Below are 126,788 nucleotides of genomic sequence, written 5' to 3' on the forward strand. Positions count from 1 at the left end.
GCTTCTGTAAAATCTCCTGATCTAGGACCTTGCTACTAAAAATGTGGTCCTCAGACCAACATCCCTTGGGACGCTGTTAGAAATGCAAAATCTTAGGTACCGGCTTCAAAAGTTGTTCTTGTGGATTTTTCTTTTTGTTTTGGCTGCCTTTCCTGTCCTAACAGCTGTATACTTACATGTACACTTTCCAATGTTTTCTGTGTACATTAAGAAGTTAAAAAATAATTTTAGGAGCAACCGCATTAGCCATTTAACGCAGAACAAAACCGAAAGGACATCAACATCTGTTCTTTAGATGCAATGTGTTTGCTAAGACTGGCTTCTGTCCGTTGCTGCGTGGTTGACCACAAATTATTAAATATATCGGCGAGGATGAAATCCGTTCGTGCTGTCGTGCCTCTGCCAGTTTGTACTAAACTCCTCATCAGTCTCCCCACCCCACCCCCCGCCATTCCCCAGCGAAGCTTCCTGCAAAGCTTCGTCTGGTTCAATCACAGTAGGCCACCAAACCACCGCGAAAACCCGGAGTAACGGATTTGGGGCGTAGCTAGGGTCCTCTAGGGAGCAAGGAGAATTTACAGAGCATGCGCAAAGACGGGTGCGCGCACATGCGCAGTGGTCGGCGCGGGGCCGCGCGCTGGTCTCTCCGGGAGGCTCGGAGGCTGCGCGCGGTTGACGTGTTCGTGTCTGTGGAGGCGGCGAGGCTCTGGGAGGGGAAGGAGCAGAGAGAGGGAGGGTGAGGTGGGGGGCTGAACCCGGAAGTGGGTAGGCGCTGGAGCGAGCGCGCCGACAGTGGAGCTCGGCGGCTGGGAGCCAGCGGGGGAGCCCTGGGTTCCCGGTAATGGATCTGTGGGGCGTTTGCCCAGGGAAACTGGGGTGGGAAGGGGAGCGGGTTCGCGTCGGCGAGCGCTGTCTCCGCCTGGGCAGGGCCTGGGAAGGCTCTTCTGCTTCCCTTAGTCGTCCCTGTGGTTGACCCTACTCCTTCTGCTCTGCGCCCCTCCTGGGGCCATCTCCTGCGGGGTGATTTTGGCCGTGGGACACTCACTGTCCATGAGGAGGTGTGCCTTGCCCGCCCTGGAAAAAGGCATGTTAATGGAGAGACATGGATTTCGCGGCCGCGACGGCCTTATTGTCACCAGCCCAGCGCCCCTAAACCCTGAATGTAGCGCGCCTTAACCTGCACCCTCAGTGATCTTGGAGGGATCCCTCCCTTTTCGGCCCCTCTTTTTCCCACCCCGTTCGTCAGTCGGGCCTGAAAGGTGTGCTCCGGCGTCCTTTAAAATTATTCTTTTGTTGGCTGTCTTTTATAACCCGGCCTTCCTTGTTCTCCACGCTGAAATCTTAGCCACGAGTAGGAGGTGTGACTTTATCATAATTTAGTTCTGATTTAGAGAGGATTAGTAGACGAATGCCGTGAATAATTAATTTAAGATGTGCTTTGCCTTGGAGTTTTTTTACGTGGTTCTTACTCTTTTGCAGACCATGAAACCCTCGGGCACGCCCCTCCAGAAGCTGTTAACCAAGACAATCTAGTTTTTTGTTTTTTTTAAATAAATCCTTTAAGACACTTATGAAGCTTCTTGTTCTGAAATTGTTGTACTGCAATGAAGAAAAGGAGAAAGGTTACTGCAAATCTTGACGAGAAGATCCATCTAGGCTATCATAAAGATTCTTCAGAAGGCAATGTTGCAGTGGAGTGTGACGAAGTAACCTATACTCATTCCACAGAAAGACCAATTCCTGAAGCTCTTCACTGTTACCAGGAACTTCCCCCTTCTCCAGATCAGAGAAAACTTTTGAGTTCTTTGCAGTATAACAAGAATTTGCTGAAGTATTTAAATGATGATAGGCAGAAGCAACCATCTTTCTGTGACTTACTTATCATAGTAGAAGGCAAAGAATTTAGTGCGCATAAAGTTGTTGTTGCTGTTGGCAGTAGTTATTTTCACGCGTGTTTGAGCAAAAATCCAAGCACTGATGTTGTCACCCTGGATCACGTAACACACTCAGTTTTTCAGCATTTGCTTGAATTTCTTTACACATCAGAATTTTTTGTGTACAAATATGAAATACCTCTTGTTTTAGAGGCAGCAAAATTTCTGGACATTATAGATGCAGTTAAGTTGCTAAATAATGAAAATGTTGCCACTTTTCAGTCTGAGCTGGCTGAAAAGTCATCACCAGAAGAAACACTAAGTGAATTAGCTGGAAGACTATCAAATAATCATCAGTGTAAATTCTGTAGTAGACATTTTTGTTATAAAAAGTCTTTAGAGAATCATTTGGCTAAAACCCATAGGTCCCTTTTATTAGGGAAAAAACATGGGTTAAAAATGCTGGAGAGAAGTTTTTCCACAAGAAGATCGAAAAGGAATCGGAAGTGTCCTGTTAAGTTTGATGACACCAGCGATGATGAACAAGAAAGTGGTGATGGGTCAGACAATTTGAATCAAGAAAATTTTGATAAGGAAAAGTCAGACAGAAATGATTCTGAGGACCCTGGAAGTGAATATAATGCTGAAGAAGATGAACTAGAGGAGGAAATGTCAGATGAATACTCTGACATTGAAGAACAAAGTGAAAAAGATCATAATGATGCAGAAGAGGAACCTGAGGCTGGTGATTCTGTAGGAAATATTCATGAGGGGTTAACTCCTGTAGTCATTCAGAACAGTAACAAAAAAATATTGCAATGTCCTAAATGTGATAAAACATTTGACCGCATAGGTAAGAAAAGAAAGATTGTTTTCTGTCTCTAATAACTTAATTTTTCCTGGTATTTTAAAGGTTATAATGAAAAACCAAACTTTGAAGGTAACTTTTGAAAGGAATACTTAACTAGGGTGGGTATTTGATAGTCAATACATATTTTATCCTGTTGTTTTAAATTTGTTTGATTCAGGAATTTAACTGTTTTTATTAGCTTTTATTTTCCCTACCTCATGTCCCATTAAAAGGTGACAGATCATTAGTTCAAGTATTTGGTATGAAAAAACTCCTGACTTAATAATTATGAATGTAGTGCTTTGATTTATATGTTGATTTAATTTCATAGATAAGTGCTATTTTTGAGTCATAGAAAATTAGATTATATTAATTCAGTTTAATAATTTGTATACTATTTCCCCTTGAACATGGTTATATCTGAGTTAGAAATAAAGTCACTTCTCTAGTATCTAGTACTGTTTAGAATTGGAATGTTTCAGTTTAGGCTTGTAGGTAAGAATAAAACTGAACTGGATATAATTTATTCTGTAGGTAGAGTCTCCAGGAAACGTCTTGATTAGTAGTAGTCTTTGGTTATTATAATAACTAATAAATCAGCTTTTCCTTTATTAGAAAAAAGTATGTGCAGGAAATGTGGTCTATAACCTTAAGTTAAAAATGTCAGTGAACATATAATTTCAGGAGGTCTAATATTGCTAGTAAAATAATTTTGGGAGGTGTTTTACATGAACTGTTTTAATGTGAACTTTTAAATTGCAGCAATTAAACTATTTCTATATAAATCAAAGTTATGAAATTGTGAAATATGTTCCACCACATATAATGTTAAAAGGAACATTTAAGTGCAGTTTGACCTTGTAATATTATTTATGCAGTTTAATATATCCCCATGTATTTTGCAGTGTTGAGTTACTAATGTTATTGGTTTAGGTGGAAATTGATTTTATAAGGTATTGGTAATCATTTGTTCTCAAAATATGGGACAGTACATACTATAGCATAAGTGGTAATCTCTTTTTGCTTTTTATTATGCCTTTGAATCCAAATCAGAATATTTTGACAGTCCAATTTAATAATTCCTTATCACTGTTTTTACTGTGTTTGAGACTCTGTACAAACATGAATAAAATAACTTTTCATGAGTAACTTGGAAGAGCATAGGAATACAAGGAACTTGCTACACTCAGGCTGGATAAATGCTCTGTCTCTCGTAGAGCTATAAACAAGTACTGTGACAAGAGAATATTTTTGGATTCAGATACCTGAGAGCACGTTATCTTTTCAGTAGATTCTGCTTCTTCAACTTTATATTTTTAGTACATGCCTCTTTATTCTGCCTTAATTTGACCTAATTTGACTTGAGATGAATGAGCAGGGGTCAGGTCACAAATGGCATTGTAGCCCCCCAACATTGAGATTTCTGAACTGTCCTATTGAACACTAGGGCTGTGAGATACTTTAAGAGAGAAGAGTTCTATGTTCAAGTAAGATTGGAAAAACTATATACTGTAATTCATAGTCTGTAATAACTGTCAAATTGTCTAGTAAAGAAACTTGGTAATTTCATTTAGTCTGGTATTTCCTCAAATAATTTTATCGTAAGACATTTTTGTGGTACTTTTTTTAATGTCCAAAAAACCCACTACATTTCCTTGCACACAATTTAGGAAAACACTGCTCAAGATTAAGTTCCTGATATACTAAGAGGAAGGTGTTTTGCAGCTTTTTTAACCGAGGGCAGCCCAAATAATTGTGAGAATCAATAGGTCACATTGTAGACTTACCTGCAGCCTTTCTGAATGCATTGGACTTTCTACCTCTCTTTTATCTACCCTTCTCTTTTGTTTAAGTCTCCCGTGGGGCTGCTTGCTTTTCCCCAGGACTGAGAGAGAGGAAGATGGAGAATATATCATATTGGTTAAAAAAGCATGAGCTATAGTGATGTCAGACCACCTGCATTTCTGAATCCAGGTCTTGGGCAGGTTACTTAACCTGTCTGTATTTTTATTTCCTCATAGGTAGAGTGGGATGATGCTAATGTATGCTAATAGTACCTTCTCATGGAGGTTATTATGAGAAATAAATGGGATAGTCTTGTGAATCACTCAAAATACTGTGTGAAATTTAGGTGTTCAAGGAATACTAGCTGCTCATATTGTTAATCTAATATAGTTACTGAGTATCTCTAATACCAATAAACAGGTAATGAAGTTATATCTTCTGTGTTCTCAAGAATGTTAAAGTTTAATGAGTACATGCAAAAACACAATCATATTGTAGTGTAGATAATCCTACCAGAAAAAGTACAAAGGACTAAAGGAATCAGTAGATTTCATAGAGCAGATAGCATTGGAGCTGAGAACTAAAGAATAGGGAAGAATTTACATGGCAAAAGGACCAACATGTACAAAGACATCTGGAAATTGCTGAGGGGTGGATGATTTCAAGATGGGCAAGGAGGTATAATGAAAATGATAGATGAAGATAGACAAGTAAGCAGAGGTCAAATTTTGCATGGTTTTTGTGCTGTATAGAAAGTTTAGATTTTATCCAGTGAGTGATAGAAACTTGAAAAAACTTTGACAAAGGAAATGACAGCCTATTGAAGTTTTAGGAAGGTCATGCTGGCTTCAGCACAGAGAATGAAATTGGCAAGGACCAGAAGGATATTGTAGGCTTGGACTAGTTAGATGAGTAGCGTTGAGAATGGGCTGTAGGACGAGGGTAGATCAGAGAGTTGCACTGAATATAGATAGGCTAAGTAGAGTGGTTGATGGATAGAATGTAAATGTGTGGAAGGAGAAGACCTCTGTTTCTTAAATGTCCTCCTTTCTCATCTCCATCAGAAGTCCTTTTTATTCTTAAAAAAAAACCCAACAAAACAGTTTAAAGACCATTTTCCAGTAAGCCTTATAGCATCCATATTCCTATCATATGATGTAAAAATGTCTACCTAGATTTTTGGTTATTTATTTCTCATTAGAGTTTAAGCCTGAAAATTTTGTGTCTTTTGATTACTGTCCCTTGTTGATACCCTAGGTCATTTCAAAAAGCAAGTGCTCAGTAAGCTCCTATTTGAGTGAACTAAATTGAAAGGTTGGTGTCTGACTTAACTTTGAACTTGTAAGAAGCCAGTTGGGCTTCTTTATAAGCTTCTAACTTTGGTGTCTTGGAGTGGGTTATGAGAATTAATGAATAAGCTGTGAGACCTGCTGGAACTGTTAGCTCCACGATATGTAGTCAACTAATTTGATTCCATTACTTTGGATCTTTTACCCTTATTGATGTATTTAATAGTTGCTTGGAGTGGGACTCCTGATCCGGTTACATTTTTCCTTAGGCTACCAGCTGTCTTCCCTTAGTGTATTCTCATGCAAAGAGAGTCCTTTGACCTTTCCCCCTTAAGGTTAAAGTGGGTGAAAAAACCTAGTGGGTGAAAAGGCAAAAATAGGGAAAAGATGACAGATGGGGTGAGAGAAAATTTGGATAATTTATCTTTTTTATTGTTCCTACTGGGAACTAAAATCTTCCCTTGGATTAAATTTATAATCTCTTCTAGAGGTAGAAAATGCTTTACAGCTCTTTTAAAAAATGTGACTCTTTAGACCAACCTGACAGAGATTCCACTTTGTTCTTAATAGAGAAGAGTTATAACAATGACACAATTCTTTAAGATTAAGTATTTTAGTTAAGTATTTTTTAGAGTATGCCATATGAATAAATTCAAGGAATAATAGAAGATTTAGCAATATCAAATAAATAATGAGCTAATTTGGCAATGTTTCTCTTTGTGAAAACTGCTCACAAAATCTGACTGGTAATTTTGCATAACCCATATGGGGGAATAATAAATTTTTAAGCACAAGGTCAAGTTTTTTCATGTGAAAATTTCTTTAGTTTGGGACACAGTTCATATTGGGATTCATTTCAGAAAAATTCTGTGGATGAAATTTGTTAATATTATGCGTTTTCTTTTGGTAATCAAGAATGGTTGGACGTAGTATATTATTCTCTGAAGGAATATGATTTTTTATTGAAAACTTATTTGAAATGCACATTTTGATTTATTGTTGAATCCCCCCTCACCCCATAAGAAAAGAAGAAACAGATGTAGATATTGACTGTATTTATGCTGTATACCTCCCACACTGCTATCAGTTTTTTTAAACATGGAATTTCTTTAGAGATTAAAATTTTTCCCCAGTGGGGATCTACCTGACTCTTATGGGTTCAGTGTTTCCACAGAAGTTGTGTCTCTTTTATTCAGAAAATCAAATCCATAGAGGTGACTGGCCTTGCAATGCCTGTGTGCATAAAATTGAATTAATAACAAAAAAGTTTTTTCACCTTAGAGATTCTTAATGTCATAGTGAATCGTTCAAATTTATGTATTTTCACTGGTCTCTTTGGACTCTGCTTAATTTATTAAATTAATTTTTTTTTAATTTTGGCTCTTCTGGCTAAAATTTTTTTTCTTGGTTAAATCTTAAGTCTTCCTGTCTGTAGGAGAGTGGAAGTTTAATAGTTAAAAGTGCTTTTGATTTTTAATTTAACTGTCATTTTGATGGTTTTACTATTCAACTACATGTAACTTAATTTGTATTTGCAAGCAAGAAAAAATTTCTTTAATTAAAAGGAAAATGCTATTAATGATTAACATCTTTTCATCAAAGCCATTTTCATTTGAAATACAAAATTTGGTGGAAAAATTTTCTTACACTTTAAGACTTTATTAAGTTGCTGTTTTTGTTCACTTGGGTATAAAAATGAGATTTAAGCATTAGATGGTTGGTTTTCTTTTAACTAAATACACAGTTAATGTGCAGTTAAGAGTGGGCCTATTCTAAAAAAAATACTTAAAAGTTAATCACTTAAACATCACACTATATACTCTTGATTTGTTTACACTTTTTTTTTTACCACAGTGTGTGTCACTTACATAATTTGAAAAGCAAGTTTAATAAAAATGAAATGTGGAAACTTTCACAATCAAGGAAAACTTTTTAATTCCATGCAATGACCTCAATCTTTTCGAAATTAAAATTGTGGGATTTTAGTACACATTAATAATGTTTGGATTCTGTACTTTATATCTAATTGATGTGTAATAAAGGTTAAAGAATCTAATACATGCATGCCTTATTATAATAACAGAAAAAGGATAAGATCAACTCAGAAAATATTTTCTCAAAGATATTATAACAGTAATGGTCTGGTTATACCCTGCAAAAAGAAATCAGTGTTTTGGATAGTTCAGGGTCAGAGATGCATATTTTATTATATAATATACGTATTTACACATGTGCTCATACATAAATTGAAGCAAAAAATTGCACAAAACTAATGTGAATTTACTCGTATTTTCTACTCTGTTCTCCCCTCTCCCCCCCCCCCCGCCCAGATCACAACCTAAGGAATTTATTTCATGAACACTAATGACCTTTAGTTTGTAAAACACTGATTTAAACCATAACATAGCTCAGCTCTTGTTCTATAGAACCTACTTATTTGTGATGTTTCAGATTTCACTTGGGGACACACTAGAACACCTTTCCCTCAATAAATGCCGGTGTTAAATCTCATCCCTTGAACACAGCAGAGGAAGTGGTGATGGTAGGGTATGTGTATGCATGTGTAAATGGAGAGTATGCCCCAGCAGTGGCAGAGAAAGGACAGAAATACTAGGCCATTTTAACAATGGTAAGGGGAAAAAGTGAAGTTCTTACAGTGTTCTCAGCTGAAACCCCACTTTGATCTATTGTATATTCATAAATCAGCTATATCCATATTTATATTTGAAGTATACCTACATGTCTGCACTATGACTAGTAACCATGTAATAATAGTAGTAAATGACTAATATTTATTAGTGCTTACTATGTGCTAGAATGTCTTAAGTGTTGTGTATATATTAACTCATGTACTTCTCACAACCCCATGCAGTATTAATAAACTCAGAGAGGTTAAATTATTAGCTTAATTAAGATCACATAGCTAATTTAACAGGTAACCAAACATTGAGTTTTTTGACTACATGTATGTAAATAATGCATCGACATCATCTATGTGGTCTATACATAAATACCTAATAGATTTTCATCATACTTCTATTTTTCTTTGCCTGTAATTGTCAGCCTTCCCCTCCCTTGAGGAAAATACTTTGGTTCCCTTTCCTAGGTGTTCTTTATGTAAGTGCAGTGGAATTAATTTTGGGTAATATACTATGTGTTTATTAAATTTAATAAATTTAATCATACATAGATATATGTAATAGATTGGTGAACTCATTTATTTTACTAAGTAAATTATTTTACTAAGTAGAAAAATAATTTTGATTATCTTTTTTCTTTAGTGGTCTGGAATTTTTTTTTTTTCTAATTTCCATGACATATATAGAATTTTTTCTAAGTATATGACTGAAATGCTGCTACACTTTTACATTAGCTTTGGCCTGAATAAAAATGTATACACTTACTTTGCAGAGCAAAGCTAAGCTTTTAATTGAAAACTGCTGTTCTTACCAATATATTTTTTCTTATTTTTATTGCTTTTTGCTCAGAAGTGTCCTTCGTTGAAATTTCTACTACTCTAGATGTGCACATTCACAACTTTCATTCCAGAGTAATAATAGTTACTGATACATTAACTGATAGTTTACAATGTGTCAGACACTGTTAGAAGTGCTTTAATGTGTATTGATTCATTTATTCCTATGACAATCCTATGTAGTAAATATTTTCATTTCGTATTTTCACTTGAGAAAGATTTTAGGCATAGAAAGGTTATTTGTCCAAGGTCCCATAGCCTGTTATTTTAAGAGCCAGCATTTATATCTGGGTACATGGACCCAGGGTCTGTGCCCTTACCTGTGATGCTGTTCTGTCTCTGGACTTTAGAAATTTCTATTCTAAATAATGATGTGAAAAAATTTTAGTCTAAATAGGAAAAAAATTAAAATTAAGCCAAAATATATCCTTTTATTTCATTTTTTATCATAACCTTTTCCCCTGGAAAGTCCATGTTAAAATTTCTTGATTTTTTTTGTTTGTTTGTTTTTGTTTTCCCTGCTGGAGAAACCTGTAACATTTGTACAGAATTTAGATATGTATTCAGATTATAATACAAATCTCATATTAGTATGACTCTGGATGTCTGTGCATTATACCAGTTCATCTTTTCCTTTTCCTGCTTTCTTTGATACTTCCTGTATGTGTTGACTTTAGCAGTTTAGCGTTAAGCATGCATCAAGTGCAGGTGATTTACTTGTTTTCTAATGTCTTATAAGTTGGAGAGATCTTACATGAATATGCTGTAGTGAAGTATAGGTTTTGTTGAGTAATCTAGATATGTGGTACCATTTCCAGATTACTTTGTGTGGGAAGATAGATAAAACTGTTACGTATTATGAGAAACATAAGTATATTATTTTGCCTTTTTAAGGTATTTTTAAAAGGACTGTCAAATCTGAAAATTTCTTTCTATTTATGCATATACATAGTAAAAGTGAAGTATAAAAACAGTAATCTTAAGTGATGAGTAGAACTTTTGATCAAAGTCAATTTTAAATTGAAAAATATATATATTTTATTTTATTCAAAGATTTTATTTATTTATTTGATAGAGATAGCGAGAGAGGGAACACAAGTAGGGGGTAGGCCAGAGAGGGAGAAGCAGGCTGGAGAGGGAGAAGCAGGCTCCCTGCCGAGCAGGGAGCCCAACTGGGATCATGACCTGAGCCGAAGGCAGACACTTAATGACTGAGCCACCCAGGCGCCCCCAAAATATATATATTTGATTATTTTTTCTTTTTTATTGTTATGTTAATCACCATACATTACATCATTAGTTTTTGATGTAGTATTCCATGATTCATTGTTTGCGTATAACACCCAGTGCTCCATACAGAACGTGCCCTCCTTAATACCCATCACCAGGCTAACCCATCTTCCCACCTCCCACCCCTCTAGAACCCTCAGTAAGTTCAGAGAATTTGCCAACAGAATTTTAAGCAAATTTACCCAAAGTCTTGATTTTTTTTTTTAAGATTTATTTATTTATTTGACAGAGAGAGTGAGCACAAGCAGAGTGAGTGGCAGGCAGAGGCAGAGGGAGAAGCAGGCTCCCCGCTGAGCAGGGGGAGCCCCATGTGGGACTTGATCCCAGGACTCTGGGATCATGACCCCAGCCGAAGTCAGTTGCTTAACCAACTGAGCCACCCAGGCAACCAAAGTCTTGATTTTTAAAATGTGTAAACATGAATAATTTTTTTTTTAATGACCCAAGTTTTCAAGGAAAGCAGTGAGATCAAAGTAGTAAGTCTTGAAGTTTATCAGAGATACATATTTAGGTAAACTTTTTTCTACTTTTGTGTGTGGGTGTGTGTATTAAATATGTTATTAATCATGAAATTTTATTCAACTGTCAAATTTCAGTCACTGTGTACTAAATGTACTGAATTTAATTTTAATTTATCTCTTTTTATAGGGAAATATGAGAGCCACACACGTGTTCACACAGGTGAGAAGCCCTTTGAGTGTGATATTTGTCACCAGCGCTATTCAACAAAGTCTAACCTAACTGTTCACAGAAAGAAGCACAGTAATGAAACAGAATTTCATAAGAAGGAGCACAAGTGCCCTTACTGTAATAAACTTCATGCAAGCAAGAAGACTTTAGCCAAGCATGTTAAGAGGCAAGTATTATCTTGCTTCCATAATATACTTTATGGTGCCTTCTAATTTAAATATGGAGTAAGCTAAAAACATCCATGGAGTGCTTGTCTCCGATTCTTTCTTTGCTTAATATTTTCCGAACAATTTTTATTGCAAATATATTTGATTACAGATTTATTAAGAGCAATAAATGTTAGTTCGTTTTTTATTAATGCTATTGAGATGAAGTTTTTTGATGTTGAAACAAGAACTATAGAGGTTTAAGACAGCATTTTGGTTATCCTGTTTTTTATTTTGGGTTTTGACAAGTATATTTTCAAAATATATGGTTTTAGAACTCTAGGAAACTTACTCCTCATGCTCAACTTTGTCTTTAGTGTATAAAAATTTGTGAAAGAAAGCATGTTCAGTACAGTATTGCATATTTAATTTTAAGAAAGGAAATTTACTGAAATTTGGATCAAAAAAAAGTCAAGTGAATTACCTTGAAGATTATCTGTGAATAGCTAGGTTCCTGAATATATTTAAAATATTAGACTTTCCTTTGACTTTTTCTGCATAAATTTAGACATACACATTTTTAAATGTTAGCAATACCTATATTCTTAAGGTATTTACATGTGCCTGTCTCTTTATGAAAGGAATCAGTGCCTGATTCTTATAATCACTGTTGACAGATCATATGGAATATGGACTTGACTAATATAATCTTTTCCTAATAGTCTTTTTTTTCTTGTAGATTTCACCCTGAAAATGCACAAGAATTTATTTCCATTAAGAAGACCAAGAGTGAAAGTTGGAAATGTGACGTAAGAGCTTTGAATTTGTAGTAGAAAGCCAAAATAAATGAAATGTTACCTTTGGGGAAAGTAATTAGATTTTAGAGTAACGTAAACCTAGCTCATCTCACTTTTAGAATCCTTCTTTTACACAAAGTTATCCTAATATTTGTAAATTAGGCCCCATAGAGGTTAGTTTTTAGATGGTGGGCCTGATGGAAATCTTAGCTTTTATTTTTAATGTAACTACCATACCATGTGCTTATATTTGTGTACATAAACTGACATGCTGTGTGAGTAGGAATTAAAATGTTAGAATGTCCCCCCCACTTCTGGTTATCTGTCTCAAATCTTAGTGGTCTTTAGCAACCGTTTTATTACATGCCACCGTTTTGTGGGTCAACAGTTACATTTGGAGCGCAGCTTTGCTAGCTGATTCTGTTCCACATGGTGTCACCTGCAGTCACTCAGTTGTTTCCAGCTGCTGTAAGTGGTCCGGTTTGCTCTGGAGCCACTTCCAAGTGTCCCACTCACACGACTGGAACTTGGTGTTGGCCGACAAAGGGCTCAGCAAGGACAGTTGGCCAGGGACCTTGATTCTTCTCCACAAGTAGTCTCTTCCTGAGGCTGCTTGATCTTCTTTCTGTCATGGTAGCTAAGCTCAAAGAAGCCTAGATAAAAACTGTCAGACTTTTTTTTTAAAAGGTTTATTTGTTTTTAGAGCAAGAACACGTGTGAGTCGAGGGGGAGGAGCAGAGGGGAAGGGAGAGAAACTCAAGCAGACTCCCCACCAAGCACAGAGCCCGGCGTGGGGCTCAGTCCCATGACCCACGATCACAACCAGAGCTGAAATCAGGAGTCAGATGCTTAACCAACTGAGCCACCCAAGCACCCCAAAACTGTCAGACTTTTTATGGCCTAGCTTCAGAAATCAGACCGCATCACTTTCAACACATTCTGTTGTTCAAACAGTCACTACAGCCAGGTCAGATTTAAGGGGATGGGGATTAGTTTTTCCTTTTCCAGTAGTAGCAAAGAATTTTTAGATATCCTGCCACACCCCCTAGTACTTTTTTCATTATATAGGTAAATATTGTTTGAAGGAGTCACAAGCTATCATTTGTCTTCCTTATTTTCAGGCTTCAGTTTATGTATACAACAAAATTGTTACCATTTCTCTGATTTCAGCTTCTAGGGATTGAAGTTAATTATTAACTATTTGAATCTACATAAGCTGCTTTCTTCTCCTTGCTAAGCTTCATCATCCTCAGCTATAAAATGATTATAATAATTATATCTACCTCATAGGATTATTGTGAGAAGTAAAATAAACCATGAATTATTTAGCGTTGTGCCTGGTGTATAGTACATGCTATAATTATTGTTGTTTTGTTGTTGTTGTTGTCGTCGTCATTGTGATAGCAGCCCCTTCTCCCCCAACTTTTTTAATAAAAAAAAAAAATTAAGACTTTATTTTTTAGAGCAATTTAAGTTTTATAGCATAATTTTTGAGGAAAGATAGTGATTTCCCATATACCCCTGCCTCCACAAATGCATAGTCACCCCCCATTATCAGCATCCCCCCAAAGTGATGTATCTGTTACAATGATGAACCTACATTGACCTCCCCCTTTTTAAATCTCATGTCTGCCAGATTTCTTTAAAAAGTTGTATCTCTTCCTTTTGACCACTTTAAGAGATAAATGCTAAAATTATTTTTCTGTGGTTTCTTATTCTTATTCCTAATTAAATATATGGCAACAATAATAAAACATTTTATTCATGACATATAAGTGATTTAAAATACAAATTTAATGGATTTTAGAAATGTTGACTAGACTTAAGATACTAAGATTGCTGTGTAATCCTAGAAATTAGCTTATTCGAAATGTAAGGAGTTGAAATTCAGCTACCTTTAGTACAAATTTAAAATAATTCCATACTATAGTTCCTCCAAGGCATTTTTTTCTGCACAATGAGAAATTGATTATACTTTTGGTAACTTTTCTGTTGGGAGAAATTTCTCTCTAACTACTTGAATTTATATGTTTATTTCACATCATGAGCTTGGTATTTTAATTTTTAATTCAGGCTCCCTTACATTTTGTGTACATTTTCTATTAGATTTGTAAGAAATCTTTTACTCGAAGACCACACTTGGAGGAACATATGATTCTACATTCTCAAGATAAACCTTTTAAGTGTACCTATTGTGAAGAACATTTCAAATCACGATTTGCACGGTTAAAGCATCAAGAAAAGTTCCATCTGGGTAAGCAAATTACTTTTTCTAAGAGCAGTCATAGCAGTTATTTTTTAAGTAATTTTTTTTAAGATTTTGTTAATTTATTTTAGCGGGGGAGGGGCAGAGGGCGAAGGAGAGAATCTCAAGCATACTCTGTGCTGAGTGCAGAGCCCGACATGGGGCTCCATCTCACAACCTGAGATCATGACCTGAGCCAAAATCAGGACTCAGACGCTCAACTGAATGAGCCACCCAGGCACCCCAGTCATAGCAATTATTGATTATCACATCATGCTAGAGGAGCCTGCTGCTGTTGAACCACTTTAGGAGAAGGAAGTCAGATAAATTGGGAGGAACACTGGATTTGCTGCTATTCCTGCAGATGAGCAAATATGTTTATTTTCTGTTTTGGTGGCAGATGTGTCTGTGGTCATAAACTGCATTTATTCACAGTTGATTGTTGGGTAGGTCTGTGAGTGCTTGAATAAAGCATTTTTGTTTTGGAAAAACTCATTTTTCAGGGAATGAAATGAACCTAGTATATGTGGCATTCAGTATTGTATTTGACGAATCCTCTGTCTAATGCTTATGGTCACAATGGAAACTTGTGTGCTAGATGGTAGTACAATTAGGTACATTTGTGACAGTTAATACTGATAGGGAATTACTATCATCCAAAGTAGAGGCTATTTGCTCTGCAGCATTGGTGATATAGTGGTGAGCATAGCTGCCTTCCAAGCAGAAGGCAGCCTTTTCCCTGTCCTGATCAATGTTTTCATTGACAGATGAAAATAGATACTTAATGTTTATAAAATTTGTAGATGACATAAAGCTGGCAGGGGTAGTTGATATGGCAGGAAATAAAAATGTAAAAAAAAAATCTTTGTGCTATGGAAAAGGTTAAAACAAATTAAGTTAAAATTAAGAGTAAATACAAAGTCATAAACATGGGAATTATCTGACTTTTAGTCATTGGGGATTGCAGAACTGTAAAATGGTACAGAATCCAAACTCTTCTATTTACAGATGGACTTAAAAGCAGAAGCTTTTTAGGCACAATCTGAACCAATAATATCATATGACTGACAAAAACCACTATAGTTTTAAACTATGTTAATAAAAATCTGTTGTTCAAAATCAGGGAGGTAATTATCTCACTGATTTTAAATTCATCTGTAATATTGCATTCATTTCTGGATACCACATTCAAGATGGATATTGACAAGTACATTCTCAAGAGGTGGGTAATTACAGTGACCCAGGGTCTTAAAATTACATGAAAGAACCTTGAAATATTTTGTCTGGGAAAGGTAGAACAATTGTGCAATAAGGAACCTTTCATCTTTGCAATTCTAGTATATAAGACATGTATGCTGGAAGATTATTTTCTTAGTACTTTTTGAATTGCCTTTAGTAAGTTGTTCTATCAGAGTATTTCATCAGCATTTCTAAGAAGCCATCATATGAGGCAGTTTTTATACTTACTAGAACTGTAGTTGGAGACATGTTCATGATCGCATGAGGCATGTGAGAAATTTCTTTATACATTAGTTCCAGGAAAAAGAATTTCTCCTGGGAAATTGGTGGGCTTCTTCCTTTTTGAGATGAAAACCATAGGTAATCTTTTTTTGTCCCATGTTATAGAAACATCATAGCAAAATAATAATTTTTATGGTTAACATAGTTGCTTCCACTTCTTTTTCTGTTCCTGATTTTCTCTTTCAACATTTGTTAAATACATCATTTAGTAAATACATAGGCATTCTAAGAATATTAAGTGGATATCCTAAGGTATAGGTTTAGTTTCAATTTAGAAATTTTTTAAAGTATTGGAACTTATAAATTGAAGTAGCTTATCTTGCACAATAGTTATTTTCCTGTCAGTAAAATTATACAAGCAGATCCTTGAACTGATAACAGAATTGTTGAAGAAAGCATTCCTCAAAAGATGATTGAATTAGAACTCTGTGTGCATATGTTTTATATATGTATAATATATGTATATATATATAATATGTAGTATATACATTTTATGTATACACATATCACACCTCTATGCTTCTGTTTACTTGAATCACTGTATGCTAGGTGAGTGGTTCAGGTCTGAGGTATGGCCCAAGAATTTGCATTTCTAACACATTCCCAGGTTGAAGCTGATGATGCTGGTCCACATACCACACACCTGTGTATTACTGCTTTAGGTTATTCAAAGACATACGTACACTACCTACATTAGGATTATATATTCTGTAAATCAGAGGGAGATATTTCTAAGAAATACTCTGAACAGTTAGGGTAGAAGAATAATATATTTCTGTGTATAAGTATAAAAATCATAGTTGGCTTTAAAGTCAAATCTTCTAATTTTATCCTATTTAGAGAGTTGGCATGAAAACTGCTTTAGTACCTTCCCAGCATAGCTTCATAAATACATGTTCAAGGAGGTTTAGCTGCATGCAAAACTGGGTATCTAATATAGGGGAAAGAACGTAGGTATTTCCTTTGGAAAACTGGTAAGTAACTGAACATGAAGGAGAATGCTCCTTTCTTTCTCACTCAGCTGGAGCCTTCAAAAATAGGTATAGTTATTTCACTCTTTGCCTAATATACACTTGCCATAATGTACTCATCTTGGCACTTTTCGCTTTTATTTGTTTCATCTATTTATCTTTAGCTGTGCAAATGCTGAATCTCCTTTTTTCCACCTTCTTGGAGGTTTTTTTTTGGGGGGGGGAGGGATGTAAGGAGGTGAGGGATTTTCCATAACACTGCTTCACTTAACCCAGTGTTAGATATGAATTAAGAATCAATAAATACTTGTTGAATTAGTTAATAAATGAATAAAAGGCTCAGATCTCATGAAAGAGGAAATATTAGAGATTTTAAATGAGAGTATGTTGAAGATACTTAATACATTTTGAGGTCATCTCAAAAACATGTTGAAACTCGCCCAAAACTGCTGTGGCTACTGAACAATTCTGCTTATAGATATGCTTCTGAATTTCAGTGTCCAAATGCCATTTTTTTCCATTGTTCTATTATAATTAATTTCTCATTAGAGTTCACAGTAGAGTCTACAGTATTTTCAACCTAGGCAGCATCATTAAAAATTTGTGGTTTTGGGGAACAACAGTTCATTTCCAGTTTATGAACTCTCTGAAGTCCTTTGTTTATTCTTCCAAAGTTTCTCAGTACCTTCTTTTCCCAGAAATCTGGTATATAACATTTTTTACTTTGTTCCAGTCTGATTTCAAACTAGGAACTGGCCATTTCAATTTATTAACCCATTAGATTATACAGCATTACTATATTAGATGCCACAGTGTAAACTCAGCTCTAGGCATATAGGGATGATAGAGAAGGCAGGTGTAACTTGCCTTCTAGGAATAAATAATCTAGAAGAGAAGAGAAAACTATAAATGAATAACTATAAATGAAAACTATAAATTATAAATGAATATAATATATGCACTTACAGTGGTAGATATATATTCATAACATACCTATCCTATTAAATTTAACTTAGTATCTATTCTTTAAACTTTAAATATATATTCTTTCCTTTTTAGGTCCTTTTCCATGTGATATATGTGGTCGCCAGTTTAATGACACTGGAAATTTGAAACGCCATATAGAATGTACCCATGGTGGAAAGAGAAAATGGACTTGCTTTATCTGTGGAAAATCAGTACGAGAAAGGTGAGGAATTTACTACACACCCAGAAAAATCCTGGTAACTGTTATATAGAAATAATTAACGAGTATAGTTTATAAGGATTAGGGTAATACAAGATATAAGATACTTAAAATTATACTTTAATTTGAAATTTAAGGACAGAAGGAGAAATTATGTAAAATGCGATAGAAGATGATATAAAGTCAGGATTTGCAGGTTTAGATGGTAAATTTCACATAGATACAACTTTGTCTCTTTCTGAAACCCCACTAAAACTACATTAAAGGTTATTGATTGATTTAAAAGACAGTAAGCTACAAAGACAGGAAGAACAGAAATGTGACAAGAGCAACACAGATTCGGGAGCTAGAAAGCAGGTGGATCAGTGGGAACTGACTTAGCAAATCTAAGAAAGACAAATCCCAAGGTGGCAATGGAGAAATCGAGAACATAGTTTACATCATAGAATCAACAAAAGGTGTAGGAGTGGGCAGTATCAGATACCTCTGGAACTAGGGCAAAGGAGAGGCAGAACAGGGAGCACTTAAGTAAAAACTTCTTTAGAAGTTAGATTATTTGGATTTTTTTCTGCCACCCACACAGGTCATTGCTGCTGAGCACCTACCCCTATCCCTATTTAGCAGATATCTGGACTGGAGTATACCATGTTGTTATATGATGAATGCATTCTGAATGCTGAAAGCAGTGAGCCACAGGCCTTATCCCTGCTGATGTCTTGGATTTTAGATTTTACCCCCCAGGCATTAGATTAGAGAACAATTCCCTGAAAATCTGAGCACCCAGAGGGCAAATATATTCCATAACAAATAGTACACTCAGGTCACCTACTGTGAAGCCTAGTCATCAAGGCCCACTTATGCATGCTCTTTGATTGTGCCATCTACTTTTTAGTCTATCACATGTAATCATGGACAGAAGAATTAAACACAGAACGAAATCATTTAACATGGAAGCTAGATTCTAACACAGTTCAGGAAGAAAAAACAATCTTGAAGGAAACATTATTCAGAAAGAAGAAAACTTTCAAAAAAAGAAATAAACAACTGGTTGCTTCATGAGAAATATTCATATTATGAATATCCCCAGTTGAAGATCTAGAATCCATTAGACAAGAACAGGGTGCTATAACAAATCAGAGCTCCCAGAAATTCAAGGCATGATAGACAAAGTAAAGACCCTAATGGAAGGATTGAAGAACAAAGTTGAGGGAATCTCCCAAAAGGTAGAGCAAAAAGGTACAGAAGTGTAAAATAAGGATTAGAACATTAGAGAACCAGTCAAGAGGTCCAGAAAGAAAGAGCGAACAATGAAAATAGCAAAGGAAAAAATCGTCACTGAATAATTCAAGATAATTTCCCAGAACTGAAGGACATGAGTTGCCAGACTAAAATTACCCATCAAATGCTTAGGACATTGGATGAAAATAAACCTACTCCAAGATACATCACTGTGATATTTCAGAACACTGGGGACAAAGAGAAGCTTCTGTATGCTTCTGATTGTTCAGGGAAAATTACATATGTTGAATTATGAATTAGAATTACTTGGACATCTCTCTGAACAGCAACACTAGAAATAAGATGATACAGTTTTACTTTGAAGATTCATAAAGAAAATTATTTCCAGCCTAGAATTCTGTTCTTAGTCAAACTAACAATCAAGTCTGAGGATCATTGACATTTTTCATGCTATCAAAAAGTTGGCCTTTGATGTACTCTTTCTCATGAAGCAACTAAAGGGTATGCTTCACCAGAATGAGAAAGTAAACTGATGAAGAGGAAGACAAGGGCTATAGGAAATAGAAATTCTGATACTGGAAAGAGGCAAAAGGAATTCATAGGAGGATGGTGCATGAAGTTTCCAGGTTGTGAGATGTGCAATATATGTGTAACAATGGGTAGTCAGTCCGCACTAGTAGTAGTGATGCCCCATGACAGATTGAGGGTTGTCACTGCTAAGATCCCTGCTGGCATGTTTCCTCTTTTAACTAGGGGACAGGATGTGAGAGTAGGTCTGACCCCAAAATTTATTTTTTATTTTCTATGGTAAGAACATTTAACATGAGATCTACCTTCTTAACAAATGTTTAAGTGCATAATACAGTATTGTTATTAAGTTACAATACAGTATTAAGTTATTAATACAGTATTATTATTGTGTTAAGGCACAATGTTGTACAGCAGACCTCTAGAATTTACCCATCTTGCATAACTGAAACTTCATACCCATTGAATAGCAGCTCCCTGTTTCCCTCTCCCTGATTCAAATTCTTATCTATACTCTGCCACTGTATAGTACCTGTATGCTAGTATACTATTGTACTATAATACCATTGTACTATTATATTTTTGCCTTGCTACTTGATTTAACTGAGAACACTTGTTTCATTTCACAGAAATATTCTTTTTTGACCTATCTGTGAGAATTAGAGGTAGTTCATAGTAAGTTTAGAAGCAAAATATATACATCAGCCTTTTTACTTTGGCTGTATTTCTGCCAGACTTCTAGTACCTGATCCATTCGAGATTGTCAGATTCTCAGATTGTGATGAGCCTTCTTTTCCAGTATTTATTTATGACTTTACCCGCTGACATGTTGGAAAGGACTCTTGCCAATGCTCAGGCAAGCTACAGCCAGACTTTGATAAAGAGACCATGTTCATACTATCTTGTGGGCTCTTTAGCTAATAGTGGCAATATTGTTAGATTTGTGCTTGCTACTTGGTTTTTCAAAAATATACAGTATATTGTTTAGTGATATATACTACTAAGTAGTAAAACAAAGAAGAAAGGGAATAGTTAACATAAATGGTTATCTGAGAGATGAAGGAGGAACATGTAGAGGCATTCTAAGGTATAGCAATATTCTAGGTCTTATCCTGCATTTAAGTGTAATAATAGCATTCTTTAAACAATATGTATACATTTTATATCCTTCAGTATATAAAAGTTCCATAATTTTAAAACATTAGAAATGCCACATTCTTAAAATATCAAATTGATATGATGGTAAAATAGGAAAACCAATATGCTACACTTGATCTTAGCCTACAGATGGATACAGTTTATTTTATGCATTATACATTCTTTTTTCTTAAAGGTCTTTCTATAAAAACAAAAAGCAAACCAAAAACTAAAACAATCTCTCCATCTTTTTACTTTAAATTACTTAGTAGGTAGGGGTCTCGGAATAGTTTTAGGGATAATTTCCACAAAGCAGAATGTACCTGCAGACGCACCTGTCCAGTGTTGGTGGGCCTTGTGGAAGAGCACCATCTACTGGCGTAGATCTGCCTTCATTTCAGGTTCAGCCTTAACACTCACTAGATGTGGGATTAAAATAAAAACCAAGTAGTAGAAACAGTCAAAAGCCTGCCAAGGCCAGACACATTGCCTTTTCTTTCTTTCCTCCCAAAGTAACTTTGTCTGTCCTTACTCAGCACTTTACATATGTAGGAAATCTCCGAGTGTTCGAACTATAGGAAATGCTGCTATGTATTTGGGGCAGCGATGGTTATACAATAGCCTGCCAGAAGTTCAGAAGTAACAGAAGCAAAACCAGTGAATCACCAAAGCAGTAATTAGTAAAAGCTTATTGTGCATGTGTAAAAAGACAGTTTGCAAACCAGGAGCACTCAAACCAGAACACAGAATGAGACTCGGCTATATTGTTACATGCAGCTTAAAAATGAGAAAGCAGTGACTGTTTATTCTTCACAGTAGTTGGTTGTGACATTAGGATTTTCTTAAGTGATAGGGAATTGGTAAATGGTTACCTCACATCAACCTTGGGAAACAGTTTAAGTTTTGCCTATGATTTTCAGAGGCATAAACAAATGACCCAGGACAAGTTATCCTTGCAAAATAAGCTACATTAGGCTTTGTTTATGGGACTAAACTGGTTTTGTTTGTTTGGGGAATTTTCAAGGCTGGTCTGTTTTTTATTTTAACAAGTCCATCCCAGGTCAGTAGGACTGGAAGATTTAGGAATGACCGTAATTGTATTCTTTATATGGTTTCCCCTTTTCACATTGGCATCTGGAAGTTACAAGTACCTGTAAAGCTTTCTTTGCCTTAAAACATTCTTTTCACAGATACTGAGCACATATTTGAAAGGAATAGTACTGATAAACTGAGTTGGCTTATATATTATTAAATTTTCTCTGTTAAAATTCACATCAGTTTTACTTAATGCAGTAGTAACAATTGAGCATTTTTCATTGTACTCCTTGATAGCTGCTTAAGCTATATAGTTAAATCTTTGAGCAAACTGATAGCAAAGGAAGCCAAAGTTAATTTTGTGTGTGTGTGTGTGTGTGTGTGTGTTTAAAGAAGAGAGACAGGGCTCCTGGGTGGCTCAGACGGTTAAGCGTCTGCCTTCGGCTCAGGTCATGATCTCAGGGTCCTGGGATCGAGTCCCGCATCGGGCTCCCTGCTCCTTGGGAGCCTGCTTCTCCCTCTGCCTCTCTCTCTGTCTCTAATGAATAAATAAATAAAATCTTTAAAAAAATAAAATAAAAAAAAATAAAGAAGAGAGACAAAGCAGGCATGATTATATGCTGGTGAGACTAATCCAGTAAAAAGCAAAAATACTGTAGGAGAAAGGGAAAATTGTCATAATATCTGTTAGCTTGAATACCTTTCTAGTAAGCTTTCTGAATACCGTGTTTGAGAGAGAGAGAGAGAGAAATTGCAAGCAGGGGAAGGGGCAGGGGAAGAGGGGGAGAGAGAATCTTAAGGAGACTCCACGTCCACCATGGAGCCCTATGCAGGGCTTGATCTCACAACCCTGAGATCATGACCTGACCTGAAATCAAGAGTAAGATGCTTAACTGACTGAGCCACCCAGGCACTCCTGGAAACCTATGTTTAATATAAATAATGACATTAAAAAAGTCTCTAGATAAATGTATATTTTTTAACACAGAACTACTTTGAAAGAACATTTGAGAATCCACAGTGGAGAAAAACCTCATCTTTGTAGTATTTGTGGGCAAAGTTTCCGTCATGGAAGTTCATACAGGTAAGTCAAGCCATTTTTCCCCTATATTAGGTAAGATAAATTATTTTAATTCTGTTTTATCATTGCATTAGTTGTTTATTGAATTAAAATATTTCTTAGCACTTACAGTAAACAAAATTATACAAAAAAACTTTACAGACTTTTCCCCCACATTACAACTTTTAATAGTCTTTATTCTATAGTACAAAATATTAAATATTTCATCACCAAGTTTGCTAAATGCTTTACTGTCCAAGTCACTGTCATTTAAATGTTTATTTCATTACTTTTCTTTGATTCAAAACTCATTAAAACTCTGATATTCTAACCTTAGTGTATTTCATTACTCTTGATTATCAAAAAAATATTTTGGTATGAAATATGGCAAAATTGAAAACTCTAGGACTCTCAGTTTTGGAAAGTCTTCTGTGTATTAGTTGTAACCTGTGTAACTGTTTTTATAGCTGAATCCTTGACCACATTTGAAGTTTATGAAAAGTTGACTTTTTCCTGAATAATTGATTAAGTGACTGCCTACTGTGAGATGTGTACATTTTACATGTTTATTAATGCTCTTAGGGTTTTTAATCTTAAGGTTTTAATTTTTACACTTTCATTTATTATTTACTTCTTTTACCTCTTTTTAAAAAATTTTAAACATAATGGTCCTTTTTAGATGCAGCTCAGTTGGTTTACTGGTTTTAGTTATGGAATCAATATCTGTTTTGGCAACTTGAATGGGAAAGCTATTCATTTCACTGGGATATATATAGATGGGAGGATTATGGTGCTAAAAATAATTCAAATTAAATGAATTTTAATAATTTAAAGCTTTTATAATCTGTCTTTGGGTGACTGTAAAATGAACTAATTTTGGTTAGTGTGAAGAAAAGTAGCAGAATGTAATTGTCAGAAAGTTGATTACTTATAAAATTTGCTAAATTCTCATCTATCGATTTGTAAGTGGTATCAGTCATCCAGAAAAGGGTTAATTCTTAATTATTTGCTGTATTGTGAGTTTAAGTCACCCCATTTGTCTGATTCTAATTCCTTCTGACTCATTCCTACTTTTGCTATCTCTGAAACTCCACCAGTCAGATAGATAACAACCCTAGACATTTAGTATGTTCGGTGAAGTAGATTTAAGTCAGGAAGGAAGGTCATGTAGACGTAGTGTATGTGCAAATGTTGAGGTGTTTTTTTGAAAGAGCTGAGTAGGAACCCTGGAGTTAGATAGTGAAAGAGTGGGGAAAGAGGAAAGTCATAGAAGTGGAGCAAATAATGTATGAGGGTGAGTGAGTCCAGTTTCCCTATTTAGAGTTAATCAGGATTTTACCTTTGGTGTCACCAGTTTTTATGGTCTTCAGTTGTTTTTTTTTCTTTATAGACTTCACTTACGAGTACATCACGATGATAAAAGATATGAATGTGATGAATGTGGGAAAACGTTTATTCGTCATGACCATCTTACAAAGCACAAAAAAATACATTCAGGTAAGGTGTACTTTGTAATGATGTTTACAGAAGCCTTTAAAAAAGCACCTGCTAGAGGACATACTACATCATGTTTATGTTGGCTATAATTTTAATAATTTGACATTGATAATGCTGACTCTGAAAAATTTTTTTTTAAATATCTGAAAGGGACATAATTTTATGACATGTTTTTGTTCACTGTAATTTTAATCATTTGGTTGCCTTTTATGACTACAGACAATATTTTGATGTTTGTTTTAATAAAATTGTCAAAATTTGCATTTTGCATATTATGTGGATATATTCAATAATTGATATTGACATATCTCTAAATGGAGATGCCAAGATAACATTGCTCATTTTGATTGAATTTGAAAGAAGTTAGCAAAACATATTTGAAGAGAAATGATTATAATTGGGTGTTAAAGTTTATGTAATAGTGAATTTTTGAAACTCTATCTTTGGAAAAGAGTACCTTAATAATCCTGATCAATTTCAGATCTTTATACCATATTTATAATTTTCATATTCTGGGGCTTTCTTTCATATTTTCCTCTCAGATTGATGTTCAGGAAGTGCTAAGAGAGCCAACTATATGAGCACAATAATGGGAAAGAGCCATCTCTATGAGCACAGTAGAACAGGTGATTATTATTATTATAAACATAATCTAAGTATAAAGTATGCAACAGATATAATTATTTTCTTAAATGATCCCAGTGAGGTTGAAGGATGCAGTTGTTATCAACACTTTAAGAGATGCTCACTGAAATTATGCATTTTCGTTTTTAGGAGGAGAATTCTAAATTCCTAATTCTAGAGATCACATGCTTTAATTGCATCTGGATTAAGTTGAGACAGTGGTTTTTAAAGGCCAAGCCTTTGAAACTGAAGAACAGAGATGAGAAATGGGACTCATCTAGAATTTTACTTCATATTTGTATTTTGGCTCATTACAAATAAATGTATGAAATCCCCATAGATGAAAAATATTTTAAAAATAGAATACAAAAAGGGATGCCTGGGTGGCTCAGTCGGTTAAGCATTTGCCTTCAGCTCAGGTCATGATCCCAGGGTCAAGCCCCTTGTCGGGCTCTGCTCAGCGGGAAGTCTGCTTCTCTCTCTCCCCCGCCCCTCCACCCCGCTTGTGCTCTCTCGCTCACTGTCTCTCTCAAATAAATAAATGAAATCTTTTAAAAAAAATAAAAATAAAGTACAAAGATCTGAAAATGTTCGGGTCCTTTTTATTAACAGTAAAACAGCCTCTTCTTGATTCAGTGTATTTTCATTTGAAGTGTTTGACATCTAGACTTACTATATCCTAAAAAATTACTGAGTTTTGAAGTAATTTCATTTATTTTGTCCTGTTACATTGAAAGGTAAGATTTGAAGTCTACAGCAAAAACCCTATTCGTTCCTTTTCCAAGTGAGGGAAAAGGGCTCACATCCATTAAAATAAGCATAGGTTCACTGAAGAAAGGTTTTTGAGTAAGGAATATAAAGCAAATAGCCCAGAATAAAGGGTGGCCTTACTTTTCTGGTATATTTCCCATCATGTTATCTTACTGTTTGATAATATATTTCTGGGGGAAAACTGAATTGCATATTATAATCAAAATATTTGGGTCTTTAAGGTGAGAAGGCTCATCAATGTGAAGAATGTGGAAAATGTTTTGGTCGTAGGGATCATCTCACTGTTCATTACAAAAGTGTACACCTGGGAGAGAAAGTGTGGCAAAAGTAAGTGAAAAAGCAGTTTCTCATAATTACTACATTGGATAAGTATAGGTTAGAGGAAAGTTATAACTTGTCTCCTAGTTTATTTTGTTTAATTGGGGATAGGTTAACTAGCTCTCTTTTTTCTGGCTTCTATAGCTTCTCTGCTGACCTAACGGAATTCAGTGAAACATTTTTGTTTTACTTGTTTTCAGTTGACTTAAGGCTAGAGGTGGTAGACATTGAAGTTAATGACTAATATAAAATCTTGAAATTCTTTGGGCATTTCATTTATCTTTGGTTGCTGTGGCTTTTACCTAAAAGTATAAATGTGCTGCCCTATATATTATACTTAATAAGAGCAATTATTGGGACATGTTTCTAGTCAGAATTTAGATTTCTTTTTAACCAGACTGAGCATTTAAAATGGTATTTTATTTGAAGGGGGCATGTGCTATCCTAAATACCAACTTTTTTTTTAATTCCAATATATTTAATATACAATATTATATTAGTGTCAGATACACAATATAGTGATTCAACAGTTCTATACATTACTCAGTGATCATCATGATAAATGTACTCTTAAATCCCGAACCTATTTCACCTATTCCCCCTGCCCACCTCTCTCTGGTGACTATCAGTTTATTCTCTAAGAGTCTGTTTTTTGGTCTCTTTTTTTTCTTTTGAACACCAGCTTTTTAATAAAATTTAGTATTCAGGTTTAACTGAGATGAGTTGTTGAGTGTAAAATGTTACAGAGAACCCATGTTCTTGGACTAGGTGTTTGGAACAAATGCTAAGTAATAGGTGCCAAGAAACTTAGGTTAATATACTGAGCATCATCAACAAAATATACATAGTATCTTTAAATGTAGTAAGTGATAGACCACTTTGAAGAAGAGTGGGAAGTGCTGATTTGTATCCATTTTTTATATTTTCACATACTGGTTTATATTTTCTTTCACTGATTTTGTTCAGTGATTCACTCATTGAATCAATGTATTCATTGTAGTCATTGAATTCTTTTATTCATGAGATAATAGGAATCCTGCTAAGTGCTAGGATAGAAAGATATACATGATGCTGTATAGAAAAGGAAATAAGGGGGCATCTGGGTGGTTCAGTCGGTTAAGCATCCAGCTCTTGATTTTGGCTCAGGTGATCTCGGGGTCGTGGGATCAAGCCCAGCGTCAGGCTCTGTGATCAGCTCAAAGTCTGCTTGTCCCTCTTCCTCTGTTTCTCCTGTCGTTTGTGTGCGCTCTCTCCCAAATAAATAAATACATAAAATCTTTTTTTTTTAAAGGAAATAAGAATTTCAACATATTGTATGAATGGGTGGAAAAGAGACTGAACTGCAGACTCACTTGTTCCTGAGGGTCTACAACTTTTTCTCAACCCCTTTATACCTTTAAAAATTATTCAGTATCTCAGGAGCTCTTGTTACATAAATTACAATATAAAAATTATATTATTGTTTAAATAAATTATATAAATCATATTAAAAATTCAATTGAGAAAAAATTCAGTACTTATTTATTAATTCAGTTAAAAATAGTAATATACGCATCGCATGCTCACATAAAAAGCAATTTGTGAAGAATAGCTACTTTACAAAACAAGTTAAAAATATTAAGACTGGCATGTTTTACATTTTTGTAAATCTCTCTTATGGCTTAATAGAAGACAGTTGGATTATCATATCTGCTGCCATGCATTATTTTATTTGAAGTAACCGAAGAAAATCTAGCCTCTCTATACATAGTTGGTAAAAGAAGGAGTATTATGATAGCAGTCTTAGATAATTGTGGTTATTAGTCTTTGCTACTACACTAAAACTGTTTAAGTGCTAGTTTCTTAAAGGTAGTTGCAAGGTGCAATCTGAAACAAGATTAATGAAGTTTTCATACTCTGTTACAGTCTATTGGTCTTGTACTTGAATAAATTTTTTTACCTATGCATAAATTGTAATATGATGCATTTGTCATTTGGAAAATATGGGTTTACTAAATTATGCCAATTTTCTAAATGTTAGCACTTTTCACAGTACAGGATCAACAAATCACATTTGTTAATATTGCCTCTAGTCTCTCAGAAGGGAGTTTCGGGAAGCTGTCAACATCACAAGGGCAGCTGCAGGTTCTCCAGAATTTTTATACTAGCTTGAAAGCTCAAACTTTATCATTGATGACAAATACTGAAGTAACAGTTTTACTTCCTTTAATTTTCAAGAAAATATCTGCCAGATACTCAAGTCTGTAACTGTGGCTTGTCTTTTTTTCTTTCTTGTCTTTCATTCTTTCAAGTAAAATGGTATTTCGTGAAGGAAGTGGCTCCTTCAGCCCACCACTCAGACTCAGGTACTTCGGTGTGCGGTGGAAGTGCTGTGTCGTTGCCACTCCATCGCAGAGAACATTACAAAGGCCACAGTCTGAAAGGTTGAAACTGGGAAAAATTAGTAATTTGACTCCTTTACCACATTTTTCTTTTCTTTCTGTGAGTGCCTGGCAGTGAGGAGAACAATGACGATTAGTACATTTTGGGACCGCTACCTTGTTTAGAGCTGAGGTACTGGCACTTTTACCTCCCATGTCTTTTGTATATGTCATTAGTGTAAATGTCAACACAACGAGAAAGGCAAATAATGTTATGGTATTATTTTGAAAATAACTTTGATCTTATAAACCCTATGAAAGAATTTTGGGATTCCCTCACCTGCCACAAGAGCCTGTGGGCCTATCTACTGGCCTAGATAATTATGGAACCAGAAGCTGTAGGTTCCACTTTCTACAAGGGTTGGCTAATGGTGGATCTAGAATATGAAGCCTTTATGGAACCAGTACTTATTCCTATGTGATAAACAGCCACTGAAGATTTTAAACAAGAGGGTGACACGTTGGATTTCTTTTGGGGTAGATCACTCTTATTGGTGTAGGGAGGCTGGATTTGTAGTGGATAAATCGAGGCAAGTAAATCAACCAGTTAGAAAGCTGCTAGAATTTAGGAAAAAGATGGTGAGGGCCTATCTCGGGAGTAGCATTAGTAATAAATAGTAGAAGGTACTTATTTGAAAAATACTTAGTTTTTTGAGATAATGGGAGTAGTCATGGATAATTCCTTTTTTCAAGGAATTCCACTTTTCAAGTGGGTGGGTGATAAACTGGCCAGTGAGATAGAGAAAACAGAAGATGGACTAAGTTTACAAAGGGAGATGATGAATTGTTTGGTGTGTATTGACTTTGAGCTGCTTAATGGAAACTCAAACGTAAAATGTGATAGGTAAATGTAAGTCTAAATCTCAGGAGTGAAGACTCACCTGTGGATAAAGATTTATATGTGAATACATAAAAGCAGATTATCCAGGGAAAGAATGTGGAGTGCTTAAGGTTAGCACCCCTCCTCCTACCCATTATTTTCTAATGTTTCTTCTTCCCTTTTAAACGTTTTAAAATGGTGACTCTATTTCAGTATCCTTATCTACTTCTCCACTTTCCATTCACTGTAATAAGCTGTTGCGATATGACCTCTGACTTTACCTCTTAAATTGCTGTCAGTATAAGTTCCTTATTGCCAACTCCAATAGACATTTTTAGGTCCTTTTCACACTGGGCATCTCACCTTCATTTGGAACTGTTCATCACTCCTATCCTGGAAAATCTATACTCTAGCATCCATGTGAGAAGGGAGAGGTACATATATAGGGCCTGACCCATCGAGGTCTTTGTACATTTTATCTTTATCCTATGTTCACTGTGAGACACTTAAAAGTGTTGTGAGCATATATATGTTTAAAACTTCACTCCGTTCATGGTATAGACCATGATTTCTTAGCCATAGCTAAGGGGAGGACATTTTGGGCCAGATAATTCTTTGTTGGGGAGCTGTCCTGTGCACTCTAGAATGTTTATTTATTGGTATTCCTGGCTTCTATCTAGTAGATGGCAGTAGCACCTACCTACCCCCAGTTGTGAAAACCAAAAATGTCTTCAGGCATTGCTAAATACCCCATGCAGGGCAAAATTGCCCCTAGTTGAGTACCTCTGTGTCTCTATGTGTGTGCCCATGGTGACCCTGTTTGTATCTCTGTTTGTATTTACTATGGATATGAACAGAATAAGACAAACCAAGTATACTGGTTACAAGTCTTTTGCTAAGTTTATCAGTGACACTTCCAAGTCACTAAATCTAGATTATCTTTTTAAATGTCTGTTTCATCAAGTAGAAGTAAGTTTCTGGAAGATAGGGCCTTGCATGGAATTTTTGTAGCCACTTTGTAAATGTTGAGTTGAATGACTTGAAAAGTATGAGTGGCATTTGATACCCTTAGGCGTACTATTGCTATTGAATATTGGTAATGATATGCTAAACATTCCAGTAAGACTCAGTAGATCTGTTAAAAGCAAACTGTCTTACAGAACATTATAGTAGCCTATATTTGAGTTAATTATTTGGCATGTACTCATCAGATATGAATTATTTCCAAGGTGAGATGGTAGGCTTTCTAATAACCACCACTTAAATGCGAATCATTTTACAAATATCTTAATCCTCACAATCCTTCACAATGAAATTGGAGTCTAGGATTGTTTAAATCACAAACACATATTCTTAGGTACTGCTCTCTACTGCGTGATAAGGTAGCTTTGAGTACTTTATAGCTTTTTATGTCTATTAATCTGTAATAAAAATAAAGGGCTGGTATCTTGTTCTTTTAAAATTTAGGTATAAAATTTAAGTTCAAGTTTGTAGTATTTATTATTTGTGTTATTAAGTGAACCAATTAGAGCAGTGTCACCTTTTTGACGAAGGCACGTTTTGAGGTTGCTGTAGTTTCTCTTCATTCAGCCCCAGCATCTATTTTTTAAATTTAATTGTTACACTCTACATGCAGAGAAATTCATTGTTTGTAGTGTATAGTTCTGCAAGTTTTGACAGATGCATGTAGTCATGTAATCATTACCACAGTCAAGATACAGAATAGTTCCATCACCCCTAAATTTCCACCAGACTTTTTTGTTCAACTCCTTTTTTCTTCCTTCAACCCATCATTGATCTGTTTCTGTCCCTATAATTTTTCCTTTGATATTTTTAATAGCAAATAATAATAATACAGAAGTCCAATGATTTAAATCTTAAAAGTAAGTGGTTTAAAGTTAAAAGTCTAAGGACCTCTTTTTACAAATTTGTATGTTGAATGTAATTGGAGGAGGAAGAGCCAGAGGTAAGGTTGGTACTTTAAAAGTATTTCCACATTCCTTTGGATTTCTATGCTTTATTAATGTGAGAATTATATGTAAATTTTGTAAATGTAACCTATTTTCATTGTGTTATTAAAGTTATATTGAAAACTCAACCCTTTTTATGTTTCTTAGATACAAAGCAACCTTTCATCAATGTGACGTTTGTAAGAAAATTTTTAAAGGCAAATCAAGTCTAGAAATGCATTTTCGGACGCATTCAGGTAAAAGCTAATGGGTACTTTATTTATATCTTTGTGTAATTATTCAGGAGTAAAATATGGACATTTAAACTTTGTTGTTCTTGGTTAAATTTTTTTGTCTTTTCCCCATACGATTTTTACTTATTTTATTAAAATTGATGTCATGAATGAGCGATATTCTGCCTTTTGATTCTCTGTAAGCTTCAATATTTTTTAATATTATTTTGTAAAGTTGGGGCAAATTTTTCTTCATAGGGAATTTACTCAATGTTTAGCTCTAATTTTCCCCTTTTCTGGATGTTTATATTTGCTCGGTATCTATGTAACTCTCTGAAGACATTCCTTTTTTTTTTTCCCCTCTTTTAAAAGAATAAATCAGATAGGATTTGATTATCTTGCTTAACCAAGTTACTCTTGTATACTTTCCTTTACACATAGTCAGTTGTGATTTGTGGGTAGTTACAGTAGAATGATTTGCTTCAGCTGCTCTCCAGAAGATAATTATTTTCTAAACCTTTATTTTTTCCCCCTTGGTAATGCTGCCATATTTTGAAATATAGACTCTTGGATTCTTTCTTATATGTTGTCATAGTCCTTGTTTGACTTCCCATAGAAATTAACAATTCTTAAACCTTTCCTTTCTTTTTAAAAAAGAAACTTATTTATGCATTTATGGCTGTTTTATTTTTATTTGGATTTTGTCAAGCTGCTGTTCTAGAAGAGAAAAATAACTGATTTCATAAATATCAGAATGGAAAATAACTGGATTTGGGAAATTTCAATACCAAAGAATTTATTACTTATACGGTGCTTCTGTTAAAAATAAAATACAACCCCCTCCAAAGGAAAAAGTCATAATTTGGGGGTACATACATAGGAATATAAAATGAGGAAATCATATTAATGCTATCTTCCATATTATTTATAAATAATAAGCTTAATAAACTCATGGTTTGAAAGAAATGATGAACTTACAGAAAGTTAATTCAAGACCATTGATGATTTAAGAATTGTAAAACTGCAGGAATTATTTTAGAGGAGAAACTTAATAAGGGCTGGCTTTGTAATTGCATTCAGTTTTTAAAACCATTGATTTATAGTAATTAGTCAATGACCAATGACAATGTGGAATTTCCATCTCTGAATATCTCAGTTAGTTGGAATTAGGGACAAGTCACTCTGCCCATTGACAATTGCAGAAATGAGCTCTATTACAGAATAAGACAAAGATTATGGCAGTTATGAAATGAGTGGGAGAAATCACCTAAAGCAGAGGTCAGTAAACTTCTTTGGTAAAGAGCTAGATAATAAATATTTAAGGCTTTGTGGGCCAGTCTCTATCACTCAGCTCTGCTTCTGTAGCATGAAAGCAACTGTAGACAATGTGTAATCAAATAAACATGGCCACATTCCAATAAAACTTTATTTACAGAAACAGGCAAGAGGCTGTATTCAGCTTTCGGGCTATAGTTTGCCAACTTCTAATCTAAGGTAATCAGCAGGCTACCAGACAGGACTTCACAGTGTGGCCCTTCGACAAACTGGTTTCCATATTTCCCGGTCCATTCCTGAGATTTATAGGTCCAGAAACTGACTTTTATGTCTGTACACTGAGAGTTATAAATACTCTTAGGAGTTCTTTGTAATAACCACTGGAAATAGATTCACGAGAATGTCAGCTTTTTATTCACCTTTTAGAGAATGAATAGTGTACTAGCCAAGGTATCCTTTTTCTCTAATCAAGGAAGCAAAGTTGCTAAATTTATTAAGCAGAAAAATATAGAGTAAAATTAGGTAGTAATTTTATGGAATAGTTTATCAAGGAAATGGTGAAGGATACTGAATCATCCTTACCCTTGTAATAGTGTACCTCTCTTGTGACCAGAATAATTTTGCTCCCCAGATTCTTTTTCCCTAGCCAGGATACCCTTAGTGCATTATCTGTACTGCTTTTTTTAAGAAACAGATTCATGTTTTTTTGGAATCCCCTTAACTAGATTCCATATAGACCTTTCCTTTTCTGGTAATATATTCTTTCTCTAGGCGAGCTGTAACTAGTGGATTGGTTTCAGTTTTGGCCAGGTCAGTATACTTAATTGGTTCAAATGAGTAATATGATCAGTGCTTAGCCCAGGACTTGCAAATAGTAGGTGCTTAATAAGTATTTGTTGAATGAATTAATTTATCATGTTTACCTTTGACTAACCTCTAATCTATCTGATGTTTTCAAACCACACAATTAGGGAAATTGATTGGAATAGAGATACAAGATTTTCTTTTGTAAATGGCTTACTCTCATCCATTATGTGTTTTGCTTGTTGTAATTCTCAGAGTAGTGATTACATCTGTTCTTAGCAGTAGTCTTGTTGAAATGTAGTGCATTTATTTAAAATAGGCATTAAAGCTGATAAATTTAGGGCCTGATTTTAGACTTGGTAGAATTTTCTAAGCTGTATGTAAAGTACCCAAATCTTAATGAACAGCTCAATGAATTTTTATAAATGAATACATCTATGTAAACACCACTCAGATTAATATAAAGTTATTAATATGTTACCAGTACCAAAATTGCAGAAGTATCTTCTCCGGTCCTCCCAGTTGGGAACTCCTTGCAAAATAATCATTATTTTGACTTCTATCACCATTAGTTTTGCCTGTTTGAACTTGATATAAATGGAATCATACAGTATGTACTCTTTTTTTTTGTCTGGTTTACTTCACTCAGTATGATGTCTATGAGATTCATCCATAGAAATGGGTTTGTTTCTTTTAATTTTCATAGGACTATACCACAATTTATCCATTGTACTTTGATGGACACTTGGTTTGTATTTACTTGGATCTATAATGAATAAAAGTTCTGAAAATTCTTGTTCATGATTTTTCATTATCCATATGCATTTATTTCTCTTGTGTATATGCCTTGCCACTGGATTGTTGGCTGATAAGATATGCATATGTTCTACTTTAGTAGACACTACTGAATAGTTTCCAAGGTAATTGTGCCAGTTTGCATTCCAACCAGTAAGTATATGGTTTATGAGAATTCCAGTTGCTCCATGTTTTCACCAACACTTGACACTGTCTTTTTTTTGAGCCATTCTGATGGATATGTAGCACTGTCTCAAAGTGGCTTTAATTTGCATCTCTGTGAAAGTAATGCTATTGAGCACATTCCCATATACTCATTTGAATAACCTCTTTCTTGGAATACCTGATTCATTCTTCTGCTGATTTTCTTAAACTGGATTGTCTGTCTTTTTCTAAATGATTTGTAGGAGTTATGTCTGTATTCTAGAAATTTGTCCATTGTTGGATATCTAAATTGCAGATTCATTCTACTCTGTGGCTTTCTTCTCACTCTTGTAATGGTATCTTTCAGTGACTGAAGTTTTTGAATTTTATAGAAGTCATGTATCAGGTTTTTTTTTCTAGTTAGTTTCTTACTATATCCTCTTTAAGAAATTGTTGCCTGTTCCAAGATTGTTAATATTTTTTTCTGTTACCTTCTAGAAGATCTATTTTAACTTACATATTTAGATTATGAAACTTCTGTAATTTACTTTTGTGTTCATTATTAGGTAAAGGTCAAAGTTCCTTTTTTACTTTTTTCTTTTTACATGTAGCTATCTAGTTACCCCAGCACCATTTATTGGAAAGACCATCCTTTCCTTAACAGCATTTCATTGGCGTATTTGTTTTAAATTAAGTGATCATATATGTCTGGTTTATTTTGGGGCTTTGCTCAGTTCTTTTGTATTATTTGTATACCCTTGCACCATTGCTATACGTAAATTACTATGGCTTTTGATATCTGGTACTGTAAATTATCCAACTTTATTCTATTTTGGTGTCTTTATTATTCTTGTTCCTTTATGTTTTTATACAAATTTTGAAGCATCTTATTTCCAAACACAAACACCTGCTCAGAATTTTATTAGAATGTCATTGAATATATAGTCAATTTTTCCTTAGTTGATTACTTTATAATATTGAATCATCCAATCCATGAACAATCCCTACATTAACTTAAGTTCTTTTAAATGTTTTTCAAAGATGTTATAGTTTTTGGGGGTACCTGGCTCATTTGGTGGAGCATGTGACTCTTGATCTCAGGGTCATGAATTCAAGTTTGCCATTGGGCGTGGAGCCTACTTAAAAAAAAAAAGATGTTATAGCTTTTTAGTGCAGATATCTCACACATTTTCATTAGATTTATATCTAGATGTTTGATGTTTTTGTGCAAAATTATAAATTGTATTTTTATTTGTATTTGTTTCTGATGTATAGAAATGCAGTTGAGTTTGTATATTGACTTTTTTTTTTTAAGATTTTATTTATTTATTTGAGAGAGAATGAGATAGAGAGCATGAGAGGGGGGAGGGTCAGAGGGAGAAGCAGACTCCCTGCTGAGCAGGGAGCCCGATGTGGGACTTGATCCTGGGACTCCAGGATCATAACCTGAGCCGAAGGCAATTGCTTAACCAACTGAGCCACCCAGGCGCCCCTGTATATTGACTTTTTATCCAATAACTTTACTAAGTTCTCTTATTAATTTTTGTAGTTTAGCTCTTTTTGGATTTTCCAAGCATACAAACTGGCCATCTGTGAATAGTGACAATTTAATTTTTCCCTTTTCAAATCCTTTTCTCTCCCTCTTGGCCTTATTGCTTTGGTTGACGTCACCAGTGGTATATGACTAGAAATACTGAATAGTGGACATCCTTGTCTTATTCGCAGTCTTCAGGGAAAAGCTTTCAATATTTCATAATTAAGTATGATGTTTTCTGGGGCTCCTGGGTGGCTCAGTCAGTTAAGCATCTCCTTCTGCTCAAGTCATAATCCTGGGGTCCTAGGATCGAGCCCCGCATCGGGTTCCCTGCTCAGCAGGGAGTCTGCTTGTCCCTCTCCCTCTGCCCCTCTTCCCCTGCTCATGCTCTCTCTCTCTCCTCTCTCAAATAAATAAATAAAATCTTTAAAAAAAAAAAAGTATGATGTGGGGCGCCTGGGTGGCTCAGTCATTAAGCGTCTGCCTTCGGCTCAGGTCATTATCCCAGGGTCCTGGGATCGAGCCCCGCATCGGGCTCCCTGCTCTGCATGAAGCCTGCTTCTCCCTCTCCCACTCCCCCTGCTTGTGTTCCCTCTCGCTGTGTCTCTCTCTATCAAATACATAAATAAAATCTTTAAAAAAAAAAAAAGGTATGTTTTCTATATATTTTGTAGTTACTGTTTATCAGATAAATTACCATCCATTCCTAAATTATTTAGAGTGTCATGAATAGGTATTAAATTTTATCAGATTTTTTTCTGCATTTATTGAGGTGATCATATCTTTTTCCTTTATTAATGAGATAAATTACATTGATTGATTTTTTAATATTAGATCTTGCGTTCCTGAAATAAACACATATTGGGGTTATTTATTTTCCAGTTACTATATAGTTGAATATAGTTTGTATTTTGTATCTTTTTTCTTTTTTGTCTATGTTAATTAGACATATTCCTTTTTTTTCCCCCCCTTGTAATGTCCCTGACAGGTTTTGTTATTATGACTCTGCTGGCCTCAAAAAATTATTTGGGAAATAATACATCTTTTTAAATGAAATGGAGGAGTTTATGTGAAGATGGCATTATTTCCTTATTAATATTTGGAGGAATTCACTGATAAGTCCCTCTGAACTTCAATAAAAGATTCTTTAATAGTTACAGAGCTGTCAAATTTTTATTTATCTTTTATTTTTAAAGAACTCAAATCTAAAATATAAAATCTATCGGCAGAATTCAAGTTACCATATTATGTATCTTTTCAGTGACTAGGAATTTGTTGATTTTTCCCTTTTTTTTTTTGATTTTTCCCTTCTTTATACATGTTTTTTAATTTCATTTCTGCTTTTTCTTTTTTTTTAATTTTGTTTCAGTTTAATTTGTTTTTCCCTAGCTTTTTTATATCCATGCCTAACTTATTAAATTTTAGGATTTCTTTTTTTTTTCTTTTTTCTTCTTCTATATATTTTAAAGTTCTAAGCTGCCCTCTAAACATTCCTTTAGTTAGATTCCACACTTTGTTTTATGGTTCATGTTTTCATTATAGTTCAGTTACAGTATTTCCTAATGTCTGTTCTGATTTATTCTCTCAGTAGTGGCTTATTTGGAATTGTATTACTTAATTCCTAAATATTTGGGGGTTTTCTAAGTATTTTTATGTTACTGATCTCAATGTATATTTTTTCTTTTTACTTTCAATCCCTCTGTGGACCTGTATTTAAGATGTGTGTCTTTGGAGCATCGTTTTATTATCTATTATGATAATCTCTTTTAATTGGGATGTGTTTAGTCATTAAAATTTTACATGATACTTATTTGGGTTTAAATCTGTCATCATGCTATTGGTCCCATCTGTTCCTTGATGCTTTCTTTCTCTTGTCTTCACTTTCTGTAATCATGAAGAATTTTTATTATACATTTTCCCCTCAATTAGCTTGTCAGTTGTATGTTCTTGCATTGTTCTTTAGTAGTCACCCTAAAGATTGCTATGTGTATTCATAAATTATTAGAGTCTATCTTGTTAGTTCTTTATCAATTTCTAGACAATGCAAAGACCTTACAATACCCTTAGCGCCCACCTTTTATGCATGGTATGTATTTTAATTCTACATGCACTTTAAACTACATAAGACATAATTTTTTGGTTTTAAATAACTCATTTATTTTTAACCATATATTTGCCCATTACTGTTACTACTTCCTGCATTTGCATTTTTCCACCTGGAATTTTTTCCTTATGCAAGAAGAACTCCTTTGGTGCCTAGGCACCAAGTTCTCATAGGTTTTGATTATCTGAAAATGTTTTTATTTTTCTTTACGGAGAATATTTTTCCTGGCTATAGAATTTACATTAGTAGTTAATTTTCTTTCAACATTGTAAATATGTCATTTTTCCTCTTTGAACTTCTTTTGTTTTTGTTGAAAAGTATACTGTTGTTATTCTTATTGTTGCTCATTTAAAGGAAATGCCTCTTTTTTTTTTTTTTTTTTTTTTAAGAGAGACAGCAAGAGAGGGAATACAAGCAGGGGAAGTGGGAGAGGGAGAAGCAGGCTTCCCACTGGGCAGGGAGCCCGATGCGAGGCTCCATCCCAGGACCCTGGGGTCATGACCGGAGCCGAAGGCAGATGCTTAACGACTGAGCCACCCAGGCACCCCAGAAATGTCTCTTTTTAATTGGTTGTTCTTTGAGATTTTTCTATCTGTGATTTTTAGTAGTTTTATTATAGTGTGCCCAGATGTGCTTTTTGGCTTTAGGGTTTTTTTTTTTTTTTTTTTCGTATTTTGTGAGGTTTGTAGAACTTACTGCATCTGTGACTTGAGATGTCTTTCTATTGTTTAAGAAGATTCTCAGCCATTTTGTCTTTCATATATTGCTTTTGCTCTGTACTCTCTCCTTTTTCTGGAATTCCAATTTATGTATGTTAGATATTTTACTTTGTCTTTTATATATGTATCTCATGCTCTTTCTATTTTCTTTTGTTTTGTTTTGTTTTTTTTAGAGAGAGAGAAAGAATGTGCATTCTGGTGGGAGGGGCAGAGGGAGAATTTCAGGCAGGCTTCATGCCCAGCCCAGAGCCCAACACAGGGCTTGATCTCACAACCCTGAGATCATGACTTGAGTTGAAATAGAGTCAGATGCTTAACCAGCTGAGCCACCCATGCATATTTCTGTATTTTCAATCCTATTTTTCTGTGTGCTTCTATTTGGATAATTCCTACTGATCCATTTTCCACTATACTGATTATTTCTTCTGTAGTATCTAATTTGCTACTGAATCCATCTACTGAATTGCTCAGTTATTTATCTGTTCCAGAAATTTCTTTTTTCCAATAGATTCCAGTTCTGTGGTGAAATTCTCTTTTCTGTGTTTTCTTGAACATATTAATCATACTCAATATTTCAGGTCTTACATAATTTTTCTTTACCTTTAGGTGTATCTGTTATCTTTTTTTTTCCTCCCTCTTTTGGCGTTTGGCCATTTGGTTCTGTTTCTTGATATGCCTGACAGTTTTGAATTGAACTTTAGATTTTGTGAATGAAAAATTGTAGAAGCCCCTGAAGTTGTATTTTTTCCCAGATATATTTAATTTTCTCACAAGCAGATAGACTGAGATGGCATTGATCTTTTCTGGTCTATTTCTACTCTACCTTTCTTCTAGTTCATCATCATTCTGGGGTCTCAACTGAAGTATGATGTTTGTACCAGAGTCTCCCCACTTTGGTGAGACTTAAACTCCAATCTTTGTCTCCGCAGTACCCTTGGGATTGCTGCAGTATCTGTTCAAACCTTCAGTAATCCCAGCCTCTGGTTTTTAGCTGTCTCATCCAACAAATGTTCATCTTGGGAGTTGAAAAATAGAGGCATTTTTGTTCATTTCTTTGTTGTTCTTTCCAGGCTCTTGACCCCTTAAATCCTTGGTAGTTCCAAACTCCAGCTTTTATCTTTCCATTCCAGGGGAATGTCATCAAGCCCTCGGCTGCCACTTGGCCTCTGTTTCTCTATACTTTAAGTCTGAAAGTGCATTGAGAAAAGAAAACACCTCCATATCTTCCTGTGTCTCCAGAACCTTGGCCTCTTACGTCCTGGCTGCCTTGTTTGTACTTCAGTGCCTCTAAAGAGTAGATTGTTTTGAGTTTTTAAAAATCTTGTTTTTTCCCCTTCACCAGCAAGAGACATAGTGTGACATAAACTACTCCATCAAATCTGAATGGAAGTTCTCGAGTTCTATTTTCGTATACTAGTTTTTAAAATCTAAACATAACTGATCCACTGGAAGACTTTTTTAATTCTAAAGATTTTATTTTATTTATTTATTTAGAGAGAGCATGAGTGGGGGGAGGAGCAAAGGGCAAGAAGAAGAGAGCATCTCAAGCAGACTCTGCGCTGAGCACAGAGCCTGATGTGGGGCTCAATCTCATGACTGAGATGATGACCTGAGCCGAAATCAAGAATCAGATGCTTACCCGACTGAGCCACTCAGGCGCCCCAACAGTTTTTAATTCTAAAAACTCATAAGTTACTATGATTTTAGCTGAGAAATAGATTACATTTCTTTGAGCATTGTTTTATCTACTCCTACTCTTAAAAAATAGACTCCTTTCTATATATCTTGCAAGAGACATTTCCTTTGTTTCCTTAGGTCTCTGATATATGAAATTGAGATGCATCTAGCTTGAATTATTATCAAATAGGTAATTTTGCTACAGAAAGACTTGCTGTAGAAAGTATAGTTCTTTAATATGTATTCCTCTTTTCATTAAGTTCATAGTTGTTTACCCTTTTCACTATGTATCTTTAAGCACTCTAGATTTACTTTTTAAATATAATAATATCAACATTTCCTTTGTGGATCTTTATCTTTTTACAAACCTAAATTGATTTTTATATTGGAAAATGACATTTGTTTAAAATGATCTTAGAAACTTCTCAAAGAAATATGCCTGTTTGGGTCCCAGTTTCTTAAAAGTATTTGTGGGACACTGGAACTGACTGACTAGGACTTTAAGTCCTTTATGAAAGCTTCTTAATGAATGTGCTTAAGAAACTATCATGGTTAGTACTGTGCCGAAGGAGAACACTTAAAACCAATACTTTTATCTTTAAAAATAAATTCTGTGCTTGGTGGTGGTGTTAATAATGCTGTGCTAGGTAAAAAGCTCCTGGTGTGACTGGTTTTGATGCCAGGAATTATAGAAAGAACTTTATAGTTCTTGCATTTTGGAAGTATAATTTTGTTTTTCAGGACAGTCTTTTATAAGCTTTTTCATACTGTCCCTGATTCTAGGTATTTCAGGTGAAATCAAATGTTGGATACAGTGTGTTCTATACACAGTTGCAAATACTATCTTTTCAGGAATCTTAACCCTTTATATAATGTATTACTTCATGTCTTACTTCTTCTTTAGTAACATCAGTAATGATATTAGTCTAGAAACTAGTAGAAATCTAATAGTACCAGAAACCAGCATCCCAGTCTGTATAAATTTTCTTCACTGGGATTTGAAAGTTCTAATGGTCTACAAAATAACAATTAAGCAATAATATTTAACAAATAATTAATTGTTTGATATTAGTGGCTCAACTTGAAGATGCAGTTCTCTTAATTTTCTAGAATTGGCCTTGTTTTAAATGGAAAGATGAAGAAAACAGTGCTATCAACAAACCAATATAACAATTAATATAAAATCTTTTCATTTAGCTTTAAAAATATGTGCCTTTGTGTCTATTGTACAGTTGTATGTCTGGATTTATTTGTTTTGTATTGCTGCTGTAACAAATTACTACGACGTTAGTGGCTTAAACAATATAATTGTGTATGATCTTATAGCTCTGTTGGTGAGAAATCTGACATGGGCTAAAATCTAGCCCTACTCTGTTGGTAGGGCTGCATTTCTTTCTGGCAGCGCTAGGGAAGAATCCGTTTCCTTCTCAACTGTCTTATTGGTAGAACTGATTCTTTGAGCTGTAGGACCAAAACCCAGGTTCTAGTTTTATTACTTACTGTAAGCTGAGAGTCTTTCCTAGCTTCTGGAGGCCACCGCATTTCTTGGGTCCTGGCCCCTTTTCGATTTTCAAAGCCAGCAATGCAGGGGTTGAATTATCTTCCTGTTGCATCTCTCTGACCCATTCTTCCTCAGTTAGCAGTCGCTTTTGAAGACTCATGTATTTAAATAGGGCCCACCTGGATAATCCAGTTAATCTCCCCATTTCAAGGTCATTAATCTTAATCAGATCTGCACAGTCCCTGTTGCCATGGAAAATAACATATTTATAGCTCCCAGAATGTGAACATCTTTGGGAGGCCATTATTCTGCCTATCACATTGGCTAATGTAGGAATTTATAATGTTTCATATTTAAAAAAAACAAAAACAAAAACAAACCCAAAACTACAATGTGGAAACCTGACTCAGAAAGAAGTGAAAACTAGTCCAGTTTCCTTGTTCTTTACCCTGATCAACTCTCCTTATGTTAACCTCAGGCTAGACATAAGTATAACTACTTCTTAGCCTGATTCTAAGAACCTGGTTAATCAGAATTGCTGTTTTACTTTTTGCCCTTCTTGTGTGGGAGGAAATCAGAGGTTTTGGTTTTACAACTTTTTTAGGGGCTGTAGTAGGAGTAAAAGAAAGCAATAATAGTTTGGGTCCATTAAGTTCTTATGCCAGGTACAGATCTAAGCACTACTCATTTTCTCATTCAATCCATTTACCAACTCTGATGTAGGTACTATTGTTACTCCATATTACTGGCGAAGAAACAGTGCTTAGAAACTGTCTTGCTCCAGGTTTGACTGGAAGTGGTACAGCTAGAATTCAAACCCGGATCTTTTTAATGTTTGAGCCCGTTCTCTTCATTGTGATAACATATAATATCACTGCTTTTATTAAGTTCTTGTGAGTATTCATGTGGAAAATGTGTTACTTTAAATCACTGTCTTACCAAATGAATGCATTTTACACTTAATTTCATTTTTGTTCATACAGGTGAAAAACCATACAAGTGTCAAATTTGCAATCAATCTTTTAGAATTAAGAAAACTTTAACAAAACACCTGGTTATTCATTCTGATGCCCGACCTTTCAACTGTCAGCACTGTAATGCAACATTTAAGCGGAAAGACAAGCTGAAATACCACATTGACCATGTTCATGGCATAAAATCTCCTGACGATCCTCTCAGTACTTCTGAGGAAAAACTTGTATCTTTGCCAGTAGAATACTCATCTGATGATAAAATCTTTCAAACAGAAACAAAACAATATATGGACCAGCCCAAAGTTTATCAGTCAGAAGCCAAGACTTTGTTACAGAATGTTTCTGCTGAAGTGTGTGTTCCAGTAACATTGGTTCCAGTTCAGATGCCGGACACTCAGAGTGATCTGGTGCGTCATACAACCACGCTGCCACCACCTTCTCATGAGATCTTGTCGCCGCAGCCACAAGCAACTGATTACCCCCGAGCAGCTGATTTAGCTTTTCTGGAAAAGTATACTCTCACTCCTCAACCTGCAAATATAGTTCATCCAGTACGACCTGAACAAATGCTAGATCCTAGAGAACAGTCTTATCTTGGAACATTACTAGGCCTCGATAATGCTACTGCTGTACAAAGTATTTCTAATAATGAGCATCATTCATGAGTAAATCTAAACATTCCACAGACTTTTTTGATGGTTATGTGCTAATGGTAGCCTAGACTGATGGCTTTTAAATTAGTAAGGCTGCTATTTTTTCATTTTCTCTAGTTTCTCCAGTCCTCAGAACCGTTCAAATCAAGAAAAATATGTATACCTGTTTACTGAACATATGAATGAATATTTGGACACATTTGGAGGTATAATATTTGAAATGACATTTCTGTGATTTTTAAAGATGACTTAGTGCTAATTTTTAATGGTTTCTCAAACTTTTCAAAATTACTGGCTGTTGACTTTATGGTTTTGTTTTTGGTTTAGTTCTTAATTATCCATGGAAATTTTTATTCTTGTTCAGTTTTGATCCTTTTTTCTCCCTTCACCATCTTCTAAACAAGCTTAAGGACCATGTAGCCTTTAAGAAAGAATATAAGAGTACACTGATAATTACAACTCTTCCTTGTCCTAACTTAAGATTCATTATTGCTTCTTCCACATTTAAAAAACTGAAATTAGGAATTTAAATTTATAGGGAAGTCTTGGATATTTCTGTGTTTTTTATTTTTTATGTGGCCCTAATTTTAGGTTATTATTAATCCTTTGGTCTTTTGACAAACTCAAAGCCAGAAAGCTAACTTAATTAAGATTAGCTTGTTAAATGAAACCTAGAATTGAAATAATTCTCCAAATGATTGGTTTTTGCCTATGCTTCAATTATTATGAGTAAGAAATACAAATTTTTAATGTATAGGCATTAAATTATACAAGTTGAAAATGTCTTAAAGACAAATTATGACAGTTTTAACTAGATAGCTTTGAAGGTAAGTTCATCTTTTACATTCTGTCATTTAAGAAACATCAAAAATACATCATACCAGGTATCTTCATCTCACTAAAGGAGGGGCAATTATAACTAATCAGTGAAATTTAATTAACACGCTACTTTTGGTCTCATTTACTTTGGCTAACAAAATTGTGGGAAACAGAACCTAGGTATTTCATATATAATTGTTAGGGAAGGTGCCAAACAAATTATAAAATTCATGCCTAACTAAACTTAATGTTTACTTTAATTAAAGGGAACCACTATTTGTATACAGATTTACATGTAATCTAGATCTTTATTTTGCTTTTCACAGAAGCCTAATGTCTGTAATTATCCTTGATTTTTATTTTTGTAGGAGATAAAAGTTGAGGACTTGGTGAAAGGAAATAGCAGTTAGAGCAAAAACCTCACTGATAAAAATTAATTGAGGAAAAAGTCAGTCAAAATTATAAAATACCTTTAAAGATGTGCACTTTCCATATTTTCAAGTCAATTTAAACTTAAGCTAGGATAATGTTTCCTAGTAGAGCTGCTTGAAGGATTAGAATAGGCAGGGTTGATTTATTATTAGCATGTCATTTGTATGTAAACTACTGGAAAATAGCAATTTTAAGAGTTTTCTAGTTCAGTTTTGTTTACACTCCTAATTGCTTTAAGCACTTTTTTTTGTGTGTAAACTGTAAAGTCTGGCCCAGCCCTTGTGAAAAAAATCACAAATAAAATAATGAAGTTTTAATGAATAAAATTTAACCACTTAATAATGGGGAAACTTGTTTGCTGAAGCACTTAAGAAATGAAGGTACTTTAGAGGAACATTCACCATACTAGTGGCAATAAAACAAAAGAAGAAAAAATGTTGAGATTGAGGCAGTTAACCAAAGTAGCTCATACAAGTAAAAAAACCGACCTGAATTTTGCCTCAGTCATCAAGGTTTGGTTGTAATTAATCTAGGACCAGTAGATATAATTAATGTATTCTTCTTTTTAAAAGGTTCTTACTTTTGTGTGGAAATGTTATATCTGGGGTACTTACATGATTGAACTTGACTATATGAGGTACTGTTGTTAGTCTGTTAGTCTTTCAAATTGACTTTTAAAAATACAGATCTTTATGATTTTTATCATAAAGACCAGCGAGACTTTTAACTAAAAAACTTCCTGTAATGAGACAAAATAATACCTAAAAGTATACCCTGCCTTACATATAAACCATCATAGAAAAGTTTGGACTTATAAAAAGGCAGATGATATGTATGTGTCTGTATGGTATATTGTATGCTTGGTAGCAAGAAAGAAAGAAGGTGTTGCATTTTCACATTGAAAAGAATACTTTGCTTTTTGAAGGTATTTACTTTAGGATTATTTTAATAATAATTTCCTAATGCTTTAAATATATAATTTGATTGTAGGATTGGTTTACGGTATAATACTTTTCTGGAATACATCTCTTAATGTAAAGTGAAATAGAATTATATTTAGTTATTATTGTAGGTAAACTTGAATACTGGTTTACTCTTTCATAAAATGCTTTCAGTTATCTTGTTTAACCTCATAACCAGCTCTGAAAGAGAAAGGACATGCTATATTCCCATTTTAGAGATGAAGAATCTGAGGTTAAGATAAAGGACTCAGTTAAGCTCATATCATTAATAAATGGTAGAGCTACTAATAGGGAAAGAAAGCCAGCATTACTAAATGCTTACTATGTGCCAGGCACTACATTTTCTCATGTAATCTTAAACAGTCTGGGAATTAGATAGTATAATTCTTACGAAGAAATTATCTCAGCGGGTGGACAAACACACACAAATCTGCTGCCTCTAATTTCCAAAATTAGAATGTAGGAAATTTTAAAATTGTGAAAACCTCATGGATTTGGGCAAACTGAATGTATATAAGTTGTTGAAGTTGGCACAAAAAATATGTAATGAGGCCTACTCTTTTCAGTTAACCTTTTGTAATATTTGGAGTATTTGGACAAATGTTCCATTAACTCTAAAGTCCATTAATTTTGTAACTATACTTAAAATTTTGAATCTTGCAACTAAGTTTAGCCTCATTCAGAATTTTTTATTTTATGAACATAATTTATTGTTTTAAATTAATTTTTTAGCTGATAGCAGTTAGCACTTAATATGTAAATTGAATAATTTATGAAGTGTAGAAATTTGTTAACCTAATCAGTTTTTACTTAAATGCACCAAAGATTTTTAGTAGGTATTAAAATAGTTTAAAAGAATTAAAATTCTTTGTTGTTTGAATAAATATTTGTCCAAAGAAGCACAGTTGAAGTCCTAGGATTATGGATTTTTTAAAAAAATCGTTAGTTTGAATACTAAGATTAAGTGTTTGTGTTTATATGTATAAAAATAAAAACAGAAGAAAACACTCTGGGAATAGTCATACTGACAAATCAATTACAAGTAAGAATACTCAGTTTTCCTCAGTTTAATTAATTAAATGTTATCTTTAAGTGGACACTATTAAATGCTAAATAATAAGCTTATTTTTTACACTACACTATTAAAATAATTTTGCCTTAGAGTTTTTTTTTAAGACAAGTTGAACTTATTTTTATAAGAAACCCCACCTATTTTTTGCAGCCTAAAATACCATTTAAGTTTAGGGTTTGTTCTTCATGCCAGCCAGCAAGATTTAACCAACAACTGTAAAGGTAATGATCTTTGCGTACTTTTAAGTAATTTAGTCATTTATTGCTGGGACAAAAGGAGTAGCATAAATAGGGTTTTAAACTGGTGCTTTATTAAATGACTTCCTTTTAAGTGATTGTAGGTCATGAAATAGGTACACTAATATTCTGTCAACTTTAAAAGTGTCAAGACATCTTTGCAGAGTGACTATAAACTGTTAAGGGCTAATAAGTAATTAAATATCATTCATTGCTTTTCACTCTTTAATTGCAAACAAAAACACAATTAAACTGGTATGTTTATAAGTTTGAGTTCTTTTCCTACCAGATCATTTTAACATATCATTGATGAAAAGTCAGATTTAGAGCATTAGCTCTTTGACAGTGTCCTTTTTATACCCAGTCTTTTCTGAATTGAATGCTTTGTGCCTTTTCGCTGTGTTGTAGTTGCTTAAAATTGATTCTGCTGGCTAGATTGTACTGGTTAATAAATGATTTTGATTTTGTTGTTGTTGTTATGGGTTTTATGTTTGTGCTGCCTGCTGGTCAGGCAACACTTTTTTTTAGATTATTTTATGATTATTTAGGAAAATGGCACTAAGTACAAGTGTGAACATTTGGTTTTTTAAAATCTCTTTTGTGGCCTTTATAGTTACTGTGAAGCCACTCCAGGGCCTGTCTCTAGACGCTTATTAGAGGAATCTGACAAATAAAATAAAATGAGTAGTGTGTCTGCCTCTCTGTCTCCTCCTCCCGCTCACCCTCCCTTCCCTTTTTAAAAGTAATCAGTTCCCATAACTGCACAGCTCTACATTGAATGGCTTCTCATTTCAGTTTGCCTAAAACTGAACTAGAGGTGATGGTTTGAGATGAGTTTCTCATTAGGAGCAGCAACATTCCAACCAACATACAATTGAGTTGATGAACTCAGGAAAAATTAGGACTTTTAAATTCATACTTGGATTATTCTAAGATTCAGTGCCAAATTTGAAGTAACTAAAAGTGTATTCTTTAATAAGGAACAAGTAGCATTTCTAAAACTTTAAATAGTGTTATGATAAATGTTACTTGTGATTAGGGTGAATAATGGATAATGTGAGAATAATTTTCTAAATAATTTCTAGGAACTATAGGCAATTCTTCCTTAGATCCTCCCCCTTTCTTTTACACATTCCTCTCTTGGTAAATCTGTAGTGTTCTTTTGGGGGATCACCCTCTTGTTTCCTCTAATGTTATTTCAACTTAAAGATACTTTTATCCTAGAATATTAGCATGCTTTCTGCTCTTCTCTTTGGAAGTAGCATTAATAAGATAGAAATAATAGGATTAGGTTGTGTGGAAGATGAGAGAAAGGTCTTGGTAGAGTGACTATGTTTTGTTTACTCTTCATGTTTCATTCAACTTGCTATGTATTGATCTTAAATCTATGACTATTGAAGAAGCCCAAGACAATTTAAATTTAGCCTCTGCAGCCATTTATACAAAGAGAAAATAAGAATTATATTCAGAGAATAGAGGTTATATAAAGATGGACGTATCTTTTTTTAAATCTTAAGTAAAAAAGTAATTTCAGTGCTTGCATTATTGTTGGAGATTCTAAAACATTTCTTGAATGAAGAGCATGTATACTCATTGTTATTTTGCCTCTTTGCTTGGTATTCCTGCTTGCGTTAAAGTTGGACAGTGTACTGTGGTGTAATTACAAAATTTTTATTTCTTCCAACAATTGGACTTTTCTTATCCCTATAGATACAACTGTATTACAATAGATGAGTGTGGCTGCCAAAAAGAATGAATACAGAGGTGGGCATTTAGCTGCTCCATGTTGTGTAGTAAGTGTTCTAATTAAAGGGATTTATGATGTACATTAAAGTGGAAATGCTTTTGAACTTAGCCTTCAGTCTCAAATCATAAGTTTTGTTTTTAATCATTAAAGGACACTTAAAAGCAATTACAAAGAAAAATCTAAAATATCAAAATTCATTATTTTGTCAACTGTGTGAAGTATCTTGTGAGTTACATAGATATTTTAGCTGTCTCGTTTCATAAGTACAAATGTATAGAAAAATTCAGTTCTCTGTGAAGACTAGGAAGTGTATTGTATATTGAACTAGTTCTTTGTGTTATTTTGATATTTAAAATAAATATAAAGTTCTTTGGTCCTAATAAAGCATATCTAGGTTTTATTGAACACATTTTAACAGCATGGGAATGCAGAACATACTCTGCATGCCTCCTTAAAAATTGAATGCAAAGACCATAAACAAATGGAACATCTGGGTTACCATACAGTTCTGTCCATAAACCAGGCTTTTCCTTCCTTTACGAAATGGTCATAAGGAAATCCCCAATTTTCCCAAGGTGTAGATTGAGAGAGAGGCTGCGAAATACAGTTGACTCTTGAATAATGTGGATGTTGGGGGAGCTGACACCTGGTGTAGTTGAAAATCTGTGCATAACTTTTGACTCCTCAAAAAGTTAACTACTAATAGCCTACTGTTGACCAAAAGCCTTATCAATAACATAAACAACACATATTTTGCATGTTATATGTATTATATACTATATTCCTAACAATATAGTAAGCTAGAAAAAATAAAATGTTAAGAAAATCATAAGAGAGGAAAATACATTTACAGTACTGTAAAAAGTCCTGTAAGTGAACCAGTGCAGTTCAAACCCATGTTGTTCTAAGATCACCTGCATTTGCAAAGATGTGACTGGGATGTAGGGAAACAAGCAATAATGCAATACCCAGAAACTATTAACAACTATGGTATTCCCTCCCCCAGATCCAAAGGGTTGAGGGGAAAGACCCATGTGGAGAGGGCACCTGTTCAGCTGTGTCGCTTTTAATGTTGAGATGTAATCAGCCCAAGGTGGGAGAGGGGAGGAAGTAAGTACCCTCCCCTCCCTCTTTTTCTTTAGTGACCTCCCTGTTTGAAGCAAAACAGAAGCCACAGAGTAAAAAGGCTATTAATGTAGCATATACAGAATGTAGATCAGAATCCCACAGCAAAGAACAGTCTGGAAAACAGTGGGGAGTAGAAGTGAAGGGGCAAATAAAAAATATCCAGTACAGTTCATAGTGCTTCTTTAAAAAAAAATTGTGTTAATAGCATTTGTTCATGAAAAACTATGAAGGGAAAACATAAAACAAAATGTGCTATCACCATGTTAAAAGAGTTGAACCAAACATTTCAGTGACTTAAGCTTTAATAAGAGGACTTATATTTGCAATGTTAATTTGGTGAATAACAATAACATGAAATAATATAAATTAAGTGTACCTGAAAATCATTGTAATTAATATTAACATTTTTTGCTTAAAAAAACTAGTAGTGTTCTTATTGTGCATCAATCCTAAAGGCTTCCCCCCCCCAAAAAAAAAAACCTCAATAATTTTGTTTAAAAATTGTTAAGGTAACAGGATTCAACCTCAGGTTATGTTGGGCATCAGTGAATATAATTTAATATCTCCCCTTTCTCATTTTTCTACTCAGACTTTGCTTTCTATATACTTCGTGTACCCATACACACATCCATACATTATAGTTTCTTACTATCTTTAGAGACAGTATGGTATAGTGGTTAAGAGCAAGACTAAAAACTGCCTGTGTACATATCCTAGCTTTGCAACTTGCTGTCTTGTATGCTCTGTATTGTTCATCTGTAAAATACAAATAATAGGAGCTATTTCACAGAGTTGAAGTGAAAGTTGAGGTAAATGTGTAAAGGACTTTAAACAATCCCTGGAATATAGTAACAGCAATATGCAAGCCATAATCATTATTAGATACCTACAGTTAAAAACCAAGAAGTTGTCAAGGGCACTGGCTGTCAAAACCATTACTTACGAATTCTTGGGAATCTCGGTTTTCTTTGTTTATCTAGTTTTGCTTCCTGAATCCTGAGGTAAGAACCAGCATGGAAAATTACTGAGCACTTGTATGGTCAGTCACTGAAATAAGCACGTTCACACAACTGTAAATTTAATTTTCTTCATTTTTCTCCCATCTCTCCCCAGGAAACCGCAAAAGGAAAGCTAATTAGTATAATTATGGGTGGGGTCTATTAGATGGGAGGAATGATTTAAATTAATTTTTGCCTACTTAACGGTTTTACCTAAGGTGGTCTCGGGCACCCGCAATGATTGCTACATTTACTGTGGAAATGCTGCTACTCTGTCCCCTTTAACCCAACCTGTTTACAAATAAGCTAATTTCAATTTTAAACCACGAGTTTTGGGGTGTCGCCAAGACTCCACCAAGGTTTTCGCCCTCCTCACGCAGAGCGAGCGGCTGCCCTTGTAATTGTTTAAATAAGGCGCTGTCGTCCCATTGGCCGGAGGCTGCTGCCCATTGATTGGCCTTGTGGGGAAGTGGGCGGTTCCCGGGCGCGCCCATTGGTGGAGGCGAGAAGTTTAAACGGAGGTTAGGGCCACACTTGTTTTGCTCCTCTTTGGACTTTGCGAATTTGTGGCGTTTGTTTCTTTTTTTCCGGCGTGTCGGCGACTGGAAACGAGAGGGGCTAGAATTCGCTGTACGACCCCCAAAGCCGCCTCCGAGGGGCCGCGGCCGGGGTCCCCGCTCCGCAGCAGCTTTGTGGGAGCTGCGCCAGAATCTCTAGGCGGCGTCTCGAAGCTGCCATGGCGACCCGGCGTGTGGGGCGAAGCTGGGAAGTGAGCCCCACCGAGCGGAGGCCGCCGGCTGGGCTGCGGGGCGCCGCGGCCGAGGATGCGGCAGCTTCCCCGCCGGTCCTGTCTCTCAGCCACTTCTGCAGGTCGCCTTTCCTCTGCTTCGGAGATGTGCGCTTGGGAGCCTCGCGGACGCTGCCTCTGGTCCTGGACAACCCTAACGACGAGGTCGCTGAAGTGAAGATCTCCCACTTCCCAGCCGCGGAGCAGGGCTTTAGCGTCTCGCGGCGCTGGTTCGAGCTGCAGGTAGGTGGTGGGCGGGGCGTGCCCGGGCCCGGGCCCCCGCTCCCTGCTCTCCTGTGCCCTCTTTGGGCGGGCGGGGCGGGGGGGGGGGCGCGACTTGGCAAAGACACCCACAAACGAAGGACGCCTTAGCTCCTTTTCACTGATTCTGGGCTAGTCCTTATCCCACCTGCTCTATAGATGGTTAGGGTAAGTGCTAATTTGGGCGGTGACAGCACATCACCGCGCGTGCGGGGTGCATCCTTAGAAGCATTTTAATAGAGCTATTTATTTATTTTTAGGATTGCCAGGAATAACTTGGTTAGAGCAGCTTTTTAAAAAATTATTGCTTCCTATCAGTCATCTTAATATGCGTTTTAGTGTCCATATGTATTAGGGAAACTAACTCCAAATAGAGTCAGGGTAACTACTTATGCAGGAGAAATAGTGAGCTTTGTTTTGGCTGAATGTGTCTACAGCAAAAAAACAAGCATGGGTGGTGCATAAGTTTTAATATCATACTCCTTTTTTCCCCCTCTGCTACAGTGTCGTTTTAATGGTGAATCAAATTTAATTTTACAACTGTTGCTTCAGGAACAACCTGGGTAGCTTTTCTGCATTGCATTGGCCATAGTAATGTTCCCATCCCTCTTACCAAAAGCTAGAGAATTTATATTCTTATTTGACTGCTGTGGCCTTCCCATTGAGAACCTCTGAAAGTGTGAAAATAAACCATTAGCTGAGGGAGTCTGACTAGTCTATACAACTGCTTCATAAGGTAGTGGGAAGAGCTCTAATCTGAGGTCCATTAACTTGTGAGCCAGCAGTGGTTCAGTTACACTTTAAGAACCTGTCTCTCCCCTCTACTTTAGGAATGCCTGCTTTTCATTCTATGCGAAGATAGATTTTTTTTTTTCCATCTATATAATACTTTTTATTTTTTTTTTTGTTATGCGGACTAGAGTTGTTTTATGGGGTTTTTCAATTTATTTTGTTAGAATTTGCTGTTTTGTAAAACAGTTCACTTTTTTAAAGTTTTTGTTTGTTTGTTAGTGACCATACATTACATCATTAATTTTTTTATTTTTTTATTTTTTTATTTTTTAAAGATTTTGTTTATTTATTTGACAGAGAGAGAGAGAGAGACAGTGAGAGCAGGAACACAAGCAGGGGGAGTGGGAGAGGGAGAAGCGGGCCTCCCGCCAAGCAGGGAGCCTGATGTGGGACTCGATCCGAGGACCCTGGGATCATGACCTGAGCCGAAGGCAGACGCTCAATGACTGAGCCACCCAGGCGCCCACATCATTAATTTTTGATGTAGTGTTCCATGATCCATTGTTTGCATATAACACCCAGTGCTCCATGCAGTACGTGCTCTCTTTAATACCCATCACCAGGCTAACCCATCTCCCCACCCCCCTCCCGTCTGAAATCCTCAGTTTGTTTCCTGGAGTCCGTAAAACTAGCTGTTTATGATGTTTTATGGTTTCTACTTTAAAACAAAACTTGTCTTTTTTCCTCTGAAAAACGATGGACACAGTTTGTTTTGTCATTGTCAGGGTTTTGCATTTAACAAATTCCTGCCAGGCTATGGGGTGTAGATGCAATTAAGATTTTATTATAATTTTATTTTCTTGTTGAACCTTGTTACTATTAGTGGCTTTTTTCCTTATAATGAAATTAGATAGGGTAAGAAAATATATTTGACTTACTAAACTTATTAGGGTGTAGAGCATTGGTGACTAACAATTATTAATCATCTACTGTATTCTAAACTGTACATAATATGTTTTGATTATTATGCATCACTATTTTATACTCATTCAAAACGTGTTCTTTGATTATAGCCTAAAGAAAAAATAGTTATTTCTGTTAATTGGACACCATTAAAAGAAGGCCGAGTAAGAGAGATTGTGACATTTCTTGTAAATGATGTTCTGAAACACCAAGCTATATTACTAGGAAATGCAGAAGAGCAGAAAAAGAAAAAGGTAATCAGTTTTAATCATTCTGTGATTTACTCTAAGGAAATAAGAACATGTAAAAATTTTGAGAAGTCTTTGTTTGTGTTTTTTTGTTTCAGATTTTTATTTAAATTCTAGTTAACATATAGTGTAATATTGACTTCAAGAGTAGAATTTAATGATTCATCATTTATACATATAATACCCATTGCTCATCACAAGTGCCCTCCTTAATACCCATCACCCATTTAGCCCATCCCTCACCCACCTCCTCTCCAGCAACCCTCAGTTTGTTCTCTATAGTTGAGTCTCTTAAGGTTTGTCTCCCTCTTTTTTTTTCCCCCTTCCCCTATGTTCATCTGTTTTGTTTCTTGAATTCCACATATGAGTGAAATCATAGGTATTTGTCTTTCTGTCACTGACTTATTTCCCTTAGCATAATACACTCTAGCTCCATCCACCTCATTGCAAATGGCAACATATTCTTTTTGATGACTAATTGTCCATTGTGTATATATACCCATCTTCTTTATTCATTCATCAGTCAATGGACATTTGGGCTCTTCCCATAATTTGGCTATTGTTGATAATGCTACTGTAAACTTTAAGGTGCATGTGCCCCTTTGAATCGGTATTTTTGTATCCTTTGGGTAAATACCCAATAGTACAATTGCTGGGTCGGAGGGTAGTTCTATTTTTAACTTTTTGAGGAACCTCCATACTGTTTTCCAAAGTGGCTGCACCAGTTTGCATTCTCACCAACAGTGTAAGAAGGTTCCTCTTTCTCTGCACCCTTGCCAACATCTGTTGTTTCCTATGCTAATTTTATCCATTCTGACAGGTGTGAGGTGCTATCTCTTCGTGGTTTTGACTTATATTCCCTGATGATAAGTGATGTTGAGCATCTTTTCATGTGTCTCTTAGTCATCTAGATGTCTTCTTTGGAGAATTGTCTGTTATGTCTGTTCTTGTTTTCTGCCCATCTCCTGATTATTTGTTCTTTGGGTGTTAAGCTTGATAAGCTCTTTATAGATTTTGGATACTAATCCTTTATCAGATATGTCATTTGCAAGTATCTTCTCCCATTCCTTAGATTACCTTTTTACTTTCATTGATTGTTTCCTTCACGGTGAAGAAGCTTTTTATCTTGATGAAGTCCCAATAGTTCATTTTTGCTTTTCTTTCTCTTGCCTTCAGAGACCTTTGAGTAAGAAGTTGCTACAGCTAATGTCAAAGAGTTTTCTGCTTGTGTTTTCCTTTAGGATTTTGATGGTTTCCTATCTCACATTTAGATCTTTCATCCATTTTGAATTTACTTTTGTGTATGGTGGAAGAAAGTGGTTCAGTTTCATTCTTCTGCATGTGCCTGTCCAATTTTCCCAGCATTATTTGTTAAAGAGACTTTTTTCAATTGGATATTCTTTCCTTCCTTCTTTGTTGAAGATTAGTTGACCATATAGTTGTGGGTCCATTTCTAGGTTTTCTGTTCTGTTCTACTGATCTATGTTTCTGTTTTTGTGCCAGTACCATACTGTCTTGATGATTACAGCTTTGTAATAGAGTTTGAAGTCCAGAATTGTGATGCTTCCAGCTTTGCTTTGCTTTTTCAAGATTGCTTTGGCTATTCACGTCTTTTGTGGTTTCATACAACTATTAGGATTGTTTGTTCTAGCTCTGTGAAAAATGCTGGTGGTATTTTGATAGGGATTGCATTAAATGTGTAGATTGCTTTGGGTAGTATGGACATTTTAACAAAATTTGTTCTTCCAACCCATGAGTATGGAATGTTTTTCCATTTCTTTGTGTCATCTTCAGTTTCTTTTATAAGTGTTCTATAGATTTCAGAGTACAGATCTTTTACCTCTTTGATTAGGCTTATTTCTAGATATCTTGGGTGTTCAGAATGATTGTTTATCTATCTGTGCTTAAAGGACAAGGCAAGCATAGGGTCCCCCTACTACTCCATCATCTTAACTCCTCTGAAAGATTACTTTGATAAGTCTTGAGGTAACATATATAATATTGCTAATTTAAAGGTAATATTCAGTAGCTATCAACTTAACCTGTATGTTTTGCTTATTTTTTGCAGAGGAGTCTTTGGAATACGAGTAATAAGAAGAAAATGTCAGCCTCTTCAAGTAATAAGAGGATTTCCTGTATTCAAAATGTTAACAAAACATTTTGTGTTTCACAAAATGTTGACAGAGTTAGGAACCCACTACAAGCTTGTGAAAATTTGGCTATGAATGAAGGCTGTTCCCTAACAGAAAACAGTTCTTTAATCCTTGAAGAAAATAAAATACCAATATCACCTATTAGTCCCATTTTCAAAGAATGCCATAGTGAGACTTCCTTGCCTCTTTCTGTACGTCGATCTACAACATACACATCTCTTCATGCCTGTGAAAATGGGGAGCTGTTGAAAGTAGAAGGTGCCGGCGTTTTGGAAGATTTTAATTTTAGTGAGAAAGTTGCAAATGAAACTTCCTTTAACTCCACAAATAATATTAATGGCCAAATTGAAGAGAATAGTAAACTTATTCTTACCCCAAACTGTTCTTCCACTTTGAACATTACACAAAGCCAAGGAAATTTTCTAAGTCCAGATTCATTTGTAAATAACAGCCGTGCAGCTAATAATGAACTAGAGGTGGTGGCGTGTCTTTCATCAGATACGTTCATGAATAATAATTCAAAGCATGTGCATTTGGAATCAAAAACTGTACATGACAATTACCGGACAATCTTAAGTCCTGATTCTTTCATAAATGATAATTATGGACTAAATCAGGATCTAGAATCAGAGTCAATTAATCCAATTCTATCCCCAAATCAATTTGTAAAAGATAATATGGCATATATATGTATATCTCAGCAAACATGTAAATTATCACCATCATCAAATAAAAATTCTCAGTTCTCACAGTCTCCTCAAGATCAGAGAACAAATGGAGTTTTACCTCATATTCCTGAATGTCAGGGTTCAGAATCTCCCAAAGCTATTTTTGAAGAACCCAAAGCTTTAGAAATGAAGTCAAATTGTTACAGTTCTACAAAAAATCAACCTAAATTTTCTGCAATTCAGGATATTTCTAGTTACAGCCATGATAAACTTAAAAGACGCCCAATACTTTCTGCTACTGTTACTAAAAGTAAACCCACTTGTACCAGAGAAAACCAAAAAGAGACTAATAAACCAAAGGCAAAAAGATGTCTCAACAGTGTAGCAGGCAAATTTGAAACAGTAACAGATAATCAAAAAGAGAAAGATGGTTTTCAATCTTGTCTTCCAGTTATAGATCCAGTATGCAATAAATCTGTAAGTTATAAAAATGTAATAACTCCTCCCTCAAAAACCACTTTAGTTGCCCGTAAAAGAAAGAGTGAGGGAGACAGGGACGAAGCAAATGTTAGAATTACAGTTACAGAACATACAGAGGTACAAGAAATCAAAAGAATCCATTTTTCTCCTGTGGAATCTAAAACATCAACTGGTAAAAAAATGAAAAAACTGGTAATACCCATCTCAAAACATATGAACAGAGAGAAATTAAACCTGAAGAAGAAAACTGGTGAGTCTCGTTTATAAAATCTTTAATGAAACTATACCTATAGGGTGCATATTTGCTCTTTCTTTTGGTTTAGTAAGTTTCCTATTGATAAGCTTGAATTAAGTTGCACTTTTCATTTACCAGTTTGCTTAGCAGAAGATGGGGCCAAATCCTAAAATAGTTTTGATCTTGTTCTTAATGAAACTTTGATATTTTGCATTAATTTCAGTTAAAAAAAAACTGCATTATAATAGTTATCTTGATTACAGAGTTACTTGGCACCCCTCAAGTTTTATACCCAGGGGAAGTACTTTACTTGCCTCACTAAGGTCCAAGCCCTGACTGGAAGACCCAGTGATGTGCCTGGCCCCCATCATACCATCTGAGAAAATGCAAAAGAGGCCTTTGCATACTCTGTGCACCTCCTGACATTATTCTCCCTCAGACTTTACTTAGCCATTAATTATGAATGAAGATAGGGTCCCAGAGCTCTGCATTCCTTTGGGAAAAACATCACTGTTCCTTCCCCACTACTCGCAGCCTTACCATCAAGTCTGCCTCAAAAACAGGACTAATTCCATCATGCCCTTTTAACCCAAATTACCTCATGACAGTCAAGTTCCAGGCAGGAAAATGAATCACACTACTTACTTAGCAGATAATTTAAATGAATCCTAGAACTCCCAAGAAGTATCACACATCTCATTTCTCTCATTTATTATCTCCTTTCTCTTTGAACATCCCCCTAATTTGAACATACTCTCATTTATTATCTCATTTCTCTTTGAACATCCCCTAATCTCCAGCTCTTTAAACTGTGTGCCCTCTGAACTCATGGTCCTTCATTAGCATTGTCTTTTATAAACATTCTCTCATTCTGTTACCTTGCTGAAACCTGGCTTTTCTGAAAACACTGTTTTCATTGCAACCCTCTCAAGTTGTGTCTGTTTTCTTTCCTATTCCTCTGACCCTGGGCCTCTTGATGGGTTAGTGGTCCACCTTCCTTCTCACATCTACTTCTAGACTATTTTTTTTCTTCTTTATCCTTGAAAGCAAACGAAAAGAAAACAAACAGCAACAAAACAACTTGAAGTTCATTTTTCATTCTCTTCCACCTATATTCCTCTTTGTAATAATGAAAGACTACTCTCAAGATTTTTACATTTGGTTAACTTGGCTTCTCCAAAACAACCATCATTATTTTTTATCATTTCAAAATCCTTGTAGGATCTTTCCAATATCTGGGCCTTTTAGTTCCAACGTACTTAGTCCTAAAAACATCTCCATCTCTAATCACCATCTCTATGATTTTAGCATTTTCTCTAGAAACCCAACTCAAACATTTTTTTCTCCCCTTCCTACACATACAATCCTTTAATCCATCATGGTTTCAGCAGCCCTCACTCTGACATGTCCTTACTTTCCTACTTCTACAGCTTGGATTACATAACTCATGATCATTCGATTCATCTCTCTTCCCCTCATTATATTTGTCTAGCAAATTCCAATCCCAGTCCAACTCTACCTGCTCTGTGCCTGAATCTTGCTGGTTGGTCTTTAAATTAATGACCACAAATCTCAAGTAAGCCCTTAACTCTTTTTGACTATGTCTTTTTGGATTTATTGACTTTTACACTTTGCTACAGACTGTCTCATCTCTCCCTTCTTTTCTCCTGAAACCTCTAACACTCTTCTTTCCTCCTCTCCCATGATTGAGAATAGTAGGTAACACTTACTGAGCATGTCTTCTGTCAGACCCAGTTGTAAGTGCTTTGCTATTACCTCCTTTAATACTAATAACAATCACACAAAATAATTGTTATCAGTACATTTTCAAAATAAGGAAATCAGTGCACCCAGAAGTTGAATAATTTGCCTAAGATCGCAGAGGTAGTAAATGATAAAGCTAGGGTTCTACCCCAGGCAGTTAGGCTCCAGAGATAATCCTCTGAACCTTGTCTAAGCTGATGATCTGCTTCTTGCTTCATTGAGTCAGTAGAAGTATTGAAGAAAACCTTAACACACTCGACATTTACCACCCTTACTTGTGTTTCATCCACTGCTTTCTTCCCACTTACTAAAGCATGAAGTGTCTATGCACTCGATGTGGCTGGGCTCTTTAGTGGTACGAGAGATCCTGTGCCCTTCTACCCAAGGATGTTGCTTTAGTGATTGTCTTCTTTCTCCCATATCTTCCAGTTTTTTGCTCCCTACTGAGTCATTTCTGATACAAATATGCTGTTATTCCATCCCTTAAAAAACGAAAACTTATTAATACCATTTATCCCTCCTTTAGCCCCTGCTCCATTTTTCTGCTTTCTTTTGAGCAAGACTCCTTGAAAGAACCTAAGTGTTTACTTTGTCATTGTTCACTGAGATATGTATACTTTTATGTGTAAACATTTACCTGAATTAAAAGGTGCTTTTTAATGTAAAAAAATCATTTAGAAAGTTGCTTGTATTAGCTGTTTCCACTTTTTTGAACCCACTTCAGTCAGGTTTTGACTACTGAAACTTTTCTTGTCGAGGTTATTAAAACCTCCTTCCACACTATTAAATCTGATAAATATTTATCAATCTTCATCTTGAACTATTACAAACTGATACTTTGAACCTCTGTCTTCTTGGAACACATGATGCTGCCATCCCCACTCCCTCCTGGTTCTTTTCCTACTTGTTGCTTCTCAGTTTTCCTTGTGGAGTGCTCTTTATCACCCCAACCTCTAAATCTTGCAGTAAGTGAAGGCTTAGTTACTGACCCTTTTTCATACTCTTTTTTTTTTTTTTTTGGAAGATTTTATTTATTTATTTGTCAGAAAGAGTGAGAGCACAAGCAGGGGGAGCGGCAGGCAGAGGGAGAAGCAGGCTCCCTGCTGAGCAAGGATGCAAGATTCAATCCCAGAACTCTGGGACCATGACCTGAGCCGAAGGCAGCCTCTTAACCAACTAAGCCACCCAGGTGTCCCCCTTTTTCATATTCAGAGTCTTACTCATTCCCTTAGTGATCTCATTCCATCTCATAGTTTTCAGTGCTATCCATACATGGAGGCCTCCCAATTTTGTATCTTTAGGATGGACCTCAAATTTATTTTATCCAACATATAACATTTCTGCTTCACTGTCTAGTGAACATCTTTATTTAATTTGTCCAAAGCCAAACTTTGCTGTCCCCTCTACCATGATACTCCTACCTGGCATGTCATTCCCATCACAATACTTGTTGGGACCTCTCATCTCAGGCCCAAACCTTGTAATGTCCTTAAGTATATTTCTCTCCAACCTTCTCTTTATAAATTCAGTCTGTCTGACTCCAAATTCAGTCCTTCAATGAATCCTATCTTCTCTTTCTTCTAAATACAGAATCTGATCACTTCTCACCATTTCCAGTGGCACTGATTTAGTCTCTCATTGCAGAGCCTACTAATAGATCTTGCTTTCACCTTTGGCTTCTCTATAGTCTATTTTCCATATAGCAACCAGGGTAATACTTTAAAAATGAGTTGGATTCTGATGTTCTCTGGTTCTGTACCCTCTAATGGCTTCCCATTTCACTGAAAGCCAAAGTTTTTACAATGATGTACAAGGCCTTGTAAGATTTGTATTACCACCCATCTCCCCACTTCACTCTTACCTCTCTCCCCCTTGCTCACTCTGCTTGTACCACCCTGGCTTCCTTGTTATCCTTGAATCCTCAAACATGCTCTGTCCTTAGGGTATTTCAAGTTTATTGTCCCATCTATATAGAATGATTTCCTTCTCCAACTCCCTTATATCAGACTCAAAAAGGCCACTAACTTGCCCAAGGTCACAGAAGCTACTAAAATTAAGTTTATAATTGAAACTCAAGTCTCCCTAACTACAAAGTAAATGTTTTTTCTGCCATATTTTGCTATACTGTTATGGTTTAAGTAAGAGAAGGAACAGGTAAATGTAAGGATTTTATTTTGGGCATTGACCAAAGATGATAGTGATTGGGATCCACTGGCCTCAAATTTCTGATGTGCCAAAATAGATGGAGGCAATGAGTGGTATCCAATATCTGGCTTTCCCACTCCCTTGCTCAGGAAACTTGGAGTGGCTCTCTGCTGTTATCAGATTATTTCCAGGCTTGTTATTCTGCCATTTAAGGTCGTCCTCATGTGACCTCTATGTAGCCAGCCTGCCTGCTAACTTATATTCCACAACATTCTTTGCCATGCTAGTCCTGTCATTCCATCATTTATCTTCCTTCCTTTTTTTTTTTTTTTTGCTGTTGTTAACTTCATACATAGTTACATAATTTTTTTTCTTGTGATGAGGACTTTTTTTTTTTTTTAAAGATTACTTATTTGAGAGAGCGAGAATGAGAGAGAGAGTACATGAGAGGGGGAAGAGTCAGAGGGAGAAGCAGGCTCCTCGCTGAGCAGGGAGCCCCATGCGGGACTCGATCCCGGGACTCCGGGATCATGACCTGAGCCAAAGGCAGTCACTTAACCAACTGAGCCACCCAGGCGCTTTTAAGATTTACTTTCTTAGCAACTTTCAAATAGGCAGTACAGTATTATTAACTGATCACCATGCTGTATATTACATCCCTATGACTTAGGTATTTTATAATTAGAAGTTTATACTTTTGACCCCCCTCACCCCCACTCCTCCCCACCTTAGGCAATTACAAATCTGTTCTCTGTATCTATGAACTTGGTTTTTGTTTTTGTTTTTGTTTTAGATTTCACATATAAGTGAGATCATATGGTATTTGTCTTTCTCTGTCTGATTTATGTCACTTAGCAGAATGCCCTCAAGGTCTTTCCATGTTGTCACAAGTGGTAAGATTTCATCCATTTTTATAGCTGAATAATATCCCATATATATATATATATATATATATATTTCTTTATCCATTCACCCATTGAAGGGACTCTTAGGTTGTTTCTGTATCTTGGTTATTGTAAGTAATATTGCAGTGAACATGGGAGTGCATGTATCTGTTTGAGTCAGTGTTTCTGTTTTCTTCATAAAAATACCCAGAAGTGGAATTGCTGGATCATATGGTAGCTCTAGTTTTAATTTTTTGAGGAACCTCCATACTGTTTTCCACTGGCTGTACCAATTTACATTCCTACCAACAGTGCACCAGGGTTCCCTTTTCTCCTCTTCCTTGCCAACACTATTAATTCTTTTTGATTGTAAACATTCTAACGGGTGTGAGATAACAGCTCATTGTGGTTGTGATTTGCATATCCCTGATGATGAGTGACGTTGAATATCTTTTCATGTGTCTGGTGGCCGTCTGTATGTCTTCTTCGGAGACATGTCTATTCAGATCTTTTGCCCATTTTTTATTTGGATTATTTGGGGGATTTTTTTTTGCTATTGAGTTGTTTGAGTTCTTTTTCTATATTTTGGATATTAACCCCCATCAGAGTTTTCTCCCATTCAGTATGTTACCTTTGATTTGGTTGATGATTTTCTTTGCTGTGCAGAAGCTTATAGTTTGATATAGTCTCACTTGTTTGTTTTTGCTTTTGTTGCCTTTGCTTTTGATGTCAGATCCAAAAAATCATCACCAAGTCAAGGAGCTTACTGCCTGTTTTTTTTTTCTAAGAGCTTTATGGTTTCTGGTCTCACATTCAAGTCTTCAGTCCATTTTGAGTTGATTTTTGTGCATAATATAGTAGTAGAGCTTCATTCTTTTGCATGTGGCTGTTCAGTTTTCCCAATACCATTTATTGAAGAGACTGTATATTATATATTCTTCCCTCCTTTGAATGTAAATCAATTGAACATGTATGTGTGGATTTATTTCTGGGCTCTCTATTCTGTTGCACTGATCTGTGTGCCTGTTTTTATGTCACTACCATACTGTTTTGTTTACTATAGCTTTGTAATATAGTTTGAAATCAGGGAGTGTGATGCCTCCAGCTTTGTTCTTCTTTCTCAAGATTACTTTGGCTATTTGGGGGCTTTTGTGGTTCCACAGAAATCTTAAGACTATTTGTTATATTCCTGTGAAAAATCCATAGGAAATTTGATAGGGATTTCATTGCATCTGTAGATTGCTTTGGGTAGTATGGACATTTTAACAACATTAATTCTTTAAATCCATGAGTCTGGAATCTTTCCATTTATTTGTGTCTTCAGTTTCTTTCATCAGTGTCTTGTAGTTTTGTATATTGATTTTGTATCCTGCATCTTTACTGAATTAGTTTATTCTAACAGTTTTGTGATGGAGTCTTAAGGAGTTTCTATATATAATATTTCATCTGCAAGTAGTGACATTTTTACTTCTTTCTAATGTGGATTCCTTTTATTTCTTTTTCTTGCCCAATTGCTCTAGTGCAGACTTCCAATACTATGATGAATAAAAGTGGCAAGAGTGGGCATCCGTGTCTTATTCCTGACCATGTATCCTCTTGTTAACTTTCTTACCTATTGTTTTCTCACTAATTCAAATCTTTCACTTGTTTCAAGTACTGTAGTCAACTTTTATTAACTCCTTGATGGCTTTCCCTCTAGGTATGCTCCTTCAGCAAATTTGAATTCAGCATATGTAACATCTCGTATGTTAACTCTATTTCTTTGCTTGTATTTCTTGTTTCCTATAGATATTATCTGACCAGATAACAAATTCTTTGAGAATAAAGAACATACCTATACCTGTTGTGATCTCCTACGAGATGTACAATAAATGATGAATGAATGAGTTTCTTTAAGGTGGCCACCTAGTTGGGCCTTTTTGTGAGGTTTAAAGAGAATTGGACACACTGAGTATCTGACTTATGAGCCCATATGAAAGCATGGTAACACTCACTAAGAATAACTGACTCTTTCCATCTGGCAAACCCATGAGAGCAAAGAAAGAAGTCAATTTTCCAAGATACATTTATTCAGTATTGATAAGGGGCCTACTGTGTGCTATGCATTGTTCTAGGATCTATGGATACAAGGAAAAAAGGTATAATTCCTGTCTTCAAGCTGCTCTCAGTCCTCTGACTGAGCTATGCCCAGGGAATCATGGAAGCACAGAAAGGGAGGCACTTTACTTGGCCTTTCTGAGTGGTAAGGAGCTGTGAGATGGTCCCACGAAAGCATTCCCACAGAATAAAATGATTCCATGCAGAGGTACCAGATTCTGTGGTGTTTTGGAATGAGGACTTTTCCCTCTTTATTTTTAAAAGGTTCAAATACAAAGAGACGTATAACCTCATAAATATGTCACAATTTGACTGTGTTCCTTACTTTCACAACTGGCGTAGATTTGCAATCCCAGTAAATCAAAACTAAGCAAACTTTTTCTCTAAAGGTCCAGATAATAAATATTTTAGGTTTTGCAGGCCAAATGATCTCTATCACAACTACTGAACCTCCCCCACTATAGAAGGAAAAAGAGCCACAAACAATGTGTAAATGAATAAATGTGGCTGTGTTCCAATACAGTTTTATTCATGGACACTGAAATTTGAATTTCATGTCATTTCCATGTGTCATAAAATACAATCATTTTGATTTTTTTCCCCCAATTATTTACAAATGTGAAAACTAATCTTAGATTGTAGACCATATAAAAACAGGCAGTGGGCTGGATTTTGCCTTTGGGTCATAGTTTGCTCTCTTCTGCCTTTTCTTAGCTCTTTGTTTATATTTAGTAGGTGTATCATCTGGTATGAAATCTGCTTTTGAGGGAGTGAACTGCTATTCTGATATAACCTATATTAACCTATAAACTATATCACTTTGCCACTGTGACTTTTATCGCAGTTTCCTTTGTAGATACCACATGCTATCTCCCTCAGTCACCTGGGTTAGATACCTGGAAATCCTCTGAAGTTCTCATTCTTTACCATTCGCCTAGCCAGTGATTATTAAGGCTTGTAGGTTCTACTATTAAAATAACTCTTCTTTCTAGTTTATCTCCACTGCGTCTGTTTTAATTTAAATTCTCATAATAGCTAAGTTGGGCCACTGTGATAGCTTCCTCTTAGCTTTCTAGCTCTAGTCTTAACCACTTTTATTCCATTGGCCACTGTTTTCTAAAATGTAAACGATGGTGTTACTTCCTAGATTTAAATCTTTTGTTGGCATACCAGGTACATCAAACTGATTAATAGTGCAGGCTCTGGGCCTATACTGCCTAGCTCTGCCACTTACTAGCTTGTGTGACCTTACCAAGTAGCTTAATTGTTCTAAGCTCCAGTATCCTAATTATATAAAATATGGATAATAATAGTACACTTCTGAGAGGTTTGCCAGGATGATTACATGAGGTATTCTATGTTAAAAGACTGTGATAGTGCCTGCAACAAAGTATTCAAACATTAGCCACTATTTTTATTACGATTTAACTCTTTTCTACTTTTTAAACCTCTTCTATTGTTTTTCTGATAGGTGTTTTTTACTCCAGCCACATTGCAGTTCTGTCAACAGGTCACATTCCTCATGCCTGACTTCCACTTTAAGAGTCAGCTCAAGTATATTCGCATTTAGGAAGGCTGTCCTACCCTTCTAGGTGAAGTTAGCTTTCCCTTCTTGTTCTCATAGCTGCTTAAATGTACTTCTCCTTTATGTAGTGTATTATAATTTCTTTTAAACTTCTTTACTAGCCTGACAACTTCCAAGGGCTGGGACCATATCTGCAATTCTGCATTCTCAGCACCTAGCACCGAATCTGCAATATATACATACAATAAATGGTGATTGAATGTGAATCATAGCTTCTGCAGACACAAGATAAAGTGTAGCTTCTGGTCTGTAACTTCCAGATGTAGGTTTTATTTATTTATTTATTTTTTTAAAGATTTTATTTATTTATTTGAGAGAGAGCATGAGAGTAGGGAGGGTCAGAGGGAGAAGCAGACTCCCTGCCGAGCAGGGAGCCCGATGCGGGACTCGATCCCGGGACTCCAGGATCATGACCTGAGCCGAAGGCAATCGCTTAACCAGCTGAGCCACCCAGGCGCCCCAGATGTAGGTTTTATTGACCACCAAGTTCATAGCATAGTACCAGACACATAGTAATTATTAAGTATTTGCTAAATGGATGTGATATTGAAGAACTTAAATTCAACTTTAAAACAGTTCATTCATGGAATGTATTTCATTTTTAGTGCTATTATTCTGCTTTCTAATTTATTTTAGATTCATTAGTATACAGAACTCCCAATTCTAAAACAAACAAAAGGACCAAACCCATTGTTGCTGTGGCACAGTCTACTTTGACCTTCATAAAACCATTAAAAACAGGTAAGTGTTCATTATTTTTTAAGTAACTGAAAAACTGACATGGGATGAAGCATTAATTGCATTTCAAGTAGAAATGAATTGATACTTTTTATTGAATTAAAGCCTTGGAGAATTGTAAATATGTGTATTCAAATAACAGGATATTTCCTTAGACTTCGGTGAAATTAACTCATGGTGAGGATTTTTAAATAACCAGGAGGTACAGTGGTACTTTTTTCCTTCAAACTTTGATTATATTTTATACCTAAAACCTTTTCAACTGTTTTTAGCAAGTAGTGGAAAAGCAAATATTGTTCAGTGTTTTAAAGGTGGTTTTGCTAGTGAAAAATGGTCTTTTGCTATATATTGCATGATAATTTAAAAGAGAATTTCTTACACAATAAACCAACTGTATTCTTAGATATTCCTAGACACCCAATGCCGTTTGCTGCAAAAAACATGTTTTATGATGAACGCTGGAAGGAAAAGCAGGAGCAGGGCTTTACTTGGTGGCTAAATTTTATATTAACTCCTGATGACTTCACAGTAAAAACAAATATTTCTGAAGGTAAACATTAAATTAATGTTTAAATTAAATAATGCTCTTGTTTTAACAGTTCTTAATATGAATTGTCATTTTTTAATTATGCATATATATTATAGTTAATGGCATGGTTCGCTAATTCATTGACATGAATGCTAAAGATTGTGTAGGTGAGAATTTGTAGGGAATTCTTTACTGAAGGTACTAAACTTTGCTTTTTCCTTTTGCTTTCCATTCTTGTTCATCAGCCAATGCAATTCCAGCCTTTCAGGGGAATGAGTTTTATTTTAATATAGATTCAGTCTGAGTTAAGAGTGAAACATGGCTACTAAGAAATCCAATTCACTCTTTACCACATTAATAAAGTACAATGTCCTGGTGAATAAATCTAACAGTCTTCTATGGCAAACGTCTCAGTGCATGTTCTGGAAAAGAGGAGACTCAGGTGTAGAATAAGATGGAAACATGCTGTCCTTCAGACATTTGAAGGCTTTTTTCCTGAGAGAGAAGGAAACTTCACTTGTGACACTCCTGCATAGAAATTACAGGATCAGTTCGACTCAAGCTAAGGAAACATAATTTCTCCTTGTTGCAGTGTTCAGAGGCCTGTCTGTATTTGTTAGAGAATACTGTATAGCATGTTTACATTAAAAGGCCCTTTGGCAAGACAATCTCTAAGGCAGCTTTTCTTTTTCTCCAAAAGTAAACACAGCCTGATTTTCAGTTTTCTTCTTGAGAGAAAATATGTTTTATAAAAATTCAAGTTGCATTTCAAAATTTAATTGATTTTTTAAAGTCACATTCTTTAGAGACTTCTTTTTTTTAATTTATTAAAAAGGATGGAAACAGAGAAACTAGTTGGGAGACTATTTCATTAGCGTAGATTAGAGATGATAGTATGTGAACTTGGGTAATAGTGATAGAGGTTGTGAGAAGTGGTTAGACTTGAGATCCATTTTGCAGGTAGAGCCCCAAGTTGCAAAGATAGAATGGCCTAGGGTACTGAGTGAATGGTGACACCCATATTTTGAGATAAGAAAGAAAAGAGCAAGCTTGGAAGGGGCGGAGAATAGACCCTGTTTTGGCCATCTGAAATTTGCATTTATTGCTGGATGTAAGGACATCTGTATATATTGTTTAACCAGAAACATTCTTCCTTTTGTTTTTGCCCAGTAAGTGCTGCTACTCTTTTGGGAGTGGAGAGTCAACATAAAATCAGTGTTCTTAGAGCTCCTACAAAAGATGAAATGTCTCTCAGAGCTTATACTGCTCGGTGCAGGTTGAATAGATTACGTCGTGCAGCATGTCGCTTATTTACTTCTGAAAAAATGGTTAAAGCTATTAAGAAGCTTGAAATTGAAATTGAAGCTCGGCGGTTAATTGTTAGAAAAGATAGACACCTCTGGAAAGATGTGGGTAAGAAGATTATAGAAATCTCTATAAAGATTCTTTATATCTAAAGATGTGATTATTTATATTTTTTAAAGATTTATTTATTTGAGAGAGAGAGAGCATGCATGTACATGAGTTAGGGGAGGGCCAAAGAGAGAGGGGGGAGGGAGAGAGAGAATCCTCAAGCAGACCCCCCACTGAGTGCAGAGCCTGATGCAGGGCTGATCCCAGGACCCTGAAATCATGACCTGAGCGAAAATCAAGTCAGATGTTTAACTGACTGAGCCACCCAGGCACCACTTGAGATTAATTCTTTAAAAACACTAAAGATTTTATATTTCAGAGTCAAATATATACATGATTTGACTTCGCTGCCTAAAATCTCATGTACTTTAATATGATCATATATATTTAAGAATGGCATGTATTTAACTCATTTCGTATAAGTGATTATCCCTATTTTCCACTGATTTCTCTCCATAAAATTTTATTTATTGTCTCTATTTGATTAGTGGTCTGAGCTTACTTGCTTTTCACATGCATTTCAGGAGAACGGCAAAAAGTCCTGAATTGGCTGTTGTCATATAATCCTTTATGGCTACGAATCGGCCTAGAGGTAAGTATATGCTTCCATTTTTGAAATTTTATATTTTTTATTATATACTTTTTTTATATATACCTTTAGTAGACTTATTATGTATTTTTAATAGATTTTTTAATAAAATATGGTTTCACTTATAAAGTCATTTTGTTAGCTTCATTGGTCTTTCAGTATAAAATTTAAGGTCCTTTAATAAATACTTAGTAGGTAATTAGATCTTGCCAGTATATATTATTGCCATATCATCACATAGTAATTTTCCTGTTTTCTTAAATATATATAATTTGGTACTGGATATCATAAGTATTGTAAGCTCCTTTTTGAGCTTTTACAAATGATATACTTGGCTGTTTTAAATATATTTTCTAATTTAAACCTCTTCAAATCCCAGTGAGGTATGTTTTATTATTTCTACTTCACTGACAAAACTGAAGCTTAGATTTTAAGTGACATGCTTTATGCCAGTTATTAGTCAGGATTTGAATCTATACCCATCTGATGCCAGAGCCTAAACTTGTAACCACTTTGATGCAACACTTCTCGTAAAAATGTTGTCAAATTTGAGTTTTTCACTTAGCGCATGGCTCAGTAATACTTAGAGTTTTAAACTAACTGAATGAAAAAGACACTAGTAGTTGACTATTAAAGATATGATTCTATTTTAAAAATGCTCTATGTTTCCAGTTTTCTTTCATCTTTTACTAGTATACTTTTACATTTTCTTTAGGCTTTTTGCCATTGTCATGTAGGATATTCTATTCTTCAGCTTATTCCAGGTGTTAGAATAGAATGATCTTTGGTACTGAAAGGAATTGTTAACAATAATTTGGCTTTTATTTATCAAGAAATTGAGGCCCAAAGAGAACAAATGATAAGCTTACTGAGGTCACACAGTTTGATAGTATCATTGCTAAGTTTTCTTATTTCAATTTAGTATGCTTTTTGTTAATCAGAAAATTACATATCAGCTGGCTCTGCTTTCACATGTCAAATAATTCTAGAACCTTAATTGGAGTAGAACCCCTCTATTTGGGCCAAGGTAAAAAGCAAGAGAGTTAGTAGAAATTTGTAATTCCTTTTAAAACTTCTGCTTGGGAATGCCTGAGTGGTTCAGTTGTTTAAGTGTCTGCCTTCGGCTCAGGTCATGATCTCGGGGTCCTGGGATCGAGTCCCGCCTCAGGTTCCCTGCTCAGCAGAAAGTCTGCTTCTCCCTCTGCCTCTCCCTCCCCGGCTTCTGCTATCTGTCTCGCTGTCTCTCTCTCTCTCTCAGATAAATAAATAAAGTCTCTAAAAATAAATAAAAAATAAAACTTCTGCTTAGATGTAGTATATGTCGCTTCCATCCATATTCCACTGGCCAGAGCACATTATCTGGCCAAACACAAATGAGGTAGGAATATTATCCTCCCACAAGGGACACAGCAAGTCCATGTCGGTTGGTGGGAATGTATAATCCTTTTAGATGGAAAGGAGGGATGAGTAACTATGAACACCTTAAGGTTCTGGTGGTGGTCATGACCTTTGAGGATTTTAAGAAAACATCAAAGGCAAAAAAATTAGTAAATAAAGATAAAGTTTTTCTATTTTGGCATATATTTTCCATGCTTTTATCTCTACGTTTGGTCAATGTAAAGTTATAAAATATAATTTGATATGGTTTTAGTTTTTTCTAATTGCTTTAAAAATCATTAATAATGGGGCGCCTAGGTGGCTCAGTTGTTAAGCGTCTGCCTTCAGCTCAGGTCATGATCCCAGGGTGCTGGGATCGAGCCCTGCATTGGGCTCCCTGCTTGGTGGGAAGCCTGCTTCTCCCTCTCCCACTCCCCTTGCTTATGTTCCCTCTCTCGTTGTGTCTCTCTCTGTCAAATAAATAAATAAAATCTTTTAAAAAAAAATCAGTAATAAGCATATTGATGTTAAATTTCATATTTAAATCAATTATACGCAATTAATGAATCATTGAACACTACATCAAAAACTAATAACGTACTATACGGTGGCTAACTGAACATAATAAAAAAATTTTTAAAAATCAATTATAAACAGATCTGAACTTCCCAAATTATCATTTTAGATTATTTGCAGATGGGTTTCTACCCGTTAACTATTAGAAAACTTTTAATATTTAAGTTTCTGTTGTACCATCATGATATACTTAGTAAGATAATTAAAATTGAATTTGAACAACATGCCTACATTTGATAGTTCTTTGAAGGAAAAAATTAAAATGTAAATATGGTTTGTCAGATGATTTTTAAGAATTTATCTTAGTCCTGAGCGTTTGCCTTTTTTCATCGTACACCATATACACTAAAGAATGCACAAAGCATATAAAGTTTAAAGAGGTTATTTAGCAAATACCCATGTTATTTCCATACTACTTAGAAAATAGAACATTGCCAAATCCTTAGAAGATTGTAGTTTGCTCTCCCCTTGTTGTATCCTTTTGCTTCTTAAAGGTCACATAGTCTTGACTTTAATTTCTTTTCAGACAATTTTTGGAGAACTTCTATCTTTGGAAGACAACAGTGATGTCATGGGGTTGGCTGTGTTTATTCTGAATCGCTTACTTTGGAATCCTGATATAGCCGCTGAGTATAGACACCCCACCGTTCCTCATCTATATAGAGATGGTGAGTAGTTCTGCCTCCACTGCATTCTTTCCACACTATGCATAAATGGCTTCTTCTTATTCTTTCTGGTCTCTGTTTAAATTTTACCTTCTTAGAGATGCCAGTATAAATATTCTCCCTTTCTTTACACCCATCATTCCCCATCACTTCCTCCATCACTGTAATTATTTTTACCTTTTTGTTGTCTCTACCCACCCTCTCCTCACAAGTAGGCTGTAAGCCCTGTGGAGATCATATTTCTTTTAGCTTGTTACTATAAATGTGGCATCTAGGATGCCACCGGCATAGAGTAGGTGCTTATTAAAAATTTGTTGCATGAGACAGACTAAATCACTTGATATCTCTGTGTCTGTGCTTTCTCCTCCATGAGCTGGAAATATTAGAAACATACAGTTTTATGAGTATTACATGAATTTCATACATTTAAAGCACTAAGAAAGGCACATAGTGTTCTATTTGTGCTTATTATTACTTTTCTTTGTTAGTATGTTATCATATTTTAAGGTGAAACTTGTCTTTCACAGATTAACTTGCTATGCTTTTTTGTACTTTTACTTAAGGTCATGAAGAAGCTTTGTCTAAGTTTACATTGAAAAAGTTATTGCTGTTGGTTTGTTTCCTTGATTATGCCAAAATATCCAAACTTATTGATCATGACCCTTGTCTCTTCTGTAAAGATGCTGAATTCAAGGTATAGTGTTCATTTTCTCTTTTATATTTCACATTTAAGACTTTGACTTGTTTTTATTGTTATTTTCTCTTTAAAAACTTCTAAGTTTCCCAAAGAAGAGTACTCTGGAGTGGAATAGGATAGGAATACCTATCTAGTCTGTTTTATTAGTAGTTCTAACCCTGCCTAACTTACTGGTTGACCTTTCACCAGCACACAACCCTATTAAGTTTTGTTGATTTGAGAACTCTGAGGAATTAACTGGAGGGGAAATTTCTTTCCTAATTTAGCATATTATCAAATGAATTCTAATTTTTGGAGTCTGTTATTAATTATGAGCAATTTTTTAAAAGGCCTTAAATTGGAAATAGATGTACATTATTACCATATGATATGAAACTGACTTTTGTTATGCTACCATTAATTTTACCTCATTTCTATATGCACAAGATAAGAATTTGTTGTTACTGTAAACAAAATTACAATCTTGGGATTTAATACCTGCAACTTGTTTCTCCACAGACTAGTAAAGACATTCTTCTGGCTTTTTCACGAGACTTCCTAAGTGGTGAAGGTGACCTTTCCCGTCACCTTAGCTTATTGGGATTACCTGTTAACCATGTTCAGACACCATTTGACGAATTTGATTTTGCTATTACAAATCTTGCTGTAGACTTGCAATGTGGGGTGCGTCTTGTGTAAGTATAAGAAATAGAAATATTTTACTTAATGGAATAGACTAAAGTTTTCTGGAAAACACTTTTTTTCTGTATTTACATAGTCTTTCTTTCTTTTTTAATTAATTAATTTATTTTAGAGAGAGAGTTGGGGGAGGGGTCGAGGGAGCGAGAGAATCCTCATGCAAACTCTCTGCTGAGCACAGAGCCCAACATGGGGCTCAGTCCCACAACCCTGAGATCATGAAATGAGCCGAAATCAAGAGTTGGACACTTAACCAACTGAGCCACTCAGGTGCCCCCTCTTTCTTGCTCTTTCATGTGATGCAATAAATTTTTTTTAGGGCAAAAAAGGTTGGAATAAGTATCTGCAATACTTTTGTAAAATGGTGTCAATTTTAGGTCCAGGAACCTTGTCGCCTATGCACATTTTTTTCATGCTGACAGTGACGAGGGTCTGTGAGTAGTGACCAGTGATGCCCCAGAATAGAAGTTGGGACAAGCATGGAACTAATTAAAATTCAAACATTTAAGTAACACATTATGTTGACAGGGTTTCATAAGTACTGTTATTACTTGGAACCAATTCTAGTAGTATTATTAACCTTGTTTTAAACACGAGAAGTAACAGTTTTATACCAAGTTTTATACCATAGTATTGGGACATAAATTCAGGATGTCTGGCTTCAAATCATATAATATTTCTCGGTAACAAACTAAAATCCTCAAAATTGGCTTTTGTATGAGTCCAGTGAATTACCAGTTCCTGCTTTGGAAGGAGTGACCATGAGCACAGTACAGTACTGCAGTTGGCCTCTTCAGGATATCTGCGTGGGGGACATTTGTCTTGTTTCTAGGAAACTCACCAGTTGATATTACATTTGACATTTGTGAGGAAGAGATCTCTGGATCTTTATGAATCCCTAGTTCTTCAAAAACAACATACATGTCACTTGCTTCCTTCTAAATTAAATTTCCATGAACATTCTTTTCTGATTATATGTTCTCACAACAAGGTAATAGTCTTTTGGACCTTACTGTAACTATTTCTCACTTGAGCAGTTTCCATATAGGCTAGAGCATTTGCTGAAAATGTTTCATATGTTATTTTTATATTTGTTTAATTTGTTCATTTCATAAATCCAAGCCACTACATCTGTTTCTGGCCAATAGGAATTCACATTTTTAGACTTTCTCCACTTTCCAAGGGGGGGGCAGTGATTGGTTTTATGGTCAGTGCTATTTTCCACAATGGAAGACATTTTTTAGGCTTTTAGGATAGTTACTAAGGATTTAGCAGTGTTGGATGTTGATGCTTTTTAGTTGGTCAGGAATTCTAACTAGTTAAGAGACTTGATTTTGCATACTAGATTTCCGCTTACTTCAGTGTCAGCAAAATGATCCTGGATCTTCAAGGTCATTTGAGAATGCTTGAGAATGGCTAGTCCACTAATGCCAATAGGTAACGGGTTGGTCTACTGTTGCAGAAATACTTCATATGTCAGCTTGGAATGATCTTAAGTGACTTTCTAACCTTCAGAAATTATGGTTATATAAACAGTTCTGCCAAATTTTAGTTCTGTAAACAATTCTGCCAAATTTTAGCTATCTACAATAATCCATTGGGGCTTGCTTTTTCTGTAGAAATATTGATTATTGTCTAGTAGATAAAATACTAGTGACCTAGATGATATTAGGGGTTTGAATTTAAGTTGTAGTATATATGTCTTTTTAAGGTAGGTGCTCAAATATTTTTACAATAATCTGGTACAGATGTAACAGAATGGCTTTTGAATCTGTTAAATCTGAGTTTTAGTCCATACTACTAACTGTGTGACTGTTAGTAACTGTGTGACTATAGGCAGTTTACTAAATTTCTCTGGGCTTTGGTTTCTTCATCTGCAAAAAAAATGGGATAATAATGCCTGACTGTGGGACTCACTATGAGGACTAAAATAAGAAAAGAAAGTACTTGCTTGGTGTGTAGAATACAGTAGCCCCTCCATAAATATACTTTCTCCCTTCCTTTCCTTTTCTTTTTTCCTATAGAACTCTGTTAATTTGTTCATGTGTGCATTTGTGTATGTCTCATCTTTTTTTCTTACATTCTGTTCATAGACCTCAAACCGCAGGCTTAAAATGAGAAATGACTCTTATTTGCCAATTATGGAGCAACAGTTTTCAGTTAGTTTTTTGGGATCTTTTTCACCTACAATCCTTTAAATTAGGGGATTTATGTGGGTGATAACTGTATTTAAATAAAGTTCATCTTGCATTTTTTGTTTGTTTTTTAAAGGAAAGTTAAGTTTATTTCTTCACATGATAAGGACAATCATACATTGACAGATCCTTACTGTCTCAGTGTGGGGAGGGTAAAGGCAGGATATTTATGATATTTTGGGGCCTGGTTTGAGCCCCACCTTTTGATGCAGGGAGCTTTTCATATATGTTTTTATATGACCGTGTCATCTGAAAATTCCTTTATTGTTAGGCGAATCATGGAACTTCTCACACGGGACTGGAATCTCTCAAAGAAACTCAGGATTCCTGCAATAAGTCGTCTTCAAAAGATGCACAATGTTGACATTGTTCTTCAAATTCTTAGATCACAAGGAATTCAGTTAAATGATGAGAATGGTAAAAAATTGAGTAAAGATAAAACTTTTTCTTCTCACCAAAAATTGGTATGTACGTATATGGTGCTAACAGATTGTCTTTTCATTTATAGGAAATACAATCCTATCTAAGGATATTGTGGATAGGCACAGAGAAAAAACTCTTGCATTACTTTGGAAAATAGCATTTGCTTTTCAGGTATTGTACATTTGGTAAATTTTACACTTTTTATCAAATTTTAGTATTGATTTATAAAAGCATTTTTCATCAAATAGACTAACAATAACTGTTCCTTACTGGGGTTTATTCTGTCCCAGGAACTGGGGTAATTGCTTTATATATATTCCAATTTAATCTTCACAATACCCCTGTAAGGTAGGTGTTATCACTGCTTCATAGTAAGGAAACTGAAGCTAGAAGCTATAGCATTATAGGACGCAGCGATGAGATTAGAACCCAGGCTTGTGTGACCCCAAATCTTACACATGACACACTATACATTAGCCACTATGCATTCTATCACTTCTGCATGAACTATGTTTGCCTTTAAAAAAAAAAAGAAGAAGAAGAAGAAGACAGCGATGACAGTGACTAACTTCTATGGGTTAAGAATGATATATGAAAACCATAAAGATATTTATCCTTTTTTGTGTGTGTTTCAGGTGGATATTTCCCTTAATTTAGATCAGTTAAAAGAAGAAATTGACTTTTTAAAACACACACAGAGTATGAAGAAAACAATGTCTGCACGATCATGCCATTCTGATGCTATTATCAATAAGAAAAAGGACAAAAGAAATAGTGGTTCCTTTGAACAATATAGTGAAAGCATAAAGCTGTTGATGGAGTGGGTAAATGCTGTTTGTGCTTTCTATAATAAAAAAGTAAGTTTCTTTGTTTTTGTTTTAGCTCACTATCTTTAAGTACATTTTGGTTAAAGTCAAACTTTATTCATAAAATATTTTATTGCATTTCTTAAATAATGTAGTTTATATATAACCAAACTTTTCCTCAAATGAGTGAGGGTGTTTTCACATACTGTATTTTATCTAATCTGTCAACAATTGTAGAATGCACAATCTTTTTATGTATTACTAAGAAAGAAAAAATGCCCTAGTCAGGAGTCTCAATAGGAGACATTTGTATAGAGTGGGGCACCTAAGGATCACACCCTTATCTTAAAGATAAATGCAAATAAACTCACCGTGCACAAGGGGACAATAGAGAACCTGACCACTGGGTACAAAGAGGAGGAAAAAAATCTAAGTTGAGTGTTTTGTAATCATTTGTTAGATTGATACTGTATTTCTTTATGAAGGGTACCTTTAAATGTAAATATGTGAAAATGAATAAAATAATGGTAGAGAATATGAAGCCAGAAAAATGATAGAGTACATGTTACTAAATATAGTAAACTGTTAACACCTTGAACAATATTGTTAGTAGAAAATTTGTCAGATATATGGATAATCTTCTGTGTTTTGACTAAATACCAGAGAGCTACTGAAGGCTCTAGGGGAGAATGTGTTCCATACCTTTCTCTTAACTTCTGGTGTTGCTGGCAGTCCTTGGCATTCCTTGGCTTATAGATACTTTACTCCAATCTCTGCCTCTGTCCTCACATAACATCTTCCTGTGTGTCTCTGTGTCTCTCTCCATATAAGGATACCAGACATTGGATTAGAATGAATCTACCCTACTCCACTGTGAAAATTAAACCTGTAATGGCCCTATATCCAAATAATGTGATATTTTGAGGTTCTAGGAAGGACATGAATTTTTTTTTATTCTTATGTTAATCCCCATACATTACATCATTAGTTTTAGATGAAGTGTTCCATGATTCATTGTTTGTGCATAACACCCAGTGCTCCATGCAGAATGTGCCCTCCTCAATACCCACCACCAGGCTAACCCATCCTCCCACCCCCCTCCCCTCTAGAACCCTGTTTGTTTTTCAGAGTCCATCGTCTCTCATGGTTCGTCTACCCCTCTGATTTCCCTCGCTTCATTCTTCCCCTCCCGCTACCTTCTTCTTCTTTTTTTTTTCTTAACATATATTGCATTATTTGTTTCAGAGGTACAGATCTGAGATTCAACAGTCTTGCACAATTCACAGCGCTTACCAGAGCACATACCCTCCCCAGTCTCTATCACAGTCACCCCATCCCTCCCACCCCCCCACTCCAACAACACTCAGTTTGTTTCCTGCGATTAAGAATTCCTCATATCAATGAGATCATATGATACAAGGACATGAATTTTTTGAGAGACCCTATTTCTCCTAGCACAATAATCAAATTCTGTTTTTGAAAGAGTATTTTATAATTGAGAATTTGGCTATAAATACAATGTTATCCTAGGTACTATTAGCCACTAATGTGATTTTCATAGCTATTAAAAGGAAATACAGACTACAAAACCATTAATATCCATATTACTGTCTAAATACAGTTAATCCTTTTTCTGCAATTTCCAATCAGGTGGAGAATTTTACAGTGTCTTTCTCAGATGGCCGTGTATTATGTTACCTGATCCATCACTACCATCCTTACTATGTGCCTTTTGATGCTATATGTCAACGTACTACTCAAACCGTAGAATGCACACAAACTGGTTCAGTGGTGTTAAATTCATCATCTGAATCTGATGGAAGTTCTCTGGATTTGTCTCTCAGAGCACTTGATCATGGTTAGTCCCTTTTGCCTGATTAACTTTTCAAGTGTTTTCTTTGTCACATCAGATTTTTGACTGGAGCTGTCTAATCTCTTTTTTATTTACATAGTAGAAAACACTTCAGAACTATACAAAGAACTTCTAGAAAATGAAAAGAAAAATTTTCAATTGGTTAGGTCTGCAGTTAGAGACCTTGGTGGAATACCTGCTATGATTAATCATTCAGATATGTCCAATACAATTCCTGACGAAAAGGTAAGAGTTTCTCAACTAATAACAAGAGTCTCAGAAGGTGACAGTAAGATGCATATTCTCTGTCAAACTTCTGTTTTCATCTCTTCTGTTTTCTCTTAGGTGGTTATCACTTATTTGTCATTTCTTTGTGCAAGGCTTTTGGATCTTTGTAAAGAAGCAAGAGCTGCTAGACTTATACAGACAACTTGGAGAAAATACAAACTAAAAACAGATCTAAAACGCCAACAGGTACTCCCCCAAAATGAAAACACTACAATGTGAATTGTACTTCACAAAATACCAGTTGATTGATTCCCGATGTGATTTTTACATTTTACTGATGTATGAAGTTATTGACATAATTTTAATAATTGTGTGTGTTTTGAGTTAGGGATGGGTATTTCTCCCTAACTCCTGATGTTTCCTTCACTGGGTGTATCTTCCAACCACTGTCCCCTTGCTTGCTCTAGGGGAAGTAGAATAACTTACCCCCTTTGTAAATTTGTAAAAATGAACTGAGGATACCTGACTCAGCTCTTTTCTTCTTCGTGGAATCTAACCTATCTCTGGGAGCAGTTTTCCATGAATTTTTCATGCAGTGTTCTGGGAGGCTTGATCTTGCTGCTGAAGTGCCCCTTGAGTCTGGGTGTCATTGTCTGATTTTGCAGTTCAGTTAGCCAGCTCATTTTGTCTGTCATGAAACTTTTCCAGTGTACCCTTTATTAGTTTAAATGTGGAATTTGGTTTCTATTGTTTTATTTCTCAATTTCTGGGACCTGGGCATAGGAATAGTGATGTTATTTTTCGTTTCCTTTTGTGACCCCAACAGTACAAAATTTTACGTTAATGTAAGCTTTTTTTTTTTTAATTCTGAGAAAAATGCAATTTTTAACCATCTGTGAAATGGTCTCCTTGATCAAGTTGAACAAACTATTCTAATGCTTTTTTCTCCCTACCCCTATAATGATCCTGTATTTACTTATTTGGAAAATCAAACAAAATAAGCATCCATGCTTGATAAATTTATCAGATATTTCAGAAATACTTTGCACCTTATACTCCTCCTCAGTCTTGAGTTACTGTGCATTTATGATAGAGTTCTTAATAACTATAAAACAGCTACATTTTGGCAACTCTTAAACATAACATGTATTTTGTCATAGTTTATCAGACTCGGAAATAACGCTAATTGAAATAATTTGCTCTTACCCACTCAAACTCTTGGTAATAACTTTTGGGAACTAGGCAATACTGGCTAGAACTGGCTGATACTCACAAATGGTCTTTTCTGCTACCATATATATTCTTTGTGCCTGCTTTTGCCCCTTATCTTCTCAGAATCTGCCTCCTTGCCCACATACTCCTTAGAGGATAACTTTGTACTTCTGGAAGCTTATAGGAGAATTGCTTTAGGAGAGTTTTCAGCAAAGACTCTTTCCTGGCTGGTCCTCAAATTATTTCACTAATTCTGTTTATATGACATTGAGAGATTTAAAATCCCATGAAACAGATATTTATCAGAATTGGGGAGGGTAGTAAATGAAATCTGCTTTATTTTCTGCTCAAGACGACCTTATACTAATAAGATATAAACTAGAAAGATTTCTTATTAGCTCTTTGCTGGTGAGATCCCTTTTCCTGATTTAGGAAGTAGAAATTTTTCCAATCTAGGTAGTAGAAATTTCCCTGTTTTTTGAAGACCACTGGTTCTCTCCTTTCTCCAGGCGACCATGCTCCATCTCTTAATACAATTACACTAGCATCCAATTACATCTTTTCATTTGCTATTTGGAACATTAAGCAGTAGGTCCCCTGTATATTCTCATAGAAATATTATAAGCTAATAAACATATAAATATTACCTTGGGGTAGCTAATTTTTCAGGTGTTGTATTTTCATGTCATTGTTATACTTCATATAAACTATCCATTGAGAATAGACTGGCTTAAGTTCTTGTAGTGACAAGTGAAAAATGACTAATGGCCTAATTACCTAATGAATGAAGCAGGATTATCCAAGGGTACCTGATACATTCTACCTTTTAGTTCTTCCTGTCAGAGTAGGCATAAACTGTAAAGCAAAGTAAATCCCTGTATGTGGCCCATATGCAAGGTAAAATAAAACAACCTTGTAATAGGTTGGCTTAACAATAGTATAGAATTAAAAATGATGACATGCAGTCTAATTTAGAGAAGAAACAGTGACTTCCAGGATTGGAATTTTTACCATCAGTTTATATAAGTTTTCAAACAGTTGCTAGTTTTTGTAGTACATTTGCCTCTTTGGATTTGTCTATTTTCCATCTGTAGCTTCTCTAATGTCACATAAAATTGTTCCATTTTAATTTGCTTGAGATTGAGATGGTCTACAAACAGGTAAGTGTCAACTTACCTTAGCCTACTGTATCTGGGAGTGCCCCTTGCCCTTAGAACTTTCGACTCAAATGCAACTTTTGACTATTTTTTTTAAGCTAATAGGAAATGCTTTTTTTTTTAACCCAGTTTTTATTTAATCGTGGTAAAAAGCACATCATAAAATTTACCATCTTAACTCTTTTTAAGTCTACAGTTCAGTAGTGTTAATATATTCACATTACTGTGAAACAAATCTTCAGAAATTTTTTAACTTGCAAGCCTGAAATTGTGCTCCTTAAATAACTCCCCATTTCCCCTTCCTCCTGGCCCTGGAAACCACCATTCTACTTTCTATTTCTATCAATTTGACCATTTTAGATACCTCATATAAGTGAAATCATGCAATATTTGTCTTTTTGTGACTGGATTATTTCACTTAGCATATGTCCTCAAGGCTCATCCATGTTGTAGCATGTGGAAGAATTTCCTTCATTTTTCAGTCAGCATAGTATTCCATTGTATGTAAATAGCACATTTAGTTTATCCATTCATCTTTCTGTGGGCATTTAGGTTATCTCCACCTATGGGTTCTTGTGCATAATGCTGCTGTGAACATGGGTGTATCTCTGAGACCCTGCTTTCAGTTCTTTTGAATATATACCTGGAAGTGGGATTGCTGGATCATACACGGTAGTTTCATTTTTTAATTTTTTTGAGGAACTGCCATACTATTTTCCAAATTGGTCACTATGCGTCGCATTTTACAATCCCACCAGTAGTGCACAAGGATTCCAGCTTCTCCACGTCCCTGCTAATACTTGTTAATAGTGCAGAGATACCTCAGTGTGGTTTTGATTTGCATTTCTCTGACAATTAGTGTTGTTGAGCATCTTTTCATTTGTGTGTCAGCCATTTGTATGTCATCTCTGGAGAAATGTCTATTCCTTTGTCCATTTTTAGATCAGGTTATTTGATTTTTTTTTTTATTGTTGAGTTATAGGCGTTCTTTATATATTCTAGAAGTTCCCTTATTAGATATATGATTTGCAGATTTTTTTCTCATTCTGTAGATTAAATTTTAACTTTGTGGGCGCCTGGGTGGCTCAGTTGGTTAAGCGACTGCCTTCGGCTCAGGTCATGATCCTGGAGTCCCTGGATTGAGTCCCGCATCGGGCTCCCTGCTCGGCAGGGAGTCTGCTTCTCCCTCTGACCCTCCCCCCTCTCATGTGCTCTCTCTCATTCTCTCTCTCTCAAATATATATAAATAAATAAAATCTTTTTTAAAAAAATTTCACTTTGTTAATTGTGTTCTTTGCTGAACAAATTTTTCTTTAAGTTTTTGATGTAATCTCATTTGTCTGTTTGCTTTTGTTGCTTGTGCTTTTGGTGTCGTCCAGTAAATCATTGCTAAATATGAGATTTTTCTCTATGTTTTCTGTAGGTAGTTTTATAGTTTTGTATCTTACATTTAGGACTTTAATCCATCTGGAGTTAATTATGTATATGGTATAAGAAAAGGGTCCAGCTTCTTTCTTTTGTATGTGATTGTCTAGTTTTCCAGCAGCATTTGTTATAGAAACTGTTCTTTCTCCATTGATCGCTCTTGACACCCTTGTCAAAGATCATTTATCCATGTATATGAGGGTGTATTTCTGGGCTTTCTATTCTATGCCATTGGTCTGCATGCCTGTCTTTATGCTAGTACCACAGGCATTATTGTAGCTTTGAAATATGTTTTGAAATTGTGGGTGGGAGGGGGGATGCTTTTAATTTGGATATCTGCAGTCTTAAAGGCCATATGCTTCACAGGGGCACGGACAGTGATGTTAGATGGCTTCATCAATTTGTTGGACATAATTCCTCAGCCCAATTTTAGAATTGTCTAGTCTTCTTTCACTTAGGAGTGACCTAATATATAACTCTCACCATTTCTTAGTATTTGTTTCAATCCATTAACTACATTTTTCCTTTCTTAGAGTGGCTGTTTGATCCCTTCCATAGTTGAATGTGTTCCCATACTGTGCAGTTTCCACCCATAGATACCAACACCTGATTATAATTAATTAATAATTAGAATCTAATGTCTGTGTAGAGCCCATCCTTGGATGGTGAGCTGTCCTGAATAGCTGCATAAAGGGTTATCAGACATGCTATAAATTGTTCTTTCCACCAAAGGGAGTAACTTATATTCTAGTTTCCAATTCAGATAACTGAAATGATAAGTCTGGCCTTGGAGAGTGTGGCAAAGTGATTGTGTAGTTCTAGCACTGGTTATCCTACCAGTGGACTGACAGTCTACTTGACTTCTCTGTCTCAGTTTCCCCATAGTCATAAAAGTGGTACCTGTTTATCTGTTCTTATGGTTGTGTGAGCATTCATGAAGTGTTTAGAATGGTGTCTGAAGCCTAGTAAGTATTTGACCTATGTTGTTTTTGCTGGTAATTCATTATTAGAAGTAACAGAAATAGAGATATGTAGGGTACCAGCCTGTAGTGCTCCCAGGGCAGGTAGCTCTTCTTCGGCCACTTAGGCTATCGAGCAGTCCTGCTACCACTTCTCGTAACCTAATATTCTGTCGTCTCAATTGTCTGTACCTTAAAGCCATAATTATTCTGCGCTAAAAGTAGATATTTTGCTGCTTCTCCCTTTTTGTAAATTCCTTTGTTCAAGTTGTTACAAAGCAATACATTGTAAGGCATTTTGTTTATTTTAGGGTCTCCTTTTTTCTTTTATTTCTCCATATGGCCCACTGCTTTTTTCAAAATCAAGCATGAATTCTCTGGGCCGTAATCTGAGAAACATACCACATTTAAATTGCCTTTATATTGATTATTGAAGATCTGTGATAAATCAAACATGTCTGTGATCTTTATTTTAGGATTATATTCCTAGGAATTTTTGTTCCATCATATAAATATATATGCATGTCCACCTATCAGACCTTTCAATATTCCTGGAAGTATCTATACGCCAAAGAGAAGCATATCTTAAGTCTGGGGGATGTTTTATTTTCAGGATCAATTTGATTAATATTTAATAGATGATCTTCTTACAAACTTAAGTAATTAAGCTTTTGATTCATATTTGCTTTTTTTTTTTTTAGGAGCGAGACAAAGCTGCAAGAATTATTCAATCAGCTATAATCGCTTTCCTAACTAAACAACGATTGAAAAAGGAGATTAATGCAACATTGACCATTCAGAAATATTGGCGAAGACTCTTAGCACAGAGAAAATTATTAATGTTAAAAAAGGAAAAACTAGAAAAAGTTCAAAATGAATCAGCATTGGTTATTCAGGTATAGTATCCTGGTATTTTGAATTTAAAAAGTTTTAATGACATATTTAAGGAAGAAAGTAAAATATAAAGTTTTCAATTATATTTTAGGCTTTCAAATTTTTCTGGTACTTGAACAAATATTAAATACCTTCCTACTACCTCCAAAACTCTTTATTATATTCAGCATAAAGCTCAAACAAATTGAAATGCCTCCTCTTCTCTGAAGTCTAATTCTTTACCTCTTCTGTCTTCTTTGTTTTATATTAGAGGTTTATGCTCCATGGGACATGATGACATACTGCACCATTTTACTTTATATATCCACAGACTCAACCAAGCTCTTTGTTTAATCTCTACTATGGGTCCTGGAAACTTATTTTGGGATAAATGTGTGCACGTTTTCCTCTGTAGCACATTTAGTTGGCATATAACAAAATATTACCTATAATCTATAGGATGCCTATGTTAGTTTTCTATGTAGTAAAAAAAATTTTAACATATCTACTTTACATAGTAGACATATTCTTTATATCTATATGTTATTAGATCCTATTTTAATAACAACAGAGAGGTGTACTATTTAAATTTACCCTATGTAAATGTCATTGAAGCTTTACCCCATAATTTTATCTATTTTATAAATTTGGAAATTTTTGTGTCTGGCTATTACTATTGATAAGTGAAAGATTCTGATTTAATAAATTATCTTTTTTTGAACCTTTTTTTAATGTGAAATATTACATAGAAAATTGCACAGAACACATATGTAGAGCCTGATAGTTTTTCACAAAGTTAATACCCATGTAACCACTACCAGGTCAAGAAATAGAATATTGTCAGCTTCTCCGAAGCCATTTCGCAGTCCATTAACCCTTCCCTCCCCCACCCATAACCATTATTCTAATATATACTTTTTTTCTATACATCTTCTTTAAACACTATAATTTTGTCTTCCCTGTTTTTTGAATTTTATGTAGCTAGGTTCAAACCATGTAAATTCTTTATTCTACATTATTAAATTTGTGAGATTTATCAGTGTTGAGTGTAACTGTGGTTTAACTTTCAGTCTATAATATTTGTAATTTATTTATCTTTTCTATTGTTGATGGACATTTGGCTTTCCATTTGTGAGTTATTATGAGTAATGAATGCTTCTATGAATGTGCCTTTTGGTGTGAAATGTATTCACTCTGTTTGATATATACCTATGAGTACAATTCTTTGTTTTTTGAGTGTATAGATTTCAGTTTTCATAGATACTGCCAAAAAGTTTGTAAAGCAATTGTAATACACACCAGCTATTTATGAGTGTTCATGTAACTCCATGTTCAGGTAAATAAATACTTAGAAATTGTCTGTTTAATTTTAGCCATTCTGGTGGTTGTGTAGTAGTATCCTAGAGTAGTTCTAATTTGCATTTTCTTGATAATTAATAATATTGGACACCTTTTTAAATTGGAAATCTTCTCTTGTGAAGTGCTATTTCAAGTCTCTTTTTTTCAATTTTTCATTTTGATTGTCTTCTTGTGGATTTGTAAGAGGTGTTGAATATTCTGGTTATTAGAATTTTGTTGGATTTGGGTGTTTCAAATACCTTCTCCTAGACTGTGATTTACTGTTTTATGAAATGAAAATTCTTAATTTTCTATTATGGTTAGTGTTTTTTTGTGTACCATAATCCAAGGCCTTGAAGATATTCTTCTACATTATATCCTAAAAGCTTTAATGTATTATCTTTCACATTTAGATCTCTCCTGATTTGTATTAGGGACTATTTTTTCTTTTTTTATATATGGATATCCAATTGTTTCATTTGATTTACTGAAACAACCATCCTTGCCTCATTACTGTACCACCTTTAGCATACATCAAATATTCTTATATCTGTGCTTCTGTTTCTAGAATTTTTTTCTGTTCCATTGTTCTTTTTTGTCTTTCTTTAGGCCTTGTACTCTAGCTTTACATGAAATCTGATAACTAGTAGATAAGTCCTCCTTCTTTGTTTTTTTGTTTGTTTGTTTTTTTTAAGGTTTTATTTATTATTCTGACAGAGAGAGACAGCGAGAGAGGGAACACAAGCAGGGGGAGTGGGAGAGAGAGAAGCAGTCTTCCTGTGGAGCAGGGAGCCTGATGTGGGGCTCGATCTCAGATCGTGACCTGAGCTGATGCGGGGCTCGATCTCAGATCATGACCTGAGCCGAAGGCAGACGCTTAACCAACTGAGCCACCCAGGCGCCCCGCTCCTTCTTTGTTTTTTTAAAAGAAGTTTTTAGCTATTTTAATTCTTCTGCATTTTGATATACATTTTGAATCTGAAGTTTAAAAGTGTTGGAATTTGATTGAGATTTAATAAATACTGAACATGGTATCTATTCCCTATTTATTTTGGTCTTGTTTAAATGTCTCCTAACTTGGTTTTATGATTTGATGCAAGAGGTCTTAAATACTTTTGTTTTTATCTATATGATACATTTTTAAAAATTTAGATTAAAAAAATTTTAATTAACATTAATTAAAATTTTAATTTTTAAATTAGCACTCAGTAAAATAGACCTTTTTTGATGTGCAGTTCCATAAACTTAAACACCTGTACATATTTGTGTAATCACTACATCAGTCAGGTTACAGAACAGTTCCATCACCCAGAAAAACTTTTGCATGCTATTTGTGGTCATTCCTCCACCCACACCCAGCCCTAGGTGACCATAACTCTGTTCTCTGTTACCATAGTTTTGCCTTTTTGAGAATGTCACCTAAATGGAGCCATATAGTATGTAACCTTTTGAGACTCACTTTTTTTCACTCAGCATAATGCCTTTGAGGCTCCTTTAAGTTGTTGCATGTATCAATAGTTTGTTTTCATTGCTGACTAGTATTCTGTTGTATGGAGGTACCACAATTTAATTATACATTAACCTGTTAAAAGGTATTTGTGTTGTTCCCAGGTTTAGGTGATCTCATTTCTTTAAGGTAAATATTTATGAGTGGGATTGCTGGGTCATTTGGTAAGTGTATACTTAACTTGATAAGATAGTGGCAAATTGGTTTCTAAACTGCCTATATCAGTTTTCATTCCCACCCTAGTGCATAAGAGTTCTCATTGCTCCACATCTTCCAACACTGTGATGTCAGTGTTTTTTAGCTGTTCTGTTAGATGTGTAGTGGTATCTAATCTTGGTTTTATTTTGCATTTCCCTAATCACTAATGATGTATATGTTTTCAAGTGCTTAATTTTCTTTCTGAAGTATCTGTTGAAATCTTTTGCTTATTGTTGTAATTGAATTGCTTATCTTAATGAGGTTTGAGAGTTCTTTCCATATTCTGGAGACAAATTCTTTGTCAGTGATTTGCAACTATTTTCTCCTAATCTATAGGCCTTTTACAGAAAGTTTCCTGACCCCTGGTCTTGGTGAATGGTCTGAGTACTTAAAAAGAATATGTAATCTGTTGTTGGGTGAAGTGTTCTCTAAATGTTAGATCTATTTGGTTGATGATGTGTATTTAGTTCTTTTATATCCTGACTGATTTTCTGTTTGCTCTCTCAGTAAAAGAATAGTGTTTGAATCTCCCAACTGTAATGGGATATGTTTTTCCCCTTCAGTTCTTTGTTTTTATCATCATATATGTTGAAGCTCTGTTGTTAGGCACATGCACATTTGAAATTGTTCTGTTTTCTTGATGAGTTGGGTCTTTTATCATTATGTAATGTTCTTTTTTATCCCTCATAGTCTTCTTTGCTTTGAAGTCTACCTTGCTGGCTGTAATATAACTAACTACTCCAGCTTGGTTGTGGACTTGACTGTCATCTGGAAGTTATATTTTTTTCTTTCCTTTTACTTGTTAATTACTTACATGATTATGTAGGACATGAAATCTAGTCAGCATTTAGTTTTTATGTTTTGAAAATCTCTGTCTTTTGATTGGTGGTTTAGACTATTTATATTTCAAGCATTTATTGATATTTGTGAATTTAGGTCTATCTTTTTATTGTTTCTGAATGTTTCCATTCTTTCATTCTTCCCTTTCTCCTTTCCTGGCTTTTCAATTCTTTGAACACTTGATAGTGTTCCACTTTAGTCTGTTTCTTTCTATTTCCCTTTGTACAGGTTTGTTTTGTTTTGTTTTGTTTTTTGGTAATTGCTCTAGGGGTTACAGTATATGTAACTTTTAATCCGCTTAGAATTAATATTTCATTACTTAAAGTTGAATATAGAAAACTTACCACTATCTAAGTCCCTTTGTGCCCCATCTCCCACTTTTATGTTTAGTTGTCTTGCTTACTACATCTACATACAATTAAAATCACATCAGGGAATGTTATATTTGCTTTCAATCATAATAAATATTTTAAACAACAGATGAGAATAATATTCTATGCTGTTAATGCAGACGTTTATCATTTCTGTTGCTTTGCTTTATTTTTTTGTAGTACATTTTTTACAATTTATAAACCAATAGTGATTCATTATTATTAACTAAAGTCCATAGTTTACATTAGGATTCACTCTTTATGTGGTGTCATTATGTGTGTTTGATCAAATCCTGCCCTGAAAATCCTCTGTATTCCACCCCTCCTCACAATTCCTGGCAACCCCTGATATTTTTTACTGTCTCTATAGTTTTGTTTTTTTCCAGAATGTCCTGTAGTTTGAATCCATCAGTATGTAGCCTTTTCAGATTGGTTTCTCTCACTTAGCAATGTGTACTTAAGTTGCTTTTATGTCTTCTTTTGGCTTGATAACTTGTTTTTATCACTGAATAACATTCTATTGTAGGATGTACCTCAGTATTTTTTTTTTTTATCCATTCACCTACTGAAGGCTATCTTGGTTACTTCTAATTTGGGGCAGTTATGAATAAAGGTATTATAAACATCTGTGTACAGGTTTTTCTGTGGACCTAAGTTTTCAGCTTCTTTGGATAGTTACCGTGGAGTGGGATTGCCTGATCATACAATAAAACTAGGTTTGTGAGAAACTGTCTAACTGTTTTCCACAGTAGCTGTACCATTTTGCATTCCCATCGGCAATGAATCAGACTTCCTATTGCTCTACTTCCTGGCCAGCATTTGGTGTTCAGTGTTTTAGATGTTAGCCATTCTAGTAGATGTATATTGGCATCACATTATGTCAGTTTGTAATTCCCTAATGCTATATGATGTTGAGCATCTTTTCATATGCTTATTTACCATCTGTTTATCTTCTTTCATGATGTGTTTGGATCTTTTGTCCATTTTTTTAATTCTTATTGTCCATTTTTTATTTCTTGTTGAGTTTTAGGGCTTCTTTGTATATTTGGATACAAATCCTTTATCAGATATGTATTTTGCAAATATTTTCTCCTAGTCTGTGGCTTATCTTTTTGTTCTGTTAACAGTTTTTCACAGAGCAGACTTTTTAATTTTAATGAAGCCTGACATCAATTTTTTTTTCTTTCATGGATTATACTTTTGGCATTATATCTAAAAATCCATTGCCAAACTCAAAGTACTTAGATATTCTATTGTTATCTCCTATATGTTCTATGATTTTTACATTTTACATTTAGATATATGCTTTATTTTAGTTAATTTTTGTGAAAGGTAAAGAGTCAGTGCTTAGATTCATTTTTTTTTCATATGTTGTCTGCTTATTCCAGCATCATTTTTTGAAAACAAACAAAATTATCCTTTATCTACTCAGTTGGGTTGTTCCTTTGCCAAAGATCAATTGACTGTGTTGCATGGGTATACTTCTGGGCTCCCTATTCCATTCTAGTGATCTGTTTGTCTATTAGTTTGCTAATACCACACTGTCTCAATCACTATAGTTTTATAGTAAGTTTTGAAGTTGGATAATCTTGGTCCTCCAGCTTTCTTCCTCTTTAATAATATGTTTGCTATTCTAGGTCTTTTGCCTCTCCATTTAACTTTAGAATCAGTTTGCTGGTATCCACAGAGTAACTAGGTAAGATTTTGATTGAGATTGCTTTGAATTTATAGATTAAGTTGGGAAGAACTGACAACATTGAGTCTTCTACCCATGAACATGATGTATCTCTCCATTTAATTAGATCTTCTTTGATTTCTTTCATTAGAGTTTTAGTTTTCCTCATACAGATACTGTGTATATTTAGATGCATTTTGAAGTGTTTCTCTTTTTTCGCTAATAATGTTAATGATGTTATATCCTACAAATTTACTGTAATTGCTTATTAGTTCCAGGAGGTTTTTTTGTCATTTCTTTGGATTGTCTACGTAGATGATCGTGTCACCTGTGGACAAAGAAAGATTTATTATTTTTGTCTCTTGTATACCTTTTATATCCTTTTCTTAATACAGTAGCTGGGACTTTCAGTATATGTTGAATAGGAGTGGTGAGGGTACATCCTTGCATTATTCCAGATCTTAAGGGAAAAGCATCTAGTTTCTTACTGTTAAGTTTGGTGTTACCTATAGGTTTGAATCGATGTTCTTTATCATATTGAGAAAGTTCCTCTCTCTTCTTAGTTTGTTGAGGTATTTCTTTTTTAAATCATTTTTCTTTTTCAGCCTAGATAATTTGTATTGATCTTACAGTATATTCTTTTATCATCTTTATATTGAGCCATTCCAATGAGTTGGGTTTTTTTTTTTATTATTTTGATTATTGTGTTTTTCAGTTCTAATATTTCCATTTGGTTCTTATTTGTATCTTTGATGTTTTTACTGAGACTTTCTATTCTCCCATTAGTTTCAACTTTTGGAACATTTTTACATCTGCTGTTTTAAAGTCTTTGTCAGGTAATTCCAATGTCTAGGTCATCTTCATTGGCATCTGTTGATTGTTTTTTCCTATGCAAGTTGAAATTTTCCTTTTATTATTATGCCAAGTAATTTTTAATTACATCGTGAATATTTTTAAAGTTATGTGAATGTGGATATTTTAGTTTTATGAGGTGGTCTGCCTTGTTGGGTTCAGGCCACAAGTTCTTATCAACCTTCTATGGGTATGGCTTCAACATCAGTTCCTTTTTTAAAGCGCTTACAGTGATATTTGTATCAGTCCCATGTGTATGTCACCGAGTGGCCAGTTTGGGATCTAGGTGGTGTTGTGTTTCTTAATTCAATACTCAAAGGCTAGTCTGCTGTCAGACCCACACGTACACAGCTTAATGGTGAACCCAAGAATTCATAACATTAAGGGATTGCTTTCCTGAGCTATCCCTTCTCTTCAGTCTCCCTGGGACTCTGCAGGTGTGTTTAGGGCGGCCCTGTTTGGTTCTCTGGCGAGAAAGCTAAATCTTTGGTTACACTGGTATGCTGTGTTCTTTCTGTGACTACCCTAGCTGAGATGAAGCAAAGACTCTGTATCTTTAGTAAGAGGAAGTACAAAATATGGCAAACATTGTGGAGATAGGGAGAAATGAAGAATTGGAGCTATGAAAGCAATCTACCACAGATATCTATGGTGGAGAAGAAAGAGCACCTTATTAGATATTAAAATCTAGGCCCCAATATCAACTCTTGGTTGATATTGGCTATGTGACTTTGGAAAAAGTTTTACATCATAAGTTTTCTTTTCTTTAGATGAACAAAGAATGCTAACTTACTGTGTTTTTGTGAGAATTAAATGAGAGAATTATATGTAATGCTCTTTAGTAAAAGCTACTTAGTTTTAATAGACCCTAGCAGTGCTGCTAAATCTCTACTGTGATGAGAGGGGATGAACTTATCTCCCACGATCCATATCAACACTGACTGATGCTTCAGTAACAGCCACTGGTAACAGTATTCAGAACAAACGATTATCAGAGTGTAGAATAAACTATCCACACTGACACTTTGATTTTTGAGTTTGAAGGTTTCACAAACAAACATCTAGAGGGAAGAAAAGAAAAAGAATGGCCACTGCAACTCTGAATAGTATCTGCTTTACTTTTCCCTACTTTTTTGAGGCAGCTTAATAAAATACTTCACATTTGCATCAAGCTTACAGTTTTCAACACCATTTTGCATTAATATGCTTAAATATAGTTGGATAAATGTTTCAATTGTGCATCTCTCTTCATAGTAATGTGGTATATACTCATTATTTCTTATCAGGCTGAAGAGTAGGAACAAAATCACAATCCACACATAGTAAAGGAATAAGGCAATATCTGTTGGGGAAGACTTAGAGGGTTCCTGACTCTCCTCTCCTGTGGATAGGTGTGCTTGGACCAGGCACAGGCGCATAACAATGGGTATAGGGCTCCAGGAGACAGAAGTACCTAGCCCCTATCCTGTTTCACTTATATAAGAGAAAGTAAGCTGCAGTAGGGAATTCTCCCCCCACTCTTGCCCTAACGAAGGAGTTAGGGAATGTGGGTGGTATGGGAAGAAAGCAACCTTGGCTATTCAAGAGATAAATGGTTTATCACTTCTCATATCTTTTCAGAATTCTACTTTTTGACTATGTGTCTATAATTCCTAAACTTATGAAGAAGTAGTAATTTAATTCTTAATGAGAAATATGACTAAGAATGACCTAGCTCACTTGTTTCTCAGATTCCTCTGTTTATATTATTAGACCTGTGTAGGATCCCTCACGTAACACTCCAATCATTACAAGATAGTTTAGCAGCCTTGATATTAAGGGGAAAATACAAAATCCAAAGATACATTCATAGGAAATTACTTAGAATCAATAGATAGCAGAATATTACTATAGCTTTATTTTGACTATTTTCTTATATGTTATTCTATTAGAATATAAACTTGCTTTATATTTCTTTTGTCTCTGAAATACAAATGCAAATACAAATATAAATACCACTAGGATTGAGACAAGGATTTCTGAATTGGCTATAGCTATATCAATATAGAAACTAAACTACAAACAAAAGAGACAAGTATTTTCCAAAAAAATACTGTTTTTTAATTTAACATGTTTATTTTTAAGCAAAAGGTTAGAAAAATTAATACTTGCAGAGGTGTTGAGTATAGAAAGTTATGTGTTTTACTTTGTGTCCTTTCTTACCTTTTTCAGAGGTATTGGAGAAGATATTCCACTAGAAAACAGTTTCTGAAATTGAAATATTATTCAATCATCCTGCAGTCTAGGATAAGAATGATAATTGCTGTTACTTCTTACAAACGACATCTTTGGGCTGCAGTTACAATTCAGAGACATTGGTATGCTTATTTAAGAAGAAAACATGATCAAGAGAGGTATAAGATGCTAAAGTCATCATGTCTCATAATCCAATCTATGTTCAGAAGATGGAAGCAACGTAAAATGCAATTACAAATAAAAGCTACAATAATATTGCAGAGAGCTTTTAGAGAATGGCATGGCAGGAAACGAGCTAAAGAAGAAAAATCTGCTCTTGTCATACAATCATGGTATAGAATGCACCAAGAATTACGGAAATATATTCACATTAGATCTTGTGTTGTTATCATTCAGACAAGATTCCGGTGTCTTCAAGCGCAAAAGTTATATAAAAGAAAAAAAGAGGCTCTACTGACCATTCAAAAGTACTACAAAGCCTATCTGAAAGGAAAAACTGAGCGCACCAGCTATTTGCAGAAACGGGCTGCGGCCATCCGACTGCAGGCCGCTTTCAGGAGGATGAGAGCTCGCAATCTACATAGACAAACCAGAGCTGCTTGTGTTTTTCAGTCCTACTGGAGGATGAGGCAAGACAGATTTCGATTTCTAAACCTTAAGAAAATTACTACCAAATTGCAGGCGCAAGTAAGAAAACAGCAACAATTACAGAAATATACGAAGGTAAAGAAAGCTGCCCTTGTAATTCAGATTCATTTTCGAGCCTATGTTTTAGCAAAGGAAGTTCTAGCATCTTACCAGAAAACACGTTCTGCTGTCATTGTTCTACAGTCTGCATACAGAGGGATGAAGGCCAGGAAAAGATTTATTCACATCCTCACATCCATTATAAAAATTCAGTCATGTTACAGAGCTTATATTTCCAGAAAAAAATTTCTGAGACTAAAAAGTGCTGCAGTACAGTTACAGTCAATTGTCAAGATGAAACAAACTCGTAAACAATATTTACATTTGAGAGCAGCGACGCTGTGTATCCAGCGACAGTACCGGTCCACAAAAATGGCCGCACTAGAGAGACGAGAATACACGCAGATGCGGGAATCCTGTATCAAACTGCAAGCTTCTGTTAGAGGTCACCTGGTTCGGAAGCAGATGCGGGTGCAAAGACAAGCTGCTGTCTCACTACAGTCTTATTTCAGAATGAGAAAGACACGGCAGCACTACCTGGAAATTTATAAAGCAGCTGTTGTCATTCAGAACTACTATCATGCACACAAAGCACAGATCAGTCAGAGGAAGAACTTCTTGCAAGTCAAAAGAGCTGTTACTTGTTTGCAGGCAGCTTACAGAGGTTATAAAGCACGCCAGCTAATCAAACAACAATCTGTAGCTGCTCTTAAAATTCAAACTGCTTTTAGAGGCTATAGTAAAAGGAAGAAATACCAATATGTGCTTCAGTCCACTATCAAGATTCAGAGATGGTACAGGACATACAGGACTGTTTGTGGTGTTAGAACGCAATTTTTAAAGACCAGGGCAGCTGTGATTTCTCTCCAATCTACTTTTCGTGGCTGGAAAGTTCGAAAGCAGATCAAAAGGGAACATCAAGCTGCAGTGAGGATTCAGTCTGCTTTTAGAATGGCCAAAGCCCGGAAACAGTTTAGATTGTTAAAAACAGCCGCATTAGTCATCCAGCAACATCTGAGAGCATGGACTGCAGGAAAGAAACAGCGCATGGAGTACATCGAACTCCGTAAGGCAGCACTGACACTTCAATCTGCATGGAAGGGAAAAACAGTGAGAAGGAGGATTCAAAAGCAACACGCATGTGCTGTCATCATGCAGTCATACTGTCGAATGTATGTGCAGCAGAAGACGTGGGAAATCATGAAAAAAGCTGCTTGTCTGATTCAAATGTATTATAGGGCTTATAGTGTTGGAAGGAAACAGCGTCAGTTGTATTTGAAAACCAGAGCAGCTACAGTCATTTTACAGTTATCTTTCCGAAGTATGAGAGTAAGAAAAAAAATAAAGGAGTGCAACAAAGCAGCAGGCACCATACAGTCCGCATATAGAGCTTACAAAACCAAAAAGAACTATGCAACCTGCAGAGCTTCAGCTGTTATAATTCAGAGATGGTATCGAGGTATTAAAATTGCAAGCCATCAACGTAAGGAATATCTTAATTTCAAGAAGGCAGCAGTTAAAATTCAAGCCATTTATAGAGGTATTAGAGTAAGAAGACAAATCCAACACATGCATGTGGCAGCCACTGTTATTCAAGCCATGTTTAAAATGCATCAAGCAAAAATGAGATACCATAAAATGAGAACAGCCGCTGTCATAATTCAGGTAAGATACAGAGCACATTGTCAAGGTAAAATTCAGCGTGCAAAGTACTTGACAATTTTGAAAGCTGTTACTGTTCTTCAGGCAAGTTTTAGAGGAATAAGAGTTAGACAGACTCTCAGAAAGATGCAAAGTGCAGCCACACTCATTCAGTCATATTATAGAAGACACAGAGAGCAAACCTATTTTAGTAAGTTAAAGAAGGTAACAAAAACAGTACAACAAAGGTACCGGGCAGTGAAGGAAAGAAACGTACAATTTCAAAAGTATAACAAATTAAGGCATTCTGTCATACGCATTCAGGCTGGTTTTAGGGGGATGAAAGCTAGACAACATTTAAAAATTATGCATTTAGCTGCAACTCTTATTCAGAGGAGATTTAGAACTCTCAGGGTGAGAAGAAGATTCCTGTCTCTCAGGAAAACTGTTCTTTGGGTGCAGAGAAAATATCGTGCAACTGTTTGTGCAAAGCATTACTTCCAACAATTCCTGCGGTTACAAAAGGCGATCATTAAAATCCAGTCATCATACAGAGGATGGATGGTAAGGAAAAAGATGCAAGAGATGCACAGGGCTGCTACTGTCATCCAGGCAGCTTTCAGAATGCATAGAGCATATGTGAGGTATGAGGCCTTGAAACGTGCCTCAGCCATAATCCAGCAGCAATACCGAGCGAACAGGGCTGCAAAGCTACAGAGACAACGTTCTCTCCGACAGAGACATTCTGCTCTGATCCTTCAGGCTGCTTTTAGGGGGATGAAAGCTAGAGGACATTTGAAAAATATGCATTCCTCTGCAACCCTTATTCAAAGCAGGTTTAGATCTTTAGTGATGAGGAAAAGATTCATTTCCCTCAAAAAAGCTGCTATTTTTGTTCAGAGGAAATATCGGGCCACCATTTGTGCCAAGCATCACTTGCACCAATTCTTGAAATTACGAAAGGCAGTCATTACAATCCAGTCATCTTACCGAAGACTGGTGGCAAAGAAGAAGTTAGAGGAGATGCACCGGGCTGCAGTTCTCATCCAGGCCACTTACAGAATGCACAGAGCATATGTTACATTTCAGACTTGGAAACATGCCTCAGTTCTAATTCAGCAACATTACCGAACACACAGGGCTGCGAAATTGCAAAGAGAAAATTATGTCCGACAAAGACATTCTGCTTTGGTCATTCAGGCCGCATATAAGGGAATGAAGGCAAGACAACTTTTAAGGGAAAAACACAGAGCTGCTATCATAATACAAAGCACATATAGAATGTATAGACAGTATCTATTTTACCAAAAGATTCAGTGGGCTACAAAAGTAATACAAGAAAGATACAGAGCAAATAAAAAGAAAGCTCTTCAACACGATACCATCAAGAAAGCAGCAACCTGTATTCAGGCAGATTTCCCGGACTTGATCATGAGGAGACAGATTCAGGAACAGCATCAGGCTGCCACTATTATTCAGAAGCATTTTAAAGCCTCCAAAATAAGGAAGCGTTATCTCCACTTGAGAGCAAAAGTAGTTTTTGTTCAAAGACGATACAGAGCGCTAACTGCAGTGCGCACCCAAGCAGTCATTTGTCTACAGTCTCCATACAGAGGTTTTGAGGTGCGAAAGGATATCCAGCATATGCACCTGGCTGCCACACTAATTCAGGCAGTCTACCGAATGCACAGGGCCAAACTTGATTATCAAGCAAAGAAAACTGCCGTTATTGTTATACAGAATTATTATAGGTCATATGTCAGAGTAAAAATGGAAAGAAAAAGACTTTTAGCAGTTCAGAAATCTGTACTAATTATTCAGGCTGCTTTTAGAGGCATGAAAGTTAGACAGACACTGAGAAACCTATCGGAAGCAAACGTGGCAGCCATTGCCCAGCAATCTGCATTCTGCCCTCACAGAATGGAAACTCCGCATGGAGCTGTTCACAGCTCGGCACTAAGGATTCAGAAGTGGCATAGAGCTTCTCTAGTGGCTTGTTCCCAGGAGGCAGAGTATCCTCAAAGAGGGGCTGCAGTAACAAATCAAAAAGCTTTTTGTGAAATGGTCACAAGAAAATTGGAAACGCAGATGTGTGCTGCCCTGCGAATTCAGTCCTTCCTTCAGATGGCAGTGTATCGGAGAAGATTTGTTCAGCAGAAAAGAGCGGCTGTGACCCTCCAGCAGTATTTCAGGACATGGCAAACAAGAAGGCAGTTTTTATTGTATAGGAAGGCAGCAGTGGTTTTACAAAATCACCACAGAGCCTTCTTGTCTGCACAACATCAAAGACAAGTGTATTTACAAATTAGGAGCAGCGTTATCATTATTCAAGCTAGAACAAGAGGATTTATACAGAAACGGAAGTTTCAGAAAATTAAAGATAGCACCATAAAAATCCAGGTACTTGTATATTTAAATGTAAAGCTTGAATTATTTCTTTAACCAATACTTGTTAGAATTTGTAAAATTAATTTAAGCAGGTCATAAAGAATAATACTTCGTTTATGTGACCATTTCATTTATCTTCCAAAACGGAACATTTTTGAGAATGGGAAAAGGGCACTAATAATAATTCAGCTAATACAACACAGAACTGGAATTCTTTTGAACATGATCACTCTATGCTTAATGCATTTCAATAGGTGTTAATTTTGAGGATATAGTTTGATAAATGGGAGTTCTCTACGGAGTAAAAAATTTTTTTAAGTGAGAAATATATGCTAAGGTAAAGGGAGATTTGGCAAAATTTAGGCCAAATGGTATAACTTTATTCCCTACCAATCTGTTAATAAGACCACTTTAAGCTAGATAGACATGTGTACTTTATTCAGAGCATTTAAACTTTTGGTTTCCAAAGCAATTTTATATAATTTTTTCACTATATTATTATTGTTATACATAAAATATATATATTCTATATAACAAAAATATTATATCTGCATTTCTTACACACATACATATATCAGTGGGTGAAATATGAAGGAACTGAGAAAGGTTAAATAAGTTGCTAATGTCACACAAGGAGAGGCAGATCCAGGAATTGAATCTAGGTACTTCAGCAATTTATTTTCTACCTGTTCATACCTGGGCTTTGAACCTTGGTGTGATATGTTGGTATCTTGTTGGTTTGCTGTTGAACTTAGATATACTGTTTTCGTTCAGCAAATAAATGTCCAGTGCTGGCAATGTGCTCAAATGCTATCATGGTTGATTGGCATAAACAGATATACTTAGTTGCTGTCCTTAAAGCACTTAACTGAGCAAGGAAGCTTAATTATAAAACAAAATGAGAGGTTTATGTTGCTGGGAACATAAAGAAGGGAAACCTAAGTTAGTCCCAGTGCTCAGAAAAGGCTTCCCAGGACAAGTGGCATTTAAGTTGAGATGTTAAGCCAAAGGATGAATTAAAATAGCCCAATAAAATGTATCCCATGTATGCAGCTGTAAGCGATAACACAGAGTTCAGAAATGAGAGAGCGAGTATGTGTGGTGGAGTATAGAGAATGACAGGAGACTAGGCTGGCAGTACTGGGAGTGAGATCGTGCATAGCTTTGTAAGACATAGACACAAGTTTAGTCTCTTCTACTGGATTAAAAGAAGTTCTAGAAGAATTTAAAAAGGAGAAAGCCAGAATCATATTTTTATTTTTAAAAAATGACTCTGGCAGGAATGTGGAAGAGGGACTGGAAGGGGAGCGGAGACCAGCCAGGAGGCTATTGGCATTAGGTCAGGCGAAAGATAGTTTAGTAAGGTGTAGTGACAATGGGATTGTGAGGATTAGTTTGAGTGGAAGGGGTAGTATTTGCATTATATAGAGCATGAACAAGCATCCAAGCCATGTGTATGGCTTAAGTAACTCAGCAGATGTTACCATTCTCTGACATAGGGAGTGAGGAGAGGAGCAGATTGGAAGATTGATGATGAGTTCAGTCTGGGGTACATGATGAGGTTGAAGTACCTAACAGATGTCTCAGTTGAGATGTCTAGCAAGGCAGTTGGCTGTGTTTGTCTAGAGTTTGGAGAGTAGTACAGATTTCAGAATTTGACTTCTACATTATTGGCATACATGTGATAATTAAAGTCATGGGGATGATGGGATCAGCCAGGAATAATGTAGAAAATGAGTAAAAGAAGAGAGCCTGCCTGGAACTCAACCCTGAAGAACGTCTACATTTGAGAATACTGAGAGGAGAAGCCAAAACATGGTAGTAAGAGAGAAGAAGCAAAACTGAAAGATTTATGGTATCAAGAAACCAAGGATTGAGGGAGGAAGAAAAGAATGCTCAAATTCCAAAGCTGCCAAGAAGTTAATGTTTGAAGTATGTTAATTGGATATATTAGTTAGGGTTATATTCAACTGAAATAACAGAAAAGCCAAAATAACAATCTTAGGAAATTTTGGCTATTTTTCTCGTATATAATTAAATTTAAAAATTATATTTTACACATTTTGTTTTTAACATATGATCAGTGGTCTCAAACTTTAGTGCACATTGGAATCACTTGGAATTTTTAGAAATACTGATGCCTGGCTCCCGGTGTGAATACCAGTATGTTGATATTCAGATTAGTTTACATAAAAACCACACATAAATACTTAGAGGAAGTTAAGGACATCACAAGAGTAATTTTGACATTCATATAATTCTTGCCTCTCAGCTGACTTTGGATCCTGATCCCCATGTAAGGCATGGCTGCAGTATTTGTTTTAGGTATTTTGGGGTCAAAAAGACTCGGGTTCGGATCTTGACTCTGTTGCCTTCTGGCCATGTGGTATATAATAGGTCTCTTCTTCCTCAACATCAGTTTCTGTTTTGTAAAACAGAGATCTTAATCATTTCATGAAATATTTGTAGAGAAAAAATAAGTTTCCACTTATTACCTGTGCATCAATAAGTTACTAAATTTCTCTTGATTTACTCATCACTAAATTAGGTAATGATATTATCTACCTATGGTGTTGTAAGGACCTACAGCGCTTAGTACAATGCTAACAGCTTAATAAGTTGTATTTTCACTTAAACATTTAGTCAGCCTCAAGGTCACAGAAATTGGAAAAACTGATAGTCCTCTGATAGAGAGTTGCTCTCAGGAATTTGCTGCAACCTGGACACAAAACCCAGGATATATGTGAGGGAGGCAAAGTGGGAGGTGGGAAGGATTCCTTTCCTTCCCAGGAAGTAGAATAGTCAGTGTGTTCCTTTTCCTTCTGTTCTTCCAAATGGATTGAGATAGTGAGGACAATGCACATATCTGGCTTTTCAGACATTGTACATATATTACAATTTAGAAATATTTGTTAGGGTTATATTAGTCTTAGCTCTCAGGCAGCCACAGGTTATGTGTGATAAAGTACATAGTAGGTGTTCACTATGGTGAGCCCATCAGTTTTCAGAGGGCTCAGAGGTGTCAGGAATGAATGAGCCTAATCGAAAGAAGAGTCATTATATGACTATATTTCTGCAATTGATTTTTGTCTACCTAACCAATCTTACACTAGCTGTCTTTAATACTGATTTTTTTTCAATTTACAAGAAAATATATCTCATTGCATATTTGTTATATTTATGTGTTTCATAGGCTATGTGGAAGAGCTATAAAACCAGAAAATATTTACATAAAGTGAAAGCTGCCTGCAAGATTCAAGCCTGGTATAGGTATTGGAAAGCACGTAAAGAATATCTAGCTGTACTAAAAGCTGTTAAAATCATTCAAGGTTGCTTCTATACCAAACAGGAGAGAACACGGTAATATGTGATAGCTGTTGGCGGGGGGGCAGGGGGGAGTGTGTGTGTGTGGTAGCCAAGTCTTTATATAAAATAATAGTGCTTACTGATTTTTCTTTTAAATATTTGCTATGCCTAACTTGTATGGTTTGTTTTGTTGGTGTTATCGCCATTAATGAAACAAAGTATATCTCTAAGACTGTCTTATTTTTTGAGATAGAGCCTTGATATAATTCAGTAAAAAGTACTTAAAGTTGATTTGGTTTCGTATGGGGATGAGGGTAAGGGGAAGTGAATAAAATAATCCAGGAAAATATTGGTTTCCTTATTAGTGCATTAGTCCATTTTGTTTGTCAGTTTAGCTACTGGTAAAATTTGTTTTCTCACTCATTTTTCTTTTCTTTTCTTTTTTTTTAACTTAGCCCCCACACTCTTTTACCTTAATGATGAAGACCTAATTACCAACTTATTTATGTTCATTGTATTTTCCTATTCCTTGTTCATTTCTTTGAAACACCTTTTCTAAAGCTCTTACCAGGTTATCGATATTATTTTTTATTTCATAGTGTAAGAATTTTTCTTCAGTTATCAGAATTGATGAATTATTGTATCAGTGGTGGTTTTAAAGATTGTTTTAGGAGAACACACTAGTGTTAGAAGAGTTTCTTGATAGATTCCATGGGTAGAAGCTCAGGGCTTACCATATAAAGATATAGTTGCTGCTATCAGCTGTTAAGGACCAGTATCTAAGTTTCCTGTTCCAAAATGCTGAATTTTTCTTATTAATGCTCAGCTTTGTTTTCTAAGAAATGTGGCAACATGTAAGTTAAATCCATTCTCAATTTTTATGTATTACACCACGTTGACACCTAAAGTTTAATCTCTGGCCCTCACTTTCTAAGTTTTTCTCCAGTTCTACTTACAGAATATTTCTTTTTAAATATTTACATGATGCCTAGCTTTCCTTTCAAACAAGTGTCCATTTCTCATTTGCCTGATGCTTTTCTAATCTCCCAAGTTCTCTTTGTGACCCCCTCCCGTCTGCTCAATGACTCAATTGCATATGGACTCAGATTTTATACTCTGCCATTATTTCTACCCACACCCCCTTTATCTAGGCTTTGTCTAGGTCTACATAATTGTGCTTTCTTTTGATCCTGTTCAGAATTCTTTCTCAGTCTAGAAACTCATATTTCTTACCCCTGGAATATTGCCAGTATTGCTAATTGCAAAACTTCTTTTTCATTGTGTCAGTTTAGGGTGTGTGTATGTGTATGTATAGAATTCTAATGGCTACAATTTAAATATAAATTATACTTTTCCACTTTCTTTTATTCTCATCTTTCTTATATTTTCTTTCTCTAAGATTTAGTGGGGGGGTGGGGGGGTGAGGTGTACAATACATATTTATTGAGTAGATTAAAGACACTTGTAATTGCTTTCCAATAACTACTTTTTAGGTTTCTGAACGTGAGAGCATCAACAATTATCATTCAGAGAAAATGGAGAGCTACACTTGCTGGAAGAATAGCTCGTGAATACTTCTTAATGATGAAAGTAGGTGCAGAAAGAAAAAACAGCTCCTTTGCAAAGAACTATTTTAGGAAACAAAAATTGTTTTTTGTTAACTATACATTTTAAACACATCATTGCAGTTAATTAAAAATTGTATTCACTCATAAAAATACTTTTTATGAATGCTTTTGTTTGTATATTTATAAGATATTCTCAAATCCAAGTTTGAAGTAACTAATTTTAGAGTAAATAATTTATTTGGAGGAAGTCCTAATAGATGTAGCATATTTTGTCTACTAGAAGTCAAATCTTAATAATATGTTCTTTAAACTGCAATTGGTGATCTATTAAAAATATTTAACATCAAAGTTTAGAATAGCTGCAGTACGTATAGCCTTTTATTAAAGAAATCAAAACTAAAATTCTACTTATAAATTTCAACATTCATGTAATATTCACTATTATTATACAGCCATTATTATTATACCTACTGGTGTATATTTGCTAATTGGATTCTCATAGTCACCCTCTGAAGTAGTTGTTATTAGCATACCTATTTTACAAATGAGGAAACTGAGGTCTAGAGAGATAAAGTGACTTGCCCAAGGTCATTCAGCCAGTTGGCGGGGGAATCTATGTTTTAAAGCAAACCTAGTTCCCATTTTAATTTATATACTTCTTCAGGTGTCTTAGAATTTGGTTGTCGAGATGTTATGTAATTGAAACTGAGATGTGCTAGTTCTAAGATGTTCTCTATGGTCCTTGAAGCAACAAACAGCTTCCCTGACAGCTGTTTACAATGCCCATTCTGTTCTTTACGTTGCTAGCATTTTTATTAAGTGTATCTGTCCTGTGGTAGTATTAGTCCTTTTCTCCCTCACAATGAGAGGTATCAAGAAGATGAGAGGGAAAGAGCACCAGATATCTATTGACCTTGGCTTGCCCCTTCATAAAAATTTAATTTTTAGCTGTAGACCTATATAGGTTTAGAAATGATACACCATCACCTTTTCTTGTATATGAAATATGACATTCTTAAGCTAAAAATGTAAGGAAAAATCACAATTATACCATCTCATTTTACATGGAGAAATTCAGAAACCTCCAGTGGGTTGAAATTATTAAGCCTTTCTATTAATGCCACTTCCACATTTTTCCTTATAGAGACATCGAGCTGCTTGTTTGATCCAAGCGAATTTTAGAAGATACAAAGGAAGGCAGGTTTTTCTTCGGCAAAAGTCTGCTGCTTTGACCATACAGAGATATATACGAGCCAGGAAGGACGGAAAGTGTGAAAGGATAAAATATGTAGAATTAAAAAAATCTGCAGTTGTTCTGCAAGCACTAGTGCGTGGTTGGTTAGTAAGAAAAAGAGTAAGTATTTATAAGTAGAATATCTCAGTCCTATGAAATGAAACTGTTTGATGTTGAAATGTGTTAAGAAATTTTAGACTTTGGGGAATAATTTCAGAGCAAATATAACCATTAACTTGAATTTATTCAGCTTCTGCAGAGCCATGTAACAAGATCACTGTCTGCTATCGAGTTTTGTTCTTTGAGCCTGTTTCTCATAGATGCTCACCAAAAATGCAAACTAAATTTTCTCTTGTAATGAATCTTAACAAAGGAACTAAAAGAAGAGTGAGGGAAGAGCTCCACACATGGAGGAGGTTGTGATTCAGGTAGCCATATGCTACCACCAAGCAACTCTTTGAGGTGTTGTGAGCTACCATTCCTGTGATAACTTCCACATCTTCAGCAAGAGAGAATCCTCTGAGAGAGTTCATGATGTTTTTAGCATCCAATATATGAAGCACTGGCAAAGACAAAAAAATTTGAAATGAAAAAGGAAATCTTTTATATTGTGCTCATTAAATATAAATTGGAAGTCTAAAGGCCCACTATTGAGAGGTTCTGCTACAGGAGTCTTGTGCTAGATTTGTGCAAGACTGCCTAATAACTGGAGAAATCGATTCGAATAAATTTGTCTGACTTACTGTGACCATCTCCAGTACTGTAATTTGTTTTGAGTTTAGTATTCATATACTTCTCTCATTATAGTTAGTACATTCAAAGCTCTAATTAGCTGTTTTGTGTAGCCTAGTTAAATTAAATACTGTTCTTTAGTAAGGTGCCCACAATATAATTTTGCTTTTTATACCTTGAGTTAGGGGTTACACATGTGGAAATATTGTATAGTAAAGGATTATAATCACTTTGAGTTACAATGTAAATAATCTTAATAATTAAAAGTTAACTTATTGCTAATTTACATAATTTGGTATTGAGGAAATACAAAAATAAACATTGATCAGTTGTCTTAAGAGTCAAATATATGGTTAATTTTTTATTTCTCTTTTAGATTTTAGAACAGAAAACCAGAATTAGGCTTCTTCACTTCACAGCGGCTGCATATTATCACCTGTCTGCTTTTAGAATTCAAAGAGCATATAAACTTCACATGGCTTTGAAGAATGCTAACAAGCGAGTTAATTCAGTCATCTGTATTCAGGTTAGCTTTTCCTTTGCAGCAGTGAAACTATGTGGTATAATTTTTGTTACAAATTTTCTATCTTAATAAATAATTTCCAAATACCTTATGCTAAGGTCATATAATATGTAGCCTTTTGCTTATAGGATGACGTACTTAGGATGGCTTGATGGGTTAGAAATAGGTTGATGTTTTAAGGCACAGGAATAAAGCTATGAATTATTTTCTGAAATAATTATACTAATTTATACTCATAGCAAAGTCTGAGGGTACCTGTTTCTCTACATTCTTGCCAACACATAGTGTTAAAGACTCTGATTTTTGCTATTTTGATGAATGGGAAATTGCATCTCATTTTTGCTTTGGATTTCCTTTGATTGCCAGCAGTTTTAAAAAATGTTTCATGTGTTGGCTATTCAAATTATTATCTGTGTATTGTGTGCTTTTTCATACAGTTTGCCCTTTCCTCTTTTGGATGTTCTTTTTTCTTATGATTTATAAGCTTTCTTTATGTATTTTGGATATGAACTCTCTTTACATACATTAACATATACTTATATGTAAAATATTGAGTGAGAAAACAAACTGCAGAATGACACATACAGCTTGCTAGAATTTGAATACGTTGTGAAATGAAGGCTCTGTTGTACAGGGTTAAATTCACACATGCCCAATGAGGACTGGAAGATTTGCACCCAGTGGAGTGGAGAAGTAATGCCACTGGGGAGGGTTGAAAGACATTTCAATATAATGTTCTGTTTATTTCGTTTGTGTATGTATGTGTATATATGTATTTATTTGTTTTAAAAACCTGAAGTAAAGAAAATTCCTATATGTTTTAAACAGAGATGGTTTCGAACAAAATTACAGCAAAAGAGGTTTGCTCAGAAGTATAATAACATCATCAGAAGTCAGCATGAAATTCAAGAATGTCTGAGCCAGCAAAATAGGGCTGCATCAGTAATACAGAAAGCAGTACGCCGTTTTCTCCTCTGTAAAAAACAGGAAAAATTTAATAATGGAATCAGTAAAATTCAGGTAACTGGAAATATTATGATGTTAGTTCCAGACTTTGGTTCATAATTCACCTACATGATATCTAACATTTTAAAAACACAGTCACATTTTAAAAAGCTGAGGTTTGCCAGTTGAATAACTCATAAATACTATATCATTATTAAGCCCTTTACTTTCAAATTTCCCTAGAGACATTTAGGATTGAGGTGAAAAAGTATTTTAGCATTTTGTATAGATTTAGACATGTTAGGTCAACGAGTGATGCTTCAGGTTATATACAGGAATATTATATATATTTCTTTTTATAAAAATTGGTTTAACTATTAGAACATGAATTGAGGTTTTATTTGCAAAGTGTCTGATTATATCTTATAAATTTACTGAAAATACTTATTTTGTAGAAATAGATGTAGATATAAGTTCAAAATATCATGGGGTTAATCTTAAAATTACTGTGTTTTGTCTCTTTAAGGCATTATGGAGAGGATACTCTTGGAGGAAGAAAAATGATTGTACAAAAATTAAAGCTATACGACTAAGTCTTCAACTTGTTAACAGGGAGATTCGAGAAGAAAACAAACTCTACAAAAGAACTGCACTTGCACTTCATTATCTTTTGACCTACAAGCACCTTTCTGCTATTCTTGAGGCTTTAAAGCACCTAGGTTAGTTTTTCTTAACAATAGCTTGTATAAGGTTAGAAATGCCTTTTTACCTTTGAGTGTACAAAGAATGTTATAATACGATATTAGCTAAAATTTCATTTTGTTGCTGTGAATTTATCTCTCTCTCTCTTTTTTTTTTTTCCCCTCCTTTCAGAGGTAGTTACTAGATTGTCTCCACTTTGTTGTGAGAACATGGCCCAGAGTGGAGCAGTTTCTAAAATATTTGTTTTGATCCGAAGTTGTAATCGCAGCGTTCCTTGTATGGAAGTCATCAGATATGCTGTACAAGTCTTGCTTAATGTCGCTAAGGTAGTTTTCCATTTTAATAATGAATTGTTCATTGGTCAAGAAATCTGACCCAGCAAATTAAGTTCATGCTTGTTCACCACTAAAACTTAGATCGCCCAGTTAGAATTCATTTATGTGCAAGAGTCTTAGGGGGGAAAATGTTTACTCTGTTAACATAATTGTACATAAAAACACTAATTTTTTATGATTTTATTTTTTCTGTCTTTATGATATTAATAACAATGATTACTAACATTGAGTACCTCCTACGTGCTAGTGTTTTTCATGCATCATTTAATTTTTCTTACAATAATCCTCTCGGGCAGTTCATGTTGTTATTCTGATTTTATAGAGAAGGAATAATAATCCTTATAGAAGTTAAGTCTCCTGCCTAAACACTTGAGTGTGATAAGTGATGGAGCTGAATTCAGATCCATTTTTGTCCACCTCCAGAGCTGGTGTTCTTGTCCACTGCATTGTATCAAAACAATAGAACCTCTTATAATCATGTCGGGCAAAACATGATGAAGATATTGCTATCACTTAGTCACCCTGTATGTAAGACTCTATATAGGTATTAGCATTTAAGATTTTTGGCTTTGGACTGGTAGCAGATATCTGTATAAACTGTAATGCATGCATTTAAAAATACTGAGATGACAGATTTGTCTTCCCCACCCAACCCCTTAGCCACAACTTAGAACACTTGACCTGATATTTTCTTACTGAGAAGTGGTGGTTAAGAACGCAGACTGATGCCAAATTGCCTGGGTTTGAATCACAGCTCTACAGCTTATTATAGGTTACTTAGCCTCTCTGTGCTTTACTTTCTTTAACTGTAAAATGGGTATAGTAATGGTATCCACCTCATAATGTTATTGTGAGAATGAAATGAGTCAATATATAGAATGTGCTTCATACATAAAAGTGCCAATTGTTAACTGTTAATATTGTTTATTGTTGTTTTTATCTTAGTATCATTAGCATTATTTGTTCCCATGCAAATTTCAGTATGAATCTAGTGATACAATTAGGTATTTGAAGCAGGAAAAATATATCCTCCTCTTAGTCTTTATCATTATTTTACCCTGTGATTAACTACCACAGATAAGTTATCTTTTTCCTTCGAGGTTCTCAGTAAAATTGCCTTGTCATTAAGCTTTTTAGGGAGTTCATGTTCAAAGATTTTAGATTTGATTCATATTTTGTGGAACTTTAAAGTCAGTTGGGAAGAAAACAATTAAAATGCAGATATGCATATAAAATGGATCCAGAAATGATAGTAATATCAAGAAGTCATTTCCCGGGGCGCCTGGGTGGCTCAGTCGTTAAGCGTCTGCCTTCGGCTCAGGTCATGATCCCAGGGTCCTGGGATCGAGTCCCACATCGGGCTCCCTGCTCAGCGGGAAGCCTGCTTCTCCCTCTCCCACTCCCCCTGCTTGTGTTCCTGCTCTCGTTGTCTCTGTCAAATAAATAAATAAAATCTTTAAAAAAAAAAAGTCATTTCCCGAAGTCCTTTGGACTTGCCATAAATAGTCCAAAAAGTTGGCCATAAGCTTTTCTTTCGCTTGGGCTATTTCTAAGGCTAACATGTGTTTGTTATGTTGCTTTCATTCTGTTCTCTTCAAGTATGAGAAAACTACTGCAGCAGTTTATGATGTAGAAAATTGCATAGATACATTGCTGGACCTTTTGCAAATGTACCGAGAAAAGCCTGGTGACAAAGTCGCAGACAAGGGTGGAAGCATTTTTACAAAAACTTGTTGTTTGTTAGCTGTTTTATTGAAAACAACAAATCGAGCCTCTGTAAGTATTAGTTATCTTCCTTTGAGGTTATCTTTCCTGGTTTTTAGGTTTAAGACTTTTACATTTTTCCTTCAGTAATTGTCACAATTTAAATAGGGTTTTGTGTGTGTTCAGACCTGCCTTTTTTGTTGATATAGGAGCTGTTTGCGTGTTGTGTTGTGTGCTATGTGTGTTGTGTTGATATAGGAGGTTTTCTAATGTATTAAAGAAACTGAATTTTAAAAATAAAGTTTATTACAGTTTTATAAGTAGCCATTTCCCATTTACGAGGAAAGTAACAAATTATCCTAGCAAGGTAGAATACCACATATATGTGACTCCTCATCCTCCTGTTGTAACCATAAATACATTTCAAGCTTTTCTATGGTAAGACCTCTCTAGGTGTTACAATCAAACATGGGGGGACCACAGGCTATGACAGAACAAAACCACTGAAGGATTTTACATGAGGGAGTATGTTCTAGTTTAAGGTCCAACATGACTTTGGCTACTGATTGAAGAATGGATTTGGGAAAGTGTGTGTGGAGGTAGGGAGACCATCCAGGAAGGAGGGACGTATAGATATGTAGAGGTCTAAGCAAAAAACTGTACTTGACCTAGGGTTGTTAGAGATAAGTAGATAACTTTGGAAATCTAGAGAAAATTCACAGGACTTGGCAACTGGATATAATAGGTCTATTGACTATAATATTTACCCTTTTATTCAGTATGGAGCTAGGTATACAATCTTTAAATATTTACCTTTTTTATAATTGTCTTACAAATTAGTTTATAACTTAAACCAGTCTAACTGCTCAACTTGGAAAGCATGGCTTTTTTTGTTAAAGACTCATAAGTTCACTGTATGGTGGTTTTTATGGTTGATTTTACTAGCATAGAAGGGATACAAAATTTTTATTTGTTTTAATAAATGTATATTTTCTTTTTTAGGGTGTTCGAAGTAGGTCCAAAGTTGTTGACCGTATTTATAGTCTCTACAAGCTTACAGCTCGTAAACATAAAATGAATACTGAAAGAATACTTTATAAACAAAAGATGAATTCTTCTATAAGTATCCCCTTTATTCCAGAAACACCTGTAAGAACCAGAATTGTTTCAAGGTAAGCAGTAAATGTACTCTATAGTTTTGTGTCACTGTTCATTCATTCATTCATTCATTCATTCATTTAGCGAACATTTTTTGAGTACATACTATAAGCAAGATACTGTACTTGACAATGGAGAAACAACATATGAGTAAAAATAGAATCTGTGGTAAATCTAAAGTAGACAATCTCAGGAAATAATGAAGTAATAATAACACTGTGGCTTTGGGTATTTAATAGTTATTTGATAAATTCCTTGTATTAAATAGTTAAGTACTAAGTGTAACAATTAGCTTTTTATAAGCTTTGCAGTATAAACTTTTTTTTCCTTGCATGTAGAACAAACTACACTGTTCGAAAGCTGCCGAAAATCCCTCCTGGCTACAGTATCAACTTCCAACTCTTCTCCTAATCATCCTGATACTTGAAATTTCTCCTTCTGAAGAAGTTCTTTATGAGACCCTGTACTAGTTTCCCTAGAGCTTCTGTAACAAATTATCACAAACTTGGTGGCCTTAAACAACACAGTAACTTATTCTCTGATAGTTCTTGAAACCAGAAGTTCAAAATCAGGGTGTCAGCAAGGCCTCACTTTCTCTGAGGGCTCTAGGGCAGAATCCTTCCTTGACTCTTCCAGTTTCTGGTGGCTCTAGGTGTTCCTTTGCTCATGGCTGTACAACTCCGTTCCCTGCGTCTGTCTTCACATGGGCCTCTTCTCCTCCACCCTCCTCCTTAAAAGGACGTGTGTTGGATTTAGGTCCAGTTCAGATAATACAGGATGAGCTGATCTCAGGATCCTTTAGTTAAGCATATCTGTGGAGACCCCTTTTTCAAAATAAGGTAATATTTACAGGTTCTAAGGATTAGGATGTGGACATACCTTTTTTTTGGGGGGTGGCCATTCAATCAACAGCAAACCTATAGAGATAATAGTAGCTTAACTAGTTTAAGACATGTACCTTTAGAAATTTTTAAAAAATGGGTATTAGCTTATCTGGTTAACCAAGTAGACACCTCTATCAGTGTCAGAGTAAGTATGGTATGGAGCTGCACCCTATGCTTTAAAGTGCTGAACTTGTGATTATGACACAGCATGGAGCCACATACTTCAGGAGAATGACAGTAAATAGGCAAATAAGTGAATAAAGTAATAAAGATTGTGGTAGCTACTAGGATAGAGAATAACTCAGAGGACCTGCTAAAATAGTTTAACTGGGAAATTGTCTCTGGGATGTAGTTACAAGAAGTAAAAGTCAGAAAGGACAGGAGAAGATAGAGTGGGAAGGGGCATTGAATCATGGGTTTTGTTTTGGGAAGCCTGAGGTTCCTGTGACAGTTAAGAGACAAACAAACTCTTAGAAAATCAGGGCTGTGGTTCTAGGCCTGATTCTAGGTTCTAGGAAGAATCAGTTTAGAGATTTAAATTTGGTAATCCTTAGATTCAGGAATCATTAGATCACATTTAAGGCTATGGTAATAAATCCAGTCACCTCAGGGGAAGAGAATTCCTAGAAAAGAAATTCCCAAACCGAACCTCAGGGCAACCCCACTTTCTCCAGAACTCGGAGAAAGAACCAGCCAACAGCTCTGAAAAGGAATTGGTAATTAGATAGAAGATATTCCAAAGTGGTGTCACATCAACTGTGTGGAATGCTGCCGAGAGGTTGTTAGATAAGGTATGAAAAATGCCCGTTGGACTTGGCAAGATGGAGGTTAGTGGTTAAGTGGTGACACGTATAGATTAAAAAGGACTAAAAAACAAATGGACCACATCATATGAAAAATTCATGAGTTTATGATGATACTAAGGAAAAAAATCATTGGTTACCCTTGAAGGATACTAGAGAAACAACTCGTGATGCTTACTATGGGTGAAAGGAAAAAATCAAGTATGTCCCATTTTTCTTATATATACTGTATCTTAGGGCAATCCAATGGCTGATGTAGGAGTTTTCTATTAAAAAAATTGTTTAATAAATGCAGAAGGAATATGAAACTATTATTATTTGTAGCCCCAGTGAAATAATAGGTCTACTTTAGGCCACAATTCATGCAAGTTTGATAACAAAGCTTTAGATGAATTAGATCTTTGTAGGTGACAATAATCAAATCTATTGATGAATCTTGACATAACAAAAAGATAAGACCACTAAATATTGTCTTTCTGGGTACACAAGAGTATCTGAATATGATTATTGTCACAAAAGCACACCTGAATCACCTCACGCCTTTTTGCACTGTTCTAAGTGTTACCCCTGGACCCATGCCCGGTTGCAAACTCAGTTACTGCTCTGTGTTGCTAGAAGTTCAGAAGCGTGGAGTCAACGTTTAGAAACTTATATAGTAATTTAAACATGCTATTACATAGTTTTTAAAGTCAGGTTTATTGGGATATAGTTTACATACAGTAAAATTCATCCTTTTTATTAAGGGTAACATTTGATGAATTTTCTTATGACAAAAATTGGTCTTCTGTTGTAGAGAACTCTAGCAACATTCTTCAGTTAGATGATATAAATTAGAATTGTAATACTGATTTAATCTACAAAATTGTTATTATTTATGAATTCATTTTTGGTCCAAAATTTATAACATTAGAACTTCAGGTATAACTTTTATATTTTGCTGAGGCAATTAAAATTTTATTTAAAAATGATTAATTTAGCATTTTCTGGTTTTACCTTATTAATAAAAGATTTAATTGATTTTGATGAACTAAGTTAACTGATGATGTTTAATATCCTTCTTTCCTTTCCCACTTCCTTCCTTCCCTGCCTATCTCCATCTCCATGACTCAGCACTTCTCTACAAATCATAAATCCTACAGTGTTGACAGTGCACTATTTTTTGACCTGGGTTACATAGCAGTTAGCTTTATAATTACTCATAATTATAAACTATGTAGTAGTTGTAAATTGGTTTTATGCTTACATATTTCACAGTATAACATAAAAAAGAGCCTACTTGCTTGAAATTTACTAATGAGGACCATTTCTACATTTGATTTCTATTTAAGGAATTGGGAAATTTTAATGCTAATTATGTTTTCAAAACTATAATTAACATGGGACGCCTGGGTGGTTCATTTGGTTAAGCATCTGCCTTCGGCTCAGGTCATGATCCCAGGGTCCTGGGATCGAGCCTTGCATCGGGCTCTCTGCTCAGCGGGGCGCCTGCTTCTCCCTCTCCTTCTGCCCCTCCCCTTGCTCATGCTCTGCCTCTCTCTCTCTCTCAAATAAATAAATAAAATATTTAAAACTGTGATTAACATGAATTAACAGCTTCCCTTTTTCTCAGCTGAGATAAAATATTTCTATCACACCAAAGTTACCTTGTACCCGTTTGCAATCAGTTATCTCCTTTTAACCCCTAGATTCTGGCAACTGCTGATCTTATTTCAATACTTTTAGCTTTGTCTTTTTTATATTATTACACAAATGGAATCATACAGTATATAGCTTTTTGTGACTGGATTCTTTTTTTAGCTTAATGTTTTTGAGATTTATTTATATTGATGCATGAATTAGAATTTCATTTCCTTTTATCACAGAGTACTGTTCCATTGTATGGCTATATCACACTTTGACCATTTACCAACTAATAGATATTTGGATTTTTAACCAAATGGGAAGACTAAGAAGATGGAAATGCATAACATAGTAGGGAGTTATGTGAGAAAGATGTATGAGCTCCCCTCCAATGGATGTTATTTTCTTAATGAAGTATGAGATTATAAGCATCGGTTCAAAAGCAGACCAGAGAGGGTGTGGCAAGGTCATTTGAAAAGAAGAAAGGAATAAAATGGTCATCTTGGGGAAAGAGGAAGGAAGCATACTAGGCAATTTCAGGCACCCATTTAGTTCTGTAATTATTGATGTAAAATCAGTCAGCCTGGTTCTGCGATCTTTCTTTTCTTCCGGTTCAGCTGTATAGGAATGGAGAAGGCAGATATTTGGATTCAACTTGGAATCCAAATAGAACTTTCCATTAGAAATTAATAAGAAAGAGAAACAGTAGCATTAATGAAATTTGCCAAGGAGATTATATTGATGGACCTAAGCTAGACAAGGAAGGAAGTAAGGTCAGCATTCTGATGGATGATGGGTACGTGTTGAGGTCAGTGAATTAGAGATCTCAGTGGGGTGGAAGAATATGTGCAGTAGATGTATTAAATCAAATGACATGGATGAATCAGAAGTGGTGGGAGAATGGTAGTCTCAAATTGAGATGTCAGTGGTGGGGTACTTTCTGATGATGATGAAAGCTATCATGTGATGATGTAAGAAGGAGTTGGTTGAGGTGGTACAGAAGGAAGGGGGGTGCAAAACTGACAGATGAGATTGTTGGATTTTCAGCTAGCTACATGGATGTTGAAGTTACTGAGAATGGTGGCAGGAGTTGAGAGAAGACCAAGAACCAAGTTTACAAAGAACAAAATACCGGGAGTTTGATAGTTGACCAGAAGGCAGTGGTGAGCTAAATAGCATAAGCCTCAAAGGAGGAAGGATGGTGAGAAATAGCCTGACAGTGGTAAATGGCAATAAACCCTCACCTGTTTGAGAGGGTTGTAAGGGAAGTGATGTGTTCAGGAGGAGACACATTTTTGTTAAGGCAAAATAGTGAAGGTAACTCTTTTAAGAGAAGAACTTTGTTAATCCAAGATTTTTATTCTTTTCACAGACTTAAACCAGATTGGGTTTTGAGAAGAGATAAAATGGAAGAAATCACAAATCCCCTACAAGCTATTCAAATGGTGATGGACACGCTTGGCATTCCTTACTAGTAAATGTAAACATTTTCAGTATATACAGTAAAAAGAAATATTAAAGCTAATCATGAATGTGTAAAGTGTTTTTGGCTTTCTTTTGTACAACTTCTAAAATCTGATTTTGTATTAAAATTTAAAAATATATATATAACAATAAACTGTTTTCATATTTGTTGTTTCTTTTATTATTTTATGGCTTTATGCATGTAAGAAACCACTATGTCATAAAAATGATTCTAACATTATTATTCATGTCTATTATCTTAAAAATATTACATTAGTCTGAATATAATCATATTCCAAAAGGGGAAAGAATAGCTTATTACTCTCATTTTATAGGTGAAGCATTTTTCTAAAACTAATTTTGGAAATATAAGATTCTGCCAACACACTTAGAAGTGACAAGAGAACAAAATAATCTCACAAATGCTACAAACAACATCTCCATTTATCTCCCTGACTGACTGGACCATCCAGATAGGCAAGTGAGCTCCTCTAGGCAAATTAAATTCAACCTGCCCATTATATACTAAAAACCCTTAACTTTGAACTGATTAGAGTTATAATTTGACCTGAAAAGAGCATGCTGTTGCTTACAAGAGACACTTTACGCCTAGTCCTGATAATGATTAGGTGTTGAAACCTAATTTGTTATTTTCAACAGCTTTGGGTCACTATTACCAGTACTAAACCATGTGGTTTCAGGACCACAGAAGCCTAATTCCAGTGGCTGTTTGAGATCTGATCGCATCCCAAAGTCTGTTCATATATGGAAGCCATAAAAGTTTTTAACTCTCTTAAATGAATAAAGAGTAGCTAAAAATGCAGAGATCATTTAACCACTTAGTTTACGAATTTGTTAGAATAAGGATTAAACCTAATTAGTCTGAAATTGGCTGAGATTTGGTTAGGATAGCTCTAAAGACTGTTTTGGTGTATTAGAATATATTGAAATTAACTGTAGAATTTTTGGTATTTCTTTGCCATTTTTTTCTTTCTAATAAAGTGTTTTAGGAATTCTCAGTACTCAGTATTTTTCAAACATCATTTTTGTTGACTTACCCAAATATTTTGCTTTTCTCTTTCATTTAACAAAATCTTAGTATAAGCAATCTATTTACCACTAGGATATAATGTTTATTGGTATTAATTTCCTTTAAGATGGTTCTTTTTTTTTAGCAAATATTTTTATTTTTATTTATTTATTTTTTTAAAGATTTTATTTATTTATTTGACAGAGAGAGACACAGCAAGAGAGGGAACACAAGCAGGGGGAGTGAGAGAGGGAGAAGCAGGCTTCCCACGGAGCCGGGAGCCGGATGCGGGACTCCATCCCCGAACCCTGGGATCATGACCTGAGCCGAAGGCAGACGCTTAACGACTGAGCCACCTAGCCACCCCTAAGATGGTTCTAACCAAAAAGTATTTCTATATAGTAGTATGACTTCCAGATGTTAAAAAATTTTCCATTGTTGAAACTCAGACTAAATTTTTTAAAGTATGTATTTTAGAGAAAGAGAGCGCGCACGTACTTGCGGGAGGGGAGGGGCAGAAGGAGAGCAAGACAGAGAATCTCAAGCAGACTCCCCACTGAGTTGGGAGCTCTTTCCCAGACCCTGAGGTCATGACCTGAGCTGAAACCAAGAGTCCAACACTTAACCGACTGAGCCACCAAGGCGCCCCAAACTAAATTTTTATGAGTTTTATATAATAGCCTACATTTATATGAAGAACATTCCTCCTAAATTTATGTGATAAATCCATATCAGGATTCTAAGACCTAAAGGCTAAAAGGCTTGTCTGTGTCTGTGTTGATGGTTGGGAGGACTGGTTGAGAAGTAATTAAACCTTTCTTACTTTAGAAGTAACTGTTTTCCACAGAGATATTACATTATATTAAAGAAGGAAAATAAATGTATGAACTGCAATCTAATTTTATTTTACATGATTTTATTAATGATGAAGTTAGGTGAGTTTCAAATTAACCTTCTTGTTAACTGTTATTAACCCAAATGTCCAGTAGATGTCATTATGCCCATACAGTATCATTTTTAATTTAGTTTTAAATGTATAAATAAATATATTGTTATATAGCTATGATTTTTGCAAGTAAAATACATACTTTTAGATCCTTGGAGAATTTTATCTATATATCCCTAATACAGCTTGTTATTCCTACTGTATTTTGGCTTCATGCTGGAGAGGAATAAATTCACATTAGGCATTCTATATTCAAAATTGTTGAATTTTTCTCAATAGGTGATTTTTTTCCAGGTTTATTATCTTTGTAACTTCTAAATTTTGCCTGTAGCAATGAAAACCTAGTACATTTACATTTACTGAATAAGGAAATGCTATCTTTTGGATTGCTTGTTGCCAGCAGCTAAATTTGCTAATAGGCTTGCTTGCCTTTTTTTTTTTTTTTTTTTTTAAGTAAGCCCTACCCTCAAGATAGGGCTTGAAATCCCAACACAAGATCAAGAATAGTATGCTCTACTGACTGAGGCTTCCAGGTGCCCCATCTAATAGGCTTGCTTTTAACTTACATATTGTTCAGTCATTGATTCTTATTGTAAAGAAAGAGTGATAATAATCTTCTATAGTTCTGTTTTCAACAAAGAGGGAGAATCCCAATGAAAATACTTTGGTTATAACTTCTTTATTATTTCTCATATAATGCAGAGAAATATTTATTTCAATTTATATTTGAGGGCACATATATTTGAGTGTGCGTTAAAATTTCCAACCTATGTAAAGGAAGAAGGAAATATTCTAAAAACTTGCTCATTTCAAGAAATGTTTGTGGAGGACCACCTAAAACAGCTTCTGAGGGGCGCCTGGGTGGCTCAGTTGGTTAAGCGACTGCCTTCGGCTCAGGTCATGATCCTGGAGTCCCGGGATCGAGTCCTGCATCGGGCTCCCTGCTCGGCGGGGAGTCTGCTTCTCCCTCTGCCCTCTTCCCTCTTGTGCTCTCTGTCTCTCATTCTCTCTCTCTCAAATAAATAAATCTTTAAAAAAAAAATTAAAAAAAAATAAATATAAATAAAACAGCTTCTGAAGCTTGTATAAATTAAGGACACATTTTTACCTAATAAATTTATAGAAGCCTATTTCAGAATATAGAGTTTTATCCTATGAATAATATTTCATTATTACTGCAGATAACTTTTTATTTGTAATTGTGGTATTTTTCTTTGTAATAGTGGTATTTTTTACAATTTTACAATTATGATCTAAATGAAAACAAAATGAATTTGATCTAAACTTTGCCCTTGCTTTACCAAAGCATCATTAAGTTTCATATCTGCCGAACATTGTTTGAATATTTGAAATAAATTCTTCTTGCTATCAATCTTTACGATTGATCTTTATCAAGGTACATCAAAAGAATAGTCCAATAACATAATTACTTTCACAGTGTTACTGAAGACATTGATTTACAATGTTGCTCAGGGTCTTCCTTCTACGGTTACTTTCCTTGAGCCCATTTGAATTCCATTGCCATTTTCCTAAAAGACCTTTCAGTTCCATTTGTGTTCAAGGTACTGACTACTGGTAAGCAGAAGCAAGCTCCTTTCCATCATACCCAAGCAGCTTTCCCAGGAAACACTCGTCTTGATTCAGAGCCTCACTGTCAGACTGCAGATCTCTGATATTGTGCAATTTGGGGATACTGTTAATTTCGGGTTACCTGGAAACCAATCAAGGAAATTAAGTCACAAATGGTGAGCCAAAAGGTGGCTCCAGGCAGATACCGGTATTCAAATCCCAGACAGTGTTGCATCACATCTCCAGTTTGTCCAAGTGGAGACTGGGCAGACTCATAAATCAGCTTGAGTCCAATTTTTCTTCTCTGGGAAAACGGGGTCAAGTGGCTTCTAGCATTAGCCATTAGCACCAGAGCTGAGAGAGACACCTAAGAGTATTTTCAGGTAAAACCGTCTTGTTTGCCAGAACTCCTGCTCCTTTTCTTGCCTGCTGTTTTAACCCAGACCTTCCTCCCCTGGCTCAGCTTTACTAATTACCAGCAAAGCAGACAGTAACATCAATCTTACCATGGCCTCCCATTTGTCCTATTCCCAGTGAGAAGTGTTAGATTTGACAGATAAAGAATTATAGGACTGTCCTTGCTGCTTAGTAATGGGACAGCAGATACCCCTAATTTGGCCACATAAGGGAAATGTGTGATGGCTCTGACATTCCTTTAGGAGCACGTACTGTCACCTTTAATGGTATGAACGTTGCATCTTGTGCGTTGATAGCGAGCTCCACTAGTACACAGCAGTGCAGTGCGGGTCTGGAGACAACTGGGTCAGTCAACAGAAAAAATTTTGTGAGGAACAAAAAATAAAAAGTGGGATCACTCCATCCATCACCCCTCATTCTCATTTTCACCTCTGGTTCTAGATGCTTTTCCAGTAGAGTCTCCTCTTTGCTCTTTATATCATATTGAGTGAACAAGTTCACTTAATTGACTTCGTCAGCTCCTCACATCTTTTCTCCTCCTGGTTTATTTGTCCATTACAGTTTTCAATGAGACCACCGCTCTGAGCGGGTGAAGCAATGCAGTATGTCTGCCCAATATGTTTCTTTGTATATTTATACATTGGTAACATCCTCAGGAACACTTCCTACAGTCAAACATAATTTTAAAAATATCTCATTGTGTTTTAATTTACATTTCTCTAATTCTAATGATGTTGAACATCTTTTCATGCGTTCTTTTGCCATCGATATGTCTGATGAAGAGCCTGTTCAAGTGTTTGTCTACTTTTTTTTTAAAGATTTTATTTTATTTTTTTTGTTGTTTATTCATTAGAGACAGAGAGAGAGAGAGGCAGAGGGAGAAGCAGGCTCCCAAGGAGCAGGGAGCCCGATGCGGGACTCGATCCCAGGACCCTGAGATCATGACCTGAGCCGAAGGCAGACGCTTAACGACTGAGCCACCCAGGCATCCTGTCTACTTTTTTTTTTTTTTAAGATTTATTTGTTATTTTAGAGAGTGCAAGTAAGTGGGGGAAAGGGACAAAGGGAGGGAATCTTTCAAGAAGACCCCTGCTGAGTGCCGAGACTGACCTGGGGGATTCGATCCCATGATCCATGAGATCATAACCTGAGCCAAAACCAAGAGTCAGTCGTTTAACCAACTGAGCCTACCAGGCACCCCAAGTCTTTGTCTACTTTTAAAAACTGGGTTGTTTTTCTAAGTTTTGAGGATTCTTTATTCTGGATAGAAGTCCTTTATCAGATAAATGACTTGCAAATATTTTCTCCTTGTCTGTTACTTGTCTTTCCATTCTCATAACAGTGGCTTTTGAAGAGTAGAACTTCTTAATTTTGATGAAATCTAGTGTACCAATTTTTTCTTTTATTCTTTATACTTAAAGTGTTGTGTCTAAAAACTCATTACTTAACTCAACGTTACAAAGATTTTCCACTATGTTTTTCTGCTAGAAGTTGTATCATTTTGTTTGTTGTGTTTTTTGAGTCATTTCAAATTTATTTTTGCATATGGTACAAAGTATGGATCAAAGTTTATTTTCTTACATCTGGATAACCAATTGTTCCAGCATCGCTTATAGAAATGACTATCCTTTCTCCACTGAATTGCTTTTGCCCATTTGTCAAAAATCAATTAACCATATAAGTAATGGTCTCTTTCTGAATTATTTTCTTTTCCACTGATCTGTTGTTTTTTTTTTTTTTTGCCACTATTATGCTGTGTTGATTACTGTAGCTTTATAATAAAGTTTGAAATCAAAGTAGTATAAGTCCTCCAAGTTCTTTTTCAAAGTAGCTTTATAATAAAGCTTGAAATCAAAGTAATATAAGTCCTCCAAATTCTTTTTCAAAGTAGCTTTGACTATTCTATTTCCTTTGCATCTTCATATGAAATTTAGATCAGTTATTCATTTCTTCTCTTTACTTGCAATTTCATTTGGTCCTCATTTTTTAATTCTTTTTTTTTTTTTTTTAAGATTTTATTTATTTGAGGGAGAGAGAGACCACAAGCAGGGGGAGTGGCAGAGGGAGCAGACTTGATGATGTGGGGCTTGATCCCAGGACCCTGAGATCATGACCTGGGCCGAAGGCAGACACTTAACCAACTGAGCCACCCAGGTGCCCCCATTTTCTAATTCTTGATGTAGAAGGTGAGTCAATGTTTTGAAATCCTTGTTTTCTAACATAGGTAGTCAGTGCTTTAGATTTACCTCTAAGTATTGCTTTAGCTATATCTCACAAATTTTGTTATTATGTTTTTCATTTTCATTTAGTTCAAAATACTTTCTCTTTTGATCTCTTGTTTGATCCATGGATTATTTACAGATGTGTTTATTTTTTTTAAAGATTTTATTTATTTATTTGAGAGAGTGAAAGTGAGAGAGATCACAGAGGTAGAGGGAGAAGCAGACTCTCTGCTAAGTGGAGAGCCTGATGTGGGGCTCGATCCCAGGACCCTGGGATCATGACCTGAGCCAAAGGCAGACGCTTAACCTACTGAGCCACCCAGGCATCCCCATACATGTGTTTAAATAACAAATACTTGCAAATTTTCTAGGTCTTTTATTAGTTGTGGAAATCTTTAGGATTATTATGTTGTCTTGATAAATTGATCACTCTATAATTGTAGAATGAACTTATTTATCCTTGGTAATATTCTTTGTTGTAAAATCCATTTCACTTGACTTAATACAGCAACTCCTGTTCTCTCTGTCTTACATTAAAAATATTTGTGTTAAAATATACATAACGTAAAGCTTAACATTTTACTCATTTTAAGTTCATTGGTATTTATTACATTTACATTGTTCTATACTCCAGTTCTCTCTCTCTTTCTCTGTTTTTTTTTTAAGATTTTATTTATTTATTTGAGAGAGAGAGGGGGAGAGTAAGAGAGAGATCACGAGCAGGGGGGAAGGGTTGAGAGAGAAGCAGACTCCCCGCTGAGCAGGGAGCCCAATGCAGGACTTAATCCCAAGACCCTGAGATCATGACCTGAGCAGAAGGCAGACGCTTAACTGGCTGAGCCACCCAGCCATCCTCCAGTTCTCTTTTGATCATTGTTAGCATGTGGATTAGTTTCATAGAGCTTTTGTAACAATTGCCACACAATTGTTGATTTAAAACAACAGAAATGTATTCTTTCATGGTTTTGGAGACCATTCATCTGAAACCAAGGTGTTGGCAGGGCTGCACTCTCTCTTGAGGGCTCTGGGAGAGAATCTGTTCTTGCTTTTTGCAGTTTCTGGTGGCTCCCGATGTACCTTGGCTTCTGGCCACATCACTCCAATCTCTGCCTTTGTGTCCACATTGTCTTCTCTTCTATATAATTTTCCTCTGCCTCACTCTTATAAGGGCATTTGTCATTGGATTTAGGGCCTACTGTGATAATCCAGAATGATCTCAACATTCTCAATTACATCTGCAATGACCCTTTTTTCCAAAAAGGGTCACATTCATAAGCTGTGGGGATTATGCTATAGACACATCTTTTTGGGCCACCATACAACCCACTACAGTATGGTATATCTATCCATATTTTACTTTTAACCTATTTGTATATTTGTGTAAGATGGGTTTCTTGTTGAATGCATATAGTTGGGCCTTTATATTTTAATCCAGTCAGCCCATCTCTGCCTTTTACTTTGGATATTTAGACTTTTTACACTTAATGTGATCACTGATATGGCTGAGTTTAAATCTGTCCTCTTGCTGTTTATTTTCTATTCATCCCATCTGCTTCCCTCATTACCACCCTTTTGTTTTCGGATCTGTTTTGGATTAATTAAATAGGTTCTTTTTTTCTTTTTTAATGATTCCAACTTATCTATCTTGTTGGCTATTACCTATAACTCCTTGTTATGTTACTCTATTGGTTACTGGTTTTTAGTAAATATCTTTAACGTATCAGAATCCACCTGTAAGTGATATTATACCAATTCACATATAGTATAAAGACCTTGTAACATACTACATTTCTGCCTTCCCAATCTTTGTGCTCTTGTCAACATTTTACTTTTAGTATATTATAAACCCACAATAATTTGTTATTATTTTCATCATTTTTGCTTTAAACCATCAGATATCTTTTTAAAAGATTTAAATAATCTAAAAATCTTTAAACTTGCTCACATAGGTGCTATTTTAAGGTGCTCTTCAGTTTTTATGTAGATCCAGATTTCCATCTGGCATCATTTTCCTTGGGCCTGAAGGAATTCCTTTAATATGGTTCATCATGCAGGCCTGTTAGTAAAGAATTTCAGCTTCTATATGTCTGAAAAACATATTTTGCTTATCTATTCTTTGCCTTTCATTTTTTAAAAGTATTTTTACTGGGTGTAGAGTTCTAGGTTGCAGGTTTCCTTTCTTTCTTTCTTCTTTTTTTTCTTGTACTTAAAGATGTTGTTTCAACTGTTTTCTGACTTGCAATGTTTCTGACAAAAAGTCTACTCTCTTGTTGTTTTTGTTCCTCTAGGGTGTTTTTCTTCTGAGTGCTTTTAAATTTTTCTATCTCTAGGTTTAAGCAATTTGATTATCTTTTGTTTTACTCTAGTTTTCTTTATGCTTCTTGCTCTTAGTGTTTGATCATCTTTGATCTATGTTCTTGTAGTTTCCCTCAAATTTGAAAAATGTTCAGCTATTATTTCTTCAAATATTTTCTTTCCTTCCCATTCTCTCCTTTGGGGACATTGTGAATCTTACCTCTTTGGTTATTGGATAATTTTGTACTCCTATAAATATTTTTGAGTTTGTTCTGGAATTCATTTACTTTACTTGGGAACTGATCCTTTCTGGTATTGCTTTAAGCTCAGCTTTTCCCCACTACTAAGGTAAAAACCTACTGAGAGCACTATGAATGCCATGTAAATCATGAAGAGTTCCACTCTGACTTGTGAGAACAGGAATTCTCCCCAATCCCAAGTGGACTCCAGGCATTCCTCCCTTTAACGTCTCAGGTGATACCTTTCTTGGCCTCTGATACATTTTTCATTCAGATGTTCTGGTCAGTACTCAGCTAAAAACCTAATGTGGACGCTCTGCAGATCTGTCTGGGCAGCTCACTTCTCTCCTGTACTTTGCACTCTGAATCCTACCTGCTTTGGTTTCATAATTCTCAGTTCTATCTCCTCACCTCAGGAAGACCACCATACTGTGTAGTGTGGCAAGAAACCCTCAGGCACTAGGCTGGGGTGATCACAGGGCTCATCTCATTGACTAATCTCCAATGTATTAAAAACTATTGTTTTTTAAATTCTGTCTTTTTTTTTTTTAAGTTGTTTCAGGTGGGAGGGTATATCCAGTTCCTGTTACTCCATCTTAGCCATAAGCAGAAATCTGTTTTTGTTCCTTCCTTTCTACTTTCTGGTCTTTATTTAGGATTATCATGTGTGAGTTTTTTGTGATTATTTTTATCCCTTTAATCTATTAATTACACATTTTTAAAACATTATTCTGTAGTGGTTAACCTAGAAATTTTAATACTGAACCTTGAGTAATGATAATTAAGTAGACATTATTACTTCTCCAACTTCTTTGAAAGTCCTAGAAACAAAGCACACTGAGTCCATTTCTTCCCTCCTGGCTTCTGTGTTATCGATGCCATGCATTTTAATTCTACATATCTATTTGCTATGTAAGCATTATTAGTTTTCTTTTGTGCAGTTAATATTCTCTTATATTTACCCACAGACCTAAGCTCCTTCCCCGACCCCTTATTCTTTGCTCTTATTTCCTTCCTGAATTTTCATGTTTCATTTTCCTTTAGTCTACAGCACTCCATTTAGCCGTTCTTTGGGTAGAGTTCTACTATTGACATACTCTTTATATTTTTATTTATTTGAAAACATCTTTCTTTTATTTTTGAAAATATTTTTAGTAGTTATAGCATTCTTGGTTGGCAATTATTTTCATTTAATATATTAAAGATGTTATTCCACTTTCTCCTTGTTTTCATCACTTATGTTAAGAAGTTCATCAGTCCTATTACTGCTTGTTTGAAGGTAACTTTTTTTCTCTTAATAATATCAAGATTTTCCCTTTCCCTTAATTTCCATCAGTGTTATACTGAGGCTCCAATTAGATGTAAGATATAGTTTTTGATGTTGCCCCACATATATATATGCTCCCAATACTCCTACTAGCACACCACAAAACTGGCCTGGGCATGTGCTGTTTCTGCCAAGATCTTGAAGTTGAATTAGGAACACACCTGCACAATGCTGGGGTCAGGACCATACCATATTTACTGTAATTGTTATCAACAGTAAATACTGCATAACCTGCCCCTTGACATCCATGAAGTTAGATACTAGAGTCTCAGGCTTCTGCTGCACCAGTTTCAGTAAAGCCATGTGCTTCCAGGATTGTTCAAACCAGGCAAAATGGTAGAACCAACATAAATGTGGCTTCTGCTTTATGATATTCACTTTTGACATCTGTATTTTTCTGAGCATGCATCTACTGGGTAAAATCTAGGTTGGTATAAGAGCTGCGGTGTCCTAAAGTCTTGGAAGTGTACTTTGGCATGTATTAAGCAAACTTTACAGGAGATACAAATAAGAGAAGTGAGCCAAACTTTTCGTTGTTTATCCCTAATGTGCCAATTTTGGAAAAATGTTGGGTAGAAATGATATTTTGTCAAGTATGTATATAGTCCATAGAATATACTCAGTTATATAATTAAAAAGAAACTGTTATTATAGTTGGCTATTCAAAACCTATATGAAGTAGAGAGATTTTAGATTTTTATTATCGACAGGTAAGTTTGAGAGATAATGAAGGAAGAAAGAAGGAAAGAGAATTAGAGAGAATGACACATTTATAATTTCATCTTTATTATCTTTTGATATTTCCACTAAATGCATTATTACCCCTTTTCCCCCCTGAATTGAGATATACTTCCTTGGAATGTATTTATGAAATTTGGCTTAGGATTTTTTTTCTAAAACCATTTTTAATAGCAACTTTTTTAGGGATCAGTAAAATGTGGAGTACTAAATTATCCTCCGCAGAATTTCCATAACATGCTTGAGGTAGCTACTATTTTTACAATTATTTTAGAAATGTAGAAATGTAGGTACAAATGAGTTCTCATTTTCCAAAGTCACAATCTGGATATTGAGATTATAAATCAGCGTTGAGTGACTCCAAAATCTTCCTAACATGACAACTCTCTGGAAAAAAACGAGGTTGTGGGGCACCTGGGTGGCTCAGTCAATTAAGTGCCTGCCTGCAGCTCAAGTCAGGATCCCAGAGTCCTGGGATCCAGCCTGAACCGGGCTCCCTGCTCAGTGGGGAGTCTGCTTGTCTCTACCTCTCTGCCCCTCCCCCACAAATGCCAGAGCGCACGTGGGCGCGCTCTCT

The 126,788-nt window shown here is 35.3% G+C and overlaps 2 protein-coding genes across 4 annotated transcripts; both read left to right on the plus strand.

Annotated features, from left to right (window-relative positions):
• Positions 1–713: 713 nt before the first annotated feature.
• ZBTB41 (zinc finger and BTB domain containing 41) lies at positions 714–49,305 on the plus strand. 2 transcript variants are annotated; one of them, XM_035010395.1, is made up of 11 exons: positions 714–838; positions 1,480–2,727; positions 11,212–11,419; positions 12,139–12,208; positions 14,303–14,450; positions 17,993–18,122; positions 23,047–23,142; positions 24,509–24,615; positions 26,232–26,337; positions 31,686–31,774; positions 43,287–49,305. In XM_035010395.1, exons 2-11 carry the CDS (start codon positions 1,605–1,607, stop codon positions 43,940–43,942), a joined length of 2,733 nt encoding a protein of 910 aa, XP_034866286.1. In that variant the 5' UTR covers positions 714–838; positions 1,480–1,604; the 3' UTR covers positions 43,943–49,305. The 2 variants fall into 2 exon arrangements, with proteins under 2 accessions (XP_034866286.1, XP_034866288.1); XM_035010397.1 differs by lacking the exon at positions 714–838 and having other exon boundaries at positions 874–2,727.
• A 1,871-nt stretch (positions 49,306–51,176) lies between these two features.
• ASPM (assembly factor for spindle microtubules) lies at positions 51,177–120,271 on the plus strand. 2 transcript variants are annotated; one of them, XM_035010398.1, is made up of 29 exons: positions 51,177–52,354; positions 54,178–54,321; positions 56,384–57,866; positions 66,963–67,067; positions 67,468–67,614; positions 68,764–69,006; positions 69,531–69,598; positions 72,075–72,216; positions 72,777–72,907; positions 73,409–73,584; positions 76,055–76,200; positions 76,292–76,377; positions 76,842–77,063; positions 78,663–78,870; positions 78,965–79,110; positions 79,210–79,338; positions 84,547–84,741; positions 93,711–98,462; positions 101,644–101,810; positions 103,250–103,346; positions 104,469–104,678; positions 105,667–105,816; positions 106,642–106,833; positions 107,285–107,477; positions 107,632–107,786; positions 109,395–109,571; positions 110,502–110,671; positions 115,337–115,444; positions 120,244–120,271. In XM_035010398.1, exons 1-28 carry the CDS (start codon positions 52,061–52,063, stop codon positions 115,437–115,439), a joined length of 10,431 nt encoding a protein of 3,476 aa, XP_034866289.1. In that variant the 5' UTR covers positions 51,177–52,060; the 3' UTR covers positions 115,440–115,444; positions 120,244–120,271. The 2 variants fall into 2 exon arrangements, with proteins under 2 accessions (XP_034866289.1, XP_034866290.1); XM_035010399.1 differs by lacking the exon at positions 120,244–120,271 and having other exon boundaries at positions 78,968–79,110; positions 115,337–115,603.
• The last annotated feature ends 6,517 nt before the right edge of the window (positions 120,272–126,788 follow it).

This window comes from Mirounga leonina, unplaced genomic scaffold, assembly GCF_011800145.1.
Source record: "Mirounga leonina isolate KUSES-001 unplaced genomic scaffold, KU_Mleo_1.0 Mir_154, whole genome shotgun sequence".
NCBI classification, from domain to species: domain Eukaryota; kingdom Metazoa; phylum Chordata; class Mammalia; order Carnivora; family Phocidae; genus Mirounga; species Mirounga leonina.

What these genes read in the sequence shown, in the direction of transcription:
- ZBTB41 (XM_035010395.1), top strand. Translation starts at nt 1,605, where the DNA reads ATGAAGAAAAGGAGAAAGGTTACTGCAAATCTTGACGAGAAGATCCAT. An exon ending in TCAAGAAAAGTTCCATCTGG is followed by an intron (nt 14,451 to 17,992) that starts GTAAGCAAATTA and finishes TTTCCTTTTTAG; the next exon opens with GTCCTTTTCCATGTGATATA. An exon ending in GCATTTTCGGACGCATTCAG is followed by an intron (nt 31,775 to 43,286) that starts GTAAAAGCTAAT and finishes TTGTTCATACAG; the next exon opens with GTGAAAAACCATACAAGTGT.
- ASPM (XM_035010398.1), top strand. Translation starts at nt 52,061, where the DNA reads ATGGCGACCCGGCGTGTGGGGCGAAGCTGGGAAGTGAGCCCCACCGAG. An exon ending in CAATGTGGGGTGCGTCTTGT is followed by an intron (nt 73,585 to 76,054) that starts GTAAGTATAAGA and finishes CTTTATTGTTAG; the next exon opens with GCGAATCATGGAACTTCTCA. An exon ending in ATTCAGTCATCTGTATTCAG is followed by an intron (nt 105,817 to 106,641) that starts GTTAGCTTTTCC and finishes TGTTTTAAACAG; the next exon opens with AGATGGTTTCGAACAAAATT.